The 144,179-nt window shown below is 35.5% G+C and overlaps 4 protein-coding genes, 1 long non-coding RNA gene and 1 other non-coding gene across 7 annotated transcripts; 5 read left to right on the top strand and 1 right to left on the bottom strand.

Moving 5' to 3' along the window:
• The first annotated feature begins 802 nt into the window (after nt 1–802).
• FucTC (alpha-(1,3)-fucosyltransferase C) lies at nt 803–17,200 on the top strand. The gene is made up of 3 exons (XM_036366191.2): nt 803–851; nt 10,438–11,498; nt 16,198–17,200. The coding sequence occupies exons 2-3, from the start codon at nt 10,630–10,632 to the stop codon at nt 16,634–16,636; spliced, it is 1,308 nt and encodes a 435-aa protein (XP_036222084.2). The 5' UTR covers nt 803–851; nt 10,438–10,629; the 3' UTR covers nt 16,637–17,200.
• Nucleotides 3,937–5,316, bottom strand: LOC118681469 (uncharacterized). The gene is made up of 3 exons (XR_004977216.2): nt 4,544–5,316; nt 4,211–4,491; nt 3,937–4,153 (listed from the first exon to the last, which is right to left on the bottom strand). It is a non-coding gene; the product is annotated as an uncharacterized lncRNA (long non-coding RNA).
• Nucleotides 17,201–19,605: 2,405 nt separating the features above from the next.
• On the top strand, nt 19,606–25,992 carry stnA (stoned A). Of its 2 annotated transcripts, XM_036366190.2 has the most exons (4): nt 19,606–19,810; nt 20,345–20,621; nt 23,311–24,618; nt 24,686–25,992. In XM_036366190.2, the coding sequence occupies exons 3-4, from the start codon at nt 23,340–23,342 to the stop codon at nt 25,990–25,992; spliced, it is 2,586 nt and encodes an 861-aa protein (XP_036222083.1). In that variant the 5' UTR covers nt 19,606–19,810; nt 20,345–20,621; nt 23,311–23,339. The 2 variants fall into 2 exon arrangements, with proteins under 2 accessions (XP_036222083.1, XP_069965496.1); XM_070109395.1 differs by lacking the exon at nt 20,345–20,621.
• A 41-nt stretch (nt 25,993–26,033) lies between these two features.
• Nucleotides 26,034–37,220, top strand: stnB (stoned B). Its single transcript, XM_014236759.3, has 7 exons — nt 26,034–27,861; nt 27,919–28,989; nt 29,059–29,227; nt 29,297–29,548; nt 29,631–29,812; nt 29,882–30,092; nt 30,364–37,220. The coding sequence occupies exons 1-7, from the start codon at nt 26,034–26,036 to the stop codon at nt 30,497–30,499; spliced, it is 3,849 nt and encodes a 1,282-aa protein (XP_014092234.2). The 3' UTR covers nt 30,500–37,220.
• Nucleotides 37,221–39,744: 2,524 nt separating this feature from the next.
• LOC106618855 (farnesol dehydrogenase) lies at nt 39,745–42,302 on the top strand. The gene is made up of 2 exons (XM_014236750.3): nt 39,745–40,428; nt 41,957–42,302. The coding sequence occupies exons 1-2, from the start codon at nt 39,853–39,855 to the stop codon at nt 42,131–42,133; spliced, it is 753 nt and encodes a 250-aa protein (XP_014092225.2). The 5' UTR covers nt 39,745–39,852; the 3' UTR covers nt 42,134–42,302.
• Nucleotides 42,303–82,817: 40,515 nt separating this feature from the next.
• LOC106618854 (uncharacterized) lies at nt 82,818–83,401 on the top strand. The gene is made up of 2 exons (XR_011396590.1): nt 82,818–82,957; nt 83,014–83,401. It is a non-coding gene; the product is annotated as an uncharacterized protein (transcript).
• The last annotated feature ends 60,778 nt before the right edge of the window (nt 83,402–144,179 follow it).

Raw genomic sequence — 144,179 nt, forward strand, 5'->3', positions numbered from 1 at the left:
GTTTTTTAGGCTGTCGCACTAGGTGTGCCCCTTAATCGCGTTGGAAATGATCGCTACGTAGCTTGTGTGGCGTTTTCACTTTTCATGCCAAGTATTTACGTTTGTCACGCAACGAAATTACCGCTAGTGGGGGTGGCGTAATATGTAATGTTTACATATGTATGTATGTATGTATGTATGTATGTGTTTAGTTTTAATGATGGTGACAATGATTCATCTTGCTTATGTAGAATACATTTAACGGTAATGACGCACATAAATAATGTAAACAAAATCACGCTTACGGTGTTTAACTTAATTTTCTATTTAATAAAAAATTAAAACAAAAACCAAATCAAGAACGCTTCTTGCTATATTCCGCACAAACGTGATAAATTTTATTTGCATGTCGTCATATACATATATGTATGTATGTACATACAATATATACATATGTCCGTATACATAGATGAGTATGTATGTATGTATGTATATATTTATATTTTTTATACGCTAACTTTATGTGCTGATTGAACAATGTGTATATATTGCCGATATGTATATACATATATATACATATATACATATATATATATATATGTACATATTCATGTATATTTGTTATATTTATGTGTGCACATTTGCTTGTTAATATATACATATGTATGTACATATACAATAATGTATTTGATTTTTTGTGCGTTTGCTAGTACGTTTGCATGTATGTATGTATGCACGCGCGTGTTTGTGTATGTGTAGTATAACCACATTGCACCACTAGAAAATGTAGTAACCAGCCTTCTCGTTGACCATCTTATAGAACAGTTGCATTTTGTTGTGGTAGGTGTTTGGAACTGTGTGGCAATTCTCCAGTTAGTATTTTTTTTAGTGAACTAGTGTTCTTGTTATTGTCGAAATACAAAAAAATTAGAGGTGACTTATTTGTTACATTGTCGGCATGACCATTGGCACTTGCAAATTAATGGCGGCCGCTATGTGCTCATTGCAAGTACAAATGTACATATGTACATATACACACACATACACAAGTATGTAACGTTGTCGTTAGCGAAGACGTGGGGTGACCGCGAAAGAATCGTTAGCGTCTGACTTAATTGTTTGAGCATTACTTAAATGCGATTAAGAGAGTACATATGTACATGCATACATATGTATGTATAAATATGTATTACATACAAGTTTGAGCAATAGTTATGATGAAATACACATAAAAAATCGGTGTAAAAAATTTATTTAAAAAAAAAATACATTAATACATACATACATACATACACATGGGGAGTTCCGTTCATTACTTCCCACCCACCACCGCTGGCGTCGCTATCACAAGAGAAATTTACTATGTCTTGTAGAGGGCTATAGTCAAAATTTGAGCAGTTTTGTTTTGGCCGCGTGCGCAAACGGGCTTTACCGCGAATTTTAGGAAATGGAAAAAAAGCAATATCGGTCGTTGGTTCGATTTTTGTTTTTGGAAGGCGTGATTAGCGCAGTGAAAAAATTGTTTATACATTGTGGGCTTTTCTCCATCAATGGCCTGTCAAAAATTGCTTTAACGATTTGCATGTCGACGTGTGTCGGGTTTTTGCGAGCTAAGCTCAGGTGCACGAAGCGGCTAAGATGGAAGAAAATGTGGCAAAAGTCCATGACAAAGGTATTGACAGACCGCCGATCAACGATGCGCGAGATAGTTGAGTCAGACATCTTAAAAGTTGTGTTGAGTGACGCGTTTGCTCATACCCACTAACAACAAGCGTAGACGAAGGTCCATTTCACACCAATCCGAAAGATTTTTTACATTGTTTCGTGACCGTCGACAAAACATGGATCTACTTGTACACTTCAGAGACGAAGGAAAGGCTCATTCACATACAATTTTCTCCGCTTTGCGTGACAGTTCATACAGAAACAACGAAGCGCAGACAACAAAAGGTTTGTCACAATGAACGCGTCAGTGTTTCTCTCTAATAAAAATGGCAACTGTTGCTTGGCAAAACGTAAAAACATGAGAGTTGCGCAACATTTTGCTTGGCTTCGCGTCGAAAACTTTTTTTTGTGTAAAAAAGTTCTATGTAAATTAACGAAAACAGTTGAAACAATCTACTTAACCTGGTGATCCTGTTCGAAGAGGGAAAAGACAGTTCTATCGACCGAAAAGTTCACCGTTTTCTGTCATTCCCAAGGTCTGACTACCGGGGAATGGGCACATCGGTTGCATGGCTACACTATGCTGAATTATTGGGTCGTTTCGATACCTGAATTGTAGAAAAATGGTCCCACTTGGCGATGAAACAATTGCTCGTGAAACATGGCAACGCACCGGCTCACATCTTTGCCGTTGCCAAGGTCAAATCGGTCGAATTAAGCTACGCACTGCTGCCTTATCCACCCTATTCTCCAGATTTAGCATCGCGCGACTTCTTTTCGTTGCCAAACCTCTTGTAGGTCTTCTAAAAACGTATTTTTTAGACGGCTTAAAGACGTTGGAGCATCGCTGGATGTATTCTATTATGAGGAGGCTTTATTAAGATATAAATATAATTTTTTTGTAGACTTAGCACATATCGGAACGCTCTCGTATAGTTAAAAGAAATAACTTTAAAAAAATTCCAGCGTTTTCCTAGTGAAAAATCTCAGATAATCGCGCAAATGTGTTTGCTTTCAAAAACAGTGTTTAGGAAAATATTAATATACATATAATTAAATCAAAGAGTTATCTTTTTTCTCACAACAATGTAGTTACTGATGAGTAATCCGCGCACGTAATTACATGAATGAATATTCATAATGAGCAGTTTTAGAGTGTCTGACACATATTTTTTTATGTAAATAAATTGAGATAGCATTTTCTAGTAAGAGCAACAACAAAAGCAATGCTTTTCAACACCCCCTTTGCTGAACCACCTGTTCGGTTTATAGAAAAATTACTTCATTCAAGCAATAGTGGGTGTGTTTGTCGTACGTAATTCCATAATGAAAAACCAAATAATAAAAAATGAAATAAAAACAATAAAAACAATAAAAACGTACAAATACAACAATTCTATTCTATTGTTGAATGTGAGAATTGGTGTCTAACTATTTGATGTGCATCAAGAATATGAAATTAATTAAATTGTAAATGTATGTATTTATGTATTTATGTGTTCTAGCATGACAAATGTCGAACATACGGTTGTGAGTATTTGTTTGGGCGCATACATATGTACATATATATTTATAAGAAGCCGATACAAATTTAATTCGATCCAAAAATATGTATGTGTAAATATGCTTGAATTCGCGGAAATTGTTGAAAATTCGAAAAAGGTCTTTTTTTTGAAATATATATTTTAAGCAAATCGCTTTAAAACCCGTTACCTCTACATACACACTTATGTTGTGTATTTATCTAATTGGGTGTTACTAAGAAAACTAGCGAAATTTCGATAAAAATAAACAAAAATTGAACATTCTATACACACATTAAAATAAAGGGTGTTTCATGAAGAGTCAATTTCAGCAACAGTTTCATGTATAATTCAGTTTGAGTGGCAGCTATATGCTAAAGTGCTCCGATATCGGCGATTCCGACAAATGAACAGCTTCTTGCTGAGAAAAGGAAGTTTGCGAAATTTCAGATCGTTATTTCCAAAATTGAGCGACTAGTTCACGAATATACGAATATACAGATGGACAGACGGATATGGCTAAATCGAATCAGCTCGTCACGCTGATCATTTATATACATATTTATATGGTACATGTATATGTATAATACATACTTTATAGAATCTCCGACGTTTCCTCTGGGTGTTAAAAATTTCGTGACAAGCTTAATATACACTGTGTAAAAAGTGCTTCGAAACTTTTCTAATTCAGCCTTTCTTAATATTAAGGCTCAAAAAATTATTTTAACATCTGATCAAATTTGACCCGGATTGACAAAAAAAAACTGCATTTTCACGTTTTTGAATACATATATTTATTTTTGCTATTAAAATAGGGTCCTGAACTAATTAATACAAGCTTAACTCAATTTTCCATACACTTGTTATAAGCCACGGCTGGCATGGCCATTAACAAATTTTGTGTGTTTTCGGTTTCGGCTAATTTTTGGAGCGCCATTTGCTAGATTGTTGGACAGTTTCGACATCATATTTATGATATACACCTACTATCAAGTAATGATGCGTTTAATATATGTACATATTTACTATACATACTTATGTACGTGGGATTCTCGGCTACGGTGTCGAGCATCTCTTCTGCGACCTCGTTTTTACAAAAGGTTCGGTACGCGTCTAGCATTGATACGCTTCATATACAAAACATTAATCATTAATAATGTGATAAGTCGATTCCTCAGAAAGGTTGCGATCCTTTGCTATTTTCTGCTGCCATCACGGCGAATTTCAAGTACTGTTTCTTTAACTTTTTCGATGTTATCGCCATTAACAGAGCTGAATGGGTGAATCGCATGAGGCAAGTTGACTTCACGACCATAACTAATTGCTGTGTGAAACTGAAGTATTTGTGTTTGTGATAAAATAGACTTCAAACTTACTTCTGCAACATTTTCAGCGATTCCGTAGCCGTGATTCCATCAGAAACACAAAATTTCAAGCAAACACGTTGTTTAATATTTTTCCATGTTAAAAACAACAGACAAACTTTTCGAGTCGTAAACTAACAGCTGTCAAACTCTAGGGCAAACAAATTATATGGATTCGGTTTGCGCGTGCAGTTTATATGAATTCGTCCAAGTCAATTTTGATTTTGATCCAAAATAGTATTCTGTTACTAATATAATTTAAACATAATGTCGAAGCTTAAAGATTTCAATATGTTTTTGATACTGTTTTATAGACTTTTATAGATATTAATTCAACCAAGTTAAATTAAAACATTTATAGAATTGCTAAACAATTATATTTTCTTGTTCAGTTTCAGTTCTTTGTTGAACCAGACATTGTTGTTGTACAACCTCTTCTATCGGTACAGTACCGCTTTTCGAAGAACGTGCTGCTGATAGAAGAACCATTAGTTGCCGTACTATAATGTTTTTATTAAACCAACAATGTTATCGGGCGATCCACGAAATCGGGTTTAAAAAATCAATTTCTCCCACAGTCAGCAGCTCCATTTTAATACTTGTAAGAGAGATTTTGTCAAATACCTATGAATACAACGAGTATTCATATAAGGATGGTAGATAATATGGCGTGTTTCATGTGTTGAGTTCATGACAGTTCCAGATCGTGTCACTAAAAATCTTTAATATATGGTAAACCCTTACGTTTCTCAATAAAACTACGCTCCAACCGGAGTTAAGGGAAATACTATATATGGTATATCTCAATAAAAAAAAAATAGTCATAACAATAAGGTGTCACAGTAAAGGCCACTCTTAGTAATTATTTTGAACACTATTTAGATGTAATAGTGAAAATGAACATGCAAAATATCATTTGCGGTTTCGGTACATTAGATTAATTACAGGCACACGAGTATGTCCGCCCCATTAAGCCATGTCCTGTCGTGGAATTAGTGGGTTTCCCTGTACAACTACATAGCTACACATACAAATCCATATGTGTTTATAGTGTGCACGTGTTTATTGACCATTATTTGCCGTTGGGTGATTTTATACAAGTCACTACCAACAACAATCATACTAATATGTAAACTTTGGTAAACAAAAATGTACACAGCACGCTAATCTCTAAAGGACAATAACTCAAAAGCGACGATTTCGTGTCATTATTCACACTGGGCTGCAATGTAATCAATAAGTGAAATTTTATGATTACTGAAATAAAAGTATTCTTGAGACTCTTTACTGTATATCCAATGATGATAGCACCCTTCCGATTTGATAGATCTCAGTTTTTGAGATATCAATCTAAAATTTTAAACTAGTTCTTTTCTCTCCAAGAATTGTCGGCACCGCCGATATGGGACCACTATAGCATATATGGGAGCTGATATAAAAGTTGAACGCTCAAAATCAAGTAAAGTCCTTGACAACAATCATATTGTGATATGTCTTTCTACTCCAAGTCAGCCCCAATTCGATACTTCCGCAAGCGATAAGTCCCCCTTCTCCCGTCTGCAACAAATGTTCCTCATTAGTTGTTGATGTATATAATTCTTTCAGCATTAAAGTTGCTATTCACAGCGTTCCCTTTCCAACTTATTTGCTGGGTTTCATTTCATATTCGTCTCTGCTAACTCTAAAACGTCCATAGACGCAGAATCTTTATCTCGAACATTCAATAATCGCCTCATCGGATGTTGTTTATTGCAAGAGTATTTTACTTCTGAATGAATAGGTAATTATCATAATTGTAACAAAAAGCGACTTGTCAAATATGTATAGTTGGGAATCGAACAAACAGCTGGCATTCATCGAAATAATAACTATTTATTATTATTATTAAAAGTTAACTCAGCTATCTCTAGAACTCAGTACATAACTTCAGTTCAACTAAACTGACAAAAAGTTTGATAAAAGGGCTTAAATCATTTTATTGCTCATTTCTGTGTTCCATTTGAGGGACCTAAGTATATCTTTTCTTACAGATATCGAACCTTCCATAATAAATAGAATAAATAGTTTAAAAAGTATTAGTAAAAATACAAATTCTTCAACAATTGGTAATTGACGTCAAAATAAAGTATACATCGGACGGTCGAATACGAGTACATCTTAATAATGCTGTTGTTTTTCTAAGCGAGTGACAAAAGAACGCGCAGCTCGTCTTAACATCCCCTTGAGGAAATTAACTGAGTTTGTCTTGGTGATTCTTAGGAATGGCGTATTGTTTCATCACTCGTTTGTCAAAGAATGGCGTCATATGCAATATTTTCTTTCAAATACCATTTCTAATATGCGAACAATTCCTGTATATACTCACGTGAAATATTTCAATGTACGCAGTACTTATTAATCTTCATATATAGAACAGGTGTCTATATTTATATTTTTGGTCAACACGCCGTGAAATTTGTGGTGCTTCGCTATAACTGAGTATGAGTTTGTTCGCTGCTGTTGTAGTATGGCTAAAAATAATGTGTTAGAACTATTTACACTACATTCAGTTGAACCGTCATTAATCATTATTACTCATATTTTGAAAAACGGTTACACACCCTCTAATTACATTCTTTCTCTTCCATCTAGATTTACATGCATATATTTTAATTATTGTATTATGGAAAAACATTATAGAATAAGCTTTAGAAACATACCGGTCAAAATCAAGTTCTTGTCTATGACTTACATTATTGCCCAAGGGACACAGAGTAGTATTGCTATATAAGAATGGGAAGGGCAACAAAGAAAATTTTTATAATTTACAGGCCATTTGACAGTTTTCTATGTTGCCATTTCCCATTCTTAAATTTATTACGTCAAGCAATCTTGTTTCTAGCATTCTTGTAAGAGTCTATATTTAACTTGTATGGAGAGTGGAGTTACTATTCCTCTTCCAATTAGCTACACTACCATACGTTCTTAGTTAAGGTCAAGCATTTAGCAGGATGAAGAGACATATGGAATATATAATATTATAATTTCATAATAATTTGTGTAATACTTATGTATATGTATTCTGAAATCTTTAGCGTGTTGTCGTTCATTTGGTTTCCAGTTGGCTAATGCTAAGATATCTCTCGACTAATTTTGGTTATAATATACGGATCTGTCAAGAAACTGTCTTCTCTATTAGATAGTGCTCTTAAGTACTACGTGCAACCTTTACTACTAACACATTGATTTCAGTCACCGAAACATCTTATACGCCAGTGCAGAAACCTTTCACTATGGTTAAAAGTAAAAGAAATTCATAGTAAGTTGAAACCCATAGGAAAGGAAAGAAAAAATAACAAAAGTGAAAGGTAAAATAATTTACGGGTGATCTTAAAATTTCGATTGAAAATTAGGATCGTTTTTTGATATTAAGTCAAAATAAAGGTGAAACAAGAAAAAACGTTAACTTTGGTTGTACCGAAGATATAATACCCTTCACAAACACTAAAGGTTCCTAACAAGAAATTGATTCGGACCGTTTTGTCTGTATGGCAGCTATATGCTAAAGTTATCCGATATGAACAATTTCTCCGGGGTTAGCACCTCTGCCCTAGAAAGTAAACCATGTCAAATTTCGGGAAGATATCTCACCAGATGAAAAAGTTTTCCATACAAGCACTTGAATCCGATTGTTCTGTTTGTATGGCAGCTATATGTTATAGTGCTCCGATATCAACCGTTCCGACAAATGAGCAGCTTCTTAATGAGAAAAGCACGTGTTCTAAATTTCCGGTCGATATTTCAACAACTGAGGAACTAGTTCGCGCATATACAGACAGACAGATGAACATTGCTAAATTTAAGATTTAGATATATATTTTTTGGGGGATCTCTTTACTTAAAAAACTTTATTTACCCTGTTCTGGGTGTAAAAATAAATATTTTAAATCAAAAAAACTGCAGTGTGTTTGCGTCACGAAAGGTAAGTTCATTCCAAATTTCGTGAAAGAAAAAATTTGTTGTACAAGAAAAAAATTAAAAACCCAAACACTTACATTATTTTTTTTTGTAATTTTTATTAGTTAGCTGTACCCGGCGTGCCCTGCTATGCCCTTTTTATACACATATAATAGTTTTGTTCACCTAACGGTTGTTTTTATAACCTAAAACTAATCGAAATAAATATGGAGATATATATATAAACACTCAGGATGACGGGGCGAGGTCTGTCCGTTCTATTGAAATACCCGTTAAGTCTATTTTTTCTAAGCTACTTGACCAATTTCACGGAAATCAGGTTTATAACATTATTCTGATATTTCCATAACAGGGTATGCGAGTTCGGTCTATAATCACGCCTACTTTTCGGATGAAAACTTTGCAAAAATAGTGCCGTTTAGAGGTGCCATCTCAAGTGTAAAAATTGTCAAAACCTGAATTTCGATCGAATCGATTGTAATGTGCTATGTGCTATAACTTATCGAATGTATTATATATAGTAGTTATAGTCTATAACGGTGCAGGCGAAGAACAGAAGAGGACGCGTCACATGCCGTGATTTTGTCAAAAAGTCCTCCGTTAGGACCTTCTATAGGAATAGACGAATAACTGTGCAAAATTTCATGTCTTTCCGTGCTGTGGTTCGGATCTTCTGCGGGTACTTAACGAAATAGCGTTTCATTTTTATATAGAAAATAATTTTTTTGCTTTAAATTATCTACCCTGGTCTTTAAATAGACTAGTGCAGAAGCGTTTGAAAATGATAAACAAATAAAGAAATTCATAGCAGGTTGAATACCATCAGAAACGAAGGATAAAATAGCAAAAATTAAAGTAAAAATAATTTACGGGCGAACTGAGGTCGGGAAGGCCAAGAGGAGCGGTGTGGATGAATTTTTAAGTGTTAGAAACGGTTTATCTCGATTTCCGGCAAAATTACGAGTCTTATAGAAAAACGTTATATGGCAATGTTGTAGATCTTATATTTTTTCAGTTATGGAGTACTTTTGACAACTAATTGTCAAAATACAACAACAAAATTTAACAGCTGGTTTGTGGCAGCTGTGCGCAAACGGCTAATTTTCTCGTACCTCGGACACTTTTGGTTAACTTTGGCAAATTTTTAACGATTATGAACGAGTAATGACTAATTCACATAGAACTTTTGCTTCGCTTTGCGTGAGATATTTGCTTTGACAGAAAAGTTCGATGTATACTTTTGTATGAGTGTGTTGTATGTGAATGGGCCGTAATTGTCCTCCTTCTTAATTACTAGGCCAATCTAATAAGGCTTGGATCAGAGTTACAATGTATGTGTCTAGTTTTTTAAAGAAAACTGCTGCATGAAATGTTATACAAATTGTCAGAATATACTTATAAGACTTTAAAAAAAAAGTCCGCCAAAATTACAGTTTTCATACACAAGAAAAACTGAAAAAATCAAAGTGATCGGATGATTTGTCTTCGAATTACAACTGTAATAATCTAAATAAGCTGATTGAACTGAGCGGCTATACTTTCGCAGTACTCGTATGTAACTCAAAACTATTTGCAATATTAATTTAAAAGTTTAGTATGTTATTTTGAAAGGCATAAGTGGGCTATCGTAATATGTGAAAACAAAAAATTCTTAATTTCACACTAGATGTGCCTCAAAACAAAAGTATTTCCTGCATTTCTTTTTCCCTTCTACCCTCTTCTACGTAGTGTGATTTACTATGAGGTAGTGCTGTACAAAACACATGTACATACATGTGTGTAAATATTTACCAATGCCAGAAATTGTGACTATATATTTACAGGTACAAGCTAGACCCATTTCTTGCTTATAACTACATAAGTACATACAAACATTGCGATTGTTTACTTTGAGTATCTACTAATGATTAACTATTTTGTCTATTATCTTCTATGTATGTATTTATTAGCGTCACCGGCACATGCTTATCTAATCAAATATACAACTCAGCGATGGACTGAAGTGTGAACATTGCGCGGAAAGAAGTGAGCTAATCGGGGAACTATTATCGATACTACAAATCTACTTAGAGATATAAAAAAAATTTTTGGGTGACCAATCGGTGATTGAATTGAGCACGTACACATTTGTTGGCATCGCCATGCGTTATACTGAACGTGCGTCCATTAACGCTTCGCTGCTCGAGCGTCGTGGCGATGAGGAAACGAACGCAGTTGAAAACGTCGCGTACGCAACGAAGGACACGATGTACAAACGTAAAAAGTGCACAATACTGCTCGTGATTCTTGTGATCTGTGCCAGTTTTCTGGGTATTGTACATTTGCTAAGTATTGCGCCCGAATTTAATCAGTACAGAATATTACGCGCCTATCAGCAACAAATTCAAAATGAAGCAACAGCTGTCGACGCGGGTCGACCGCGTACTATACTTTTTTGGAATAGTTTTTTTAAAAACAAACGTTGGGGTTTCGATGAGGATACGCTTGGCCCAGATTACTTTCGCGATAAATTGAATTGTCCAGTGTACCGTTGTGATTTGACGAATAACCGGGACTTTTTGCCCGCAATTGAAATGTACGACGCAGTGCTCTTCCATGCGGCCGAACCGTTTCCTCTATTGCATTCCGTGCCCCGCGTACGTGCGCCGCATCAGCTTTACGTGTTTGCCTTAATGGAACCGCCGGGCGAGACTAAACATGTACTCTCCGACGAGGGTGGCTTCTACAATTTGACCATGAGCTATCGGCTCGATTCGGATTTGCTGTGGCCCTATCAAATAATCGAAGATAAGGAAACTGGCGCAGTAGTGGCGCCGGCGATTCAGCCCAAGTGGCGACAGGTGCCAACCGTGTGGAATGACACGAACGTTACGCAGTTATGGGATGGTAAAACTCGAATGGCCGCTTGGTTTGTATCGCATTGTGAGACGTTGTCGAAACGGGAAAAATTGGCAGCGGCATTACAGGAGCACATTCCCGTGGATATTTATGGGAAATGCGGCAATTTCAGGTGAGTTGCTTACACCAAAATTGGGAAGACTAAGACTACAGTGTGTTAAATGATGGACAGCTTGTTGGCACAGGAAAGTTGCCACTTTCGGTCAAATATTTAGGTGAATCAGTCCGTTTGGAGCATAGGAACTTTGTAGATTAACGCTGCGATCTATATAACAAATCGAAAAGAGAGCGCAGCGAACTTTTTTCAAGCGCTATATTATTACTTATGTAATTAGGTAGAAATAGTATAAATCAGATAAGATAATATAGATAATAATAATAATAATAATAGCTATATTTCATAAATACGAAATTTACAACACGTTTGTCGAGTTTTTTTGAACGCTATGAAATATTCATAACTGTCATAGCGGTAATAATTCATATTTATCGTACGCTTGATAAGATTAAACAAGCTATTGCAGTCATCAGGTGCGGTTGTGGAATCGTGATGTTTGGTATACAGTAATAACTGCAAACAACAGAAACTCATAGATAAAAACAAGTTTACGTAGAATTATTTGCGAAAAAGTGAAATTTTTCCAAGTGTGTCGCAAATATTGAATACACCAAAGATATGTGTACGCAACCCTAATAATATTATATTTATTCAAAAATAGGTTTTATTCATTAAAATCAGCAGCTTTTAGTTAGGTTAGTACCTTTGTAATAAATGAAGAGTATTGTACTTAAGACTGTTCCTATTACAAGGAAGTGGCAACACTTCAAAAAATATCTTAGACATAAATGTGTATCGTTTCAAGCCTATTTTAGTTCGTTGTCCTTACTGCAATATTTCATCAATTTGTTAAAAACTATTTAAAAGAAGTAAGGAAGGGCTGAGTTCGGATGTAACCGAACATTTTATACTCTCGCAAAGTCAAATGGTATACTCGTTTTAGATTTCTTTGCGGATTTTGCCACTTTATTCTATTGTGACCGATATTTTCGGTAAAAAGTCAGTTATACGCACTGGGGTCCACATATTCATTACCTAGGGGCTTGAACAGTTACATACAATAATTTTTGCTTGATATGCATAGTGGAAAGTGACAGAATCAGATTAAATTGAAAATGGTGTTATATGGGAAATAGGCGTGGTTGTAATCCGATTTCGACCATTTTTGCACTATAACATGGAAATAAAAAGAGAATGTTGCGTATTAAACTTGGTTGAAATCGGTTTAGCAGATCCCAAGATATGGGTTTTCACCTAAAAGCGGGCGGTGCCACGCCCACTGACTAATTTTGAACGCGGTTCCTATAAAGTCATCTCATACCATCCCAGAGATACAATTTAGTGTCTCTGGCGTGTTTAGTGCTTGATTTATCGCGCTTTTAGTAGTTTTTAACACCGTTTTTACCGTTATATGGGGAGTGGGCGGAGTTGCCACCCGATTTCAACTATTTTCACACCGTCAATAGAAGTTCTAAAAGCATTTGCTTCCAGGGAATTTTGTTATTATAGTTTTAGCGGCTTAGGAGATATGCACATTAAACCTATTAGGGGCGGGACCACCCCAACTTTAAAAAAAATTTTAACTGCAGATGCCCCTCCCTAATGTGATCTTGTGTACCAAGTAAGAGTCTTGTATCTTGTTGCGGAGCTTAGTTATGGCAATTTATTTGTTTTTGATTAATGGCGTTTTGTGGGCGTGGCAGTGGTCCGATTACGCCCATCTGCAATATCAACCGTCTCACGGTACCAAGAAACATGTCTACCAAGTTTAATAAAGATATCTCAATTTTTACTCAAGTTAGAGCTTGCACGGACGGACAGACGGACGGACGGACAGACAGTCACCCGGATTTCAACTCGTCTCTTCATCCTGATCATTTATATATATATAACCCTATATCTAACTCGATTAGTTTTAGGTGATACAAACAACCGTTAGGTGAACAAAACTATTATACTCTGTAGCAACAGGTTGCGAGCGTATAAAAAGGTGGCAGCCCTTTTCACATATGTATATTTCCGACTTAAAATTTGCTCAAAACTTTTTTGTTTGTTGTCCATGTTGTTATATTCCATCAGTTGTAGTAATTTATTTCCATAGAAATATTGAAACATGTGGCAACCTCTCTAAAAATAGTTTTTGTAGCTGTAAAGTTTCTTAGACCATTTTAGCTCCATACTAGTAATAATCCCATTATTCAATAAGTTTTGCTGAAATAAATTTGTATAAACCGGTGGCAACCCTCTACAAAATGATTTGCAACGGCAAAAGACTTTAAAAGTCCTTAATTTGAGTGAGTTTTTTCTTTTCTACTATAACATTTTATTTTAAAATTACAAACATGTGGCATCCTGCATTTTCTTAAAGATCCACATATTTCAGTAAATAATCTAAATCAATCGAAATGATAGCAATATCTGCAATAGCACTGTCTGCATTATTGTAGGGTTATGCTTACTGCGAGCGTATTGAATTTTGATATACAAGTACACTATATATCGGGTTTTCCCATAGGTATGATATCCTTTCTAAGTGTCGTTTCGGCCATTTTTAATATGTCATGATCTGTAATTTTTTTTATTGTATTCAGTAGTGGTTTCAATTTCAACATGGAAAAATATACACAAGGACAGCGTTTCCAAAATATTAAATTTTATTATCAATTGAAAATTTTCGTGCGGTTTTGCCATTTTATGGTTGTAATAATCATCCACCTGTGCTCGCTATTCGTTAAATTGTCGAAAATTTCGAGCGTACATCATCTTCAAGTGCCAATAAGACAAAATATTGCTGCCGTTCAGGCAAGTGTTGCTGAAGAACGAAATTTGTTGATTCCAAGACGTTTTCAAGATGGCGGATTTTGAGAAAGGATATGGGCTTGTATCAGTATGCAATTGTTCTCACTAAAGAACTGAAGCCATCGGACCACCATAAACGTCTATTAGCTGATTTTACCTGAGAACAACTTGAAAACGATACCGATTTTTTTAAGAAAATCATCTTCTCCGATGAAACTCACTTTCATCAGAGTAGTGTAGTAAATAAATAAAACTATCGATTACATTCACCTAAATTGACAGTTTGATGTGGTTTTTGGTCTGTTGGAATCATCGGTCCATCCTTCTTTCGAAATGAAGCTGGTGATACCGTTACAATCAATGGAGAGCGGTATGGATCGATGATAACCAAATTTTTATGGCCGCAATTGGAAGACGTTGATTTTGACAATATCTGGTTCCAAAAAGACGGAGCCACGTGCCAGACAGCACTTGCAACAACAGAATTATTGCGAGAAAAGTTTGGAGATTCGATAAATTAAAGAAATTGTGACATTGAATGGCCTCAATGAAGTTGTAATTAAACACCATTATACTTCTTCTTGTGGGGTTATTTGAAGTCATTGGGTTTTAGCAATAAACAAGATACTCTTCAAGCTTTGGAAGTGAATATCGAACGTGCTATACATACGACTTGATTTAGCGGCAAAAGTACTCGAAAATTGGGTTCATCGAATTCGGTACTGCAAAAGAAGTCGTGGAGGCCATCTGCATGATGTTATATTCAGAACTTAATTGAATTTCCTTAACAATTATATAGTGTGTTTAAAAAAAAAAAAATCATATCACTCTCATTGTATATGTACATATATATTGTATTTTTTTTGCTTAACCTAAGTGTAAATTTTGTAGATTATAAAAAAGAAAATTTTTGGACAAAAAAACTTTTAACATCTAGAAGACATCTCACTTTTAAAGCAAATTTCGAGTTAAAATTTTTTTTTTGTTTAAACTCTTCACATTTATATAAAAAATTACCGAAATTGACGGTTTTTGACTTTATTTTAACGCTTAAAGAAAGCATATTGTCGTTTAAGACTTTTTTTAAAACTCCAATAATGACCACCAAAATTTTTTAAGTTGATAACTTTTAATTGGCCAGAAAGAGGACTTTCCACAGCTTCTACAACACTTATAAATATATTTTTACGAAATAAAAATTTTAACTAGAAATTTACTTTAAAAGTGCCGCATCTAGATGTTAAAAAATTTTTTTTTTGCATAAATTTTCTTCTTTTTCTCAGGCTAAGCAAAAAAAAATGTTTTTTACGCTCCACCCAAATATATATGTATATATTTTTTTAACTATATAATGATTTACATAGTCTCCTGATCCTGTGGAAATTTCTTAGGTAATGACCTATTTTATTTTAATTTAACGAATTTTCTTCCTCGTTAGACTAAGCATCTAAATAAAAAAGAAATATTTCTAACTTTATACCTCACATGGAGGTCTCGAATTCGTCTTTATATTGACTGTACGAGTTTAATAAATGTTCCCGAACAGCTTTTCGTGTAGGAACTACTCATCTGTGATTGGACTTCCGTACCAATTAGTTATCGCAAAGCACATAAAACCCTTACATATTCCTAAATCACTGAATCCAATTTCAAGACAACTTTATCGAAACAGGGAGAGTATTGCAGTTTATTTTGAATATTTTTGAAGGGTAAACCCACTGTCTGATAAAAAAAATTCACTTAATATATTATATAAACAATAGACGGTGTCCGAATAACATATTCAACAGCCCTTCGCCATAAAAATAATTTGACCAGAGTTGCCATCTAAAGAAAAAAATTAAATTATACAAATAGTTTAAGTGTCTATTTCTAAAATACTCGTATTTATATTTGGTTATATGAGTTTGAAATGAGTAATTATTAAGTTATTGACAAAGTTTTCTATTTGCAGTTGCCCCCACAATTCAAATAAATGTGATGAACTATTGGATAACAGTTATAAATTCTATTTTTCCTTTGAGAATTCGTTGTGCAATGACTATGTGACCGAGAAGCTTTATAATGCGATGCAACGCTATGTGATACCGGTCGTATTTGGTGGTGCTGATTACAGTCGCTTCGTGCCACCGCACTCTGTGATAGATGCTGAAGATTTCGAAAGCGCTGCAGAACTTGCTGCATATCTTCGTTATGTAGCCACGCATCCGGATGAGTATATGCGTTACTTCTGGTGGCGACAGTATTATCGTCTGAGTTATCGTTCACCTTTCTGTGACCTCTGTGCGAAGTTGCGCAGTGTGCCTTTTATGCAGAAAACACAAACATATACGAATATCGAGAAGTGGTGGATGGGTGATCAGTGTCGTTTTGAGGCTAAAATTAATTTTTAATATTGAGAAAAAAATGAATTAATCTATATGTATAAACTTAGTGTATGTATTTTCAGCCTTAAATTAGCCGTTTTCATACACTTAAGTAGTTATAACAAAGAAAGGTGCTGTTGTATTATAAAAGCTATTTCTACAATATATAAATTATTATACCTATGTGTATATTAAGCTGTCTTCGATTTGCCAAACTCTAAAGAACAGCGAATCGAACAAACAACTCGTATAAATGTGAAATACTTATACATATCAGAAAGAGATACAAAATAGAGACGCTAACAATATATTGTCCTTTGTGAGTTCAAAATAACAAATTGTGTTATCACTTTCACATACAAATTTCGTTGACAAGAGAGTAGAGCACAAAAATAGCGAGCCGAGCAGTGGCGATTCGAAGACGGTTTTAATAAATTTTTCATTTGAAACAGTCCCCAGTTAATAGTATAAGAGTATAATATATTTAGAACAAACAGTATGTGCCTTCATAAATTGCCTTTGTAAGACATTTCCCACTTAAAATTTTACACAAAATGATTTTGAATAAACACTTTTAGTATTGTACTTAAATCGATAATTTTTTTCTATGGTATTTTGTTTCAAAACAAGGATATATCAAGGGATATATTTATTTACTTTTAATGGAAATGACAGGTTTAAAACATATTGTCATTGACACGTAAGTTTGGCATTATCAAATAAGTATATACAAGGTATTTTAAGAGACGGGAGTCTCACTATTTTTCATGTAGTTCGTTTAAAGTATTCATAATTAATAATTCTGGTGGCTTATATGAATCGAAAATGTTGGTTAATCATAGTTAACATGTTCGTCATAATTAGTAATAGCTTTTCACATATCTTTTTTCAACTTATGACAACGTTTTCGAATAGTCGGAAATTTTTTTTAAAGAGACATTTTATTTAAAAATCAAATAAAAATAATGAACTCCAGGAGGACCTCCGAAAAATGGTCTCTGGCGGTGAGGAGGATCTCTTTCTGCTTAATATACTCACAAATCTTAAAACAAAAAACAAATTGTTATTACAATAAATAAATACAGGTATTGATCGAAGGGCTGGACAAAATTAAAAAAAAAGTAGTTTCTTTTGTAAAAAAAAAGACAGACAGACTTATCTAATAAAAATTACTATTAAAAATTTATTCCTTCGATTAAACAAGTGTATTTCAAAAAGTTATGTGAAAACCATTTATATGGAATAAACTGATTGGACCTCATTTGGAAATTATCAGCTTCAAAAAGTTCAAAAATTTTTAACACAACTTCATTTCCAACGGTATTTTAAAGCGTTACCTCTTTCAGACTCTGTTATCGAAATTTATCAACATTAATATTGCTTATATATAGCAACTTTTATCAAAAATTAGTTTGAAATCGATTCAAACTTATTCCTAGGCTCTAAATATTGCACATAAAGCTGTTAGGCCCTCTTTCTGTTGACGGTGTATTGTGCAGAGTGGCTCACTAATCGAGCTACGAAAACAAGCCGTAATAGTTTTTTTTTTCTTTGTGGGTAATCGACTAACTTTGTTTTATTTGGTAGTTTATTATTTAAGTTTTTTAAAAATGAATGCTTGGGATATCGAAAAGAGGGTTTGTATAGTGCAGCGGTACCATGCTCTGCAGTCCGTCATTTCCGTCCAAAAGGAATTCAGACGGGATTTTGGCGGCACTCCCCTGATTAGATGAACCATTATAAGGTTACCATTGATACCATCGAGATCCGAATGTTCGTATTCAAGAAACAATCGCGGCAGTTGCATCGTCAATTCAGGCAAATAAAATAGTTCCGACTCGTAACTTACCGGCGCAATTTGGAGTTAGCAGACAGTAATTAAAACGGGTAGTTCGTGTTGAATAAACCTGTTTTCGTACAAAGTTCAAATAACAAGCCGGTTAAATCCTTTAGATTTGCCTATTCGCCTGGAATTTCGCCAAAAAATTATTGAAATGACCGAGGGAGACAATAACTTGATAAATTGCCTGTTTATGTCTGGTGAGGCCTATTTTAACCTAAATGGAAATGTAAACAAGCAAAATTGCCGTGAATGGAGTAAGTAAAATCCAGAAACAATCCACGAGACGGAAATTCACCCAGAACGAGTCACTGTGTGGTGTGCAGTTAAATCAAGGTGTATTGTCAAGCCATACTTCTTTGAAGAAAACGGTGTAACAGTAACTGTGAGGTGATCCCAAAGATCGGCTAAGTAACCGCTATTTGGTGTGAATATGTTTATATACAAAAATTTTAAACACTTAATAAATTAAGTCTAAAAGAGAGAAATTCGATTCCTTTTTCTTTGCTCTCAGTATAAATGGTTAAATATAGACCTATATATAGGATCTTAATGCAATGAAATGCTAAGATAATTTTAAAATTTGTACATTCCTTTGACTAAACATTAAAATATTATTTCTCCTTTACAAAAAAAAAAAAACAAAAATTTGAATCTATAACTTGGTCAATGATAATTTACAGTGCAGCTTGCAAAGTGTCAAAATACCAACGCTGATTTGTTTTTGTTTGTTGTTTCGTCGAATGTCAAACAGGAAGAGAGCATGCACTGAGCATAACTCCATGCTCCGCAGCTTAATATATGCGACTGCGCGCTGCAACATTATCATATTTACATAATTCAACAAATGACAGCTGTCAATTTTCATAAAAGCGACTTTTATTTAAACGCTGTTAACTCACCACCAACTCGAAGCTTGCATTTTTAAAGCAAAACTGCGGAGAAGCACGCTTTTAGGCGTACATATAGGACATGCAAAAGTAGTCGCGTGTCGAAAGACATAATATATTAGGCATTTAAAAATCGATTTCAAAGTGTCTATGAAAATATATCACTTGATATATTTTGGATTAACGATAGCGGTCAAGCTTTCTACGGTTACATGCAAAAAAAGCTCGACTCGTTGGCTTGCCAAAAGCACACGGTCGTGCGTATGAAATTTTGCGATTTCACTCGTCATTCAGTCAAAGATTTTCCAATATTGCGTGCACTGCAATAAGCTCGGTCGAGACGTGTTTTAAAGTCAATGTGAAAAAAGTGTAAAATTCAATTTTATTTCACTCATATTTGAAAACAAAAGCAAAGCAAGCCAACCGAAAACATTTTATTACAATTCACTTTATCACTAAGCGCAGAGAGACGTAAGTTGAACAATTTCCTTCAAAGTTGAAGCGAACAAGAAAACTTTGAAACGTTTGAAGAACTTTTCTGTGGAAGAATAAATTTTTTTCTTGATTCTTTTTTTTCTACATGCTCACAACCACACATAATTTGTATATCCTAATAGCGTTAGCATAACTGTAATAATTTTCTTTGACCTTATTTTTGATAAATTGCCGTTTGTATTGCCCATTCCTAATCCCGTTAAAAATTCAATAGAAAATCTTTATTGAATGCAAGAAAAATCCTTACACATCCCTTTGCAGCAGTAGCAGTGTCTTTGTGTGTGCTTGTGTGTGTGTGTGTGTTACTGTAAAAATCGATTATTCCCCTCAGCCGTGGGCTGCAGCATATCCCGAATATAGATTTCCATGTACCCAACCGAGTAACGAGTTTCATTTGTGTCCGTCGCTTTTTTTTAACACCTTCTTCTTCTTATTCGCCCAACTAGTTACATACATACTTATTTTCTGTATATGTTGTATTCTCCTTGCAATATTGCTGGGCAATGCTAGTGGTGTTGGTGGCACGCAGTGATTGCGGTGAACTTAACTGAGAGTGCACTGTGGTGAATTTTGGAAGAATTTGGAGAAAGCATAGAGCTTTACCACTGCCGCGTATATGTGTTGGTGTTTGTAGGCAAACAGTAAAAAGAAAAGAGTATATTGAAAAAAAAACAACAAAAATTAAAAAAAAGAAATACTAAAAATCAGCTGAAAAAGCCGAAAAATTGAATTTATTTGAAAGAGAAATAAGTGAAGTGAACATGTGGGTGTGAGGTCAACGCAAATGGTGAGTTATAAAGTTATTATAACGGTATACTAGTATAAACAAACTAAAAATATAAATAGCGGAAGGCTTTAATTTAATCCTTGATGTGCTTACTTATGTACATATGTATGTATGTAAATATATTTACCTAAGTACATGCTTGTAAAAATCTATGTGTGTTTGCTACTCTGCGTATGAAAATATAAGAATATATATATTTATGCCCAAAAATTGCTTGGGAATTTGACAAAGCTTTTCTACAAACATATTTATTATATACATATATATTCATGTATATACATATGTACATAGGCGCATTTGTAATTAATAATTTATGTAAAAACGTTAAATCTGTTATCCAATGCCATATAAATTTGTGTAGTTAGCCAGTTTCAGATGAGCTAAAGTCAATAATAGTTCAAGGTCAGCTTGCGATTACTTAAGTTTTCTTTGTTTCTTTCATACACGTAAATGTATTTACAAACATTCTCAATACAAATGCATAGATTTGAGCTTACAGCATAGTTTCGAATGATTTTATTTGATATATACACATACATATATACCATACATAAATACATACATACATGTATATATAGCAATTTACCTGCATATCATATATTCGTAAACGTTAATACATAGCAGTTATGTGAACATAGAGTTCAATACGCATTATACAGTGATCAATTCGTGCACATCCGAACTTTAATAGAAAGGAAAATTGTACGGAGTAGCCACGGCAAATTTTGGATCATCAGACGAAGTTATGGGTCGACTGAGCCCCATTCTATTAACAGTTCAATTTATGTTAAAGACTTGTACATAAATCTCTGACCTAATGAGTCAAAGAGACAATCCAAAATTAATATTCTGGTTATGTAGGGACTGGAATGGTTCGATTTTTGAAAAAAAATTGCCGCATATCTTATATATGCAGAGTTTTACTTCGATATCTTTATTAACATTCATAAAATAACGGCAACTTTCCTATTTTGAAAAAAAAAAAATTTATTCCTTTGTTTACATTAATCTTTTCGCATTTTAAATAGTTTTCATTCGATATTCCAATCGTCGAAACACTTTTCAAACCCGATTTTTGGGATAGCCATTAGCTGTTTCAGTGATTTTCACCTATGCTTGTAAAACGACGGCTCTTTAAAGCTCTCTTTATATTTGGAAATAGAAAAAAGTTACTGTATTTTTTTGGGTCAAGAATTCACGAACCATGAGCGAAGTGTGAATTTTTAATAAACGAAAAACGTCAAACTCATGAAAACACGTCTAACGTTTGCGGCTGGTACAGACAAACTAAGCAGTGAATGCAATGAAAGAATTTTATCGTACTTCAAATTATTCTCCAAATCTGCGAAATTTTTAATTTTAAAACTCCCGTTATTTTCTGAACACACCTCGTATACTTTAAGAACTGTATCCAAAGGAAACGTTAGTTTAGCGTAGTCTCTGTTGCTGATGTTTTCATCAAGAAATTTTCATTTATTTGGTGCTAATATCGGCTTTGAATTTTTCTAGACTGGCAGTGCTTTCGGTGTTTGTATCAACTGCATACGGCAACGATGGATGGGAACAGTGTTTATACTGATACCAATGTAACTTAATTGGCATATGTTCCCTGATTGCCTAGGAAATATAGTATTTCAACTAGTCCACTTTTTTCAGAACTTGCAGTGTACTTTATGGGATTACAAAGTCGTTTAAACGGGACCTTTTAAGATATAAACTCTGAAATATTACTCTGCTTTATCAACCTTAACCAAGTTATTACGTATGTAAACTCATTTAGAGCAAATGTTCTTCAGTTTAAAAAAAGTGCTTGGGATATTATTTAATAAATATACATTTTCATGTGCTTGAAGAGAGCTAAGAAACCGGCAAATAGATAGCAGTTGTTGTATTGTATATTAAAACCGGAATTATGGTTATTGAAATATAGTCTGTTAGGCAGATCCTCTTCTTATTTTTCTTGTATGATTTTTAAATTGATTGCTAGAATTTCAAAGCTATTACAGTGAATATAGCTGCATTGTGTATAATATAGGTATTTTGAAACTTTCTAGGACTTTGAGTAGGTAACTGAATTCCGAAAACAATATTTCCTTCTTCAAGTTGTAATGGGATATGCGTTATTGGCCTTTGGTCTATAAGGCAACATTATAAAAGTATTCCAAATTTTCCAAAAAATCGTATTTAAATGGTAGGTCATAAAAAGATCCATGTATCGGTCACCGGCTTTGTGATCGTTAGCCGTGTTGCCAGTATTTGTTTAAAGCTATCCAATCCTATAATTATGTGTACTAAGCCTCTCCCGGTTTAAATGCAAAAAATCTCTTCGAGTACTCGATGTTGACTACCGAGTTGTCAATGAGAAGAGGAAACTTTTTTACATACATAGGTTACGTTATTTTTTATCATAAATATTTTCCTGATAAGGGATACTCTGTATACTTTATGGATCATAAAATGTTTCTATTTTTATTGGTATTAGCAATTCTACATGCAGTTCTATATGACTTTGGATTTGAAATATTTCATACTGCTTTGCAATTTTATTACATAAAAATCAAGTGCTTTTTTTTACTCATCAGTATATTATAGTCATGAATATAACCATACATATAATCGCAATAATGAGTTTAAATAAAAAGGTTTGAGAAATCAATTCTTAAACATTTATATACTTCTCATTTTACAGACCGATATCGATGTCTCCGCAATTAGAGAATGCTTAAGTTACCAAAAGGCTTAAAAAAGAAAAAGAAGAAGTCGAAAAAGGACCAAGAACTCTTCACCGAAGAGGAGCTCGAACAATATAAGCGCGAGTTAAAAGCTAAGCAGGAGGCAGCAGCTGCTAAATCGGACGCTGGTGAATCGGACGCAGCATCAGACGTTGAGGGTTTAGCACCAACTGCAGCATCCACTTCCACCACAGCTCCTGCGCATACTGAAACAACTGAGTCTAACGCGGATACTAGCGCTAACGGCGGCGCAGCGCCTGCCGCAGCTACAAAGAGTGCCGAACAGAACGAAGAGTGGGCCAAGTTTAAGGCGCTTACATCGGGAGTCGATTCTATTTTACATAAAACTCAAGACGAGTTAGATCGTATTAAGAAAGAGTCTTTCTATCAACGTTTACCGTCAGCGGCAGAGAAAAAACGACTCGAAGAAGAAGAAGCTGCACGTCGTGAAGCGGAACGTTTAGAAGAAGAACGTCGTAAAGCAGCTGAATTTGAGGCACAGCGTGACAAATTAGCCGAAGCTGTAGTTGAACTCTCCGAATCGGAAGGGGAACAAGACGAGGAGGTCGATGACATCTTCGCTACTGACTATATAGAAGCGATAACTAGAGGAGAAGTACAATTAGCTGTTGTACCTGAGTCGCCGGTATTAGAATTTGACGACGGTCCTGATCCTTTCGATACAGCATATGCAGAAAAAGTTATTGTTGGCGCAGATAAGGCTAAAGGTAATAAGAAACTCGTCAGTCTTGGTGCGGCGGTTGAAGTCCTCTCCGGACGTGTCGATCGTGAGCACGCACTTGCCCTTGCGAAACCGAAGCGTAAGCTACGAAAAGGTATACAGAACTTGTTGCTGAGCGAGAGTATTGATCTTGCCGATCAGGAAGTTGAAATAGTTGCTGCCGAACCACAGAAAAATTTACTTGACGAGCTTGTGGATGATGTACCACAGTCAGATGCACCAATAGATTTAAGTGTTTCATTACATTTGCATTTGATACAACATAAAAAACCAGAAGAAGAAGAGGAGGAGGAGGCGGAAAACGACACCGGTTTACCGGATTTGTCAGAATTCGATGCACTTAAAGACGATGATGATGATGAGTTTGCTGAATTAGCAGCCGAATCGTTAACTAAAAAAGAAGAAGTAAAAGTTATAACTCAGATACCACTTCCTCAAGCCGAAGTACTTTCGGAAGTTGTAGACGCAGATTGGGCAGAATTTGAACAAGTACCCGAAGAGGAAGCAACAAGTGAAGACAAAGGTATTTTACAAAATTAAAAGAATTTATTTTCCATTTTTCCATAAACACATTCTACTTACATTTCTAGCTAAACCAGCACGTCCTCCACCACCAGCTAGACCTGCCTCTGGGCCGCACTTAGTTACAGGTGCCATATACATAAGTGACGACGAAGAAGACTACGCCGCTGACGATCCATTCAATACTGCATATGCTGAGCAAGTCATCAAAAAGACTACCGTACTAGAAGAAGACGACGACTTTGATCCACGTGCCGAAGAAAAATCTGCACCGCCTGTTAAACCACCACCACCAGCTGTAAACTTATTATCACAACCAACCCGTGATTTGTTGGGTGGCAGCGCTACTGATTTGTCTAAAGTTGGTCCCGCTCCCATAGCACCTACACAGGAGGTTGAGGAAGACCCTGCTGATTTTGATCCGTTCGATACCTCTGCAGTCAGTGCAATCGTTCAACCCAAGGCGACGGAACTAAAGTTCTTGGAGCGTGAACTCCTACCTGAAAGTAATCTTAAGCATTCACTTAGTGATCCAGACTTTGATCCACGTGCAGACGAGCCGGCACCCACTCCAACAAGGGTTGTAGTAGCGCCATCTCGTCCGGCCGCACCACCTGTGCAAATTCAAAATAATAATCCGACTATTGATTTTGATACTGCACGACGCAAGTCTTCCCTAAGTTTGAATATCCAATCAAAAAGTGTTGGCTTCTTGGTATCTTCACAAGATTTGCTCGGTGCCGCGAATGACGGTCACGGTAACAAGAAACCATTGACACCTTATTACGCACCGACTGGATCCAAAGAAACAATTAGTGAAAAGGAGGCAGAAGATCCATTCGACACCTCATACGTACCAGAAGCAAAACCCAGTGAGGTTGAACTGAAGCATCTCGAAGAAGATTTACTAACAAAAAACACACTAAAACATAGTCTATCCGATCCCGATTTCGATCCACGTGCGCCACCCACACCTGTACCAGCAGAAGAGCTATTAGCAGTAAAAGAAGACATAAAGGCCAAGGTACTGACGCCGTCTCAAGAGAGTAAAGATCTAACAGACGACGCTGTTGAGTATATAGACCCGTTTGACACATCTATTGCTTCTAATTTGCAACCAGGCAGAGCAGAGCTAAAACTTTTGGAGAGTGAATTGCTACCTCCTACAGTTCCACAAATCACGACTGGTGTGCTTGATACACAGACAGACGCACAAGAACTCGGTCTAGGCGACAAGGTGTTAACACCTTCGGTACCTGTAAAACAAATTACACTTCCCGAAGAAGTTGACCCGTTTGATACTTCAATTGCGGAGAATTTGGCACCAGGCGCAACCGAAATTAAGTTATTGGAGAGTGAATTAATTGAGCGTTAAATTTAATAGTCCGGTTGATTATAAAACTACTATAAACCATAATGGCAAACCCATTTTTGATGGATGATGACTTGGAGGGCGTTGACGCCGACCCCACAGCGAACCCTTTCTTCACAAAAGTCGATGCTGAAGAGGGTGTAGTAGAAACAGAAAATCCTTTCTCAGGACAATCGAATCCATTTGCATTTGGCGATGAACCTGATGACGCTCCAGCACCTGCATCGGATATTGATCCTGCAATGAGCTTCTTTGGCACAACTATTGAGGCGGAAGATGATGCACTTAGCATTAAGTCTACAGTTGAAGAAGATGATGAAACTTCTAAACGAGGTCCACCACCAAGACCAGTGCCACCACAAACGCAAGAACTCATTAATACAGTTTCTAACCAAATGGAGGAGACAAGCTCCGAGTTACTCGGCCGAATACCTGCTACTCGTTCTCCCAGTCCTGTTTCAATGCGTGACTTACATTCACCCAGTCCTACACCGGATTCTGGCTTGGCTGACTTGTTAGACGTATCAGATAGTGGTTCGTCTGGTAATATGCATGGATTCGATATGGATTTAGTCGGTAGTGGTACTAACAATAGTGCAGATAATCCTTTCGGTGTGCCAACAGCCATTCCTAGCTTACATGGTGCAACACCTATGCCTGCACCAGCAAAGCAGCAACCTCCGCGACCACCACCACCACGTCCAGTACCACCAAGGCCGTCACCACCAAATGGTATACCAGCACAACGCAATCAACCGCCTCCACGACCAACTCCCCCAGCTCCAGAGCCAGTTACTCAGCCCGCTGCTGAGGTAGCAGATAGTGAAGATCTGTTCGATATGTTTGGTACATCCAAACCACCTAAACCCCCACCACCAAAGAGCAAGGAAGACATACTTAGTCTATTTGAAAAGCCAGCTCAACCAGTATCCAAACCAGATCTTTTAAGTGATGATCTTGTACTTGAGCCTTCCCCAGAAATGCCAGATGACGAACAGAATATAGATGGAGAGGATCCTATTTTCAGTTCTATGCTAACTCGACCTGATGACAGCACACACGATATTACATCTCAACCACAGGCAGCAGATCTAAACATATCGTTGATAAATAATGTGGAAAGAAAAGAACTGGTAGTCGATGACACTAAACCACGTGCGCCAACTCCGGACATTGAAATAACGACTGTAGAAGATCTTCCACGTTCTGACGATGAAGATGAGCCAGAGCCAGTAAAACCAGCACCACCGGTGGTCATTGAAACCAAGCCAAGTCCCGACGAAGAGGATGAAGAAGTGGAGAAAGATGAAAAAGAGGTTGTACCTGCGGCTGCAGAACCCGCAGTCTTTGCATCTATCGATTCTGATCACAGTCCTCCTACGGAGTCACCAGCAACCACGCAGGCTCAGCCGCAGTCATCTTTGGAGGCTACTAGCGAACAGCAGAATAGTGAGTTTGAGCAAATGGATACGGGTCTGGATTTCGCACCGGCTAGTGCTGTTCCCAGTGGCGCTGCCTCTGCAAATCCATTTGCTAGTCCCGACGAAGAAGAAGAGACTTATCCACCGCCATCTGCTGTGACGAATATATTTGCAGTCGAAGATATTGACCCTACACTTGTGACCAACATCTTTACTACAGCAACAGACACCATGACAACATCTGCTGTGCCAGTTAATATTTTTGCACCGGATCTTGAACCAGAAGCTTTGGCTATCACAGCAAATTCATACACTGCTAATAACATTTTTGCCAGCGAGCCAGATGAATTTGACGCTTTCTCGGCCAAATTTGATTCTGTTAAGAAGGATAATGTAAGCATACTGGATGGCTTTGGTGGTTCGGGTGCTGTGACTCCTTCAGGCGGTGACGGTATGTTATCATTTGCGTCATGGTAAAATATAATTTTGTAATAATTTTTTTTTTTAGCTTGGGGTGACAGTGCATTTGGCTCACCCGCAGCGGCAACTAATGTTTTTGGCGTGACCGATGGTTTTGAGAATGAGGATGATGACTTCTACGCAATGAAAGCACCTGTTCGCGCCGATTCGGTTGAGTCCGTAGACAAGGAATTCAATGTCGTTATTCGGCCCAAAGGTGAAAGCACACAGGGAATTGCACCACAATTGGCACCGCCGCCGCCACCAGCGCGTAGCGCTGTCGGTCAAGTTTCCAGCGACACATCGCCTGTTGTCAATCCCTTCGAAGATACTGGTTTCCCGGCACCAACGATAAGTGAAGAAAACAAAGTAAAACGCACAGACTCACAGGATACACCACAAACCCCGCTGTTCGATGAAGATGTCTCGCAGCCACTCGAAGATTTTCCGCGACTGAACTATGTCGGCCCCGGCTGGGAAATGCAATTGCGGCAACCGAACAAAAAGAAGATAACTGGCCAAAGATTCTGGAAGAAAATATTTGTACGCCTAGTAATACAGAACGATGTACCCGTAGTGCAATTGCTTAATCAGATCACAGACAAACAACCATTCCAAGAATTGCCATTGCAGCCCTCATACTCTGTCTCGGAGATTGGAGCACAACAATACGATCAGTTTGGCAAAATATTTACCATAAAGCTACAGTATATCTTCTATAAAGAGCGTCCCGGTGTGCGACCTGGTCAAGTAACCAAAGCCGAACGAATCACAAACAAGCTGACGAAATTTGCACAATATGCCATTGCGGGTGATTACGAAGGTGTGAAAGAGTTCGGTAGTGATTTGAAGAAGCTGGGCTTACCGGTTGAACACGCACCACAGTCGTCGCAACTATTTAAAATTGGCTCAATGAACTACGAGGATATGAAGCAGTTCTCTATATGTATTGAAGAGGCGCTCTTCCGATTGCCCGCGTTGCGTGAACGTGCGCTCACTTATAAAATGGAGGAGGTACAAGTAACGGCGGTCGACGAAATCGTTGTGGAACAGGATTATGAGGGAAAAATTTTGAAGCAAATAGCGCGTGTGCGTCTTTTCTTTTTAGCTTTTCTAACGGGTAGCTACAAATTAGAGAGAGAAAAAAGGAACTGCTATTTTAGACTAATGTAATTGCTTCCATTTTTAGGTATGCCCTCGATCGAGTTGGGTGTGAATGATATGTGGCGTCAAGGCAAAGAAGTGGTGGGCCGACACGACATCATACCAGTCGCCACAGAAGAGTGGATCCGTTTGGAAGCTGTAGAGTTTCATAGTGTGGTGAATCAGGAGGAGTATGAGAAGACGCGTACAATTAAGTGAGTGATTTCATATTAAAGAAACTCGTTTAGTTTTCATATATATGTATATGGTTTCGAAAAATGTAGGTTCCAGCCACCGGATGCGAATTATATAGAGTTACTACGTTTCCGTGTGCGTCCACCCAAAAATCGCGAACTTCCACTACAACTGAAGGCCACGTGGTGTGTAACTGGTAATAAGGTGGAGTTGCGTGCAGATATACTGGTTCCGGGCTTTACATCGCGCAAATTGGGACAGATACCATGCGAAGATGTCTCGGTGCGGTTTCCCATACCGGAATGTTGGATTTACTTGTTCCGCGTAGAGAAACATTTTAGGTAAGACACACTACTAGTATAACACGTATAAACAAATTAACACCAATCAAAATTACATGAAAATTGTGGTACAATCTTTCAGATATGGCTCCGTTAAGTCCGCTCACAGACGAACCGGTAAAATCAAAGGCATTGAGCGCATCCTAGGCGCTGTCGATACGCTGCAAGAGTCACTTATTGAGGTCACTTCTGGACAGGCGAAATACGAGCATCATCATCGTGCTATCGTCTGGCGCTGCCCACGTTTGCCAAAAGAAGGACAAGGTTTGTCAAAGGTTTTAACTTTTTCGGGAGAAAATTGTAGTTAAGTTTCGATTTTCTGTTCCTCTCCAGGTGCTTATACTACACATCAGCTTGTTTGTCGTATGGCGCTAACTTCTTACGATCAGATACCCAGCGAGCTGGCGCCTTACGCCTTCGTTGAGTTTACAATGCCAGCGACACAAGTCTCGCATACAACAGTGCGTTCGGTGAGCGTACAAGATTCGGATTCCGATGAGCCGCCAGAGAAATATGTACGCTATTTGGCACGCCATGAATATAAGTGAGTTTTGAAATGCTTGTCACACTTTGATACTCGTACAAAGCTATTCAGGGAACCATATTTTCATTTCTAAACGAAATGATTTAGATATTTTTAAGCGGTTAAATCCGGACGAATGCGAATGGACCAGTCCGGGTGAAATATGATCAGATAGTTTAGAAAATATTAGAAAATTCAGTCAGATATGTACAATTAAGAACTACACTATATAAAATAAAATAAAATTCAACTTGCTTGTGAATTTTCATTTAATTTTCGTTCAATATTTTAGGGTTGGCATCGAGACGACACACGGAGAATCTACAAACGCGTATTTGGCAGCTACGCGTCCGATACGTGAGGAGCCAACGCCTAAGCCTGTGGCATCACCAGTGCCACCAAGCGATTCGGATACCGATTCGAATTAAGCATTAATTTAAAAATAATACAAAATTATTCAAAATACAAACCTACATACACACAGAGATGTATAGCAAAGCAAGTAAAACTGTACTATTGTAGAAAGAAGTTAGGAAAAAAAGCATAAGTAATGCTTAAAAAGCGCTTAAACACACCTACATACATACATAACCAAGCTGAGTTTTAAAAGGTTAGTAATGACAGCACCATTTCGTCAAAAACAAACGCATATGAATTTGTAGTGTATTTTTATGGTGGTGGGTAAATACATAGAAAATACATAGAAAAAAACAGAAGAACGAAGGAATGAATTTCTACTATGTTTGTATTATGGCTTATATATACATACAAACATAGAAACATATATGAAAGGATTTGTAATGAATTTCTATAATGATGGATAAATACATAGAAACATAGAAAATCATAAGTACATAAGCAAGCCATGTGTAAAATAGCTTCAAATAGCAAAAACAAAAGCGGTGCATATATTAAAAAATTAGCAAAAAATACAGTTAAGAAAGCCTCTAACTTCATGCTAGCAGCAACGCTAAAGACCAACCACATCGAAGCAATATAGTATTATATGCTGCATATACTCGTATTGCGCGTAGTTAAAGGATATGCAAAAGGATAACATTATATAACACATACATATTTAAATTAAATTATAGAAAACTGTTATTTCGCTCATAATTCGAAAGGACACAGCATAATAAAGTATATAGCACATATGTAAATCATACATTATATACACTAAATGCATATATGGTACTCATGCATAGACACACATACATTTACTTGTGTATACATACATATTAGCGGACAATAAGAATTTGAAGAGCACGCGTTGATCGTTTCAGCGAAGCATCTATACACATACACACATGCATAGATACATATAAACTCTTTTATTGCATTATGTATGTAAGTACTTACTTAATTATGACTTATGCAAATATCAGGTATATTTATATAACTTTTACGCTTTAATTGTTATAACAAGTTATTACTACAAAATATATATATGTATATTGATCATATTCAATTATATTTATTTATAGTTTTTCACTTAAAAAAGTAATAAGTTTATGTTATCCAAGCACTTACACTAATTAATATTGTAATTATGTATAAGCATGTATTAATTTTATTAGCGAAATAAGCTTCAAAGTATTATTTATTTAAAATCAAAGGGAAAATATTAGTTTAGAAGTTATTTAAGCACGGGAAATTATAATATAATTATTCAAACAAAAATACAAATTTCAAAAATATATAAAAATTATACTAATTATAACACATTGCAATATAATTAATATATATTATTATTTGTATGTTAATAATACTAAATTTAATAAGATCACTGATTTTTATCATTTCAAGATTTATTTTTTCAATTCTCATTCTAAAAGCCGCTAGAAAAAATGTTTTTGGAATAGTAGATATTTATCCATACTAAAAGCCCGCCTTTCCAGTAATAACAGCGAAATATACAAGTAATTTAAATTTTAATAGATCAAAATTAGAGTTCTATTCTAAAATAAGAAAATGTCAGCAATACTAAATTCTATTACACATATATAATATCTAAAATTGTTGGTAAGCCTCTTAGCGAATGGTCTGAATGATTGATGTATTTAAAGCGAAGCTTTTACATGGCGAAAAAGCGTTCGGAAATTTGCAATTCATTGTCTGCCAAATTTGTCTAATTCAATACAATTATTCTATTTTGTTTATTACTGAGGAATAATTTGATTTTAGATACGAGATTTTGGAACAAAAAAGTTAAAAAGAATTTTCGAAAATCTCGTTAACGAGGTTCTTAGAATAACTCGAACATTTAATACTATTTCGTAGGGTTACATTAAGTACTGAAAATGCTATGTTACTTAAACATTTCCTTAAAAACAAAAAAAAAAAGATATTAAAAAAAATTGATCGGAAAGTTTTACAGAAACGGTCAGGACCCTACGTGGACCAACGAAATTTTTTTTAATGAATTTAAACTTTTCCTAATTTAAAAAAAAATATATATCATTTAACTTATTGAAATCGATATACTAATATGTAGTAGCCTTTAATGTTCTTTAAAAGCGATTATATTAATGCCTAGGACTTCAGAGCTTTATCTCCAGTTTTTGGAATAAACTTCGGTATTATTTTACAAATAAAAGCGTGGAAATCACTACAGAACGAAAACTTCTGTACATTTAATTCTAATCGCGGTTTTTACTCGCTACCATGAGCTAACTGAAAATTCTTGATTCTACTTTCAAAACATACCTTTGATTTTGAAATTATTGGTTTTCATGAAGACATTTATATCAGCTTACAGTAAAAAAATATCCACAATTTGTATGTGCGCTGTCAATTTCTAAATGTCTACATTTATCTTTCTTGTTTTCAAGAAAGGATCGAAGATAAATGTTTCTAATATCACAAAAATCCGTTAACCGGTTGGGTTAATGATACAAATAAAAAATTAAGAAAGTGCGATGGAAAAAATATTGATTGAATTCTAATATATAATTTATTTTACACGGTTTGCGGTCGCCAGAGATTTTAGTTTGATACTTTTTTCTTCGTAAAAACAAAACAAACTATGGGAAACTTCGGACTCTGTAAACAAAATTCTTTCCTTCGTAAAGCCGAACCGTCTCGAAAATCTCTGTGAACAATATTATATACAATATAACAGGGTTGATCTTTAGAAATTTCTAAATAATTATTTGTCGACTTTTTTGACCATTCTAGATAAGATTTTGCTTTAAGCTGTGAAAAGACGCCGCTGAGCAAGTATAAAGGCATTTTTTCGGCATTATTTTGCTACGATATGGATATTTATATGCATTAACCAGTTATATTCCTCATATATTAATAAACTTTTTCTAAAGATATTCTTATTTTTCTTTGTAAATATTTTAGTAGTAATTCCATATATACTCATTCATATATATTAACACAAATGTACTATTACTATTACTTACATACATACATGCATAGTTATAAATAATCTGGAAAATGTTGATCATTGTTAATTTTCACATCTGTAGGTAATTTTAATATCATAACTTATATTGGTTATTAGTGTGATTAGCATAGCAAAGACATTAAAAAAATTCATTAGAGTGAAAAAAGAAATCCTTTGTGGTGCTGCTGAAAAATACTTAATTGCATAACTACTTGTAAAACTTATGAATATAGAACTTTAAATAAGAAAAGCTGAGACTACAGCATGAGTGCATATGAAAAATAACAGCAACAAAAATAAACGCATACATACACATGACAGGAAAAATGCATAAGAAAAATGATGAGTATGTAAATGTTTCCAAAAAAATCAATGTGTGTATATACATAGCAAATAATACGCTATAAGAAGCTTACGAGCGCAAACGCTTGATGAAAAACAGAAAACTGAAACACAAAACCAAAATATCAACTACTACTGAACAACTGCTCAGCTTACCGAGGAGCATTTGTATGAAATATACTTATAAATAGAAGCAATCAATGTAACTAAAAGCAAAGCTCATGCATACACACAAACCTACGTAAATATATATACATATAGGTATGTAAGCAAATAAATAGGCTGCTTTTAATCGGAGGCAACAATAGATCAAATAATTGGCACAAATTAATTATTATTCTACGCTCAGACAACACTGTGCAGCATATACTTTTGGGGGTGTAACAAAGAAATTATAAAGGAATACAATTTAGGAAGGAAAAGGTAGCAGCCGATGCCACTAAAAAAAAAGCTTGGAAGCGATTTAACTCTACCATGAGACAATGTTTTTTACAGTGGGTCCACGTTTGAAACTTTTTGATCAAACCTCTTGCTGAATAAGTGAGAAATCATGTATAGCACTGAAAACATTTTCATTAATTTCTTCAAAGCACACAAATATTTTCCAGAGACTATTTCTAGCCTAACATATTAACCCGCTAAAGGCACCCGTTCGAATAAAGCACTAAAATTAATTCTTAGCGATAAGTATTCTTTAAAATATTCTAAGAATTTTTCACCGAAAATAAGTATTAACTAAAAGTTTCTATCTAATTTGAACCGCTATGACAATTTTAGCGCTTGGAGAGTGCTTGCATTCATTGATACATAGTCAGCTAGTTACTTAAAAATATTTTATTGGATGATTTTAACTTTTCTCCGAAAATAATCTTCAAGATGTATTTCCGGAAAAAACATCCAAAATTCGTCGCGTTGTTCAGTAGAGACTTAAACTTTTAAAAAAACAAACCTAGTGGAATTTTAGCAGTAAAATTAAAACCGTAAAAAGGTCAAAAGGACCACTGCTCTTCGTTAGGGTTGAGATTTGCTAGAAAAGAATATATCGACTAAGTTTAGCACTGAAATAAAAACCGAAAAAAGGTAAAAAGGACCCGTGCTGTTCGTTAGAGGGTTAAGATTTTCTCCAAAGGAATATATCGAATAATTCTAGTACATCTCTCTTTTATATGTGTTTTTTCATATTATTCAATAAAAATTTTGACCACTGTAAATAATTTGTGACCTTACATGGCGTGAGTTGCCAATTTTTGGTGCTGATGGTGCTGACGCTTTCATTTGAGATCTGTTTGATACATCCTCCAAAACTAAGACCTTAACTTTATAGCATAGTGTTATATGAATTCAAACCAAATAAAGCTGAATTAGTTTATTACAAAACTGTAAATTGTTGAAAAAGAAAACTATAAATACAAAATACATTATGCTAAGCATTACAGTAGCTTAAACCAAAAACCATAAAAACTTAAAATAAAATTTAAAAAAAGTGCAAAAAGCAACTCTGATTGTACGATGTTGGCATTAAATTACATTTAACAAAATTAAAAAGAGCGATTAATGTTTCTTTCTTTCCAAATGTGCAAGAAAAAGTTAAGACTTAAAATAAATATATTATACAAAAAATAATCTGAATGTTATTATTGTAAAACGAATTTAATTGCAACGTTAATGGATCCTAAGTTCCAACAATATGAAATTAAAATACATAAAAGTTGAACATAGTCAAACATTTAAATGTATAACAAAAATACTGAGCTGATAATGTGAATTTTTGGAAGTAAATGTCACTTGTATGTGTACCCAGACTTCAGAACGTACATTTTTGCTACATAACCTCACACATCACTGCGGTGCGGAGAAACTCAGAAATGTTATTTGACATAATTTTCTGACACCGACTCCGCTCACACCGACACCAGTAATAGCGTGGGGACTTCTACCGTCTTCTGCTACAGGCCCTAAACTTAGCGGATGCAGTTCGGTAGCTGCTACGAAAAAGCTTAATCCCAATAGTGTTTTTAACTAAGACCTACATATGGTAATCTTGAACTAAGGTTTAAGGTCCTTTTTATCTTTTATTCCTCAAACTGTGTGGGGATATCAGTACATTCAAGGTATATATTGTAAATTGACACACCTCGTATCGCATCTAATCCAGCCTACCATGGAAATCTAGGAGTAGTAGTGATATCTATGATACCTTGCCGAAAAGCGGTTATAGTTCTCGTAGTAGTATTTCTAGTAATAAAATGTATTACGATTCTAGAAAGATTATTCATATAAGTATGATTAGAGTTTTCCCAAGTTTAGTCCAGAACCATGGAGCAAGCTTATAGTACTTCCCGCCTAATGCAATTGGTTAAGCCACTTTTTGGACTTTTGGGGAGGAAGTCTCCTGTATCGACTATTCTTGGCCTGTAGTCGATTATTTGTTTTGTTTTTTAAGTCAAATTTACTATTGTTACATGAAAAGGTAGTTGTTAGTGATTTTTCAAACAGACAAAGTCAATCTCTCTCAAAACACATAAATTAGCATACTGAGGCTTTAACTACTTTCAAGATTGCCTCATCAGAGTCGAGCTATCTTGTTTCAGTCATCAACAAAAATTAGGACTAATTTAGACTAAACATTTTGATCCTTTGTTCATTGAAATGTTTTCTCCTCCAAAGTAGACTGCATCTCGATTTACATATATTTCAAACTAATTTCTAATTTTCTCATTTTCGTAGGTTTTAATATTGGGACTTATGAGAAAGATGTAGTCTAGAAACTAAAGTTTGGTGCGTAAATACTTGAATCGATAACTTGACATTACTGAACTTTCGGCATAAGAATAGTCTTCTCGAGAGAACGAAATAAGTATATATCAATTATATTATATATATCTATTATGTTATTAATAGTAGTGTAAATTCCTATGTATATGAGATATTAAAAACATTTTGTCGATAAACCTACACAGGATAATCCATTCGGTTTCTCTACACTGCAGTGATGTATTTGTGAAGTGAACTAGAAGAAAATTTTGAATCAAACCCTTAGTTCCAATACCTACTTTTGTATGTAAATAATAATAAATTTTACTAAAAATAATTATGTTCGTTTAAATCGACTACAAGCGCCCATTGAATCGATGTATACACCTAAATACAGAATCAACAGATAATTTAAGTGAAATGTATTTCCTTATAGAGTAAAGTTAAAAAATAAATAAATAAAATTATACAAACCTATATACAAAATATACGAGTTTAAGTGATAACGCGCAAGTGTAGAGAGTGAAGAAATATGCTAAACTTTTTAAAATGTACAACTGCTGTCTAAAAATGAAATAAAATCACAAAATCAAGAATATTGTGTAAAAGGACTAAGTAATCCAAACGCATAGTATGCACTGCAAAAAAAAAAAATAAAATCCCTTGATTAGAAAAAAATAACTAAAGAAACTACCTAAAACCATTTGAGACAAAATTTTCGACTAAAACTAAGCATTAGAGATTCCTTTAATATTGGTAATCGTTTCGGTTGAGCATTTTAGTGAAGTGGAGTATATTCCGGCGAGTGGGTATTGATTATATGAGAATAAACTAAGTAAAAAGTAAAAAAAAATACATGTGTTATACATAGTATCTATATATATATATACATATATATATACATACATACTTATAAATATTACTGTAAAAGCATATATACATATTATGAATTTAATAGTTAATTGATGAAATAAATATTGCGAAATTACAAAAAAAAAAAATCTAAAATATTGTCTTGCGCTAGTTTTTATAGTTATACTATAAACATATGGAAGGAGTCTTAATAAGTTCCATTTTCATAGTATCTTCAATAAAGAGAATCACTGCTTCCCCTAAGCTTTCCTCTACACGCCATCTAAAATATCTCTCTTTTTCGGCAACGAAAAGCTAGGAGTCTCTTTCGACCAATTCTGCTGGGAACGATCAAAAATCAGCTCAGAGCAGATGGAAATCAATAAACAACTGAAAGATAACGAGGCAGATATGGCGCAAGTATGATAAGACTAGAATTAAGGAACTAAGTATTTACAGACTTAAATCTACTATAATGGAACACTGGATTTTGGAGAACATGCGCTAAAAATGGGTATGCCTTAGAACAATATTTATCACAGTAGCGAACTAGAAGCGAACAAGGAAACCGTTTTCCACTTTCTCTGTGAATGCTCAGCTCTAATACAACTCAGACACGAATATTCAATTTTTTTAGTACTAGGCATTACCAAACTACATACCCAAAACATTAACCACAATGTGTTAAGTCAATCCGTAAAATTGTTGAGATCCTCTGCTATCTATCTGATGCCAATACGACGGTTTTCAGCTGTTGCTTTAACTTTTTCGAAGTTATCGTCATTAACAGAGGTGGATGGACATGCGTGTCGTTTTCATGCGGCAAGTTTTCGATAACTTCACGATCTGCATTGAATGTTTTGTGCCACTCAAATACTTGTATTTGTAATAAAGTAGTAGGCGCCCCAAAAAGCTTCTGCAACATTTTCAATGATACCGTAGCCGTAACTTCATTATAAACACAAATTTCAAGCAAACACATTGTTCAACTTTTTCCATGTTAAAAATCGCCAGATAAATCTTTAATGTCTAAAAAACATCTGCCAAACTCACACTAATTATATATGGAGATAAAACTTCCAAGTTTGAAGATGAGAAACTGGAAGGATTACTCGATGAAGATTGTTGCTCAACACAAGAAAAGCTCGCACGATCTTTGGAAATCACTCAACCAGTCATTTCAAAGCGTTTAAAAGTAGCCGAATATGTTCAAAAGAAAGGTAAAGGGGTGCCATATGTATTGAAGGCAAGAGACGTTGAAAGACGATTTTGCATGTCAGAGATGCTGCTTGAACGCTACAAAAGAAAGAGCTTTTTCATCGGATCGTGGCTCGTGATGAAAAGTGGACGTTTTTACAACCCTTAACGCAAGAAATCATATGTGAAACTTGCCCTACCAATCAAATCAATGGCAAAACCAAATATCTATGACTCCAAGGTAATGCTTTGTATTTCATAGGAAGTGTTTATTATGAGCTTTTTAAAAAGAATAAACCATTAATGAGAAATGCTACCGACAATAAACGTGAAAAATTAACAAACAATACAGGAAGGAGTAATAAGTCCTGTAGATATGTATACTTTATCTTATCAGGTTCTCATCTACGTATGGGGCGAATGTAGGGAATGCGGTTAGTTCTTTTAACTGTTATGGATCAGTAATCAGTAAGTATATATCGAATACCTTTGCTCAGTGAAAACACTGATTTGTAATAGATTACACGACAATATAAAAACAGTACAAATTATTCAGTAATAACTCCAATATAAAGGTATTAGTCAAAATTTTTATAAATGCGAAAACTTTTTCAATAATAAGACCAGAAAGGTAAAATTTGGTACTGAGAGCTCTACAATAATTTGCTTTAATCGATTTCGTAAAGCACATATCGGTTGTTCATGAAGACTACGAAAGAAAATTTACCGTCTCAGCTTCGCTAAACATAAAATGATATGGATCCTAAATTAGTTGAAATCGGTCTATATATAAACGGTTAGCATGTTACAAAAGTGTTGAAAATTATTTGTTCTAACTGCAGCTTAGTTCTTCCTTACTTCTGTTGCCTTTTTACTTCGCCTGAGCGATTTCACTCTTGGCACATTTGCCTACCAGCGATGCGGGCATACATATAGACATTGATATACATAACTGTGAAAATTGATAGCGGCAGATTAAGTGCATAAGAGTCTTACAGCATCGAAAGCTGTTTTGCGGCTTTCGTGGTGACGAGCAAATGACAAGTTTCACATTTTTACTTATTTGCTTGCCTCACCGGCGTCCCCTTCTGCGGCAAGCAAATTTTCATTTTGCATTTAAAAAGTAGTGCACTGGAAATTTTATATTCCAGTAAAGCAACGGCAATTCGCCGAGTTGGTGGTACCTTTGTGCAGTGTAAACGAATTGCATGCTTACTTTTCAGTCGTCACAGTGAAACACTAATGGAGCAATTAAAAGCGAAATTGGCGGTGGTGACCGGCGCCAGTTCGGGCATTGGTGCCGCCATTGTGCGCGATCTAATTGCAGCCGGTTTAATTGTTATCGGTTTGGCGCGACGTTTCGAACGCATCGAAGCGTTGCGTCAAGAGTTGCCTACCGCCGAGCAGCGTGCACGCCTTCACGCCATTAAATGCAACATTGCCGATGCACAGGATGTGGCGGAGACATTCACGCGCATCATACGCGACTACGGACCAGTCTATGTGTTGGTCAACAATGCCGGTTGCTTGCGTTCCGGCCAATTGGCCACGATGGCCGAGTGCGAGGTGCAGGAGGTGTTGCAAACGAATGTTATGGGCGTGGTCAATTGTACACGCCATGTGTTTGCCGCTATGCGGGCGCATCGTATCGACGGTCATGTGATATTGATAAATAGCATTTGTGGACACAAGGTGCCGGTGATACCGGGCCACATGCCGACTTTGAACATTTACCCGGCCACCAAGTTCGCGCTGACAGCGATTAACGAGATTTATCGGCAGGAGTTCAAAGAGTTGGGCACACGTGTGAAGGTGACGGTGAGTACGGTTTGCTGGGAGGGCCTGTGAAAAATGTCGGATTTAAATTTCAATTTGGAGTGCCTTTATTTTGGTATAGTAAAAGTGAAAATTAAATGGAATCAAGTGTAAAGTGCAGCAATTTAGCGGAAAAGTGAAGGCACTTAACTTTCTCATATAAGGGGAGTTGATATTGAAATGTCCAATGTGAGCTTAAAGGTTTAGTCTTTCTTTGTAAAGTTGTTCAGAGCAGTTTTCCGTGAAATAGGCTAGCGCTAAGTGGGGAATCCTTATGCATACAGACTTCAAACTAGTGATGGCTCTGAAATCAGCTCTATAACTACGAATTTCAGTGAGAAATTTAGCAAAGGCATTAACACAAAAATTGGCAAGCAACGTTGTTTTACCCGTAGATATAACCCAAGGTTGCTATTAAATTCGAAAAAGTTTATTACTTGGACACTCTGAGATCCTTTCATTTTTTCTGCGCCCTTATATCTACGGAAGAAATGAGGATAGCGTACAGTATTGAGCTTTTTCGCAAAATGTTTAAAACGACAGCTAAGGTGGAGAGTCTAATATTGGGATTTGTCCAATAAGTCTAGTTTAAGGCTTTTAGACGATTACACATCCATATATATATTTTTCGATAGCGGAGCAGCAATACACAAACTGTTAAGACTAGTCAAAGTGTAATTAAAATTATAATATTATTAATTGAATCGAGTATGATAATCTTAAATTTTAAATCATTCATGCGAATCGGCTGAAACCGAATTTAAATATCTCTATAGATTTTTGATAGAATATCCGTTAGTCGAAATGTGTTTTGGTATCACAAACATTCTCAATATCCAATTTAACATAAACTAACCTGTAATAGAGAAACAAAATATACCTTTTTCGATATTCAGAGTTCATAAGCTTTCTTATATTGTAGATAACTGAGTGACAATCGGCGACGAACTGTTTAGCACTATGACCAGAGAATGTTAATAAATATTATCATATACTTATCATTAACATTCTCTGCTTTAGCAAATGTGTTAAACCACGCAAAGGTTGCCTTTTCATGTAAAGGTCACCTCTTTACGTGATTTAGACTTCAGAAATATAATAAATATCATTCAGATTATTTGTTGTCAGTGTGTGATGCTATCGGTGCCTAAATAATATGAGACCTTTCAATGTCGTCTTAAGTTTTTGTGAGAAATATACTGTACAACACTACTAACACATTGAACTTAGCTCTGGTGTTACAGCAGTGGGTTAAGTAGGGAAGAATCGGCAAAACGTAAGACGATGACTGAGGTGAGTGCATGACATTTAACTCTTAAAAACTGACCGACAAAGGCAAGTCCAAGTAAAAGCATTTGTTAAGACCCCCGAAATGCTATTTAATGCTAAGTTGCGCAATTGGGTAATTCAATTATTGACTTAACCCTATATGTATATGCCAATATTCTAAGTTTTACTTATATATGTTGCACACTTCAATATAATATTAACGGTTATTTTAATTTTTTTTACATATTTATTTTAATTTCAGAGCATTAGCCCTGGTCTGGTTGATACAGAACTAATAACAGAATCCCAGAAAAAGATTGTCGATGGTAAAGTTCTTACTCCAGAAAACGTTTCTGGCGCCGTAATGTATGTGCTCTCGCAGCCACCAAATGTACAAATCTACGAGCTTATAATGAAACCGATGGGCGACATGATTTAAATGAAGCGAAAGCTGTTTGTGGTGTTTTTCTATACTTTTATATCTTCTTTTGTAAAAATATCTATTAGAGAATTATATATTATTGTAAATAATTAACGATATATTGCATATAAATCTAAATATTATAAATAATATAATAATAAATATTTCTAGTTTTTAACAAGCATAATCAACAAGAGTATTATTAAAAATAAACTTTTAAAAACTTTAAAAAAAAAATAAATTTTTTTTCGTGTTAAAATAATTTATTCAAAGAACTTATGAAACAGTTATCAAGTTTGAACCTTAAATTATAAAATTTAATTCTAAAGTGGTTTTGAAAAAATCGCGTTCAAGGTTTCACATATACCTATAGCTGAGCCGGAGGTGCGCTTAATATAATATATACGCTTGAGACAACTTAAAATTTATTGTATGGCTATAAAGCATAGTTTAAGGGCAAACATATAAACCGTTTTTTTGGAGATTCTCAACCACTTAAATGAACTTTTATTGCACAATATTTAGCTTAAACCTTACAATATTTGTTTAATCGATCAGCTGATATTAATTATTTATTTTGTTCAAAGCATTGTGACACATTTAATACACCTCTGCTTTGCTAAATGAAACCGAGCAAGCAGTTTACTGTAAAATGAAGCAACAGTTTGAAAGAATTTTCAAATTTAGTTTGCTTAAACACTTCACTATTTTATGTGATAACATGTATTATGTCTGTATGTATGCCTATTCCAGGCACGCATTATGCTATGCTTATAGGCACACACCCAGAAAACTGACATAATTTTAATAAAAATATTTTATAACATTTCGAAGAGCAGATTTGCACAGCACGAGTCTAGTCTGTAGTGGAAATTCACCTGTCAGTTGCATGTATTTACATATTTATTTGTGTAAGCTTTCACAAAATGGCTAGTAAAGAGCATCTACTAGTGGAGAAGCCATTTCTGAGCAAAAAAAATTCAAAATTCCTAATACTCATCGCATTATTACCACATCAAATATAAAATCTACTGCTGCTGTATGCATCAAAACAAGATATTGGATAAACATTTGAAATGAACTTTGCTCGCTCGGTGTCGTAGAGCCACACCATTATGTAATATCCACTGAGAAATGTGGACAATTTTAATAAAAAGGCAAGGTGGCTACAAACTGTGGCGTCGCATCCTGGCACGCTGCATGGGATTCTGAGGTTGCTGCAATATCAGCACACCGTCAACTTGTCACAAGCTAAACATAATATTGAAAGCCTTTCAATAACTACTTCCTATGGCGAGGCATGCAGCAGCTGGCATGTGACAATAATAAGAAGATCGTGCTGATGGTGACTTACCTTTATAACGTTGCTGTTGTTGCTTTTGTGTTTCTTTGCTAAAAAAAAGACATGTGGAAATATAATAAATGTAAATATGTATGTAAATATGTATGTAAACTAACGCATTTATGCAAATTTGTAAGTATACACATACTTGTATGTATATATTAGGGCGGTACTAAATTAAATATTATATTATTAAATTCTTGAAGAAATCAATTTTTTCAAACAGGTGCCAATTTTATCCAAAAGACTTTGGCGAACATCTCCTCGAAACATGTTTGGTTTCATGAACATATCGTAAGATTTAATTTATTTTCAAAATTTTAGAAATAAGAAAAAAGGAAATTGGTAGCAACCCTTTTCAAAAAAGAAAAGTCAAGTTTTAATCTTTTTACTTTGTAGTAATAAATCGTTCACCTAATTTAAAATTATTTGGTAACCCTTTTCAAAACTATTCGCGACAAAAATACTTCTAAACCGTTTTAGCGGCATTTTAATTTGAATTTATAAACAATTGCCACTCTACTAAAATTATCGTCGACAGTTAGTTTTATGCAAGCTTCATATTCGTATTATATTAATCTGTTGAATTTATATATTTTAATAAATCAATCTTTTGAAATAGGTGGCAAGCCCGATCCAAAAGATTTATAAAACTTTCTCAATCATAAACAGTTGCATACCATAAGTATTAGGGTGGCTAAATAAAAAATCCATTATTACACCCTACACAAGGTAGGTGTTTGCCACGATGTTTGTCAGCCAAAAAAAAACATCGGTAACCTTATAAAGTATATATGGTGTATCAATGATCAGCATGATGAGCTGATTCGATTTAGCCATTTCCGTCTGTATGTATTGTATATAGGCGAACTAGCCATGAGTCGATATATTGAGATATACCTGGTATATTGAAATATTGACCTGAAATTTCGCACACGTCCTTTTCTCACCAAGAGCTCATTTGTCGGAATAGCCGATATCAGAAAACTATAGCATATAGCTGCCAAAACATCGATAAAAATCAGGTCCTTTTCGGAAAGCTTTTTTATTTGTCAAGATATTTTCAAGAAATTTGCAAACATATTGTTTAGATCGGACCACTATAGCATATAGGAGCCATTTAAACTGACCGATCAAGACAAAAATCTTTTTAAACCTTTAGTGCTATAAAAATATAACGTTTTTTCTCTTCCTAACTTTAAACTCTGAAAAACTGGTTTATAGACACCTCATATACGCTAGTCGTTTCTACTTTTGCACCGTGAGGCTAACAAAAAATTGTATGAGAGCATTTATGTACAGAATTCAGTTTCCTATAAATGTGAGGGACGAAATATTTGTTTCAAGTAGTAGATATGCAAATATGAATTTTTTTTCCAATAATAAGGAAACAAATAGAAAACAGAAATGCGAGGGACCTTTCTGTAAATACTATTAAGAGCTCACACATGGAAATCATTTTTTTTGTGGTTTTTTGTTTAAAAAACACACACAGGTGGCAACATTACAAATGCTATTTTTTATAGTATCCGAATATTACCATACTCAATCGTCGCCAAAACTTTCATTTAAAATTTTAAGTACACCCTAATATACAATTATTTTTGTTTACCTACAAATATATTCTTCATTATATCTGATGTTGTAAGCAAAAATCTTTTATGCGGTCTATAGTCCGCATCTATAGTCCATATGGTAAGTTCACTTCAAGTGATGAACACACTGTAAATGAATTCTTTGTGGCTAAAGGCGAGCGTTTGGAACGTAACATATGTAGTTATTGTTGTTGGAAAAAAGAGCAGACAGCATATAATGCAAAAGTAAGCCACCTTCGATTACATGCATAGCCATAGCTATAAAATTAACTGAAATAATTTTGAGAAATACAAGTTGAAGTTTCGTTGAATTTATTAGTTTTAATGTTCAATATTTTTATACTGATCTTTCAGTGTTGATCTTCCACAAAACTTTACTGTAGTGTTATTTCTTTGATCTGGTGTCAATGGTCCGTATTTGCTATTGCCAATCTTAATTATTTCTTTAGAAGAACTATTTATTAATGCTCATTTCGATATTATTGTTCAATGAACTAAAAAAATATTGCAGGAACTTCTTAACAAACCTTTTCGAATCTTAAGTCCCCATAATATTTTGTTCAAATTGATCAAAACAGAAATAATTCAAGAGATTTTATAGAACTTTTTAAGCTTTTAATAAGTAATTGCCTTAAGCCTTATTATATTAATTAAGAAACGATGATAATGTGCCAACAACCATTTACAACTCGTGTATGTTTTTAGATCATAACTAAAAGAACTTTAGAAAAGCTTCTTCGAGAGAAGTTGCTACAGTGTGGGTTTATCTTAAAGGATATGGCTGACTGTACAAATGCGTCTAAAAATTCGGGGCGGCATTTTGACATCGAAAGGTATTATATTCGAGAATGAAATATATTATATGTATTATATAACAACTATATATGTTCATATAAATAAACCCGATAATACATATAATTTCGGATGATGGAGAATATTCCTCATAGAATATTTTTAGTTATTCTTAGGGAACGAACTTCTGCAATATTTTGAGATTTTTCTACATCTCGCAGATTTGCCATCTCCACTTCGTATCTCCTACACTTTAGTCCAATCTTTGTACATTAATATATTTTATGATCTGAAGTCTCGAAGACCTCCAGTTTTAGTACAGTAGCATCAGAAGCTCCATTGGGCTACTTGTTTGTTACAGAATTTAAATACTATTAACCAAATTAATCGAAAGAAGAAAGAAAAGTATTTCCGCCGTTGAGTCTAATAGATAATTCTGAATAAGGTAATGCTTAATGAGAAAAGGCATATATCGTAACATATACATATATTATTTGCTATACGGTTCATGAATCAAATATGATGAAGTCGGAGTAGTAGAATAACTTTACTCAATGGGATGTTCTGAAAAGAAAAACAACTAATTCGATTAGAGTTCACCAACGTAGTGGAAAGAGAAAAACTGCTTGTATGACTTTCGGTAGTCTTGAAAAATCTGAAAATGAACATAATGAAATCAGTTTCATAAGATCCGGGTAATGAGAGAAGGGAAGAATGGTTGGGATAGTCTGATTATACTTTATAAAGTAGACTTTCATTTTGGAATCCTTACTGAATGCTGTGAAATAGAAGTAACATTCTGAGATTCGGAGGAATAGTGTTTGTGGAAACGAAACGAGAGAGTGCTGATATCGATATAAAACTATAATATATACTTGGACGAATTAAATGGAGAAGTAATTCATTCCATGTCATTGGCAATTTTTAATCCGTTTAAACCACGACCACCTTTGATTGATTGACGGTTCAACGTCCGTCTGAGGTTATTCTAAAGTTATAGAAACTAAATACTATTATATATTATGGAACAGAAGGAATGTCTTGAGGCATGATTACCTCTCGATTGGAGCCTACAAAAAGGTTCATTAATATATTTAGAAGTTCTATTTAGATTAAACCGATAAAAAAAACTTCCCACATTACATTGCTCAGTGGATCCATGCTTTATCAGATCGATATCTTCTCCACATTGCTATGTATCAATATCTGCTTATTTGGTTCCCAAAGAGCTGCTGTAGATACTAGACGGAAAAAACTCTGCCGACTTACCCCCTATTTTAAGCAGAGTCGCTTTCGACGTAACAAGAAAATCGCCTTTAAAGGATGTTTAGTTGGTGTGGCAGGGACAATAATAAAAGTTTTACTGGTGCATATTTGCTAAAGGAAAATTTCCTAAACGAAATAAGCCGGCTTTGTGAAAAAATATCTACATTTTAAGTATGCAATTTCTTACAAATATTTCCATACTCTTACTACAATCTTCAAGTTATTTTTATTTTATCCAAATCTGTCTCTCGCTTCTTGTTGTAACAAACTGCAATTTTACACTCTTTAGTAGTTTACAATGGCTTAAGTTGTTTCTGCGTCTTAAAAGTGTAACTTTGCTATTGTTCTTGCTTTTTGGTACATGCGAATGCGAAGGTCACGTGTACGCAGCCAAACAGAGAAACAAGTAAACCACGATAAGTGCAGAGCTCTTTTATTTTTCTAGACAATCCAACAAAAATAAACTCACTACAGAACACAGCTCTCAGAGTCGTCATATGTAATACATATATGCATACATATACTCATATCTGTACTCAGTATAACGCATACTACGCAGATATGTCTGTATGTATTCTTGAGAGCATTCACGCCCTCATTTGCCTTACTGAATTTCAAGGTCTAGGAAACGCTATATGGCAACACTTAACGTCGGAAAGAAGTATACGCTGCTAAAAATGTTTGGTGGGGTGTAAGATTAAAGCAGTTTCAAATGTATAACTGTTTACATATACATATGTAATGCTATATGTAAGTAGTTTACCAGAACATGTCTTGGGTGAGCAAACATAGGAACGCGAATGCGAGATTCTTGTTTGTCGCCTTGAGACAAGTGGCAATAAAAGTTCCAGTTAAAAACTTTTGTATATACTCGTACATACATATTTAGTGTAATAAGTGACCTTTTTTTAGAGCCGAGAACGAGGTTTTTGAACTGAATTTGCCGAAAATGTATACATATATAAAGTGAAATTGTATGAGTTAAGAACAGAAAAAGGGTTTGAATGGGCGAATAAGATGAGGGCTGACATCGTAAATTTCCTATATTTCAGCTCTTTTTATCAAGGGCACTAACATGTCCATATAATTTCAGTAAAATTACACATATTTCGACCAACATAAGAGGTTTAAAGTCATACGCCTCCACGAAATTTGATGTTTATAGTAAAACTGTTAACATATACATTTTCGAATTCGAGTAAACTGCTTTCAAGCAAGATTCTGTTTTAGCGGTTTTCGTTTTGTGTAACTATTTGTGAAAGCAGATCTCGGAGAAGGCCTCTTCTATACGAAAAGGAATTTGCTTCATCTTATTATATCGAAGATGTGGATTGTGCTAAAACCCCATTGATGAGTTACAAAAAGAGATTTTATTTTAATAATTACGATTTATTTATAGAAAAACACTTTTATTACTAAAATTCAACTTAACCTTTAATAATAATATAATATAATATATATAAGGAAATGTAACTAAAACCAAATGTCGATTCGAAGCTATACCAATCGTTATCTTAATATTGTCGTTAGTACGAGTATTGCAACGACATATTAGATCTACATCTTTCGAACACTACATGTGCTACCGAAGGCTAATGACAGACGTACGTTTAAACTTCAGAAGTTTCCAGAGTAGATAACGGGTTCGTAAGTTGAACAGGAGTTGCCTTGCATTAGTCAAACCTTAGGGATCGGGTTTCAATAAGTGATTTTGACTCCATCTTAAAAATTATTTGAATCAACAGACCTTGGAAAATATTATAAGGACCAGTACAGGGAACACCCCAAACTGTATCTCGCGTTTTATAAATGTGATTGCGTTTACACTATGTAGCATTAAAAGAGAAATATAAGATTTCGTACTAAAAAAATTATTAAATAAAATTATTATCAGGCAGTTTCTGATTACTTGACTAGTAGGTATTGTCTAAGCAAATACGAAATACCCCAGATATTACAGCTTTTCTTCGATAAAGACGAAAACTCCAGGCAAGCGGCTGAAAAACATGCACAATTGCGGTTTCGTAGATTTCGTTAGAGTAATTATAATTGCAAAGATGTTGAAAATATCAATTAAATAAACAAAATCGTCGAGTCTAATTTTCATATACATACAGATGTTAGTTCTGTTTCGATTGTTCAGTAGCTAAATTTGGCGCAAAAAATCGTTCGGCACTTTTTAAATATGACTGGATTGGAAAAGAAGCCCGATGTATATGTGCCACACCAATTAACCCAAAAAACCTTATTGATGAGTTTCCATCTGAATCTCGTTATGAAGAGTGTACTATGCATATGCCATGTGTTGGGTGCGATTGGCAGATAATTATGTACTATGAGCTGCTTTCCTACGCCCACACTCTTCTTTTGGATTTGTAACGTCAGCAATTGTTTAGGTTTGGCGATAATAGGAGAGGACTGGTGGCACACAACGCCAGCCCATACACATCGATAGGGTTTCGTGAGAAGCTCCAGGAGCTTGATTGGGAGATTCTCATGCGTCCACCTTATACTTGTAGTCTGGACATGACATCAAGTGATTGTTACTTGTTCCTATTTACGGCGAATGATTTAGTTGGTAAAAAGTTTGCCTCAAGAGATGCTTTAAAAATCGACTGTCCCAGTTTTTTGGCAATATGGAGAATGCTATGAGGGTGGCATTATTAAACTCTAAAAATGGTAGCAAGTTATAAAACAAAACGTTGCGTATCCGACCTAAATCAGTTTATTATATTATGTGCTAAATTTAATGCAAAAGTAATAAATTTTATACCCTGAATAGAGCATATTAAGTTTGCCACGAAGTTTACACCTAAAAGGAAACGTTGGAGACCCTTAAAAATTTATATATGTATAAATGATCAGCATGACGAGCTGTCCGCCTGTCTGTATATACGTGAACTAGTCCTTGATATATTGAGATATCAAGCTGAAATTTTGCAGACGTCCTCAGCAAGAAGTTTCTAATATCGGACTCCGATAAAATATATCTTCCATACAAACTGAACGATCGGAATAAAGTGTGTGTATGGAAAACTTTTGCATTTGACGAGATATTTTCACCAAACTCAGCATAAGTTATTGTTCAAGATAAAGGGATAATATTTGAATAAATTGTTCAGATCGGACGTATATAGCATTTAGCTATCATACTTGACAATATATCTTCAGGAAATTTCGCTTGGATTATTCTCCCAAGCTATAAATATAAATATTATATATGAACAAATTATTCAGATTAGAGCACTATAGCATATCTAAATCAAGTTATTGTAACAAATTTTTTATATTTGTGAAGGGTATCACAGCTTCGGTGCAACCCAAGTTAACGTTTTTTCTTGTTGTTATGTTAGGTTACATGCCAGGTGTTTAAATAAATTCACTCTTGGGAGAAATATTTTGAGTCGATGTGATATTAAATGTTTAACGATTTTTTATTTCTTTCCAATTTGCTTTCTGCCTTAACTTTATATTTTAATAGTGTTCTTGTTTGATTTAATCATTGCCTGCTCTAACATAAGGCACACCTAAGGGCAATAGCCAGTCATTAAAATCTCTTGTAAGCCTATGCCTATAAAAATTAACTTTAACTTAGTACGCGAGCAGCAAATAGCTAATGAAGTTAAATTTGATTTCAATTCGAGCCATTCAATTTTTATGCGATAATAAATAGACTTCCTGCTTACATTAAGCATGCGAAATAGATCCCCTTAAATTGCCAACAAAAGCACAATTTTATTTCAGCTTCAACTAATTAACAACACAATCTTTTATCTGCGAATTAATTCATTCACGCGCACATTAATGTCTCCGGGGAGCAAATAAATTCGTGCCACGAACAACAGGACCACATACACATACATATGTATACATTTATATGTGCTTAGGCAAAGGGCATTTTAGCGCCGTAAATATGTCGTAAATTCTGTAAGCAATTTGTAAATTTTACCAAACATACCCCAAAGCTGCAGCACTCTCGGCGGAATTGTCGCCAAATGGCATCGGGAAGACCAGGACCAGGTGCTACGCATATTTATGAAATTACATATCGGCTAATGTGTAACAAGATGGGGACGGGAGTGTGGAGCGAAGAGAAAGTAAAGCAACCACTATTCTTCGTGTGTGCTGTGCTTGCTGGCACGCAGCTAAGTAATTTTATATGAATTGTGTATGTGTGTGTGCGTTTAACATGAAATATGTAAGTAAATGAACACTTAACACCTGTAATGCCCCGCAGCGGCATGGCAATTTAATGACCACAGAAAAGAGGCAATGTCGTTGGCTGCGGAACACGCACACACACAAACTCACAGTATAAATACATATAAGTCAGTGGTCGGCATTTTATAGCACAATTAGGCAAGTTTGCAACACACTTACACTTACGCTCTATTATTTAGTTGTTCTGGAGACAGGGTATGGCTGTGGCGCTAAGCCTAACCATTTGAGGTTAGGGTTATTATTAGTAGATATGATGATATAAAGTCATCCGTACTACGTTCGAGTGGCTACGGAAATTTCTTTACATAAATTTTTAAAACTAGATCACATTATCGTCAGTTGATGAAGTATATTTAAATTCCTTAAGATGCCGCGCAAATTGATCAATATATTCCTTATCAAATCATATTTAGTCACAGTGGGTCTTATGTTTGGTAGAAAAAGGATTGTCCGATTTATAACTTTTAATACTCTCGCAACATTTTGCAACAGAGTATGATAGTTTTGTTCATTTAACGTTGGTTTGTAATAACTAAAACTAATCGAGATATAAATATGTAATATATAATAAATGTCCATCTGTCCGTCTCTCTGCCCGAGTAAGCGATAACTTGAGTAAACATTTAAAAAAGGTCCATGACACACCTAAAAAAAACCGCTAATCGAAAACCAATAAAATGCCATAACTTAGCATTTTATAAAGATATAAAACTTCAATTCGGTAAAGGGGTTTGCATTAGAAAAGGCACCTGTGGGCTAAAAATTTTGAAAAAATGGACGTTGCCCCGCCCTATAATAGGTTTAATGTACATATCTTTTAAACTACAACAATAAAGTTCGCGCAGAACAAATTCTTTAAGCGATCTTACCGACAGTGTAAAAATGGATGAAAAAGGGATTATAACTCCGCCTTCTCCCCACATAACGGTTTTTTTTAGAAACTACTAAAAGCATGATAAAACAATAACTAAACGCTTCAGAGACATAAAATTGTATACCCAAAATGTTACAGTAAGGTTTTATAGGAGGCGGTGTCCAAATTGGACAGTGGGTGTGGCTCCGCTTATATTAAGGTAAAAATCCATATCTATGAAGAACTACTTTTATATATAGAACACGCAGAAAACAAGTTAGTTAGTGATTGGATCATTTTTCTCCGAGTAATCACTACATTAAATTCGAAAAATACTGTCTCGAGAAAAATGCGTTTAAAGTTAAATTGATGGAGCTGATAGAACTAAGCAGCTAAATTTTTAAGACTGTAACTCAAAAACTGTTTGAAATATTGATTTAAAATTTTAGTATGTTATTTTCAAAACAATAAAAATAGGTATAAATACCACAGCCATCCCCCTTTTTCATCAAAACAGATAATTCCACCTTAATTAGGTAGGTTTAGTATATACAATTGTAATAAAGGGTGTTTTTAAACATGAGGTTTTCAAGAAAAAATAAAACTCATATATACCCGACGCGATATAATGCGCTCATTAGGAGTTTTCTTCAATAAATTGATTGCTCATTGGCTGTGTGGCAGGTAGCGTCGTCTTGTTGGAACCAAAGAGCGTCCACATCAACACCCTCCAATTTAGGCACGAACAAATTATTGATCATAGCTCCACAGCGTTCCTCATTGACAGTAACATTATGGCCTTGGTTCCTTTTTGACGAAATATGGATCAATGGCACAGGGAGTGCCCATAGAGCACACCAAACAGTGGCTTTTTGAGGATGTAGCGGCGTCTCAACAATGGCTTGTGTATTATCATCACTCCAGAATGTGACAATTTTGCTTATTAAAGCCCATTTGTCCATTCAACCAAAAAAGAGCTTCATCGCGGGAAAAATTTTCTTGTGTAAATGAGGATCGGTGGCGACCTCGTTTTGTGCCCATTCTCCGTTATGTTACAGCAGGCAAGAGCATCGAAAATTGTTGAGATCGGTCTAAACTTTCGTTTGGGTTTTTATATATTAAATAAAAAGGTTGTTGTTCCTAGACCCAGATTGACATTATCTCCAATAAATCGGTAAATTTTTGAGAAACTGATTTTGAATTTGCTTAACATATTACACTTGATTTGATTTTTGATATCAAAATTCGTTAAAATATCCTTTAGATAACGGCACTACGTAAATTAAAATATAATATATAAAACCATTCCGCACAATTTGCTGCTTATGGCTTTTGGCCAACAACAAAAAACACATTACAATAGCTCGAGTGTGCAAATCACACAAATGCGTGGAAATATATAAAAATGTAAAATAAAAGTATGTATTGTATTAGAGACGCACGGGCGAGTGCGCGCGGGTCACAATGCAAACAAAAAAAAAACAACAACAACAAAGAAGAAAACATAAAATTATGCGCATAAATATTGAACGAGCATATGGTCGTAAACGAAACCGTGTTCATGGAATTTAAATAGTCCATACAAATTGTGGCATAAGTTAAGGTTTTGTTTTTTTTGTTTTTGGTGTTTTCACATTTTACATACATACGTTGTTTGCTTGTTTTTTTAACAACCTTACTTCAAAGCGTGCAACAAAGAGTTGCAACGAAATTTGATTGTGAGAAGAAGGCACTTACACTACAAACACACAGCTATACAAGAATATATACAAACAAACATAAATAGAAAGAAGACAGTCGTTCTGAGAAAAAATAAAAGCGTGTGCATTTGTGCTTGTATGTGTGCGCGTATAAACATAAACGTTTGTGTTGCAAGCATAAGTGTATGCTTATATTTATACCCCTGTATTTACGGTATGCATATTTATGCTTGCGTGTGTGTGTTTGTGTGTCTCTACTTGCAACAGCTGTTCAACGCTATTTCGCCTTTGGTCATAATTCAAATTTGCAATTTTCTATGCAAATTTGTTGCAGATTTCCGGTGAATAATGCACAAGAAAGCACCGCCAACACCAGCAGTGGCAGCAGCAGCGCTAGCGCTCGCCGAAGGAGCCGCCGCAGCAAGTAACGCCATGTGTTACTTTCGCCACACACACACACATACATAAGTACATGTGGATGCATCAACGCCCCAGCGCGCCAGGAGTGTGTGTATGTATGTGTGTTGCAGATTTACAGAACAGGATATTAGCATTTTGTGCTGCCGCCCATCTGGAAGCGCTCGCAAGAAAAATGTTGCTCTCACACACATACACATATAGGTATATATGCAAATACATACAAAAACATAAGTTGTATGCGCATACATTTGTACTTTAAGTTGTTAACGAAAAGAAATTCCCAAGGATTGTATAATTTGCAGTCAAATTAAATGAAGAAAAGGGGCTGCTTCAGACTTCTTCCACAAGTTTTGAGTAGCTCATGACTTTAATTAGTTGGTTGCAAGTACATTTGTTAAGATTTGCATTCTGCTTTTGGGAAGGGTTGGAGGTAAAATATGCATTCAAAAATTTTTCGTTTTGTGCTGAGGAATATAATATATTATATTTTTACGATTGAAAAATGGCGAATGTTAGTTTTTTTTGCCGAGTAGTAAGCATTTTTTACCATTAAGTGTAGAAGCCGAACTCGACTTCTTACAACCATAAAAGATGTACCATTCCTCCGGCACTACCATGAAGTATTTTGCTGAAAATCAGCAATAGAGTTAAGCTCACGCGCTCGTTCTAGTTGTAATGTATTCGCTAATAAGACACTTTAAATTTGCTCGTGCCACCCACTCTCATTGTTCGATTGTTTGAACGAAGCTCTTTTTTATATCTTTAATGTCATCGCTTAACGTCTTCATGACTCTATGCAGATACTACTTTAGATACCGCTTGCCATTTTCCAACTAGGGTTCAGCATATGATATAACTGTCTCAGTTTTCGAGATATCATACTGAAATTTTGCACCCGTTCGTTTTTCCCCAAGAAGCTGCTCATTTGTCAGCCATTATCGGCTGCCATGCAAACTGACCGATCAAACTCAAGCTATAGATCTTTTTTATGCCCTTTTTTATGTTATAAAAAATGCACCTGAAGGGTATTATAGCCTCCGTGCAACTTAAATTAATGCTTTTTCTTCTTTAGATACATATCAAAAAAAATTTATTTTCAAAAACAAAACAAAAAACGTTTTTTTACTGACTTACAAGTGGATATATGCCCTTAAGACCGACAGATTTAGTTCAGAGATACTTTGAACATCACCTTTTAATCAAGCAAACCTTAAGTGGTAGAGAGATATTTAGTTGCTCAGAAAACTCTACCAACCCAAGCCGCATTTTCAAGACCTAATTACGTATTGTGATTTTTCACTATAATATTTCTTCAGCCCCGTTGTAGGATAAAATTTATGAGGCTCTGAGAGTTGCGTTTAGCTTTGCGATTCGCCTCCCTTCTCATATGAGTTTAAAGTCGCGTCACTTCTTTTAGAGTGGGACTTTTAGCTGATGACTTCTTCTGGTTAGTTTCCGAGTAGTTAATTTCCTTCGTAAGGTATTTTCATTTAATAACTTGCAGAGCACAATAATCAGTTAATCTTAAATTGAGTAGACCAGTTTTTTCGTGAGTCGGTTTGAAAGAAAACTTAATAAAATCGATATACAATATATAGATATGTATGTACCATAGACCACAAGCATATATGATTCATTAGATAATACAGTGGTTGTTGCTCTATAGTTCATGAAACTATCAATGGTTTTGTAAGATTTGTTATCGTTTATTTTTAAATTCTTATTTTCATTTTAGATTACAAAAATCAGACAAAACATGAATCAAAAAACAATTATATTTACTTAGAATGTAAGTTTTTTAGGAATACATTAAAAAGAAAAATGTCGAAAACATATGCTTTATTTCAATAAAATGCCTGTAAGCACTTTTTTTTTATAATTTTTCAGTCGCCAATTTTATGGCGACTATGGGAAGTGTTGCTCCAATTTTATCCGATTCGAATTTTCGGGCTGTAGATGACAGATTTGCGACATGTTTTATTCTGATAAATTAAATGGAATTTAAAAATTTATTTCAAAAGAAGTAGGCGTGGTTGTCATCGGATTTCGTCCATTGTCACAGTGTAAAATATGAATATTTGGATTACATCACGCATCAAATTTGGTTGAAAGCGGTCAAGTATTGTAGTTCCTGCGATATAAGATTTCATATACCAAGTTTCATGAACATATCTTTATTTTTACTCGTCTCTTCATTCTGACCATTTATATATATATAAATCGATATCTTTTTCGATTAGTTTTAGGTGATACAAACAACCGTTAGGTGAACCAAACTATTATACTCTCTGTTGCAACATCTTGCGATAGTATAACAATACTGTTGGAGAGGGTACTAGAGTCAACATAACTCAATGCCGGCATAAGGTGGACTGCGACTGTTTATGTAAGCACGAAATTAAAGCCACCCATTGAGAAATCTGTTACCTTAAATTTTGTGAATCTTTTTCATTCTTTCTTTAAACAAGTACTTTTTTGCTACCTTTTATGAATTTTTTTATATATTGTACGATTAAAATAAGTGTATTAGTCCCAAAAAACCTTCGTAATATTGTCTTTAAATAACGTAAAACACAAAATGTAATTCCTAACAATATAAAGTATTCATAATGACAAAAAATTTTGTGCAGTGCATGCATTTCCCTTAGTGGCATGACCAGGTAGGGTACGTGTGCAGTTACCTTGCACATTTGTGCTATGAAATGCCGACCACTGACTTAAATGGATAGAAAGTGGCTTAAGAGCATCCGTTAAGGATTTATCTATAATTATAGGCAACCTTTCTAGATGTCGAGCAGCTCGCTGTTACAACCTTTGCTGTAGATATTGCTTAACTCAATTAAGTGCCTTTAACTTGATCCACATATATATACTCGTATCTGTGTCGATTTCCTCGGATATCTTATAGCATATCAGCGAATCTGTTAGGGTTAAAAATAAGCGTTTTAGAGGAACTCAACTTCGAGTTTCCTTTCTGGCTCAGATTTCCGTTTTCATAATAAAAATAGTGAGGTATTTATTTTAAAATATTTAACTTGACTGCAATTGTGTTCTCCTATTCATAAAGCCAATTCTACATACACAACATATATACTCATATGTAAATACTCACTGTAAACAGCAATTCGGTATTTAAATACGTAGCTTGCCAGTCAATCAAGGTGTACGAGTAATTTGCTTTAACATTCAAGCGGTTCTCGTATCAATAAAATTAACGATGTCTTATTTGCACTCCCTACTCTTTTGCTCAGAGCACACATGCAGAGCATACGCACAAGCATACTCTGGCGTGCGTGTGCAAATATATCCCGTTAGGCGCACAAGTGTGTGTGTGCTGTGCTTTGTAGGCAAATATAAAAGTTTCACCAGCGAAAATAGCGTAATTCGATTTATCTTTGAATTATCTAAACATCTAAGCGATTTAGTGATTCGTTAAGCCAGCTGGCAGCCCTCGGGGCATGTGCGGTTAGGGGGCAAAGTTCTCGCAAAAGCACTTAAAGCTTTGTATCACCTGAAGTGATTGCACTGAATTTTATGCCTAATAAAGCGTTTCCATTATTTGCTGAAGTGTCTTTGCGAGTAGGTGCAAAGCTTGAGCCGCATATAATCGCGGAGTGCTGCTTAAGTCTCGCTCTCAACCGGCGGCTGTGTAAATAAGCAATCAGAGAAATTTTTTACAAGTTTGGGTACAAAAAGAAAAGTAAAGGAAAAAAGTAAATTTGTGAAACAAATAAAAATCGCAAATCTATAAAAGAAATCTGCGCAAATTTCGTTAAACACGTGGGTAAATAGCACGTACGAAATTGAAGCTTTACCATAGAGGTACTACAACAAATTTACATATGAATTTTAGCTTAGCTATTGCGTTGATAGCTTTAATCACGGACTCTTTGAATCACCGGTGATTCTTTTAGAGCTTATATTCTATTCCGTTCACTTTAAAATGGACAATGAATTTACCTATTACCGCTCTCAGAATCTGTCTCCTTGCTTTTCAATATAAGAAAGATAGTAAAAACACAAAAAAAAATATTAACAAGTAAGGAAGAGCTAAGTTCGGATGTAACCGAACATTTTATACTCTCGCAAAGTCAAATGGTATATTCGTTTGAGATTTCTTTGTGGATTGACTGATATTTTCGGTAGAAGGTCAACTATAGGCACTGGGGTCCACATATTTAGTACTTAGGGGTTTGAACAGTTTTGGTTCGATTTAGACAATTTTTGGCCGCAAGGTGGCATACTTTAATTGCATTATTCACGCAAAGTTTTACCCCGATATAATCATTGTTACCTTATTTGCATAGTGGAAAGTGAAAGAATCAGATGGAATTTAAAATGGTGTTATATGGGAAATAGGCGTGGTTGTAGTCCGATTTCACCCATTTTCGCACTATGACACGCACATAGAACATGAAAAGAAAGTTATGCACCAAATTTGGTTGAAATCGGTTGAGGAGATCTCAAGATATGGATTTTCACCTAAAAGTGGGCTGTGCCACGCCCACTGACTAATTTTGAACGCGGTTCCTATAAAGCCAATTTATACCATCTCAGAGATAAAATTTAATGTCTCTGGCGTGTTTAGTGCTTGATTTATCGCGCTTTTAGTAGTTTTTAACAGTACCGTTATATGGGGAGTGGGCGAAGTTGCCCCCCGATTTCAATTATTTTCACACCGTCAATAGAAGTGCTAAAAACATTTGCTTCTAGTGAATTTTGTTATTATAGAATTAGCGGTTTAGAAGATATGAACATTAAACCTGTTAGAGGCGGGACCACGCCCACTTTTTAAAAAAAAGTTTTAAATGCAGGTGCCCTCCCTAATGTGATCCTGTGTACTAAATAACAGTCTTGTATCTTATTGCGGAGCTTAGTTATGGCAAGTTATTTGTTTTTGATTAATGGCGTTTTGTGGGCGTGGCAGTGGTCCGATTACGCCCATCTGCAATACCAACCGTCTCACGGTACCAAGAAACATGTCTACCAAGTTTCATAAAGATATCTCAATTTTTACTCAAGTTAGAGCTTGCACGGACGGACGGACGGACGGACAGACAGTCACCCGGATTTCAACTCGTCTCTTCATCCTGATCATTTATATATATATAACCCTATATCTAACTCGATTAGTTTTGGGTGATACGAACAACCGTTAGGTGAACAAAACTATTATACTCTGTAGCAACAGGTTGCGAGAGTATAAAAACAGATGCCACCAACATATCGAATGCCACCGAAATCGCCAATATTCGACTCCTATGGCATATGTTTCCATACAAACAGAACAATCAAAATCAATTTCTTGTATTAAAAATTTTCTTATTTGACAAGATACCTTCAAGAAATTTGGCATACATTATTATTCAAGGCAACACTACAGTCTCCGCCTAAGTCCCTCTACACTTTTTTCAGATCGGACCAGTTTAACATATAGCTGCCATTCAAACGGACTAAAAAGATCTTTGCAAAAGATTCGGCATTAAATATTTTTCTTTATTAAGTAATCTTAGTTCGACTTGAAGGAAAAAAGGAAAACTTTAGCAACTTTTTCCTCGGTAAATAATTAGCTGTCAAACTGATACTAATAGTCATCATTCGGACAAGCATCCCCAGAATGTCAAAAAATTTCACTACTCTAAAACCAAACAGTTGAAATAAACTACACCTTTACTAGGTGGTTGTAATTTTAACTCCATTCCTGTAATGCGTTTGGGTGTTAGCAGACGAAAGGAGCATTTTGCAAACTTAAACTACCAACGAAGATTTACCACGGCTACGAAAACACCTTTTTGTACCGGTCGATAGCTACGGTCAAAGCATGGTTTGCGTACCGCTAATATGTATCTTAACCATGAGTGTTCCTAAGCTCTATATATTCAGAAGTCAGACAAAATTTAAGTAAAGGCAATCTGCTTCTACTGAAACCTGTTAAATTAATTTAAAATATCTTAAAGGGGTTATATCCACTTGCAAGTCAAAAAAAATAGGCTTTTGGGATTTTTTTCCGAAGCGGTATTTTATTTTATAAATTAATAAAAATAATGTGCATTTACAAAATTTAATTTACTTTAATAATCGGTGATTAATTTTGAAAAATTATGAATTATGAAATTTTTCTCACCGACTCTGAAAATAGCGTTTAAAGTTTTAGTAGAAAATTTTCAAATAGGATTTTTTTAAATACACAAGTGAATACAAGCAATTATCTAGCACTACCTCCAGGAATTTAATCAAGACAACTACAAGTGGTAGCAGTATTGTAAAGGAGACTATGCAATTGAAATTCTCTGATCGGCAGGAACAATCTTCAGGCAGCAACTGTCCAGAATTGAGAAGAGACTTAAGTCGAGTCAGTCCGAATTAAGTTAAAAGGAGAACAAAGTTTTAGGAATTAGCATAGGCGACGATAAAGAACAAGAAGGGAATGAAGCCAGAGAAAAAAGTGGAAGAGGTAAAAAGAACAATACTAAGAATAAGAGAATACAGGAAGATGATTGTTTTGTCAACGAGCTTGATTTACGAAACTAAAATTTAGGTGGCTATGATGAAGAATACCATACGTTGATATCCACGTTGTCGACAAAAATGTTAAAAATGATTTACTGCATTCCAGTTGACTTATTGAATAAAATAAGAAATAAATTTCTTTAGCAATTATCAAGCTTGACAACAATTTGCACTTTAACACCTTTTCCACAAACATTTCTTTATGAATATTTCCATTGCTAATTTAGCGCTTTATAGTTGAAAAGTTTTGCGCGCAGCGCTAGAGATAGAAAAAGAGAGTGGGAGGGGTTGCATATGGTGTCAGCAGCAAGTTGGGCCTTAATCGATATTCAATTTAACGCTTGCTTAATCGACTTGATTGCAATTTATATCCATCTCTCAGCGAATTGATGAGCTGGCTGCGATAGAGGAGCGTTTGTGTGCGGAGCCTTTTTTCGCGGTTGGCCTGCTTATGCTGGTATCTGTACTAGAGCAAACTGCCCGCATGCATACAAATATATAAATATGTAAGTGTGTAGGTGCTGAAATAAATATATTCCAATTAGTTTGACCTTCAGTGGCAGTGAACTGGTTCCCTTTGGCCAATCAACCGCATTTCCCTGTTGCTGGCTTATCAGCGCCAGCGTTCGTGAGCCAAATTTTCAGCTACGATAAATGAGTTTCTCAATATTGCCAATATACAAATTACAATACATATATATATATATATATATAAGTCGATATCTTCTGCGTGCTCATTTTATGCGCGCGAGTCACGCACGACCTCACCGACTGACATCCGTTTATGTTCCATTTCCGCTTCCGTGTCAGATCGCGTTGTGCAGTCGGCTTATTGTTGTAGCTGTTTACGAGCTCGCTGCTTTTCTTAATAATTTTACGTAGCGGTCTTTGCTGTTCTATTTTTTGAAATGTTTACCTGCTGACATTGCCATCCTGTTTTATTTTGGCATCCAACCAGCATTCATTAGTGGCGGAAAAAATCTATTTTATTTCGACACGTAGTAGATTTTCTAAAAATATTTAATGAATATATACCATCATTATACATCTTGATACAACGAAGCTTCGAAGATTAGTAAAAGCATGCAGTTACATTATCCTCTGTTACTTGCCGCTACTACAGAAACGTTGATTTTAAATTGATCCTTCAATTTATATGGCAGCTGTATATTATATCCCGATCTGTACAATTTATAATCATAGCTTTGCCGTTGACAATAATCTATGTCAAAACTTCGAGAAGATATTTCGTCAAATAAAAAAGTTGTCCATATAAGGACTTGATTTTGATTGGTTAATTTAAAGCTTTTACTTTAAATACCATTTTTTAATAATGCCTTAATGTTATGAGCATTTAAGGAGAATACTGGACTACAAGTTTTTTTTTGAATTTCCAAAAGTTATTTGAAGAAATAAATAGTAACAGAGTGATCGCTTTCAGCCTTTCTAAGTTTGATCAAGTTTCAACTAAATTTCGTAAGAAGTTATATTGCAAATGGAAATCACCAAAATGTTGATGGAATTCGAGAGAAGGATTTTAATAGAATTAAATAATTATGGCACTGCTAAGAGGAAATAATTCTTAAACAATAGCTTCTGCTTCGAGCGGTACACGAACCGGCTTCATTTCATGCGAAACTCGTTATTATGCCAATCGTCAAAATTCTATGAAAGAAGCCGAAATAGAAACATCGGGACATTATCTACACGACTGTCCGATTTTCTATAGTTGAAACAGCTTGGTTGTCAAGCCTTACTCACTTGGGTGAATTGGCTGGAATCGAAACCGCCAACAATACTTATTATCTATTGTATATCTAGGAATTCTTGAAATCACGGAGAATCGATGTTTCATCCAAGATACAAGATTTACGAGGTCTAAGTCTTTCTGGAAACTGTAATGCAATCGGACCAAACGCCTTACATGCAAAAATAAATCTCTTTTCGATTTGATATTAAACCCCCAGAACGACTTTCACACCACAAAGGCATCCATAAGTGTTCATACAAGCGAGTACAGTTGCGTATAGCTGTTAGTTAACATTGTAAATTACGCAAAAAGTTGCGAACGCCGCAGCGGCTCATTAGGTGAACAAATAAAAAGTGGTTAACGCTTGAGGGGCGGCAAAATTAGAGGAGTCAAGCATGCAAAGCGAGCAAGCAAATTTGCCTACACGCACACTTAGCCGCCAATTGAACACACATCGAATGCGCTTATGAGTGGTTCGAAGTGGGAATTGTTTTTGTAATTGCCACAGTTGCCTGTGTGTGTATTTGCCCTTGTGTTGGGAAACTGATGCCGAATTCACTTAAAGCAAAATCAAAATCAATAAAACGCATAAATACTGACGTGCACACGCTGATTTGCACACACACAAACATTACAAACATGCATGTGCATGTGTGTGTGTAAATTTCTATATGAATGCTCCTGCAAGCTTCATTGCTACCATTGCTGCTTGTCCAACAGCAACAACAACAGAAGCAGCACATATTGCACATTAGTTAAATCAATTTTGCTCATCACCCCTCTGGCAGCAATGAGGCGTTGTTGTCAGCTGCGTTGAAGTGAATGGCATAGATAGCAAACATAATTGCATTATTGGCTCAAAATTTTCGCAAACAGCTGATGGCCAGCAGATGTGCGTATTCTCGTATGCATAACCATGAAGATAAGCGCCTGGGTGAGTGTGTGTGTGTTTGGTAATGGTGTTGTAAAATTACAAATTTTTGGATTTCGCTATTTTGTTATAACAATATCAGGATCCCGAAATGAGTTTCGGTATTTTTATTATGCAGTGCGGCCTTGAGCATAACCATCCGCTCCGTCAAAATCTGAAACAATCACTAAAAGCCGTTCGAGAGCTTCCGTAGTTTTAGACAGGGTATACCCTTTCGTGCGGCTTCTTCAATATAAGTGTGGAAAAAGTGGAGCGCGCTGCTAGTCTGAAACGCAGCTGTTTACTCTAAAAGAATAATGCAACTTGAGTACGCAGATGACATTGGCATCAGAGGCCCTAACAACAGAGCGGTCAGCGCAGCCTTTTTCAGGCTAAAAAAAGAAGAAGAAAGAAAAGAGGTTGGTCTTGTGGTGAACGATGACAAGACAAAGTACTTGGGGCCACACTCAAAGATTTCTCGCATCTTGGGTACCACGTTACTTTAGGCCGCTATAAATTTGAAAAAGTGAAAGACTTTGTTTATCTCAGAATTAGTAGAAATACCACCAGTAATCTAAGCCTGAAAATTAAACGTAGAATAACTTTTGCCAACAGGTGCTACCTTAGGATCAGTAAATAATTGAGAAGCAGCTACCTCACTCGAGCAACAAAAATTACGCTCTGAAAATCGCTCATCACTCCTGTCTTATCAAACGGCGAGAATGCTTTTTGGAGCATTCAAGCGAACAGTTCTCCGCAAGGTCTTTGAAGCCGTCCGCGTGAGCAATCAGTACCGAAGAAGATGGAACCACGAACTGTATGCGCTCTATGGCGACATGGATATACCTAATTAAGCGCATCCACAAATGAGTTGGTTAGGCCATGGAAAATGCTTCTCCAGCGAAAAGCGCTTTCGATTCAAGACCCATGGGTATACAACGACGGCAACGGCGCCCATGCATCTAATGGAAGACCGAGTGCATAGGGACGAGTCTGCATTTGAAATGTACAACTGGCGCGACCTCGTAAAGGATAGAGGAAACTGGAGAATTTTTGTGATCTTAAGCCCGACCAACGCACTGTAGATGGTGTCAAAGAAGAAGAAATGAAGACTAGAAAACTATCTTTGAAAAATATCTCTCTAACCTTTGACTAATGGAACCCGACACCAGCTTGGTATCCTATACTCGAATTGGCAAGGTATAATTTCTGAATGTTTGGAATCTAAACAACAGAAAAAGTAGGCTTTAAGTCAGTCAGACGATGTGAGGCAGTTTTCTAGTGATCAAATTTCCGAAGAGTCGTGCTTGTTTTCGTACATACTCGTATATTGTTTTCCAGTACCTGATATGTTCGAAAGCAATCATTCGAAAGAAGTGGATCAATCGAGTTCACGAAAAGGTTCAGTTTCGGCTAGTATGGATAAAGAGTTATTTGTGCTAATTCCTTTGCTGCCTTACCTTGCTATTTTCTTACATAAAAAGTGAATTTCATTAAAGCAACCTTTCGATAAGCTTGAAATTATATTCTATTGAAGAGGGTCCTAATGGTCGTTTCGCTAACCGAAAAGAGTAATTCACAGGTATTCTTCCGCCATTTTTTCTTGTTGTAACTCTAGGATAGCGGCTTATTGTTACTTAGAGTCTGGCATTGAGTCTATAAATACCCGTAAGACTTTTTTCCTCCATTATGAAAACGTGATGGTCAGAGAAGTCGGAATGCATGAAGCTCTAGATTTTGCCCAGACAATCCGTTTAGCTGATAACTCCTTTCAAACGGCCACTATCGCTTGAAACTTGAAGTAGGGTTCCGTTTAGGGTTCCGGGAGACTCTAAATTTAAACGTTGGAGAACCTATAAAGTATATATAAATGATCAGATATATGGCTAAAACTAAGGAACTAGTTTGGAACCGTGGATATCGGACCACTATAGCATAAGTAGCTGCTATATAAACTGTCCGACCAAAATCAAGATAAAAATATTCATAAAAATTCTATCGAAGGTCGTTTATATCAAATTTCGTGGCTAGAATAAACTAGCAAACCTTTGGTCGTTGTTACAAGAAATGCACTTTTGAAGGGCATATGGCTTCGGTACAGCCGAAGTTAAATTTTTTGTTCTTGTTTTTATTAAAAAAAGTAAAATTTTCAGTCTAGTCACCTAAATTTGGTAACAAATTGAAAATCCCGAAATATAAAAAAATTCGAGACCGGCATCCCGAAATTTCGGGATTGACATTCCCAGGATATGTTTGTGTGTATTCATAACGGCAAGTTGTTGCTTTTATGCTTTTACAAATGTAAACTTTTTTCAGGATGTGGAGCTGGTAGTTGGAAATTCATTGGGTTGTGAGCATTTTGTTTACCAGAGAGCCGGAGCAGCAGAGATTTGCCCAGTATTTGAGCTAATAATGCATTCAACAAATCCAACGGAGGCACTTCGTAAGCAAATATGCAACACAAGCATTGAATACTATCCAGCCTCACACACACAGACTCACTGTGGTGGTGGCCTAGAAGACAAAGCACAAATTGTTGGCAAATAATTTAAAATCAATTTCGTATACTGAATTCTTAAGTACGACTTTGCTTTGACGTGTGCGGAAGCGGCCGGCAAATGAAGGATTAAAGCGGCAGCCCAGCACGACATGAATGGCCAAAAGTTATCGGAGTAAAGTGTTGCAAAATAAACACTCAAATAAGATGGTTGCGTTTAGATTGTTTGCACATTCGAATGGATTCACTCAAGTAGCATTGATTGCCGCTTGACCGAGAGCTGCTTGTCTTTCCACAATCATAAATCCGCAATTCCTTGTATGTGTGTGTCCGTGTGTGTGTACACGCCTTTATGCTCTCATTTCGATTTGCATATTGTATTTTCAAAATTTCATTGATATGCAGATAAACACAGAAATAGCCAAAGCTAATGAAATTGGCAAGTCAAACATATGTACACACACTCAGGCATATATAGGTGGGTTTATAGAATTCATACTGTATTGTGGGCATAAGTTTTGCTGTGATATTACGGCTCGCACAAATATTGAATGTACGAATTTCATATTTAAATATAATCAACGAAACTATTTCATGCAGAAATATGTATATACCTAGTATTATATATACATATATATACTATTTTAGAATTTATATACACCAAATATCAAATAGCGAGAAGATGTGCTGTTGATCTTAGCTCACACACAATTTAGTATGCAGGTATTTTAGTAAAATCTTCACAGGGTTACCATATTTCAATAATTCACTGTCATAATGCATGTATATGGAACAACTTGGCTTGGTAATACTAAGCTTTCAAATGGTATCACAATGGGCCTCCTAAAGGCCTAGGTGGGTCGAAAGACAGCTACTTTACCTACCTACCTAAGCTTTTCAAAGTAGGTTACAGTCTCAAAATTTCTGATTCCTTTGGCATAAGAAATTGTATTTAGATAATTATGTTGTTGAAAAGGCATATGTGAATTTACGGTAATAGATAATAAATAGAACTGGTCGGAAATGGTTTCTCTACAATGTTTTGAGCTCGCTTTCATTAGCGTTTCCATATAAGAAACAGCAGTGTTTGATATTATAGTGACCAGGGTTGCAAATAATGCATTAATAAACAAGAAACAACGTGAACTTCGGGTGCACCGAAGCTATTATACCCAGGAGTATTTTTTATAACAACTATACTTATGTATAACAAAAAATTAAAACGTAACTCGCCAACGGTTTGCATCCAGCTGACAAAGTTTTGCTAGTTTTTTCAATATATGTACGTTGTTTGGTATAAACAACTTTATAGTCTATTTGAGGTTACTTAATAATAAAAAAAAGATCTCTATCTTGATTTAGATCGGTTATTTGTTATAGTCGTTCGATATAAAAAAATTTATGAAAATATTTTAGTAATGCCTTGGATAATAATACATGCCAAATTTGGTGAAGATATCATTCCAAACCAGAGCTTGATTCCGACCGTTCAGTTTTTTTAGCAGCTATATGCTATAATAATCCATGACAGACGGACATGGCTCAATCAACTCAGCTCATCACGCTGATCATTTGTGTATATATTTTGTGGCAAACTTAAAATATTCTGTTCAGGGTATATTAATTGAATTAACATTTGAATTAAATTTTTTTAGTGACTCCAATAACTATTACAAGAACACCAGATACCGATAGCTCAAAACTAAAGGTTAACATATATGTGTATCTGAATTTACTGACGCTATAAAGTTTTTGAGTTTCAGGGTTAAGATTTCCTAGATGGCTATCCATTCTAAATGGTGTATTTTGTTTAGACTATATAAAGATACATCCCGTCCAAAAACTCTTTTTTTCTTTCTCTCCCTTGTATTGTTTGTGCTTCCAATACATATTTAAAGGCAGTTTTTAGTCAGAGTCGAACTCAATTGTTTAAGGATGTTAAATCAGAATCAAGTTAGTGAATACTTTACATAGCTAATCTTGATTAAAAATTACTAAAAAGTTTGAAGTAAAGTTTCTTGCTGAAATTGATCAACCCATGCAGGGATCTAAAGAAGAAGGAAATTGAAAAAAAAACACAAAAAGCCTTTAACAATTTATTAGGTAAAATCCCACCTCTGGGAAAAGATTAAATATTATATTATATTATTTTCTTAATTATGTATATGTATATATGTAATGTAATTAACAATTGTCTTAAGTTTATAGTAAATATATTGGTTTTTGACCACACGATGTGAACAAATTTGCTCTCAGCCCTTTTATTACATTGTGTACTCGTATATTTACCTAAAATATAATGTATTATTGTAATTAAATACATTACCCGTTATTACAAACGTTGTAAGTCTGTATATATATATCCTGTAACAACCAGCATTTCTTCGTTTTAAATATTTATTGATGAAATGCAAAATAATTAAGCAATTATGAATACAGGCTGTCAAATAAATAATAAATACATATAAGATTAAAGTTGTTGAAATAAACACATATATTTAACATTTATGTGAGGTCTATTTGGGTTCAAGGTAAAAAAAGCTTTTCAGCCTTGAAGTATAAAAAAGTACTATTTTTTACTAGAGATAAATAATCTCGTGTGGTCTTTCTAAAATTAGTTGTATGAAATGTTAAGAGTAAAGCTATCCAAAACCTTTTCGAACACATTGATTACTTATGAATTGAAACTTGATGAGGCACCCTATATTTTGAAGTTTGACTAAATGAATGCAACTCGCAATTAATAACAGTTCTCTGAATTGTCTTTCTACAACTGCTTTAATAAATTGGAATAATATTACTGCACAAATTATTGTTTATCCGTATTGATATATAATATTAAAATTACCGCATCATTACTGGCAACTAACGAGGACAATCAGAAACGTAAAGAATAATATTGCATGTCTGCCTATAAAATTTTGTGAATAAATTTTAACGACAAAGTGGACAATATATCCACATAAAGTCTGAAGATAAAGAAAGTGAGACGAGAAGATTTCTGAAAATAGAGCAGCCCTTCGACTTCGACGAAGAGCCAAATATTGTAGCTCTGCTCATACAAAATACGATTCTTTAGCCAACTCTAAGTGATCGACGCTTGAAAGCTGCTGTCAGGTAGATAAATACCCCAAAATGGCTGCGGGAGACATCGGAGTGCTTACTCCCCACGAAAAAACAAAAAAAAAACTGTTGAAAAAGTGCAGCCGATAACCAATGAGTCAAGTAGAATAATAAAGGAAAACACTAGCGGTCAACATAGTGCAGGCGAAAAATGGGTGAACTTTGTAAAAAAGAAGAAACCGACTCAGCCAGAAATAAGAACGAAACCGGACGCCATCTTAATAACCAAACAGGAGGGTGAGTTATATGCAGACATTCTGCGGAAAATAAAAAACGACAGCGAGCACTCAATCTTGAGTACGAAGTGCCCGAAATATCTGGAAATGATGACGTCACTAAAAAATGAGGATATTGCAGCTAAATCTAAATCACTGTGTTGCAGCACAAGACTTGCTCAAACAAATATAATAGAAAACAAGTAAGGAAGGGCTAAGTTCGGATGTAACCGAACATTTTATACTCTCGCAAAGTCAAATGGTATACTCGTTTGAGATTTCTTTGTGGATTGACTGATATTTTCGGTAGAAGGTCAACTATAGGCACTGGGGTCCACATATTTAGCACTTAGGGGCTTGAACAGTTTTGGTTCGATTTAGACAATTTTTGGTCACAAGGTGGCATACTTTAAACGTATTATTCACGCAAAGTTTTACCCCGATATAATCATTGTTGCTTGATATGCATAGTGGAAAGTGAAAGAATCAGATGGAATTGAAAATGGTGTTATATGGGAAATAGGCGTGGTTGTAGTCCGATTTCGCCCATTTTCGCACTATGAAGAATAGAAATATAGAAATATAATAAATATAAAATTTGGTTGAAATCGGTTAAGCAGATCCCAAGATATGGGTTTTGACCTAAAAGTGGGCGGTGCCACGCCCACTGTCTAATTTTGAACGCGGTTCCTATAAAGTCATCTCATACCATCTCAGAGATAAAATGTAATGTCTCTGGCGTGTTTCGTGCTTGATTTATCGCGCTGTTAGTAGTTTTTAACAGTACCGTTATATGGGGAGTGGGCGGAGTTGCCACCCGATTTCAACTATTTTCACACCGTCAATAGAAGTGCTAAAAACATTTGCTTCCAGTGAATTTTATTATTATAGCTTTAGCGGTTTGGGAGATATGCACATTAAACATATTAGGGGCGGGACCACGCCCACTTAAAAAAAAATTTAACTGCAGATGTCCCTCCCTAATGTGATCCTGTGTACTAAATAACAGTCTTGTATCTTATTGCGGAGCTTAGTTATGGCAATTTATTTGTTTTTGATTAATGGCGTTTTGTGGGCGTGGCAGTGGTCCGATTACGCCCATCTGCAATACCAACCGTCTCCAGGTACCAAGAAACATGTCTACCAAGTTTCATAAAGATATCTCAATTTTACTCAAGTTAGAGCTAGCACGGACGGACGGACAGACAGTCACCCGGATTTCAACTCGTCCCTTCATCCTGATCATTTATATATATATAACCCTATATCTAACTCGATTAGTTTTAGGTGAACCGTTAGGTGAACAAAACTATTATACTCTGTAGCAACAGGTTGCGAGAGTATAAAAATATTGATATCGCGTCATTAAGCGAACAATACTGCCAGCGTTCGGAAAGCACTTGGATCGCTGGGCAACCTTTTAAATACAAGGCAAACGAACCTCCTGTTAATGAATAGCGGCACGAAAAACGAAGGAAATAAAATTTCTATAACTGACCTTATGTTTACTAATGACACTCTGAGCAGACAAATTAAGTGGGAGGTGGTCTGCGCCAATGGTTTGATACCATGAGTTTAGAGCAGAAAACGGAAGTCTTGCTCATAAGCACAAGGAAAGTGGAAGAAAGGTTAACACTCACCATAGGAGAGTGCAAGATTACTTTACAGCCACAGCTGAAGTATCTGGGAGTAATACTAGACTCCAAATTAAAATTGAAGGAACACCTGGTGTATACTTCCGGTAAAGCAAACAAAATTTATAATGCCCTATCGAGAATGACGGCCAATAAAGGCTGCGTGCGTTCCAGCCGGCGGTTTTTAATAGCAAAAGCAATGAGTTCCGTGGTATTATATGCAGCATCAATATGGATACAAGCGCTAGATATAAAGTCATATGCTAGAGCAATAAACGCAGTACACAGGCTCTCTGCTGAAGTATTAGCCAGCATGCCGCCTATAGATATATAGGGGGTAGAATTCGAGCGACTGTACCAGCTTTCAGTGCCGTCTTCAAAAGTAAAAAAAGAGGAGAGAACTAAGAGCCTAACAATGTAGCAGCAGCGGTAGAAAACCTCATCTAAGGGACGATGGACCCTCAGACTGATTCCGGACATTCATTCGTGGATAGACAAACGATATGGGGACCTGCTTTTCCACCTAACCCAAATACTGAGTGGGCATGGATGCTTTAGAAAGTATCTCTTCAAAATTCACCATGATATTAGTCCGTATTGTCCAACGTTTACAGAGTACATGAAAGACTCTGAACACGTATTTTTTCAGTGCCCCCGTTTTTTAAATATTAGGGAAAAGTTAAAATCTACATTCGGCGGTAGTCTAACGGTGGAAACTTTGACAGCACATATGTGTCAGTCCTCTGATAAATGGAGGAGATCTAAATATCATTTTCTCTCCCATGAAGTAATACTTAATCTGGTGGTTCCGTGGGGAGACATGAGTTGGGAGTAGGTTAAGTTTAGGGAATTAAAGTTCCGCACTTCGGCTTTCGATGCCGAGCGGTCTTTCAAACGGCTAAACTATTGGTGTATGAATGTTACTCATACGCCCTGGATATCAACTCCCTACACTTCATTCTTCAGTTGAACTTTCTTAAATTGGATTTTTAGAAACATTTTCATTAAAGAACTACTATTATAAGAAACTATCCTTAAAAATTAAACACACACATGCCCAAAATAGCACAAGTTAAATTTAAACAGCACAAGTCGTGCTTCTTAATTCTTCAGCTGACAGCATTGTCCACTCACTGTGCTCTTTACACTTAACCCAATGCATACTCAGGCATATTTGTGTGCATATTTATGCAATTGATTTGTATTCAAAGTCCGGCGCGTTGGTATGCGATCGATGTGCACTATCAAAACTGATAGCCGGAAATGAGTGTCCTGCGAACTTTGCTCACATTTCTTTCGATGAGCTGTGTGTGCTGCCTGCCTGCCATTCAATAAATATGTGAGCAGTCACGAGTAGTTTGATTTGCGTGCATGTGAGTGTGTATGTGCGCGTTAATGCACTTGATGGAATTTCAATTCCTTTATGCTCGTTGTGCAACGAAAAACCTAGCAATGTGCCGCCTCTTTTCTAATATTTTTTAACCTTTCAACATGTAGATGATACATGTGATATGTGTGTGTGAGCTGGTCTAGTTTGTTTGCATATGCAGTGAACGTTTGGCTGCAGCATTGCAGTTGTATTGCATAAAACTTGAGTGAGTGTTTGCCCAGCAATCAAAGGAAACTGCCTCGTAGTCTTTGCATATTTTTCTTAATATTTGGAATTCCAGTCAAAGAACAGAAGTTGAAGTGCTGAGTCTTTGACGTCGCTGTGTCTCATCCGTAAGTCAAGCGCACTTGTTATAGGCAGCAATTTAAATTTATTGCATTCCATATCAGTTGACTTATGGAGTTCTTTTTGTTGGATTTCGTTTGAAGCTTTCAATGAAATATTCAAGTTAGAGTTTAGGGTTATTAAATTGTCTACGCAGTTTCTCGGCGGAGGTAAACAAATTCAGTTCAATTAAAAAGTCTCTTTTTGGTCCTACAAATTACGAAAATAAAATAAGGTCCCTCTTAAAATCACAGGTGAACTCTGGAAGATGGCTATGCCGTAAGAAGGTGAAAGTATGGTGAGAACTTCCCAACATTGAGAGATTTTGGAAAACTGAACACGTTTTCGCTAGTTAGCAGTAAAACGGAAGTTTTAGAGCCTAATGGTTTTAGATAACGATATGCAGTTGTTGTTGTGTAGCGCAGACAATATTCCCGAAATTATTTTAAGAAATCTAGGATAGTTTTTGTCATGAAACAAATAAGGGTCAAATTCGACTACGTAGACTCGACTATCAAAATTGTTCGAGTTACCTAGCGAATCTAGAGTGATCTTCGCGCAATTTCATTCTGAATACTAATGCAGGTTAAACCTTTACCTACCTAAAATCGATCTCGACATACTAAATTTATGTATGTTTTACGAGTGCAAAGAGTCCCTACATGATTATAACAAACTTTCAAAATGGTCCATAAAACCAATCCACCTAGAACCCCTTATGATGACCCCGGTGATTTTGATGATTAGATATTCATTACCACAACAACAAAAATACTGAGAATGAAATTCAAGCAACCAGATGCTGCTTAATTTACTTTTACTTGTTTGGTTATGGAAATTATTACTAAAGAAGGGGAAGAAGTCAATAATGAGTTCAGCTTCAGACTATAGGCTTCCCTATAATAAAATCGGCGCCTAGACGTGGTTCATGGGATCGCGTAAAGATTGTGCATATTTTTAAATAAGCGGAAATTTTTTCATATTTAAATGAAATACATATATATTTAGCTATCCGAGGGTGTTTAAAGGTAACAAGCTTATGTAGTCGCTTATGTTAGCCAAATGTGGTTTTGATTAAAACTTGATCCGAAACATGTTTCAGAATTCTTATTTTACTCACTAAAAATAATGGTGAATAACTTTATTTCTTCTAGAGGTAGACAACATAGACATTTTGCATAATTTGATCCATTTGAACCGGACTGACAAAAAAAAAACAATATTTTTACGTAGTTTAATACTAATCTCTATAACATTAATTGACAAATGGAGATCAAATAGTATATTCAGATATACAGCTACTAAAACAGGGCACTGGCCTTTTGAAGAGCAGGTATTAAAAATTGGTATGCCTTAGAACGGTATTTATTACAGCTGCAAGCTAGCAGCGAATATGGAAACTGTTTTCCACTTTCTCTGTGAATTTCAGCAATACAATTTTTTCAGTGCTGTTAAGCTTTTAGTACCAATCATTTGTCGGATAACAAGACACAAATGATAAAGAGGGAGAAATATCTGTGCTAGTGTTTCACTTAGCGCTGAAATATGTCCACTCCACCCCGATTGAGTATGTTAAGCCATCTAGCAGCAATGTGTTAGCCAACCTTTTAGATAAACAATATTTGAGCAGCGTGTGCAACGCGTGAGTGGGAGCGTTTTTCCAACACTTTTATACTGACAGCCGCTTAGTGTGCTCAGCGCATGTTTGTATGTATTTGTCAAAGCTCAATCATGTAATTGCATGTGTGTGTGCGCTTGTAAGCCTCTACATACGCATATGCACGACATTCTAAATTGAAACATAATTGAATTGCAATGAGGCGTGTGCACGTTCCATTGAAATCTCTGTGCGGATTAAGTTGCCGGTTGTAATTGTGCTGGACGCGACACAATGTCCGCTTGCTTTGCTGGTGTGAAAAACATACATGCATCTGTGTAGCTGTGTGTGTGTTTACTCAGTGAAATGTGTGACGCACGTTCTCGTATATGCGCCAGTAAACGTGAGTCCGGTTGGGCATACATTTCTTTGTGCAACATATGCCACAAGACAGTTACACGCGTGGTAAGACCTTTCAGCAGCAATTCAATTATTTTGCAAATCTTCTGGACATAATATTTCAATTATGTAACGATTATTCATTCACTTTTTTCAATTTTAATTAATTAAAAGCAACGTTTTTTTTAAAAGCCACTGTAGTGAGTTTAAAAGTCGTGTAAGTTCTCAGGTGTTGCAATATTGTAAAATATGCTGCAAGTATGAAAAGAAGAAATTAGTACAATTTTTATTCTATTTCGCAATTTCGGAGCAGCGCCGTTGAAACATTCCGAACACGTAAATCACACTTAAAGCTACGTGCGCACCGCAATCAAAGTAAAGTTGACATCAACGGATGACAAATGTGCTACGCTATGGTCACTTGATGACCGCTATGGTCTGTCACAGCAATAACGGCAGCGTAATGCAGCCGGTAGTCCGCACAGACACATAAATACACACACACTTAAAATAACAACTGACTGTCCTTATCAGTGTGCTGTTCAGTATTCAACAACGCGCATGCGCCTGTCCTCTTCCTGTCGCAATGTGTCTAACTAAATAACAAACAAGTAGGGGCGGACAAAGGTCGTGCAGAGCCCAATATTATGTACTAGAGGCTCTTTTATTTACTTATATCAGATACTTTAGAAAGTTAAAAATGGGCCTCGGCTCCGGCATTGTAAAGACCTGTGTTTTTTATGGAATTAGTTATTAGAAGAATAGTTTACAATAGGATGGAGCGAAAAGTAAATTTTTTTTTTGTTAGCCTGAGGGTAAAATCTGCAGATTATAAAAAAGGAAAATTTTTGGACAAAAAATAAATTTTTTTTTAACATCTAGAGGCAGCGCACTCAGTTTGTAAGTTAAGTTTGTACGGCAGCTATATCCTATAGTAGTCCGATATCGGCGATTATGGCAAATGCGTAACTTCATAGGGAAAAAAGAACGCGTGTAGAATTACAAATTGCTATCTCAAAAACTGAGGAATTAGTTCGCGTATATGCAGACTGATAAAAACTCTTCTTCTACAGGTGGATAATCCAAACACATTTCAATGATAACTTTATTATTATTATTATTTCTTTCTAATTTATTTTACACTTTCCAAAGAATTAGCTCATATTTCAGCTTGTGGAGGTTGTATGCCTTTGACGACAGTTTCAAAATTTTTTTCAAAAAAAGAAAATTTTAACCTAGGCCTTACTTCAGAAATATTTCCAAACAGGTGTAAAAATTAGCTGTGGATGTGAGAGGGTTTAAAGGTTTCGGTGAATGAACTAATACAAATTTTTTTCTATTAGTAAGCTCTGAAGATTCTTAAAATACCTTAATAAGGATTTATAACTGTAAGCTTTCTTCTAAAATGTTTCCAAAAAAGTTTAGCGTAAAACAGTCAAAATGACCTGCATATGTTATACTTGGAGGACCCTTGTTCTAAGCTGTCCAACTGAGATCCTTCTTTGGCTCAAGCTCCTAACTTATATTTGGAGAGTTAAAGTTTTCTGTAGAATGAAGTGGTAGGGATTAGTTATAGGTCGGTCAAATTCGGATAATAAACTCTCGTGTTTTCTTATCAAATCACTTTTTTTTTGGAAAAAATTCAAATAAAATATTAAACTAACCAACATATATGGTAACTAAAGAAATTACAATAAAACCAATTGAAAGTAATACTCTTCTAAAGCGCAGTTTTATAGAAGATTTTTCACCAAAGACAATAACCAACAAGGATCACAAATATAAATATAGCAAGGATCACAAATATTAATTGCTACTGATTTATAGAGCGTGGATCTAACACCAAACTGCGATTTTAGCTTATTTAAGACTGAGTTAAGTTTTCGTGGATTTAGTGCTCAAAGTTATTAACCTTAACATCGAAAGTAAAAAAAAAATCTATTAACCAGTTTCTATCTGACCTCCAGGGAAAATTTTTTGATATTGTTTGGTTTTAAAACTGTTGTTAGGTCTATAGTCGAGGGGTATAGTGAATAGAGGGTATGTACAGTGGCGAGCAAAACCGTTCGGATGTTCGCCACTTCTGCACTTTCAGTGCTCTAACATGTTAACTGTTAGCTCAAACGTTACCAAATTTGAAGTGTAAGTTCTGTGTTTAATGTACAACAAAAGGATAGCCCTACTAAATCTAAAACAAACTCATTCAGTACAGTTTTGCTCGTTTTACTAAATATGAAATGAATATGCTTTGAATTTGATTTGATGCTGTAAAACATACTTGTAAATAAACATTTACTTGCGCCGAATTCATATTTTTAAACGAGCATTTACTTAGCGTGGGTTAGCTTTCAGTTCTAGTTGATTATCAGTTGCATAATCACACGTTATTAGACAATCAGTGTTTTCATACCAAATTGGAAAAGTTTCATCCGACGTAGAAGCAAAGGTTGTTTCTTTGACAAAAAGTATGTAACTACAAGACTTATAAATTGGAGCAATAATCCAGCTCCTTTCATAGCTGCCGACAAGTGAATGGTCGTGAGAAAGCGGAAGCTTCTGAAGTAAATGAAAGCGCTACAGCCTACTGTAGTAGGTGTATTGATTCACGAATAAATTAGCGCTTTCAATTCTACAAGTGAATGGCCAAGATGTTCTTAAAGACAGAGCTGGACAGTCAAATGTGGAGTAGGCTTCTTAAGTAAATGAAACGACACTTTCAACTTTTTCAAAATCTCTAAAGAAGCTACTTTTACTTTTGGTGGACCTCAATATGTTTTTCGAAAAGGGGGTGATTTTACGAAAAGCATTTTCATGGCGAATTGCGACTGTCAATATAGAAATCTCATAATAGTTTCAAGCAGAGCTTTTCATAGCCACTAAATATAACTTTAAAACTTTGTAGAGCTTTTGTAGATTGTTTGGAGTTTCGTTTTCAACAAGTGTAGTTAATTTAACGTTTGGTACTGAGGGGCCACAGATACCCTGAAATATTAAAAAAAGTAGTGATGAAACTTAAGATGTCACATTTCAAAACTAATAAAAGTCGTTTCTCAACAGAAAGTTTCAAAAATTATATATTAAAATTTCCATAAAATGTCGGTATCTTAATCTCAAAACCTGTCAGCTGTTACAATCAACCTTTAGCTAAAAAACTTAAGTACCCTACAGGCAACATTGACCTTTGGGTAAAATATATGTTATGTCGCATAAAAGCATATCTAAATTCGTGTTTGCAACATATGTTGCATTGACTGCTTCACCTATTTGCCACCGCGGCGTTTTGTTGCAATTGCAACAACATTGCCACTCAGCGGCCACAACTTGACCGCACACGTTGCTTAAGTTGACTTTTATTATCTGTACTTTTGTCAAAAATAAAGTTAGCTGCCGCAACGAAATAGACCGTTGGCCAGACATACGTACAGTTGTATATAAAGCGGTACTATGTATGTGCTATGTAATATGCATAATAATGTAATGTACAAATTCCTTTGTAGTGTTGGCCAACTTGTGCTGCCATATCTGCATACACGTGCCTCGGCTAACCAACTCAAAGTCCGCAGCGCGCTTTTATTGGCTTTGCCACTGCACAGAGCGTTCCTAACTTAGCGGTCAGCTGTGGCGATTTCGGCACACGTCATTTTCGTAAACTCGACACGTCCACGGGAAATATGCGTTTTGCGCTAAATGTTTCCTCTCAGCGCTTAAAATTAGTAAATGAAATTTTTTTGGCGAACTTTATAACGAGTGGTATTTCAATAAAGATTACAAAGTATACACAAGTGCGCCCAATACAAATGGGTATTTAATGGATGTTTGTCCCGAATGTGAATTTCTCTTGGAAATGTAAAAAAGTGAAAAGTGAAAAGTGAAAGTTCAGCTTTTTAATAATTTTTCTGTATTGAAGATTCGGTTTAATAAAATAAACGCTAGAAGGTTGCCACCCTTTTTTAAGTTTTTCCATAAGAAAATACCACAAACTAAAACTCATTAAAAAGCTTACAGCATGTATTTTTTTATATTTTTTTTGTAAGAGTTGCCACTTGTTTAAATGGATAAATTAATTATTATAATATGAGTGAGAGTTAAATTGGTCCAATTAATAAAATATTGCAATATGTGCATTAAACCAAAGAGGTTTAAGGAACACTTCTATAGAGAACAAAGTTTTGAAGAGTTGCCATAAAATATACATATAATTGAAGAATTTGTGAAATTATAATAGAAGAATTAAGCTAAATAGGGCTGTGGATAATGTAAAATGGAAATAATTGTAGAAGGGCTGCCACCTTGTTGACATATAAACCAAATTTGTTTAGATAAATGAATTAATATGACTATGAAAGTAATGCAGATTAAAAAGGCTGGCTGTTGAAAAAAATGTTGAGAACGGTTGCCACCTGTTTAAATTAGTTGGTCAATCGAATTGCTATGAAAAGAAATATAATATAATATTACAATAGAAGCATCAAAATAAACAGAACTAAGCAACATTTTTGCCAGAAACATTTTTGAGAAGTGCCGCCACCTGTTTTTAAATTTTAATTCAATCGAATTCGTAAAATAAATTCAATATTATTTTAATGGTATCAAATAGAAGAAGAGAAATTAAAATGTACCATTCCTAAAGCATAAATCTGACTTGTTATTTCAATATACATTTGTTACCAGTTATACCAAATACTAATCTCTCTTTTATAATTCATTATTTATATATATAAGATCTAGTAAAAATAATTTTTTTTCTAATAGATGACTTTTTTATTCTGTATCTTGCGTTGTAGAAATGCGATCTGGTTAAATCGGGCGTATACTGTCAGTAAGTGGACCGTTTGAAGGAAACAATCGTTTAGAAGGGGGAGCTTTGGTCTATAGAAGAGGAAATGTGTTCCAACAGAACAACGGCATGTGACACACATCGATAGTGATTCGTCATAAACTCGACTGGGTTCGAACCCAGAACCAAGTGATTACTACCTGTTCCTATCTATGGCGAACGATTTTGTTGAAGAAAATCGACTGTGCCAAAGGTTTTAAGGAAAGTGTCACTATAAAATTGCCTTCAAAATGGTTACAAGTTATCGAGGATTTAAATTGGATCATTCTAATTATACTAAATAAAATCTTCAATTTAATGCAAAAATAATTTTTTACTGGAACCTAGACCATATTTCCAAGGAATTCTTACTACCAAAAAGAGTTGGGGTGAACTCTCCAAACCCATAGGCCTTCCCTTTTTAAGTTCAAAACTCTGATATAACCTAAATTTTAAAGTAGATAATTCCGCCTATACATACAAATTGAGATCTTTAAAAAATTATACGTCTCTTTAAGCCTTAACATTCCTTTATGTACCACGATGGAATAAATTAGAATGGTGGATTCAAGCAGATGTTCATATGAGCGAAAGGCTTAAGAATAAGTCTTACAAAGAAATACGAATGCTGCCAGTGACTATGAATGGAGCACATACAATGAATAATATTGTATTACGGATGGGTTTCTTATTTCAAGACATCTAGTAGTTCATCGTCAAGTAACGCCATAATTTATCATATTAGTGTTCCACATGTCCATTTTAAAGAAACGCTTTATAAATCCATTCACACGAACTTGCAACAGATGGATTTAAAAGTGGATTAATGAAGAAGGGAATTTCTGATTTTTAAATAGGCGTAAAGGCAGTTGCGAAAGATACAACTGAGGCGAGCAATTAAAGCAGCAGTGCCACAGTAGTGACTGACAGCGCAAACCAGTCAAACCGAAATCTTTGAAGATTTCTAAATTGGCTTTGCCTTCGTGCGGATAATTAAACAAAATATGTGCAAAACTGCAAGCAAAGGAAGAGCAAGAAGAAGCAGAAGACATAAACCAACCGAAGAAGAAAAGCCGAGCGCTGCTGCAAAAAGGCGATTGCGTAGCGATTTTCATTTTGAATTGAACTTTTAATTAAAAATTCAATGGCAGTGAGTAGACCGCAGATGTGTACCGCGAAATAGAGCAACAACAATCAAATCAACGAATTCGGTTTTGCACAAACAACTGCAGAGCGTAAACTCTACATACAATATAACAATGACTTAAGTCGAAACAACTAACAGCAAAAAGAGTGACTTTGAGGAGAGAGAGGCTAAGCAGGTTTTACAATTCAGTGAAGCTTCCTTTGAAGCACCCCTATGTGGATGGCAGAAAGAGTTCTTTACCAGATTTTAGTGCTTGCAAAAGATATAAATATTTTTAGCCACAAAGCAAGATGGTGACGCTGAGAGGGATGTAGTTAGCTCATACAGTGGCTTGTAAGTGTGAAATTTCCACCTTTCATGTACTTTGGCTACTCCTGTTTGCTTGTCTGTAAATATCTGTTACACGCAGAATTAACATGCAGATTGGCAATGGCAACAGCAACAAAAACAGCAATTAAACTCCTTTCTGCGCTACGACTACATGTAGCTTCAACTTGGGCGCCTATAAACATAGATATACAGAGACAGGCCCAGAATGATGGCGCAGCAAAAAAATGAAAAGGCAAAAGCATTGCACCAACAAATAAATGAAAGAATGAATTAATTAAAATTCTACGGCATATTTCAAAACACAAAGTGTACGTGGCAAATGAAATACTTTTGTTGTTTTCATTTATTTGAGGCAACGATGTAATTTATAAACAGTAGAATGGACTGAAATGAGCGCCGTTCCTCATAATTTTGAGAAAGTTTGAGGAAATTGTTACTTTGGAGTTCTTACTTATTATTGCAAGTGTTGCAACTGCAAAGAAGTTCACGAAAAGGTTTTCATTATATCAAAATTTTCTTAGAATTAACTAAAGAAGGGAACAATTCAGTTGAAATCGTAGTGCAGTATTTCAAATATGGTATGTATATTGATTACTGTAATTCAAATTAAAAATTTTGTTTTGGCGTTGTCTACGAAAAACGTGAATTCCTCAAAAACCCGCTTATATGAGAATATGAAGGATTGGACAGACCTCAATCTATACCGACGGGTTAAAAAAAGGAAGTACTATGCATAGAGAAGGCCTGTGGAGTTCTACTGAACAACTACGGAAGGATACAAAAAGCGACCTTTTACACAGACAGCCAGGCTGTACAACTAGCCTTGTCATCGTCAAAGATTAATTCCAGCGTAGTAAACTAATGTGGGTTGAGGCTTTAAACTCAACTGGCAGGTCAACTCCACTTTTCCATAATTTGGGTAACCGGTCACAGAAACATTTTCGGCAACGAAAAATAAACGAGTTAGCAAGTGCGGAGCCTGTCTAGACGTATCCGAGACAGAGATAATAACATACCGTGTTCGCTACGAACGATCCAAAATAAGCTCAATACACAATTTGAACACAAAGCTTTGAAAAGATGGAAATCCACCACCAAATGCAGGATAGCAAAACAGATATGGCCAAAATATGACAAGAAAAAAGCTATGGACTTATTACATTGGTCCAGGAAAAGCATATACAGACTTTCAGCTACCATAACGAATCTGGACATTTTGTCTCACATAGAATATATGTAGATTACATTTTCTCACGTACCTCGTTTTTCATTGGGTTGTAATCAGGGTTGTGAACTTTTTAATACAAAAAGTAAATTTTAATTTTCTATTACAAGATGTTTGGTATTAAAAATTGAAAATATCACTTTTTGATTTGAATGAAAAAAATGTGAATTCAAAATCAATTAATTTTTTTAATTCTTAATTATATGCTTGAGATTGCAATTTTTCTTTTTTATTTTTCAATCCGTTAGTTTTTAAACAGGTTTTGGGGATAACATTTTATTTTTTAAATTTCTAATCCAATATTTTATTTATTTTTTAATACCTTATTTGGGATTACAAAATAAAATAAAAATTATAGTTCGAATATTAATTCAATTATTTTTTTAATGTATTTTTTGCAACCCTGGTTTTAATAGATTTTCGTGAAATAGTATTCTTGAAGTTGTTGAAAAAAAAGTAAACAACAAAAGTATTTATTCAACGCTATTACATTTAATATTTATTTTTGTAAAAACAAAGCTGTCTCGCTAGACACAATGGTAACGACAAACGAAGCAACAAAACAATAAAAGTCTGCCAGACAGTCCATTTACTAAATGCATTGATTAACCGAAAATAATTAAACAAGTGTTCAAACAAAAATCATTTGTTCTGTGAAATCTTTTCAAGTATATAACATTGTGGGAACTATTGTGAAGATATCAGTTGAGTTCCATACTCACAGTCAATAGAAGCAAGCAGTTTGAAAAATTGGAAGAAATATGCCCAGGAATTTATTTACGCTCCGTAAGTTCAAGAATCGTTCAACTATATATCTTATAAATATGTATATCTCATTATAGTTTTCGGAGCTGCGCTATTAATCGCCCTAATAATGACGGCTCAAGCTCAGCCACCCACTAGGCGACCAACACCACCTACCAGGCGACCAACACCCCCCACAAGGCGACCAACTGTTAGACCAACGCCCACTAGAAGACCAACACCATCTATAGCTCCAACCAGGAGACCTACACCAACTAGACCATCCTATCCAACCAGGAGGACACCACCGACCAGGAGACCTACGCCAACCAGGAGACCGACAACTACATAGGAAAACAAGTGTCGAACAAGGAAGCATTACATTTTTGGAACCGTAAAACTTTTAAAGAATATTTTTGGAAATTTGATAAAATTTAAAATTATCTATTTAAATAAAGTAAAAAATTATTCTCTCAAAATAGTAAATTTTAGTAGCTTGAATTCCAATTAATAATACTTTTGAGTTTTGTAAAGTAACACTTAAAGTGAACGAGATACACGTAGGGTTATATATTTATATCCGCCTTTATTGGTCTCAGCAAGGCTATGAGGTGGAAGTAATTCGTGAAGCGAATGGGCACTATTTGAACACAAACTGCCGAATTCGTTAATTCGAATTTCGTTAAATTTTTATTTGGTGTTTATTGTAAAAGGTTTTACGGTTCCAAAAATGTAATGCTTCATTGTTCTTGCATCATGTGGCTACAGAGTATAATATTGTAGTTTTCTTCACCTATCGGCGCTTTGTATAACCTAAAACTAATCGAGATAGATATAGGGTTATGTATATATAAATGATCAGGATGACGAGACGACTTGAAATCCGGCTGACTGTCTGTCCGTCTGTCCGTACAAGTTGAGTAAAAATTGAGATATCTTGATGAAACTTGGTACACATATCCCTTGGCACCCGGCACGGCGGATTGGTGTTGCAAATGGGCAGAATCTTACCATTGCCACGCCCACAAAACGTCATAAAACGAACATTTTTTAAATGACACAACTAAGCCGAAAAGCAAATTAAGATGCAAAACTATAATTTGGAGATTGCACTAGCCAAGGACACCTGTGGGCTAAAATTTTTTAAAAAGTGGGCCTGGCTCCGCCCTCTAAATGGTTTAATTTGTATATCTGAATTTATTGTAATTTGTATATCAAACCGCTGAAGATATAGCTACCTAACTTGCTGAGAAGAAGTGATTTTATAACCCCTTAAATCTGGTGTGAAAATTTGACAAGGAGCGTGGCACCGTCCACCTTTACGTGAAATCTTGTATCTCAGGAACTACTCGACCGATTTCAACCAAATTTGTTGTGTGAGGTTACGCAAACATTCCTATAAGACACACCAAAAACGAGTCGGATGCCAACCATGGTTAATTCCCATTTGACAAATGTTTAAACTCCGTCTGACTCTTTCACTTTACAGTATACACATCAAACATCAATAAAGTTATCAGAATAAAGCTTTGCACAAATAGTGCCCTCAAGGTATTTCATTTTACGTTCAAAAATGATTAAAATCGCCTTATGTGCCAAATTGGTTAAAAGCAGGCCAACACTTCCCTTAGCTAAGATTTTTGAACCTCCGGTTCATTTTGTACCGCATTAATCGGCCAATATATAAGAAAACTTAATGAAATTCCGATAGGAACTTATCATAGTAACAGTGTAACTTTTTCCACTTTTCTTAAATGAACGAAATCATTGCGTTACTTTTGATATAAAGTTTTGCCAAAACCTAAAGGTGTTCCTTAACCTTTGTTCCCTACAAGTTGCAAGATTATGAAATGTTTGCGTAGCAAAATCATACAAAATCGGTTCAGAAACTTCATAAAACAAAACTACTGTTTCTCGGTATTATCGGTCCTGCTTCACCGGTAAATTGCATAGTCTAAAAGGGAAATAACGTTGGATACTTCAAAACATCAATATCTCATTTCAATTACTGAGTTCCAAAACTACTCAATAAGAACTATTATAGACACACCAGTCAAACTAATCCAATTGAGTAATAAACCCATTACAATAAAGACAAAATTAAACAAAAGGGAAATGCAAATGGTCAACGGTTCTGGCGCTGATTAGCATAATCAGCATAATCGCAAAATGGCTGCAACATCTGCCGAAAGCGCCGCGAGCTCCAAGCGGATGCTGCAACATGTGCGTGCCTAAAAGCCGACAACATCAGCACGACACTTACGGTGCTCCCATGAGCCAGTTCGAGCGCCTCCAGCCGATTGTAGAGTCACATGCATACGCACCCACATACACAGATGCATAATTACATATGTGTTTGCTTGAGTGAGAGTCCCTCTGCGGCAGTTAACGCTCTTTGTTATATCGCAATTGAAGTCTAAAGCGCTGCTATTACTATATGTTTGACTGTGTAGATGTGTGTATTTAGTTAACATTATTTTGACTGCATGTGTGTGTGTTATTGTGCCTGAGTGTCACATTGTTGCCATTATTTGTAGGTCCGAAGTGAATAGCTTGAAGCGAAGTGACTGCTTACATTGATTTTGTTTATTTGCAGATAATATAAATGAGTGATGACATGCGGGGCGTTCTTTCATATAAACGGGTGAGTGTCGACAGGGGTTTAAATAATAATAAAAACAAAAAAAAGTTAACTTCTAGCTATAATACCCTCCACAATTGCATTTTTAATAGCATAAAAGGCGATAAAAATATTATTCTCTTGATTGAGATTGGTCAGTTTATATTACAGATATATGCTATAGTGGGCTGTTCTGTACTATATGTGTTCGGAGATTGTATCGTTGTCTGAGATAATGTCTGCGCCAAATTTAGTGACGAAACTTTTTCAAATAAAAAATGTTTCATGCAAGTACTTGAGTTTGATCGCTCAGTTTGTATGTCAGCTGTAAGCTATAGTGTTCCGTTATCGGCGGTTCTGACAAAACAGCAGCTCCATAGAGAGAAAAGGACATGAGGAAAATTACAGATCCATATCTCAAAAATTGAAAGACGAGTTCCAGTATATACAGCCAGAAAGACGGTTATGGCTAAATCGACACAGCTCATTGATTATGTATCTCCTTTCGCATAAGCAAGATTAGGTTAATTATACTTTAAATTTAAAGGAGGAAGCACAAAAACTCTAGATTTATTAAACTCGAAAAGTGTTAAACCATAAAAATGCTGATAACTATTATTTATCTTGGAAATCCAGGTATTACGGCGTCGATGAAAAATAAAACAAAAGCACCAAAAGCTGGAATATTTAAAAACCATCGGCATGACGTTTAGCTGAAAAAGCAGCAACAAAAAAAAAACAGTAGTTTAATGTTTTAACAATTAAGAAGTGTAAGGGTAAAGTTTTATTATGTGTGGGTGTTCGAAAAGTTGTAGTCCGGTTTCCACCATTTTTGGGCGTTAGAGTCTTACAATATTGATCCAGGAATTACCCCTGCTCCTATATACTGGAAAAAATGTTTGGTTAAACCCGCACTTGGATTTTCCTTACTTGTTTAATATAAAGTTTTACTAACACCCGAAAGTATTGCCTCGCCTTCGATCCTTCTAGTATAAGCTGTTCAGTTATATCCGAACTTAGTCCTTACTTCCTTGTTTATTATTATTATTATAACGATTGTTATTTGTAGTTGTTGCTTGATTCTTCTTTTTGGCTATCAACATACTCGTACACCTTTCCATTATAAATATTATTGTCTTTTAATCACTTCCTCCCTATACTTCCAAAATTATGGGCAATAAAACTTGTTTGCCCTACAAATTGACATTTTTGTGCTCAAAATTCTGTCAAATATTTTCCACGTCATTAAATTGGGAATTTTTGAAAAGTCAATGACGCTGAAAACCCGAAACAGTCGTTAGTTTCATAATGTCACTAAGTAATGTTTACATGGCGTCACCTCAGTAACTGCCGCCCAAAACGCCATCTTGTTTATTGTGCTAGCACTGTGCGCTGATTCTACAACGCAGCGTTGCATTGCGCGTTTTGCTGGTTGTTATGTGCGACGCTCCATTAGATTTTTTTTAAAATACTAGTATTTATTGCATAGCCTATACGTGACCAATAAAAAATAAGCTTAATGCGGCTAGTAATGCGAGTTCCGCGCACGACAGCCAGAGGAGTTGCAAGCAGTCAATGCTGCATTGTCTCGCTGTCTGTCTGAAAGCAGTTTACCAATGCATAAATACAAATCTCTTTATGTATATGCAAGTGTGCATGTGTTTGTGGGTGTATTGTACAAGTGCTTGTTGCTGTTTTGGTTGTTGCCACGAGCTTCGCCGCGGACATGACAATATGGTTTGCGGTGCGGCAAGTACATACGAACAATGTGCTACATATGTTGCCGTCCCAATGGCCCCAATGCACTCCACAACAACGCACGATGCCACTTTTACATGTTAAGACACACACACGCACACACGTGTGTGAGCTCTGTTTTGTTTGTGTTTCGTTGTGGTTTTGGGGTATAACGCATTTCGTTTCACGTCTGCACTTACTTCGATGCTCTACCAGCCTTTTAAAATTCACCACAGCCAACATTTTATTTTAATTTTTATTGTTGTACTACTTTTGTGTGTCTGAGATATCATGTGAATGTGTAGCAATGGTTTTAAGTTATTTTGGTTGTCAATATTTCTACAGTGTACACTTAGTAACTGGCTTTGGTCTAGTTGAAAATGGATGAAAAGTGGGTACAGCTGTTAGGGCATAGAGAATAGCGAGGGAATTCCTTATTATTTCTTGGCACGTTTTGAGTTATTCGTGATGAGCTTTGAATCCACTACAATTTGGTACCCACTTAAGCAAATCATTACCGAAATATCCTTTCTTTAGGGAGCCTATCTATAAAAATAATAAGTGTTTTAGCACGGAAAAGAATTGGGCTAAAGTTTCCTGGAAAATGCTTAAAACCTTTCTGTAGTCAGAGGTAGCTGATAACCTTGCTTGTAAAATCAGCTCCGAGAACTTTGGACCGAGAGGAATATGTTAAACAAATTCTGTTATACCCGAGATCGCTCTAGGAACAGGAGTTGTAAGTAGAAACTAATTATACACACGCCCTATATCACACATATTGGAGTGTCTTCATTTAACTTGAAGAATCTCTTCCAGGTTACATAGATATAACTAAATATAAATAAATAAGTTAGCGATGAGCAACACAAGTACTGAGAAAAAAACATAAGGAGCACAGCAAAATAAAACAACCGTAAGTTGACTGAAGTTAAACTGTGTTCCTTTAGTGGCAATTAAGTCAACTCAACTTAACTGGCGTGGCACCGCCCACTTTTAGGTGAAAACCCATATCTTGAGATCTGCTTAACCGATTTCAACCAAATTCGGTGCATAACGTTCCTTTTATATTTCTATGTCATAGTGCGAAAATGGGCGAAATCGGACTACAACCACGCCTATTTCCCATATAACATCATTTTCAATTCCATCTGATTCTGTCACTTTCCACTATGCATATCAAGCAAAAATGATTGTATCGGGGTAAAACTTTGCGTGAATAATGCGTTTGAAGTATGCCACCTTGTGACCAAAAATTGTCTAAATCGAGTCAAAACTGTTCAGGCCCCTAGGTAATGAATATGTGGACCCCAGTGCCCATAGCTGACTTTTTACCGAAAATATCGGTCAACATAGAACAAGGCGGCAAGATCCACAAAGAAATCTAAAACGAGTATTCCATTTGACTTTGCGAGAGTAAAAAATGTTCGGTTGCATCCGAACTTAGCCCTTCCTAACTTGTTTCATATAATTTTTTAGTCTTAAGAATGGGAAACACAGACAACTGAAATAAGAAGAAATATAGCATATTTCCATTACCTTTCTTAAAGTTCATGAAGTTCTATGCACATCAAGTCTTGGATACAAACACTGCGGATAGTTCTTCAAGTGAAAAGTAATTTTAATGAGAAAAAAAGTCCAAAAATCTTCACCAGGAGTTAGTTTTGCACGATTCATCAAAGGTTCGCCCTCGCTCACAATATTCAAATGCACTTTTCACTATAAGCTTTGCTGTAACGAATCTATATAGTAAATAGCCATCCGAAATTTGTGCAAGTTCCAATCCCCAAAGGTCTTACAGTTAATATCTATTATTACCATTTATCTAACTCTCTCTCTTTTTCTATCATTATTAATGCTCTCGAACTTCTTACTTTATTTCTTTCCGATCCCATTTGCGATTATTTTTCCAACAGATGAGAAGAAAAACTTAGAAACCTATTTCAAGAGGCCGAATATGGTACGAAGCTGTATATCTTTATTCATACCTCCATAGCGGACAACTTTTTACATTTACTTAGCTTGGATCGAGACCAGTTAAAGCCCGTTTAGGAGTGGTTCGATAACCTAACCTACTGTTACTTACAACAAGGTATGCTTGTTGTTTGTGCAATACATTTATTGCAAGAGATTGAAATATTGTTGTGGTCTTTTGACCAACGAAGCTTGTCAGTTTTTATTGGTTTATTTCATTGCCATTGATCTGATTTCCTTTTTTCCCAATAGAAATCCATAGTATGATGCGCGGTTCCACATTGTATGCACGTACTACATAAGCATTATCAACTTTATAATAAATTTACTGATTGAAAAATGACCCTATACCTCGCTGTTGAAAGCTTGAATTTTATGGTTGCTTTTATTACATCGAAAATGTTGAAGAAGCGGCGAATCAGGATAAAATAGAGCTGTCAGAAATGGTGCGTGTATATGAAATATTCATACGTTCGTATGTGTAAAATATTGACCGTACTGACCTGCTTTCATAGCAGTTAATTAATTCAATTATCGATTAATTCCTGGAATTTCTTCTGGCAGTAAAATTGTGTGAAATATTTTTAAATGTAATTAAATTTTAAAATTGCCAAATTTTATGCTTTCGCCATACCGAAAAATTAAGCTAATAACTACGCTCACCTCCGATATAACAGGCATCGATGGAAATTTCTAAAAGTGAATTACTTTGAACAATGCTGTCAGAAAAAAAGGATATGCTGGTTGGTCCATAGGTTTTCCAGACACGTTAAAACCAAATATGTGGAGTTTTTTGTTTTGGGTTATTACAAGGATGAATAAATTGTTAAGTTCGAACCTTTAGGAGCTTAATCTGGTATAGTATCAAGATGAAAAGCCGTAAGAATCACTTCGGTACCAAGCTATTCAGATATTTAGTTAAAATCAAAAAGGTTTTCTTGTTATATATAAAATTTGAAAATAAACCACATATAAGGGTGTTTTGGCATAAACTACCAAATTTCATTGCTCAACATAGCTTTTTAGTTTGATACATTTCACCCATGACTTGGCTCCAATTTGAGGTCTGCAAAATCTCATTCGACTCTTACATCTGTTCGGTCAGCCAAAAGCGCCAAAACTGGAGAATTCGGGGGATGGGACAGCAGTTCGTAGCATAATACAATCAATTCGACTGTGACAATGGCAGACGTGTGAACCGGTGCGGTCTCATGGTGGAAGAGCGCTCTTTTTTCACAAAATTAGGTAGATTTTTCTGCCATTCGATATCGAATCGACCAAAATTTAAATATAGTGGTGTCCTATAACCGCTTTGCCCGTCTTCTGGAAATGGCAAGAAAACGGTATCATCTCTTTTTCCACAGATAGAACAGGCCGCCAGGTCGCCTATCGAAGCAGGAAGGAGCAGGTTCCCCGAGGGAAGTCTGCTATTTCGTCTCGCCCACGGTTATGAAACGATGCAGAAACTTGTTCGGATTGTGCTTAAATAGGGTCAAAAGCTACTGAGAAATATCATCACGGTTGTTTGTACTCTTTGACGGTCTACAGATCGGACCATCCATGTAACATATGTTAAAAAATTAAAAAGATCGCACGAAGTTCAGGATTACATTCTATTTTATTTAGTCATTAAAAGTCTCAACGGTTCGAAAAGAGAAGTAGCAAGCCATCTATTATTACACTACTTTCGTCAGCGAAAATTATACTAAAATCATTTGGAAAATTATACTAAAATATATATCTCACAGATTGATCGATATTTTTTGCAAAAAGTCAGCCATAGGCTCTGGGGTCCACATTTCTGGTGTCTGGGAGCTTGAATAGTTATGGTCCGATTCTGACAATTTTTAGACCTGATTTTTTGCGTTAGTTCATGTGGCACCCAAACATCGAGCTTCTTTTTGAATCCAAGGTTATGCAAATGGTTCCATACGGTTTTCTGGCTTAACTTTAGTTCCTCAGCAATTAAATAAGTGCTCACGTGATGGTCTGTTTCCACTATTTTCATGATTTTATCGCAATTTTCGACGACAGGCCTCCCGACGCGTGGTGCATCTTTGACATCGAAATTACCGGAACGGAACCTAGCAAATCACTTTTGTGCTACACGTTCGTTTACAGTATCGGGCCCATAAGCTAAATTAATGTTTTCAGCCGCTTTGGCTGCTTTTTCGCTTTGATCGAAGAAAAATTGTAAAATATAGCGAATTTTCTCTTTGTTGGTGTCCATCTTTGACGAGCGCTCACAACGTACTGAGTCAATCAATCGAAAAACTGTCGAAGACAAACTTTTAGCGCGAATAAACACGTTTTCAGCGCCGTATAGTATGACATGATGCGACACTTAACACTAGTACTATGGACAATAACGCCATCTCTTAGATAAAAATCGAACGAACTTTTTACTTTACTTAATATATTAATTAAACCTATTAGGGGCGGGGCCATGCGACTTACTTATGGAAATTTATAGGTTTCCGATTAATGGCGTTTTATGGGCGTGGCAATGGTCTGATTATGCCTATCTACGAACTCGCCCTCACTTTGTTGTACACAAGGAACATGTGTACCAAGTTCAAGTATCCATCAAGATATCTAAATTTTTACTCAAATTAAAGCTTGTACAGACAGATGGACGGACGCACAGACAGACAGTTACGCGGATTTCAACTCGTCTCACCATCCTGATCGTTTATATAAATATACTATATAATCCTATATCTAACTCGATTATTCTTAGGTGTTCAAAAAACCGTTAGGCGAACAAAACTATTATACTCTGTAGCAACAGGTTGCAAGAGAATAAAAATTGCTTAATTTGCTTGAATATTCGTATACTCTGCTACAATTAAAGAAAAGAAAGCGATTTGCTAAACCAAAGCGTGCTAATTGGTGCAAAATCTAGTGCAACTTAAAAATATGTTATTTTATATAAATTTCTACCAGCTGAGAATCTTGCTAGAAATGATAAAGAAGACACCAAACCCTAATAATATATCCACTTGATAAATTTTAATGCAGTTATTAGTTCGTATAAGTATTTTGCTTGGCTACTTCTTCACACCAGCTTGTGGTTACAACTATATAAGCACACCTTGTGGCACTTGCCACACGGTATATGTTGCAGCAATCTACTTAAGCCCTAAGCACCATGTTCTTCTTCAGTTTTACCTTTTTCACTTCACTTGAGTAAGACAGTACAGTAGTTGCAGTCAGTGCAACCAGTGCAGATGTTGTATGTGTTTAAACTCATAAATTTTTTGTGCAACATTATGTTTCTTTACATAATATATTTACATAAGTGGCAGTACGTCGTATACCGTTTTACATATGCGCTTTAGAGTAAACACACACATAAACGTACACACAAATACAAGCTTATATCTCACAGCTGTGTTGTCTTTGTGTGAGCTTCCTAGCTTCTTCATTTTTCAACTTGCCTTAGCTGCTGGCACATTTTGATTTTCTTGCAACATATTTGCGTTGTTGTTGGTCTCTGTTTGATACTTTTGGTAGAGAAATCATTTTACAAGCACTCTTTTTTTCAAAAACAAGAAAGAAAAGTAAAAAGTGTATACATAATTTTTTGGTAGACTACCACCATTAATTTCCATAATTGGATACTTAAGATAATTTTCTCATTTGCAGCAGCTCGGTGGAAGACGCAAGACACACAACTCTATCAAAAGCGGTGTGGGGATGTGGGAAGAGAGTGTTAGCAAAGACAGTGGTTGTTGCTTGTGGTTGGCTCATATGAGTCTTGTGCTTGTAGCACATTCTGTGGTATTCTTTTAACGCCACAACTGCTTTTATGACTCTTGTAGACAACGATATGTTTGTACTTGCTTCTATACACTTACAAGTACATGTAAATCTGTGCCATAATTTAATATACCATATATGTGTGATATAAAACTGCACTAACTCATATGATATATGCTTCTTGCGATTACTACTAATGTTATTAATAGTCTAATATATTAAACCTCCGCTATGTAAAATGTTGAAATGAATATTATCTGAAACCATATTTTATTCCACAACTGGACTACCCTAATGATTGACCAGTCTTCGAAGTTAGTCTTCCAACTCGTGTAATTAAAAAACTTTATTTTAAAAATGTTCAGAAAGAATTCAATAATCATTGTTCAACAATCAAATTTGGTATTTTATTAAGTTATATTATAGGTCATAGACTTACTTCGATTAACTACTATATTACTTCCTGTCAGCGAAAATTATACTTAAATCATCCTCTAATGAGATATTTATACAAAATGTGACATAAACTCAAACGAAGAGGCTATATTTAATATATTGAGTTGATGTGAAAAACGTCAACAAAAAAATCGAAATTATTTATATTAGGGTATAAGGGTTAGACCAAGACCAATTTCATTTATATTAAGCGCCAAGCCATTAATAATATTTTATAACTCTTGTTTATTAACGATATCTCTTCTGTAACAGACTTAAATAATTTGATTGTATGGTGTGATAGAAATGATTTGCCATTGAATATCAATAAATGTAAGACGACGTGCTATTCCCTCTCCATATGTAATAAAATACCATAGTCTAGAGCAAGTTTTTAAATATGTTGATTTGGGAGTTAATATGGACTTTACGCTTAATTTTATTCTTATTTCTTCATATTAATACCATGGTCTTGAAAGCAAAAGCTGTTTTCAGTTTTGTTAAACGTTGGTCTAAAGAATTTAGAGATCCGTAAATTACTTTTTTACTTTTACTAACACTTTTCACAATTTTGGTTAGACCGATATTGGAATATGGCTCTGTTGTATGGAATCCTAGCTACCAAATCCATACTGACAAGTTAGAGTTTGTTCAAAAACAATTTTTACTTTTCGCCTTAGGGAATTTCCGATGGGATTCTAGGGAAAGTCTACCTCCATACACTAGTCGTTTAAAACTTATTAATCTACCTACACTTTCTAGTCGTAGGGCAATGCTTGGCATAGTATTTTTACTGAACATCTTGAATGGAACAGTTTGCAGTTCTTTTCTCCTGTCTGAAATTAAATTTAATATCCCGGTTCGCTTTTCGAGGCAGTTTAGACCTTTACTGTTAAAATCCTGTAGATCAAATTTTGATAGCTGATTAGTTTTGGATCTCAACATTTACAAAACTCTCTTGCCTGTTCTCACTCGGCTAATTCCGCACGTATGCGGATGGCGCCCCTCGCGTCGGTAGATCGGGAGGAGGGTAATCGTTGGGTTATTATTATTATTAGAACGTGTCCACTTAATTTCATTAAAATATCAAACATTTTGTTCAACCTTAGCGGTTTAAAGTCAGGTGGAAAGTCGAAAACCATTATAGGCAGAGAAATGAAAGCACAACTTATTTTCAAACAATTTTATAAATATATAAATATAAACGTATACCATATATGGAGTAAAGTCAGCCGTACATTTCAAAATCGTGAATATCAGTGATATGGGTGCTAGGGCAAGTTTTCGTCCGATTCTATCTATTTTATTCACAAGGATACACTAATATTAAAAAAATACGTTTTCTCGCCTTCACTAAAATAAAAGAGATAGATAGATATATGTGGTATAAAGTCAACTGGAAGAGAAAACCGAATATCTTCATATATCATTTTTTTTTGGAATTTCAATTATATATCTCACAGATTGGCCGGACTTTTCGGTAAAAAGTCAGCTACAGGGGCCACATATTCGGCATGTGGAGGCTTGAACAGTTATGGTCCGATTTCGACAATTTTTAGACCTGGCATGTCTCAAACGCAATATTTGTGCAAGATGATATCCGAATATAGTTATTGTTGCTTGATTTGTGTACTGGAAAGCGAAAGAATCATATGGAATTTAAAATTGTGTTATATGCGATGTAGGTGTTGCTGTAGTCCGATTGCATCCATTTCGTCATAGAATCGTCAGGCTAATGTTATGTATTGAATTTGATCGATATTGTGCCACGTCTATCGTCTAATTTTGATACCGGCTCCTATAACGTCTATAGTATAACGTATCATCTCGGATGTAAAATTTAATGCCATGATGTATTTATTTATTGATTTATATCACTTTTAGTAGTTTTTAACAGTACCGTCATAAGGTATGTTTTTACAGTGTCGGTAGGGGTGCTTAAGAGATTTTTCCTGAGCGAATTTGATTATAATAGCTTGAATGTATTAGGATATATGTAAATTAAACCTCTTAGAGGGCGGTCCAAGCCCATTTTTTCAAAATTGTTGCCCTGTGCCTCGTCAAGCTGATCACTTACATAAATATTACGGTTATATACCTACCTATAATTTATCTCGATTAGTTTAGGTGGTACAAACAAACCTAAGGTCACCAACATATTTCAAGAAAAAAAAACAACATTTTGATTTACATTTGCATATATGTATATACATTTATTTTAATTTTAAGGATAAATCTTTATTCTGCTAGTTTACAAATCCATAGGTGTATTAATATTAGAAATGGGAGTGATAGTAAAAGTCACCCCTGGCTTGTTGACTACGGGGTTAAATAGGTTTGTTTTTTTCAATAATTCGTCGACTAAATACTAAATCAACACTATGGGTATCAAAGCGTTACTATATAAAGTATATGTATAAATGATCTGCATCCATTTGCAGTCCATTTCGCCATGTCCGTTTGTATATACGATTTCTGAGATATCGTTCCGAAATTTTGCACACATCCTTTTCTCACCACGAAACTACTCATTGTCTTGTACGGAAACTTTTTTAGTTGAGAAGGTATCTTCAAGAAATTGGGCGAATATTATTATCCGAGACATCGTTATAATCTTCAAAGAAATTGTTCAGATCGGACTACTATAGCATATAGCTGCCACGAACGATCGCAGACAAAACTTTTTCATTTTACGAAGTATCTTCAAGAAGTTTAGGATGGATTATTTTCTCAATAGTTATATACTTCTTTATACGCTTATATGCGGTAACGAATGCATCTGTGGACGGTATTATAATATTTGTGACAATAATGTACTTGACTTTGCCGATATTTTTCTATTTGGAAGATATTTATTTGGATGAGATGTATTTGGAAGCAGTAAGTTTACTGTTATCTCACGGCCTTTACTGTATGTTCTATGCCCCACAAGGGTTTGCGTTATTGATGAAGTTGACTCCCTACAATTCTTTTGCGACATTTTCATGGACTCTCTTACTCCAATAATGGGATAAACTTACTAAGCATTTGCCTTTATCTTTATAATAAATTTTTACAAAACTAATAAATACCGCGTGCCACAAAAGATAACTGTAAGTTTTCGCTAGCCACTGTCTTAGCCTTAGCTTGTTAGCATACCAGCCGGTAGTTAATTTCCTCTTTGTAACTTTTTAATTTTTGTTCATTTTAATGGAGTCTGTTGTTGTTGTTAATTTGCTTCATTTTTGTTGGCGTTGCGAAGTAAACGGATTCTTCCACGCAAAAAGGCAGCCTTTATGACGACATGCAACAGCCACGACACGACACCGCCTTGGCTAATACAAAATCTGCAGTACTTAGCATTGCTGAGCTGCTGAAGACCGTTGCGCTTAGAGCTCCATACTGTGCGGCAGCGACTGAGTTGAATGCGCTCGCCTACCTTGCTTTCTTGCGCTCGCAGCCCACATGTCGCGGCGTCACTGCCTTCACTTTGGCCGCAATCGCAGTAATTGGAGCATGCAACATCACTCTTGACATTATGATGCAAGTTGCTTGCAGCGAATTAATTTCAGCGCGCTGCGGCGATGACGCTGGCGACACTACAAGGATGGGTGAGTGCAGCAGGGCTGGCAGTTGGATGCCGAAGGCGTGTCTTTATAAACAGATGTATGTATGTGCGTGTGTGAGTGTTGCGTGGTAGCTAGTTATGCTCGTATTTGCACGTGTGCAACACGCGTGTATTTGTATTTAAATATTTTTATGTTTGCCTGCGTTTGCGATTGAAGCAGGTTAAAAGGTACTTAACTGTGTCATACACACATACATATGTTTGCCACGGATGGGCTTATTGCGGCATAACATGACTACGGAAATGCAACCGAGTAACGGTGAATGTATCTACATATGTGGGTGTATGTATGCGTGCGTTTGTGCTCTTCTTCTAAGGTCAGCATTGCAAAAAGTTGAAGCCAAAAGCAGCACTCACACCACACACACCTCCTTCACCTTCCATTAACAGCATCATCAACAACACCACCAGTAGTCAAGCCAACTGCAGCCACTCCCTTTCGCACTCCTTTGCTGCATCGTGCGACCGCATGGTTTGCTTCTTTAGCTGCGTTTAAACTTTTTGACATCAAATTTCACTTTTTCCCACATTTAATAATGTCAAGTTGTTGCTCAGCAAGCGTGTAATTTTGATGCAAACCATTACAGGCAGTCAGCTCTCGACAGCCAGGCAGCCAAAGCAGCAGTCACTCAGGAGGTGTACGCGCCTTTTTTCTGTCGGCGGTTGCCATTTATGCCTGCTTTCCGCTGCGTTGGCATTAAGCTACCTTAAGCATAATGTGCGAATATAAGGCATAAATAGTCACATAGCAGAAGAAGCGAAGGAAGTGGGAAAAAAGCATGCGTGCAAAAATGTGTTCTGCACTTTACCCGCAACCACCGTTTGCCCCACCGCTGCAGATGTAGTGCAAAAAATGTTAATTTGCAACATTACATCACAGTTTGGGCGAGGTAAAAAGCACAACAACAGCGCACCGCACTCAACAGCCGATGATAAAAAAGAAGTAAAGTAAAACAACAACAACACAAACTGGCAGCGGCTGTGTCAGCTGAAAGTTCTCTTGAGATGTCAACATGGCGGGGGACTGATAGTAAGCAACCAAGCGCACTACATGCGGCATGTATGTATATGTATTGTGTTGGTGTGTGTTCAACACTTTGCAGTGGAGCATGTGCAAATGTGCGTATTATGACTTAATCGCATGCCAACATGTTGGCAATTTGTCGCACCGTGTCTCATTATGACTTAAAAATATTCCCTTCAGCTTAGTTTACTTTTATCTTTTTTAGTTTTTTTTTCAATTTTCATCAATTTAGTTGCGAGTGCAAACAAGTTGCACAAATGCGTGGCGAGATATGCACGAATATGCAAAATGTTCATATGTGTGTGTAGTTGCATGTTGCACATTCCTCTTTTGCGTCTCCATTCGTAATTTTTCACTTAAGTTATTTTAATGAGCAGCAGGAATTGGCAATCTCCGGTTGACATTTGCGCTAATGATTGCTCAGCGTATGTTTTTTTTGTGTTTCTAATTTCGCTAACACTAGTGTACCATACATATATTGAACTGCTATATTTTAATCGTTTATTAACTGAAATATGAACTTTTTACAATTTTATTGAGTATTTGGATAAAAGAGTATATATATATACAAGTATATGTATATTGCCTGCTGTAAAAGATCTTAGCGAATCCTCATTTTTTGGGAAAAAGTGTTTAGCATTTGGATACGAAATTATAGACCTCTATATCTGTATTGACTATGCCACTCGTGGCAGAAAATAGAAATTTAAGCTTGTACATTAAACGAAAGCATACATTTTGGGAGAAGTTAAGAAATATCAAACCAAACTCTAAAAATAAAATATTCTATGTAAGTGTTTATAAGGTTAGTTTAGGTTAGGTTATACTACTCAATGCTTTTTCTGAACAGAGCGACTTAATATTTAGTTTTGATACTTCATCCATTCCCTTCAACTGCAACGCTTTTACATATTCAAGACCAGTTCTAGTAAAGGCATCGCAGTTACTTATGTCCATCCGACTCGCATATGCTGCCAGTAGGTTGTGACCTGTCATTAGGACAACAACCGTCCTAGAGTCCTTTCGAGACCATGTGAGTAAAAAGCATGCGTGTTTTTCTTTACTGCTCTTTCACATTATCTTGGCGGTCCTACATGTCCTTATGCCATTTCATCTCACACTGATCTGTCTGTCTGCCCTTTCAAAAATTTCATTGTGTATCGTTTTTAGTGACTTCCGTATTTCCTTTAGTGGTTTGGTAGTCAGAGGTATGCACTTTTGGAAATCTTATCAGCTATTTCGTTTCCCAGAACTCCTTCTGGAATCCAGTATATACGCAGTCGCTTTCCGACAGCCGTCTAAAGACATTCTTTGACGTAACGCTATGCGAGATTATTGCCTGAATTGCCATCAGATTTTCAATCGATCTTCTTTATGTTGTTTGTCTCATTGTTAGCTATCTCAGCTTATTTCCTGATTTCACAAAAAGGAAGAATCGCCTGAGATCCAGCTTCGCGCAATATATTCCTCCCATTCCATTAGCTATTTTTGATCTGTCGGTAATTTTATTCACTAATTGAACTATGCCGGAAGGTCCTTGTGCAGAATTCACCTAATGCGGCCAATCTTGCAGATGATTTTGCCGCTGCAATGTCGATTGGTGGTAGGTTGATTATGGTCGCTGTTGGAGTGGTTTTTATTAGTTCAAATGTTTGTTAATTGCAATTTTTAATCTCAAAAGCTTTTCTACATTTACCATATATAGCCAGGTATTAACAAAGTTATGGCATATCTGATTTAAAGATGGTCGAAATCGGTTAACAATTTCCTCTCATACTTCTCTTATACTATGAGAATTTTCGTTCTTGCAGTTGTCCTTATAAGGTACAGCATTCCATACAGTCATTGAAGGAAATAAAGACCCTTAACTAGGGAAAACATGTTTTATAAAACTTTATAAACTTTGTTCAGAAATATTTATATAATAATTCTCACATAAATAAATTTCTCAAGACCTAACTAATTCAAAACCTAGTAAACAAAGTTATCAATAGTGTTTGATATATTTTCTGAGGAGTAGGACAATCCAAACATAATCCAAAATGGTTATTAATACAATCAATACAGTATTAATACAGTATTATATCAATTTTGGCTGTAAAGGCATGTAATGCCCAAAATGATTCTCTGCTCTAAAGAATTCTACAAGTAGTTTTAGAGCAAAGTTGATTCTTATTTGAACTCTGTTCATAAATTTTACGTGAGAAAATAATGTGATATTTGAAGCTTATATAAATAGAAAAGGTTAAATCCAGTACAGGGACTCTTGATCTAGTGATAAGACATTTATCAGCTATCAGGACTCCAGTAGCACTACTATTTAGTGTCTGATACAATAAATTTCGAAAAATTTTAAAATAATATTTGGATACCAAAGACGAGGTTGAGATCTTTCTAAATGTTTGATTATTTACGGAAAAAGATGCAATCTTGTTTTTATAATTATAACAGAAGCATATGAATACAATACGATTTCACCTAAGTCTTTTAATTTATTTTTTGCCGAACTAGGATCGTAGAGTTGACCCAAAATCAATGGAAGCTCACATAGAGAAGTATTTGTCCTTTGTGTTACCCAAAAAACTCGTTAAAGCCTATCACTTCATAGATTACTTGAACAAATGTGGCAATGTACTCCTATTGCGGATATAAAAACTGTATACATTGGTATCAGTGGCTTTACCTAAATAAAACTAGTAATTATTTTGCTTGGTTACTGTTTTCCAAAACTAATTCCTGAGAATGTGGACCCTTGGAAAACTATGTTACCTTAGTAACATTCCAGTTGCCACAGCTTCTCCATTGAAGGAACTCACGCCTCTTCAACGCAATTGTCCTGTTCCATGTACTCAAGGACTAAGTATGATATATTTAATCTCACAAGAGATTGCCTATCCAAAAGATTAATCACTACTCATTGACATTGAGAAAAAGGGTACTGCTGTTGCACAAAATTGTCCTGTTAGGTATCACCAATTATTGCTAAAAAATTAATATGGTACTAGTTTTCTTTTTCTTTTTTAGTAATATGTTGTTTTAGTTTATTTTGGTTTTACTATCATCCTATGATACCAAAACGATTTTTAGAAATAGTGTCAGTTTTAAAATATATACGAAGTAAAATCTTTCTGCGATTTTTCCGTTACAAAAACTTTACAATTACAATTTATTCAAAGAAAGATTTGCAAATTTGTAGTCGGAAAGAATATCCATAAATTAATATATTATGTGCTTTTATAAATATCCATATATAAGATTCAAAAGAGTAAACACCTCGTGCAAAATTGAAATTTGAAGGTCGTTTCATTAATTAACCCACTAAATAATCAACATGTAGACACACAATTTGAAAGAGAGTGAGAAAATTAAATTAACGCGACGCCACTGAAAGTCAAGTCCGTGTGCGGCGAAGCATTGTTGCATACTTTTTCGCGCAAATTTTTTAAATCCACAGCTAAAATGTTGTAGTGAATTCAGCGTGATTGTGTTTGCTTTTCGGTTTAGATTACTTTTTTATTTTTTATTTTCATTGCCTTGCTTATTTCATTTAGTTAAAAAAATTCACGCATGTTGTAGCCGCATTCCAGCGGTGATATACGTGAGCCTGGCTGTTGCTTGCTTTTCAATACTAAGAAATTATATAAATACGTATATATGAGTGTGTATGAGACTAAATTAGTGTGTGCCCATTGGTGTGAATATTAACATAAGTACATGCATTTGTGTTTAAATATTTTTTTCATACAGAGTGTGAAATAATTTGGTTCAAAAACTCTGATTTTTTCATAAACCTCACCTAATAATTCAATCTATGTATGGCTTTATACCATGAAGACGTGTCGAAGATGATATGATTTATATCGAATAAAATCAGTTCTGGCGATGTGGCAAATTCATAAGTAAAATTCTTCAATTTAGAGGACAGAAATACCATTCGAAAAAAAAAATCATTGAATCATTGCATTGGTCAAAAAGTTATTATTTGGGTCGTAGTTTGTAGAAAAATCATCATTGGGTTAAAATTTTTTTTTAATAGAAGAGAAAAATGTCAAGAATAATCGATTTATGGATGTAAGTTTATTATGTATGTCCCAAAATATGTGAAAATTATCTTGATGGTTACTCCAATAAAAACTGCTTTACCAGAACTTGTTCAAAAATTACTTAGATGTCTGTTCTCAAGAAAGATGAGCATAAAGATGGTGGCGTTGGCAATAAAGCAAAGCCCGTGCCAGCAATACTTGCACCATTGACGGGCTCCAGAAAAACGTTCAGGTCGAAATCATTACCATATCGGCGGACAGGATCGAAAAATGATTGGAAGCCTTTGGAAAAGTTACTAATTTTGGTCGTCTACTTAATCCATTAAAAAAAGATTTGAGGTAAAATTCAGTAAGAGAAGTAAGGAAGGGCTGACTTCAGGTGTAACCGAACATTTTATATTCTCGCAACTTCCAAGAATCAAAGCCAAGAAAATTATTTTCGAATTTCAAAACATATCTCACCTCAAAGACACTATTTACGCAAAGTTTTATCCGGATAAATTTATTGAATTGATTTGTATACTAGAAAGTGAAAGAATAAGATGGAATTTAAAATTGTGATATATGGGAAGAAGGCGTGGTTTTGGTCCGATTTCGCCCATTTCATCACTGTAATGTAGGATCGTCAGGGAAGTGTTATTTACCAAATTTCAGCTAAGTAGGTCCGGACATATATGATTTCACCCAATAAGAAATTTTCCTCACCAGCTCTGAAAACAGCGTACTGACAAAAACGCCTTCAAGGGTTTTGAAGCCGTTAACACTTTATTAATTTTTTAACAAATACGCTCATATCTTCGAAACTATTTGCCGGATTAAATTGAACTGTTCGCAGAAGATTTTAAAATATATATCGATTTTTGAAAATCACAAGTGGATATAGTTCTTTAAATTAATCAAGTCGTCAGGTGCCAAAAAAGTATCTCGGCTTTCTTTTCAAAGTTACTTCTACCTACCGCCAAAAAACTTGGCGCACCCTGTATTCATTATAAATTAGATGTGCGTGTGTTTTCGTGTCTGTAAACGCTCGGAGCCTGTTTATAAAGCGTTTGCATACAGATTATTTACAATTTTTTTTTCTGCTTTTAATTTCATTCGTAATTTAGCGCATTAATTTGTTGTTTTTGTACACTAAAAGGTTCGCTTTACAAGTTGTCCGCGCTACGTTTTCATTTTTTCCGCTATGTTTTCATTACCAGCGGTTGGTTTTTGTCTCTTTTGGTGGGATTTCTTCATTAAAAATCGCATTTATTTTGTGATTCAAGCGCGTTGTTAGTGTAAATGTGTGTGCCTGCGTGCATATTGTTGTTGCTATTGCGGTACTTACGCACTAAGTAGTAACTTTAATGAGTGTGCATATATGCAAAGCTGTATATGTGTGTGTGTAAGGCACACATATACACTGCTCTGTAAACTTTCATGTTGTTTTTGTTGTAGTACGGCGATGGGGCCGAGTTTTTGTTAAGCTTTACGGTATATTGAAATAATTTATGTGCCAGTTTGTTGCATATTTTTTTGTATTTCATGGAAATTGGCAGCAAGAATGGAAATTATAATTAAAATCAACAGTTACAATACAAATGTAAAGTAATTATAGCGTTATAATGCGATTTCTTTGGTTCTTTTCATGTTGCAGGCACAAATGTTACGTATACGCCCAGACGCACCAAATGCTCATTATGGAAAATGTGAGTGTCTATATATGTATGTATGAATATATGTTTGTTTGTATGCATGTATATGTATCCAAACAGGCTTATAATGATCTCATCGGTCATTGTTTTCGTAATTTCTATTTTTAGCATTTTTGACTCATAAGCTCTCACACCTGCCCACCAATTCATGCCACATTATTGCTCTTACCGTATTCATTTCAATTTCCCGTTTTTTTTTCTTCTTTCCCTGCACATCTTCATTCGTTTTGCATAAAACTGTCTGTCCAGTCGCGCGCGCGTCGTAAATTAAGAAATGTCATATCGTTACGTAAATTACCTGCTCATAAAAATAGAAAGCACAAAATTTTAGTCTAACACAAGCGCAGATAATACGCGTTGAGCCGGTAACAAATTAACGCCTTTTATTTGCGTGATGACGGTAATAGCCGAGCGACGAAAAAACAAAAAAGAAACTAGGTAAATAAAGTTTCACAGCGCCATGGCTCACAAGCTGGCGCTAAAAGTGGACAACGCTGCTGGGCAGCTCAAAGCATATTTTTCACGGTCGCCTTGATGACACGTGGGATAGGCGTGAGCTCTCCGCCTAACCGGGTGTTTGTATATTAGACAAATAGCCGCTGTGAGTAAATAAAAACGCAAAGAAGATGCAAAGCAATAGACAAACGCACACAGCAATAGCAACAACAACCACGCGTTGTGCTAAGAAGTCACCCAAGTTGCTGACCCAGATATAAAAATGAGATTAAGTGTGATTAAAAATGTGTATAAACAGTAAAAATGCCTGCATAGTATTGGCGCCAACGCGTTCAATGGCAGCACTGGCTCAATTGTTGGCAGTGTGGCCACCACCGTTGCGGTGTTTTGCGTGCCACGCGCTCTTCTGAGTAGTTTGCGCAAAGGACCTGACCATTGAGTACCTCGAGGGCATCATTTGCGGCCGCCTTAGTGGCAAGCGTTTTTACGCGACGCTAAATTATACGAGCGTCTCACACTTGTGTGCGCGGGTTGATGTTGTATTTATTTATTTTTTTAATTTTATTTGCTTATTTTTTATTACTCTCTTCTACACTTTTTGCATTTTGGCTTTTTATCGCATTCGCCGGCGCTGCTTTCTGTTTCGGTTGTGTTTTCTCGTCTTGTGATTTATATGTTCGCTAGTTGATTTACATAAAGCCAACATATTTCACGTTTTTAATGAGCTGCAAAAATGATTGGGTGGAAAGTTAAAAACCCGCAATTTATTGAAAATGAACTCTCAATTGGCTGCTGACATTAAAAGAATTAGAAATACCAATTGCTTTAATATTTATCTTGGTTTGGTTAAGTTAATAAGGGTTGTTTCCAGGGTGGCACAAAGCATTTACAAATCGGAATAAATGCATATCACGATATGTGAACCTTTACATTATTATTGTCACACATGTATTTGGTGAAATGATTGATGACTGATAATGTAGCATCATTTTTATATACTGTAACAATTAGACAAGTGAATATTTTAACAAACATTACAGAAGCTTCGCGTAAGCACCAAAAGCAGTATTTTGTACAGAATCAGTAGTTCCAGTAAAACTCTCTTAACATTTCATAATGAGAGGGACCTTGTTTGATTCGAATATATTCTCCTAAGCCAACTATATTTCTTCCCATAAATCAGATATCCTCCTTTTACTCTCTAGGTTTAATTTAAGTTATTCTTTCAAAACTTCTGTACCATCATCAAGCAAGCTAAACAACTGAGTGAAAATATAGCTCTATTCTTTTATTGTGTCTGGATTTAACAAGGAAAATATCGAAAAGAAAAAAAAAACTTCAGCAAAAATATTTTTTTTTTTAGCCAAAGACTCTCAAACTTACTTTCTGAAAAAAAGCAATAGCTTCGGCTGCACCGATGATACCCTTCACAAGTGCATTTTTTATTACAACTATATATATAATATAACTAAATCTGAAAATGTATGCGGCCCACGATTTGCATCCAACAGAAAACGATTTGCTAGTTATTTGTAGCAATTTTATGATATGAACAACATTAAAATCGAACTAAGGTTATTTAACAAAGATAAAATAATTTTTATCAATAATTTTATTTTGATCCTTGAGTTTGTATGGCAACTCTATGATATCGGCAGTTCCAACAAATGAGCCGCTTCTTGGGGAGGAAGGGGCGTGTGCAAATTTCAGATCGATATTCCAAATACTGAAATACTAGTTCACGTATATACAAACAGACGAACATGGCTAAATCGTCACGATGATTGATATATATATATACTTTATGGGATATTCGACGTTTCCTTCTGGATGTTACAAATTTTGTGACATACTTAATATATCCTCTTCAAATTTCAAGGACCTTAAATATCATATTATGTTATTCGAAAGCACGGCAACCAGTGGAACTAGTGAAATTTAGATAGCGTAAGGTTATGTCGGCTAGTGTAACTATGCCAGATTTCAGCTACTGGCATGTTCATGTTTAAAATTAAATATCTTTGAAATTACCATAAAGCAACACTAGATGTAACGTAATTGCTATAGGCCCAATCTCGAAATGTGCTATAAGTATATGTAGAGTTTAGGGGCAGCACTGACATATTATAATACTTAAAGTTTGCCTGGATATTGCTAGATTTGCTTCAGTTAGAATTTAAGTATTTTAAATTGGACTAACACCGTTAACCTGTGCACTTGACAATTCAACAAAATATTTAAAATTTATCAAGATTTTTGTCAAGTAAAAAGCTGTTTGTTATTCTGTGGCAATCTTTATAAGTATAAAGATTGAGTGCGCAGCGATTACATTATAGGAACAGCAAATTTCTGCTTATTTGTTGTTGCCGCTTAACCGATTAGTCTCAAATTTTAACACAACCTTTTTAAATATATTTTTTAGTAATTAGTCGAAGGGGCCGAAATCGATTTTTTTTGGTTTGAGAAACCGCCATTTACTAAAAAAATATTTAGCTCATTTGTTTGATTAATTACTAGATTTAGCATTATTTAACAGAAATCTGACAGAGCCATATAAATATGGTTAAAAGATAATATGTGTATACATTTTTGGATCAATAAATTTAAAAGTTTTCTCAGAAAAACTTCTGAAAAATTCACTTTTTTCTGCCTTCTAACTGTATGTACTGATGACTTCAAGCTCCAAGTAAGCAATGACTATCTTTTTTTCATATTCCTCGCCTTAAAGCGAAGTTGAACAGACTTTGTAGTTCTAAGAGACATATTATATTCAAGCTTTACAGCTCCGTTAAAATAGTGGAAGGAAACCGCAGCAACTTTATTATGAACTGTACAAGAATTACGATGTAGAGTGTGTTTTAGGTAAAATGTTTTGTTATTCAACTTCATAAGTAGATGATTACGGTGAGGTTCATTTCGAGCCTACTAAGTGTAAGAGCAGAAGATAGCTTTTGAAATTTTAATATTTTAAATAGAAAGCATTTTAAGACTAAGGAGTTGAAATGAAGATTAACTCAGAGTTTTAGAGAAAAAACCTTCTCGAAGTTAACTATTAATTCTGTGGAAAATAGAAACACCAACTGGTCATTACTCTGAAAATGCCAAATATCAACTTAGAGTTTCAGATTAAAATCATTTGAACCTTACGACCAAATCGTTATTAAACCAGAGTAAACAAGCTGCTTCCAACGAAAGAACTCTAAGGCCTCCAAATGCAGCCATGAACTTGTATGGTCTAACGTTTCAGGTTAATTCTACAAAAGGCTCGAGATAAATAAAGTTTTTGACTAAACGCAACCGGACGAACTTGTTAGCAAATAGATGAATAGCTTCTTATTAGTTTTTTCTTCTTTTTTCATCAAAAAACTATCAATATGATATAATAATGGGAATTTTTACCTTCGCAGCATTGTTGCACAACAAATGTTCGTAACTGTGCAGATTCAGCGGCTTTTCGGCTAAAAATGAGCTCTCTCGCTCTCTTGCGCTCTTTGTGGTTATGCAACATGTTGCCAGAGGGAATTCTGCCACTCGGCTGATTCGGTTTGCCGTTTGTTGGCCGCTGGTTTCACCTTCGCGTGTGCCACTGCCTAGCTGTCGGGCAGGGCACATTGGCAGTACAGCGCCATGTGCCAAGTTCAAGGTAAGTCGCTGGAGGGCTTTACTCGAAAACGCATCAATGTCAAGCAGCTAGTTTATTGCGGAATAATAAATAGCATCAAATAAATGGCCTTAGTAAAAATGGAAATATAAAATTTATATGCACATTAGGGTGAGTTAAAGATGTAGGAGACGGGGATGAACGTTTGTTGAATATGTGTGAGAAATTTAATAAAGACGTACTTATTTCACGGTTTGTTAAAAATATTTATGTTAAGCTTTTTAACTAAAACATAGGAAGTAGTACATTTAACTTCCATGGAATTAAATATATTTCTTTTCAACTTATTAATAATTTGCCGTTTTAGTACAAATTGAATGTCTTTTGAAGTACCGTGGGCACTTTTGATCTTATTACTACTATTGAAACTAGAAATCTAGTTTGTAGACTTCCAGACAGGTAGTGCCTTCGTTATTCTTATATATACTTGTATGTATATATATGTTAGGCAGAAAAAGAAGTACATCAATTAGAAAGTAAAAGTATTTGATTAGTGGGAATTGTTGTTTTGATTCCGTAGTTATTGGATGATTTCACATAAGTATTTAACTTTAAAATAAAGTCTAACGAGAATGACGTTGACAACGTTTTCTCGTATTTGTACTGAGAACTGTAGCTCCCACTCTCCGGATCCGGCCGGCGGTTTTTTTTCTGTCCACAAACCTTGTGAAGCGAAAACGTACACAAATTATAGTATTGAAAACCCTTTACGAAGATCTGCACAAGGGAATGGTATATAAGGTTAAAATTCGATGGAATGATCTATCGGGATTCAAAACTGTAAAAGTCATTTGTAAAGCGATAAATTAAAAATTTACTAAGTTCCTTCTCACTCTTAATAGAAGATCCTGTAGAAACTTGATTGAAATCCTCACTGGCATACATTTGCAGAATGAGGCTGACAGCCCGAGATGACTGCAGCAAAAGTCAAGAGCAAGGCACCAGAGAAACATTTCTTGTGCAGTGGTTTTGGATTGGCTGGGCTACGCTTTAAGCATTTGGGGACCCCAAGCTATGAGACATTGGAATACTGCGGCTGCAGAATCTATTGACGTTTGCGTCAAGCGCTGGAATCCTGAAGGATGACTTTTTCTCATGAACAACGTAACGGCTCTTCATCAGGTATCGCTAAGAACCAAAACTGGTCTATGCGTGGCTTAAGAGCCTGCCAAAATAACCTAACCTATATAGGGTCTAGATTGATAAACGAAAAATTGTTCAATCACCTTTTATTTCATACCTTAATCTGGGTCACTTAACTATACTTCATATAATGGCATAATTACTGAAAGAAATAGTAGGGCATTTTATTTTATTTGTACTTGTATTCGTGTAAAGAGTTAGCCTCTGCTAACTTCTTTACCGCTTAAAGCCAAAATATTTATTAATTCTAACATACTATGTATGCATATACTTGCAAATAATGTATATTGAGGCGGAAACTATCAACTCCACACAGAGTATTCGCCACAAAATTTCTTAAATTACGCGTTTCGTGCCGGCGGCATGTAATCAAAAGTATTTGACACATTCAACAGTTCAACGAAAACAACAACTAAATACAATTAGCGACGGCTTATCTACATCAGCAGCACATAAGCGCTGCAATTTAAGGTACGAGCAGATAAATGCTTACGCAACGTTTCTGTCAATACAAATTACGCGAATTCTTTGCGGTTGGCAGCACGGCACGATGACAGCAGTTGGAGACGAGTTAGTGTAACATATTTGTAAAAAAATAACGGTAATTAATTTTACAAAATAAAGCGGCAACGTGACGGCGACATATGAGTGCCACATAACAACACACACCCACACGAATACAGGTAGCCCATTATTTGCTAAGTTGCAGGCATTTATGGTGTTTGTGTATCTACAAACATGCTTGCGCGTGCGTGTGTGTGTGCAAGCAGCAAAAGTCACGTATTTTAAATAAGCCAGCGCCAAACAGCATGCACAACGACTCATTAAGTGCGAGTTAGGGAAAAAAGCGGAGCGCAAAAACTCCATTATCTACATGCTTATTGTGAAATTGAAGCATGTAAAGTACGCAAAGGCGCATACAAAAGAGGTTAAGTACACATGTGTGTGTTAAAATGAAATATAAAGTCGTTCGAAAAGCGGAGAGTTGTAAGTGTGGGTGTGGCAAGAAAGAAAGTTAGACGCTTAAAAGTGGTTGGAGTGCAGCTTACACTCCTTACGGCCGCTTCAAAGTGGCGTACAAGTGTTGCTGCTTACATTTCCGAGATGTTTGTATGTTTGCGGGTGTGTAGGCGGCTGTTAAGCCCGCTGCTATGGAATGTTAAGAAGGCAACGCTGCCACATAATGAATGGGAATTAAGTTTACAACTCGTTGCTTGATTGTAAATTTCAATTACTCGCATGCGAAACATGTGCGTGAACAAAGCGCCAAATGCGCAAGCCACACACACACATACGCACGCAAGCATGTGGCACGTAGCTATGGCGCAAGGTGTGCCACTACCGGCGCACGTTTAAATCCCGGCGAACTGCCAAATATGCGCCGAGATTGACAAGTGACACGAAAATCCGCCCGCAGTACAACATGTTCAAACACAAAATTTAAGTAAATAAATTTGTAAAACAAATACATGAAAAGAAATACGCATAAAAGCGTATTGTGGCATGTGTATATGTGTATGAAGTGCCAGCCAAGTGCCACAACATAGCGTGGCGCGCTTAATATTGTATTACCGCAAGTATTTTGTACCTGTTTCCCCTACTAGCCGCAGCATCGGCCGGTGCGTATACGTAACTTCAAGTTAGTTATAAGCTGCGTAGGTTGGGGGTGTTAGTCGTCTTACCGATTTTTGTTGTTGCTATTGGCAAATGGAATCTGTAGCTGAAATGCCTTATCATGCCCTTGAGTGGCATTAAGTGTAAATGTGTCACGTTTTCACGCATTCGCGACAAAGTATTTGCTGCGTGTTGCACGTTCAATTTTTTTCATATGCCTAAACCGTTGTTGTTGTTGTTGTGTGCACAAAATTTTGTCGCTAACTTGTGTACCTCACTGTTGTCTTTTATCAAAGCCGCTAATGGCTGTCGATGTGCCTGAAAGCGCGTACTTATGTTCGCCATATTCTTGCTTAAAGCTCAAATTTCCTTTTTGTGAAAATAATTTCGGAGAAAAATTTAAGCGCTAGCCCGCTAAAGCGATAAACTTTACAATTCGTTTTGCTGTTGAAGTAAAAATTACATTTTTATTGTAAATGGTAGGGCGTCACTCGGTTTTCCTTCGGCGTTTGCAGCTCACAAGGATTGCGGCGGTTCTTCTGAAACACTTTTCTTGATTTCTTTTTAGGGTGAACAGGGTATATTAGGTTTGTTACGAAAATTGTAAGACCCAAAAGGCAACGTTGGAGACCTTATAAAGTATATATATAAGTACCTACAAAATATCAGCGTAACGAACTGAGTCGATTTCGACTTGTCCCTCTGCCTGTTCGTCTGTATATTTGCGAATTAGTCCCTCAGTTTTTGAGATATCGACCTGAAATATTGCACACGTCCATTTCTCACCAAGAAGCTGCTCATTTGTCGGAATTGACAATATCGCACTCTGCAGCATTTTGCTGCCATACAAACAGAACGATCAAATATAAGTCTTTGTATGGAAAACCTCTTTATTACACGAGATATCTTCACGAAATTTGAAATATCAACGGTATAATCTTCGAAGAAATTGTCGGGACACTCTAGCATATAGCTGTCGTACAAACTGATAGCTTCGGTGCAGCCAATGATAACATATTTCCTTATTTTATGCTAAGTCTAAAACTACACCGTACTTGCATAATTTTCCTATTTTGCAATTGTTTACCCAAATTCTGTCTTCCTCTTTGTGTCTTCTTGTGCTTGGTCTGTGACAGCCCGCGCCTCTTTATTGAATCGTAGCACGCACAGTCTTATCGTTGTTTTGTCTAATACTCAACAATACATAGAAGCACACACACACGCACCTACAACACACACACAAATACCTACACATTGCCAAATCAAATAATACTTGTTCGTGAACGCACGCCCGCTTATTTTTTTGGCTTTGTTTAGAGCTCAGTTACGCCTCCTAATTTCGCTTTCTACGCGAGCATCGTAGTTCACGTGTAAGCACAAGCATAAGGGTGGGTGTGGGCCCAAAATATGCATAAATAATTTAAAATTGCTCGTAATTTTCAATAAAAGCAAGATTTTTAAGTGGAACATATATGCATATATATTTGGTCATTTGCATTTACATAAATATATATACATATTTACATATTTACATAAATACATACACATATGTGTAAGCTTAAACGCATACATTTAATTCCCTCGTGACAGCATATCAGCCTTTTGGTTGCCGTCATTTATTGCGTTACTCATACGCCGTGGTGTTCACAAGACCGCAAGTGCTTGTACAGACGTTGGCTGGCTGCTCAGTTGGTTGTGGCATATTTGTCTTAAAATTACCTTGTATTCAAACTAAGTATAATTAATTCTCTAAGCCTTTGGATTAATTTTCTAATTAAACAAATTTTTTGATGCTAAACAGGTTTGTTAATCGTTGTTTGGTTCAGGTCACGGCACGACGACTGGAAAGTGCTGTCAACCTGATACTTTGCACAACTGTGTATATTTGTAATACATTAATAAATTTTTCATATTTTATGTTATTTTTAAGAAGTATAAATTATGAAATGTTCCTTAGAAATAGTAAAAATTTCTATAAAATAAACACTACTAATACTAATTCATGCAGTAACTCAGAAGTCATGGCATTTAGTAAATGTGTTTGATATGGAGAAATTAGTTAGACATTTGTCCAAGCTTTTCCTTCTGTGCTTTTCTTTTAACGTCATATTATATGGTGTTGTCTCCAAAATTTTTAAGACATTATTAGGATATTTCTTGCCATAAGAAAGCATTTTTTTCATTACAAAATTTTACTCCGAATGGGTGTTAGCTATTCACTCTATTCGCACACTCAATATGGCTTTCTAATGATATGGTAACTATAGCTGAACGTAAGTTTTAAGTTGTATATCAAATTGCACTGCGTGAGGGCTTGTCTTTCTACATTGCTGATAGGGTGAAGTTCTTATTGCTTATATAGAGTAAAAACTTCAGACTATAAGTGTGAAGGCTCTAAAATCCTAGACCGCGATAGGCTCTGATAACTTCTTCTTTGCTGTTATACCCATTACAAATATGCGGGTGCAGCGCAGCTTCTGGATTGGGATTGCAATGGACAAAGATGGTTCCATGTTCAAAGAGATGTTTGATAGGGAAGTATACATCATAAACTCTCTAACTCTTCAGATTTCCAAAACATTCTACCGTTTTTCAAACGTGACTTAAGTAAACGTTACCTCTATAGTTTCGAAGAGCGACTGTTTAAGCGAGGTAAGCATTCACCATAGTAGGGCAGTCTCTTCACATAGGGCCTCAAAGTTCATTATTGGATTGTATTTTTGAGTTAAGGTAAATAATTTCGTCGCATATCCACTGTCTAAGTTATTTGCATGATGCTGAAGTGGTATACCTTCACTTTCTAATTATGACTTATACAATATGGCTTTTTTCAACTTCAAGGTTTTATGCATTACAAAATAAGTTACTTAAATTAATCAAGTGTGATATTTCAGCCGGTAGTCAGCCATAAAACTAAGCTGCTTATGTAATCCAAGACACAAAGCGTACATTTTTTTTTGTTATGAATGTTAAAATCTAATAAAGTACTAGAAAAAGAGATTGCATAGATGCAGTATTTTGTAGCTACATCGAGGACTTCAGCTGTATGAAAAAAGTTATAACTAAAAGCTAAACTAAATTATCTTCTGGCAATAATTAACGAGATAGAATATCTCCCTCATATATCGTTTGAGTAATACTGTTTGAACTGATTAGATGACTTTGAAATAGAACTGTATTTCTTCTAAAATCTCATAAGAAAAGGGCTCGGAGTGGATAGGCTAAGCACAAAATAAGTAAGCAAATATAATATTCAGATAAGATTTGGCTGCAGTTTAGCATAAATATGGGTTTTTGTGTTCGAATAAGCTAACCATTTGGTCCTTTGGATTAATATACTGAACAGTTAGTTTTATAATGTATATCCCGTGCGCTTGGTAAAAAAGTAGAAAACCAGACGTGTTTAATTTTGAGAAATTGATTACAAAAGGGGTAAAACGGCTTATAACTTTACTCTTAAAAGAACAAATATACCGATATGCATTAGTTTATTTAAATATAAATTTAAAACAAGAAAAAATATCAACTATAATACCCCTCAGAAATGCAAAAGATTTCCTACATGAACTTGATTCTGATCGTTCAGTTCGTATGGCAGCCATATGTTATAGTGATCCGATCTGATCAATTTCTTTGAAAATAACACCATTGCCTTCGGCAACAATTTATATCAAATTTCATGAAGATATCTTGTCAAACGAAAAAGCTTTCCACACAAGCAGTCGGTTCCGATCGTTGAGTTCGAATGGCAGCTATATGCTATAGTTGTTCGATATCGGCGGTTCTGACAAATAAGCAGTTTTTTTGCGAGGAAAGGACGTATGGGAAATTTCAGATTGATATCTCAAAAACTAAGGGTCTAGTTCGCGTATATACAAATAGACGAACTAACAAACGGACAGAATTTTGAGAAACTGTGCCGAGTTGATAGTTCTTGGCTTCATCAGGGTGTCAGATGTTTGTTTCTGCTCGTAGCCATAGTTCTTTACTTTTTTGATCCCTTTTACTGTCTTCTACAAATTGATTTTTTCTTTTCTATAAATAATTTCGTTCAACCGATTTCATTACTCGTTACTACTCTTGTAAATAAAATACTCATACTCAATAAAAATGCAATAAAACAATTTTGAAACCTACCTGAGCGCAAAAAAGTGGCTATGCTGCCAGAGGGGTCTGAAATAATATTTTATTTCACCATCGACCGAATCCAATCTTTTATTACAATTCTTTTTGTGGTCAAAGTTTATGAATTTTTCTCAATTTATTGCTCATCCCACTATAATACGTATTACTTCAGAAGAGCTGTTGTTTTTAACAACTAAGGTTTTGTTTAAAGCATAGTTTAGCCAGCTTCATATTGTATACTTAGTTATAGTTTAATAAATTCTACACGAAAATTTATGTTTTTTAATAATTACTACTTAAGGATTTTGCTCAGAATAATCCAAATGATATTTTTTCTGCGCCATAATAAGTAGTAATGCGTTTATTCCCCCATATAATTTAAATTTACGCCCACGAATGTGGATGAGTGCATATAAATTCTTCTATTTATCTTTGTGTGTGCTTTTGTACGCGCCTCTGTTCCATTCCCGGTTAATAGTTTGGCGCATGCCGCAGCCGCTCACTTATCTGCCGCCTGTGTGCACACGCTAAATATAAACGCCATTGGAGGGGGAAGTGTTGGTAAACAAGCACGCATACCAGCACTTCACTGCCACACCCACACACACACGCCACCACATGTGGACACATTAAAATGCGCAAGCAAGCGCGTGTGTCTCATTTAGAGCCTGCTCCTTTATCAATTGTTGAACATTTGCACACATACGCTCGCACGCCGACGCTGGTTGATACCGTTTGCTGATGTTGCTGCAATGTTTGCCAGTGCTGCCACCCGCTCGTCGCGGTGTCGTCACCACCGCGCAGTTATTGCACGGCATTGTTGCCCATTTAAAATACAAGTGGCAAGCGACATGTCGCAGTTTGCATGTGTGCAACACACAACATACCAGCACACATTCATTATGTGTGCAAAAAGCGCGCTGACACACATATACGCCCGTACGTGCAACAAAAAAGTGCATGTGTAAAAATGTAAAATGGTGGGTAAATAAAAATGCTGCTCTGTAAATGAAACTCATGTATTCCCAAATGTGCTGTAGCAATGCTTACATTTTTTTTATGGTTGTTATTGTTGTTTTGCGTTTTACGATTGTTGTTGTGTCTTTTGTTATTACGCAATTAGACCGCAATGCGTTGTTTAGTTTGCCACACATGCCACACACCACTAACCAAGCGTCCATAAGGCACTCTTATATACATATGTATGTATATACATATATACTCATGTATATAAAAACATATACATATAGGTATGTAAACAAACTCCTACTTAACGCTTTTTCTTATGTTTTCGCCGCTCACCCTCCTCCAATCCTTAGCAACATCCGCATACAGGTAATTTGTTTGTTGTGCGCACACACACACATACATCCGCAAGTGTCGGCACTAAACATGCTGTTAGTGGCACACATTTACTCCCCTTCCGGGACCTGCTTTGCGGCACCTGCTTACAATTCCGATTGTCGCGAGTTTTATTCACACGAGTATTAATTAACTGGATCTGTGGAAATTAAATAAACTAAATAACTTACATATATATATTTGTATATGTAAATATATTTATAAAGGAATAGACTTAGTAAGGAGATGTAATTAATTTCCACTTTAATTTTTTATAAGAATAAACTTTTTGTCGAAGGAATAATAGTGTAAGACTAGTGTGGTCGGAGTAAACCGTTAAGTAATCTGATTTAATCCTCTTGCAGAAGATAGCTTAGACAATGAGCTGTAAGTATACAAAAACTGAATATTAATAAAAAATGTTTAAAAAGGATGCCACCTGCTTGAAAATAAGAGTTAAATAATGGAGGATATTCATACACATATCAAGTTAAGAAAAAACTTAAACTTTTGCAGAAAAAAACAATAAAATAAAAAGGCGCTGGGGCATTAAATTTTCTAAAGAGGCGATTTTTTTTACCAAAATCATTCATACTAGACAGTACAGGTTGTAATAAGTTGTTGCAAGTCCGAACCATAAGTTGGATACATAAGAATCTCCTGGTCTAGCATTGTCCTGATGAAACACAATACCTCTCTTATTGGCCAAAGCTGGCACCTTCTTGTTTCGTTCAGATGTTCCTATTATTCATATTACAGACGCGAATTAAGAGTGTGGCCATAGAAGAGCAGCCAATTCATAGTAGATGATCCACACCTTCCTGACTGGCAACCATGTCTTGATCAGCGTTTCCGTCGCCTCACCGCGATTCGTTGGAAATTCGGTCCATGATTTTTTTTGCGTTAACTTGTGTGGGATCCATACATCGAGTTTCTATTTATATCCAGCCTTATTTAAATATTTCGAAACAGTAAAACTTATATGACGGCCGAAATCGACGATTTCCAGAATAAAAACTACCGGAACAGAATCGAAGAAAGAAAATTGTATCAGTACCATAAACACTATTCACATTTTCAGCCGTCGATCTTGCGTTTTTGCTTTTATTGAAGAAAACCTGTAAAATACGGCTTATTTTCTCTTATCCATATTTAACGAGTACAATCACAATACTGACTGAGAAGTTTTTTGAAACGAAATCTTATCTCTAACCTCATAAAGCGTTACTCGTTCGCATTTATACAAAACTCTGTTTGTGGCCCTATGTGGCTATAACATTTTGGGTATTTGTCATTTACTCTGTAGTAGCACGCGGCGCAAAACTAAATCAGAAAACCGTTTATAGCCCTACCTCGTTTTTTATATAAACACTGTAGAGGACAACCTTTCAATCAACGATGAATGTTGCAAATGCATGTTAGAATTGTTTTTTATAACAGAAGAATTTACATATGGAACCTTCGAGCATAGCACTGTGGGTAAATGCATTTTGGCAAGCACCCACCACCCACTTTTCAATTGGGAAGAAGGTTCAAAGTAAACATAGAAAAAGATGATTGGCGTAAAAGGATGCTAGCTGCGAACAACACATTAAACATTTAAACGGATGTTTCGAAAATGAGAACGGAGGTGGTGCGGGTATTAACAGTCCAGAGTTAGGCAGCCTTTTAAGCTATTGAACTACTACAGTACGAGGTCGTAGATGAACCTAATCAGACCTCTCCCATGCCCACAAAAGGCCATTAATCGAAAACTTAGCAATTTATTGAAATACAAACCTTCAATTTGATACAACTAATCAGAATAAGGAGGGGCACTTGTGGTTTGAAAATCTTTAAAAAGTGGTCGTGGCCCCGCCCCCTAATTGGTTCAAAGTATACATCTCCCAAACCATGCGAGCTATATGAGCGAAATTTGCACAGGACAAATATTTTCACCTGATTATTTAATTTTATAGTATAAAAAGCAAACACCAATAAATATATCGAGATAAAACTTTGCACAAATAGTGGCTTTGAGGTATACCTTCTCAGGTCTAAAAAATGTTAACATCGGATCAGTAAGCCTCCAGTTACTGAATATGGGGATCCCGGTTGCCGTTGCCAACCTTTTACCGCAAATAACGGTCAATCTGTAAGATATATTATTGCACTTCGGAGAGAGTCACTTTCTGATGATAGTATGCCTATATGTTATTAGGCAATACTTCTTTGAGCCTCGAGATACCTAATCGAAATATTCTTGTACTTCCGGGTTTACTTTATACCACATAAATCAGCTAATATATGATCTTAATAAAAATTAGTGAGTATGTTTTTCTAATAATCGCACATCTTTGGGTCAAAAATTAGTAAAATTAGGTGAAAACTTTTGCTCTAGCCCCCATTTAACTAATATCAGAACTTTTAACAACCGGTTGATTTTACTCCATATATATTGGTGATGGTATGTAAGGTACCTTAATGAAGCTCAGAGAGCATTTTATTCTGCTAATAGTTGTTTATAGCCAAAAATACAATAGATACAATCGGGTCAATATCCACTTATCCATATACTTTTCTAACTTTTTAAGTCATCCGAGTAGATAACCGAATGATTTTTGGCGCAGTCGTTCGATTCTAATACCGCTCTTTAAGAAGTTTCTCTCCAAAGATCAAAATTTTGTTTTCGAATCTGACCCGTTTTAAAACCACAGATATAATATTTATTGGTTAAGTTAAGTGACAAATATGTATATCGGACGTCAGTTGTACCACTGTCTTAGATTACCGTTTTAGTAATAATTCCCTAAACAAATCTATATTTCTTTTCCGCAGTTTAGTTTAAATCGGAATGTACCATATACTTATGTTGCCACTTTGTAAAACTTGCTCGCCGTCTTTGAACGGAATGTCCTTAAAGGCATGTGTTTAATCGATGTGTGCACTTTTTATTTCCGAAGTGAGGGAATAGTCGTATTATACACAAAATAAACAAAGAAGGAAATTATAAAATTATTAAATTCTCTAATATCTCACAATTTTTCGAAAATTGCAGTGACTTTGAGAATATTTGTTGTTTTTTAGCAGCTTAATTCGCCTTCGCCTCTGAATATCACTACGAACGATCGCAGCGTCACACTACAGGCGTAAGCTTAGAAAATAAACAACAACCTGTTTATATATTAATGCTCTAAGCTGCTTTAAAAATATCTACTCTGCTTTGTAAGTTACTAAAAAACCTCAGTAAAACCGGTTCTTAATTCTTTGGTTTCCCTACCGAATTTAGCAGCTTTAAAGCCGAAATGTGGACAAGTGCTTGTGTGCTCAAGAGTATGTGTGCAAGTGTGTATGTTGGTGTTTATGTATGTGCGTTTGGCATTTTTCGCAAATCCACTTGCGGCCTCCGGGGCAGAAATACGAAGCATAGCTTTGTGCGCCTTCGAAATGCTTTGAGGTCACACTAGTTTTGTTGCTTTAAACGGCATTTGCTTGAGGCAGGCAAATAAAGTACTTGGAAAACCAAAAATGACTTGAACATGCGAAAAGACACAAGTAGCAAGTAACTACGAAATAAGAGAAAAAACAAAAAAATGCCGGGCAGGAAGTAAAAGCCAGTGGTGAACGGTTGAAGTTGAGTAAGTAAGCGCTTACAAAGAACTTTGTTGCACTTTTACAGCTTTTAAATTTGTTTCAGCGCCCACACATTGCCTGCACTCAGCTGCTGGCTTCGTAACATAATGCTCGTGCAGGTGGGGTCACTACATTTTACTGTTACAGCCTAACTTCTTGAAACAATAAATCTTAAGACTTTACATGAGAACACTTGCATGTTTTTTTGTTGTTCTTTTTGGTATGAAATGCTTGCTTTATTTGCTGTGTGCGTGTGTGTGCTTCTATGTAAATCCAAATTAATTTTGTTTTGGTCAGCTTGGCAACACTGACAGACAAAGTATTTAAATCAACGTCACAATGAAATATGAAGTGAGTTTAGACAAGCATTTCATCTAATAAAAATCAACGAAGAACGTTTAAATAATTTTAAGTGCCTTTCTCAAACAATTAGCTTAACAATTGCAAGTTTATGAGACGATTCGATATTAGTTGATTACATTAACTTTTGTTACTTTTCATATATTTATATATATATATATACAATATATATTTAAAAGCAACTAAAGTTCTACGCATCTTGAGCACACTGGGCAACAGCAGTATCCGTAACTCTTGGATGAGGGTGAGAAGTTTCCTTGAAATTGACCAGCCATTTTTAAGTTATGTGTCTCTATAAGTGTGCAACATCTGTACACAAAGAGGTGTGACTGGGATTAAGCATCTGGCTTAGAGAGTGAGCTGTCTGCACAGCCTTATTAAAAGACAAAGAAGAGTGAAAAATAATTATGGTGGGTATAAGAAGCCATGGGAAGGCCTGTACCGGCTTTATAAAATTTTGGCACTAGATAAAATTATTGTCAGGAACAAATACTAATTTTAATTTATCGAGATATTTCGAAGAAACGAGTACCTTCAAGTACCTTCGGGTAATAGACTGAGATTGTTCGTCTGATACAAATCAAAATCGAACACGTTGGGCTAAATGAGACAAATGCTTTCTTGCCGTAGTCTAGACTTGAACTTAGGACTACATAATTCCCGTGCAGAATATTTCATACCTCAAAAAGGATGTTTACACGCACTATCTGATCAAACTACCGTGTAATTGGTTTTCTTAGTTTTACATGTACGTATATTTTATCGAGCGAGTTTTATGATAGTTTGAGCGTTACTCAAGCTGGTTACTGGTGGAATCAAATATTTAAAAAGACCAGAGAAGTAAGGCATAGTCCCAGTACCAAAAACCACCGGTGGTGCTCTAAAAAGTTATCTGAATTGTAACAAAAATATACTCTGGCTAATAAAAGCGGACACTTGATGCCGGGTTCAAAAGTATCTATTAATTGTAGACGATCCAATTAAAGCAAAAATTTTAAACGATGTTCATATGCATTACCCAACCATTGCCCTTGCTTTCTTTCATTAAGTCACATGCTTTTCTCTTCTCGATTTTTCTTTTTGATAATTGTTAACTAATCTACACAAATTGTGTAAATTCAACTCAAATTTAGTTTAGAATTCGAAAATTATTTAAAATTTCATCGAAAATAAATATTTTAAGCTACTTTTAAATACAAACACACCCGACCAAACATCTAAATAATGTGAATAAATTCTGAATTCTCAGCCATTCTTTACATTTCTGTACAAATTTTACTTTTCTAAGTTCTAAATAGAAAACAAAGTATATGCAACTGAAATATTGCTGTATTCAACTACAAATATGACATGAAACGAAATGAATGCGTGCATTGTTGCGCACCAAAACTAAAACTAAATGCATGAAATAGTAAGCTCCGGAGTGAAAAGCAATTCGAGAGGTGAATCTTTGCAAAGTAAAATTCTACAGCGAAGTGTAATAATGAAGTAAAACTGATGCAACAACATTACTACTTCCCTCTCCCACCGCCGCAGCAGCAGTAGTTGCTTGAGCACCGCAATTTGCTGCTTCACAGTAGCAAATTACTTTTTGTTGTTATACCTGTGGGTGTATAATCTGAAAACTTATAATACCTGCATCTATTTCACTTCCAATGGAAGCATTGTTGTCATTTTGTTAGACAAGTCAATACAATGTTAGCTTATGCTCTGCTGTGACGGAATAATGTCATGCTCAGATTACTCATACGCCGTGTCGTGCATGTGTGCACTTGCAAAGGTCGGCCAATGCTTGCATGCTGAGCAACATTCAGTCGCAATTGTTGTTGCAAGCTTAAACCTTTTTGGTTTACAGAAGTTATGATATAAATAAATAGTGGAAGGAATGAAATGTTTTTCTGGGGAGTTCATTGATTTCACCACGTCTGTAAAGTTATAATGAAATGAAAGGAACTTGAATACACCAGACACATACATACTACAGAATTTTTAACAAACCTTAAAAGAAATTTACGAAATGCGTTTTTTCAAGTTTTGTTACAAATATTGCATTGTAAATGTTGTCGCTTTGAAAATGTTTTTTATTCTTCAACTTTGCTGCCAGCTGTAAGTTTTGTTTAAATGCTCTTGCAATCTTGCAATCAGTCTCTGTTTTGCCGATGGATAAAACAGGAGTATCATCTGTAAATGTTGCTGTAATACAATTGTCATCGTGTGGTAGATCGCACGTAAAGAGTAGATAAAGAATGGGTCCTAACGCACTAACACCAACGCTTTGGAAACGTCGGGAAGACGGCCCAGAAAAATTTTTTTTTCAAAAGCATTTTCTATAAATCAAGTAAATCTATGCACTTGGTCATTAGTGGAGTGATTTTTTCGAAAGCCAAACTGATGCACCGGTATCAGCTACTTCTCTTCAATTATGTTGTTAAGACGCGTAGTAAGCAATTTTTGCATAAGTATTGGCAGGAGAGATATGGATTGATATGAAGTTACATCGTTGTTAGTTTTCCAGCTTTATGGAATATAATTACAAATTATACAATTAATTAAAATTATAGATTTGAAGGTTAGGAAAATTGACATCAAAATACACAAGTACTTTTTACGCTTAAAATCGAAGGAAATCTTAAAAGGTCCACAAAGTGTAAGGAGGCGGTAGCTATTGCTCTAAGAAATAAAATTCAGCCAAAACTCGTCTCTAAGGGTTTTAGACAAAAATATTCAATATGATTCGCAAAAATTACCGGGTCTTAAAATTTTCAAAAAATATGTTTTTTTTTTTCTGAAAAGCTTAGATGCAGAATTATTTATAAATACATATGTATAAAATTATATATACCATATACATGTTCCTGTACACAACTATAATTTGGTAAACGAGATTGAAGTGGAAAGAGGGATTTGTGGTTTGAAACCACTGAAGCTATGGAAACAAAACTTGCTGGGGACAAATCTTACCAACACATCTTTAGATACTATGAAAAGGGGTTAACACAGGCGATAACCACGTCCACATCCCATATAACGGTTATATATATTTTGAAGATGAGGACTCCTTATACACTTTTAACAATTCTTCATACATTTCTTTTGTTTTTATACCTTTCAAAACAAAGAATCTAATCACTGCGCGATAGTTAATTTTTTCCAAAATGAACAAATACTCTGACACGTCAACTTCAAATGGCTCATAAACAAAGAATTAATTGACAGAATGGCTTGTAACTTTTCATGTGTTCTCACGACGGATGTACCAACTTGAGAAAAAATAATTATGGAGCTAGTAGTGCTATTTTTTTGTGAAAATTGAAACTTTTAAACCAAACTGTATATAATATAAAAATTTTCGAACTTTCGGTTGTCGTTAAACCGTGTGTATCGGTCAATATGTATGATGTATTAACAACAATAAGTGAATGGATTATTATAGTTTATTGCCGAAAATGAGTGCATTCGACGCATGCAATACCCCAGCTACCATATTCTGCATATGCCTAATGTTTCAGTCAATAAATGCAATCAGCCCAGATGTTGAACCTTCGAACAGCGAAAATTTCGTAAGTACAAAATGTTTGGTTACAACCGAACTTAGCTTGTGCTTACTTGTTTTCGCTATTTTTTTTTAAATTTTGATAATTTTTAATTTATATTTTATTTCTTCACTAATTTGCATTAAAAAATATCTGTACTACTATACTTATTCTGTTCTGTTGTATTGATTTTATACTGTCCAAAAAAAACTATTGATAATAACGGAAAATATGGATTAAATAATATATCTTTGACTTGTATTGTTCTGTACATTACGCAGTGAAATACTTGTTTCACTTATTGTTTTGTATCGACTGTGCAAAAAAAATTATCGATAGTAAAAATACATTTTACTTCCATCGTTTTATATCGATTTGATACAGAATACCAGAAAATAATCGTTTGTAATGCAATTTATCGATAACTATACTCGTTACTCTAATCGTTCTGCATCGATTTTATACTTGTATCCGTGTTGACCTGCATCGATTTATTAAAATACTCAAAACAGTATCGCTTCTTTTAGAAAATTTCTATTGCAAAATTCTTAACTTGAATCCGCCCATCACTATGCTTAAATTCTCATTATTAAGAGCCGGACAAACATGTTTGCATATTTCTCCAACATTTTATAAATTATTAATTAAATCGTTTGTGTGGATTTGCCGCTTGCTAATCCTATGACATATGCCATAATTACAATGCAAAATTTCAAAGCAAATTATTTCGCAGAAATCGGAAGTCAACACTGCCTTTTGTGTTATTTTTTTCGCTGTCTTAAATCAAAGTAATGCCTACGGTAAACCACAAATGAATTTATGAATATTCAATCAAAACGATAACGTTGACTTGACAGCAATAAAAGCGCAGTGATAAGTGGCTATGGATGCGTATACGAGTATATGTGTTTATGTGTGTGGGTCGGGTCATTAACACAGTAATCTCTGAGCTATGCAAAAGCGAAATTATGCTGTTAACTCATGCACACACTCACACACTTATGAACACTTTGAAAGTGACAGTTACCTCCCCCTATCGCCTCCCCTCGCCGACTTGCAACATAATTAATGTCCAAAAGGAGCGTGAACGCGAATGCGAGCACAAGCGTAAGCGTGCAATAAATTTCGAGCTATTTAAATGGCGTGTAGGCAACGAAAATGATGTTAATTAAAATGTACTCAAACTTAATTGGATTAATTCAGTTTAGTTAATTACGCATTAAACCACAGTTGAATTTATCTACGCTCCACTTGCAGGTAATTAAGCCAATTCAACTAAAATTCGAACGTTCACACACACACACACACTCATATATACAGGCACATATTTACATAAGGCTCACTTATATATACATATCATATATAGGCATTCGTACAAATATAGGCACATACCTATGTAGATTTTTGCTCCCAAACATTTCCGCAGCTAACGGACGTAACGCATTTAACGCAGTTTAATTGTTTCGCTTGGTATTTGCATTTCATATTTATGAATCTCCGACACATACACACGCACACCCACATGTAGCGCAATTGACTTTTGATTTAAGTACATTTAATGCCAAGCAAATATTTAATGGCCTGCTTGCGCCGTTAAATTAGCGGCGACGTGCCAGTGCGGCAGCGAAGGGTTTAACAACCAATACAAACAAACAAATAATAGCGGCCTATGAACTATAAATTTAACGCTTAAATACCCAAGGCAGTGACATATTGAACCTTGATCCTGCCTGAGTTACACCGGCATTAAATTTAGATGTGCGACAGTGTGCAGCACAAGTCGCTGCCATAGACGACTTAAACGCATTAATTCTGCAACAAGTATTTAAATGCACTTTGTAAAGCTTAAATTGGAATAACAGTGCTGATTAAAGAATGCTACAGTTAAGATTTCAAGTGTCCAGATTACGAATTTATTCACGGAAGTATTGAAAGTGCTCTTGTTATATATGTATATATATATAATATAATAGTAATACATTTGGTTTTTGCAATCTTACAGTTTCGCGCAGACAAGGATCATGTAATCTCCGCTGTCAGGCTCTTAACCGAAAGTATGCGAAAACCATTCGGAAGCTTTTAAGGCTTTAATAAAAACCAAACGAGGAGATATCTATACTAACAGTTTTACTCAATGAGAATCTGCAAAAGTATGCTCTAAGAAACAATGATGTGGTCAAATTTCCTTGTATCCGGTTTTCTAATTTTTGTAATGAAAAATAAACCTAAGCAAATTTAACAAATTCATTAATAATTTCATGATTTGTGAGCTCAAATATATCCGAAATATATTTAATTTTTAGGGCAACTAAACCACTGTAGACAATCGATTTTTGGTGACCATAATAATTACCTAACACCATTATCATGGTGTCAAAACTGATTGACTACAACGAAATTGTGTTGCGTAACAAAATATCGTCACGCAGTTTACAGAACGTTCCATTTGTACAGGCTTAAAACTTCAGTTAATTTTATACACTTGCAACACGTTGCTACAGAGTGTAATTGTTTGGTTCACTTAACGTTTGTTTGTATCACCTAAAACTAATCGAGTTAGATATAGGGTCATATATGTATATATAAATGATAAGGATGACGAGACGTGTTGAACTCCGACTGAATATCTGTCTGTCCGGTAGTCCGTCCGTGCAAGCGATAACTTGAGATACTTGGCACCCAAGGACGGTTGGTACCATAAATAAGTTCGACAATAAGAAACAAGGCTTTTATTTAGTACAACGAATTACATTAGGGAGGGGCATCAATGGTTGAAAAAAATTGAAAAAAGCAAATTAAGAAACAAATTCGATCAGGACAAATATTTTCGGCATCCCTACCTACTCCACTCATAACGGTTTTATTTTGAATATACCAAAAATGGAATAAGTCTATAACTAAATGCGCCGAACTTTGCCCTCCCTTACTTGTTTGAAATACTTTTTACACTAAAACTTGAACGACATAACTGAAATAATAATGAAGAGATTGCCATCTAAATAATATGGTTAGGTGATAAAAATTAAAAGGATAAAGAGAGACTACGTAATAAACCTATTAAACTAGGTGGGTTTTAAAAATTTTGCTTAAACTATTTCACGGAGGTTGGGGCTTATTAAATTTTCCGGAGACTATTGACTGATATTGCAAGATGACCTATCGTAAGATTGAGACAACTATAGGCATTAGACCAGCATACATTCAATATTGCATGAACATTTGACACTAAAAAAAATTTGTTTACGTTGGTTTCCATACAATTTGTCAATCGTTTAAAACCAAAGTTCGTATCGATTGGTCGAGAGAATGTTAAACAATACGATTGAGAGGCTTCGTAACACCTCTTTGATGTCGTGTCAGATGTTAACTAGTGGACTTAGACGTATGAGCCCGAAAGTAAATCAGTCGACTGTGTTGGTGTTTCCAGATGAGCCAAATCCAGCAAAAGATGTTCGCGCACGAAGCTTCCAAGCAATAGTTGTCTGTTTTTTTTGGAAAAACGGGACATGTCGCAACCATAACACGCATACAACGCAGAACAATAAATTTTGAGTGGTACACAACCATTTGTTGTCAACTATTTGTCTTTCAAGAAATCAGAACAACCAACCGCCGAGCATGCATCACTCATCACCACGACAATGCGATGTGTGGGAACTCGATTGAAAAAACTGCATTTTTGAGTACTTAAAACATCAATTTGACGTAAAAAATAAACTAAGAGGTTTAGTATAAAAGGAATTTTTTTCCATTTAAAACTTCATTGGCTTAAAGGCAAATTGGTGAACAGATTGCCACCGAGTCCCAAATTATTTGTAATCATGATATAGAAACACAACAAAATAGGAATCAAATTCTCAAGGTTTAAAAAAATTTACATTGAAAATTAAATTTTTGCCGAAGGCTGCCACCTATTTGAGTTATTTAATTAATTATGCGTGTTAAGTTATTGAAACACTATCGCATATGAAATGATGTTCATAAGCAGTTAAATTAAAAACATAATTTGGGGTTGCCACCTATATAACTTAATAAAAAGTGATAAGACACTATCAAATAGGTATTACATTGAAAATGTTTGAGAAAGCTTTGGTTGAAAATTTATATTTGTGGGAATGTTGCCACATATTTAAAATATTAAAAAGTATATGTCTAAGAAAATCTACAGTTAAACATATTTTAGAAAAAAATTATTTAAGTTTAAAAAATATTTTTAATAATTCAAAACATGACAAGACAGCTGATTTTTACAATCTCGGCATGCAACCCTAGCAAAGTCGTCTCACCTTATATAACCAATAATAAAAAAAAAAAATAACCAATCTTTATTGTCTAAAAAACCTAATTGCTTAACAAATAAAAAATAAAATAAATGTTTGAGACACCAAGGGTGTTGAAGATATATATTTTATATTTGAATAAGAATGACTTGAGAAAACTGGCATGCGCAAATCAATGCAATCAGACCAACCAAAAATATTTGCTATCAAAATCACTGCTAACGACTTATTACATGTATGCTTAACCATACTTTTACTATAACAATTCAGCAGCGGTTTAAAAAATGTTCTGCAATTAATTAATTATCTGATTTATTAGAATGGCTATGTACTTAATGTACACTCACATTAAGCTAATTGTCATGAATATCATTGTATGTGTGTACTCTAAGCTTTGTTTATGGTCGTCTTAATTATGAACGCCTTAAATCAGTCTCACTGTCTGCACGTGGGAATTTGTGTGCGTTTATTTGTAGACAAATTTATAGCCACTTGTTTGCGGTATTATAATTATGGCAATTTATGAGCCTAACGGCTTAGTCAACACCAAGTTTTGCAACTACAAATTACGTTAAGTAATTGAAACGTCGGTTTCCACACTCCTTAATGCTAATATTACAACTGTGCGAGAGGCAGAATCTTCGTTTTATTAATGGGGTCGAGAAAGCGAAATTTGATTGCTGACGTTGTTCCTTGCAAAAAGACACCAAATAGACGGAATTCACATGGTTTAGCATTATGAGGTATAAAAACTGTTTTTGGCTATAAAAAATCATCACCAAAAGTAGAAAAAAGTCGCTTCGGGTGAAATTTTTATATTTACAAATATGTGCTCGTTAAATAACGATTACTTTATCAGTAAACTATCAAGGCTCTCTTTTTAGTGTAATACATATGAAGTCCACTGAGAAGTTACCTCATAAAACTATATCTATCATATATTTTATCAATTCTGAGTATCTTAAATCGGGATCAGTATGGTTAACTTCAAGTTACATTTAGATGTCTTTTTATAACTTTTTTTCTAACTTTCTACATCAGTGGTGTGGTATGTTCTATTTTAAAGCTCATGACACAGAGCTGGCCATTTAATGATATAATATTTTTTCGTTTATGCTTTGATTTCTTCTCCACAATTAGTCGTGACCTTGCGCTTTGCTATATCATGATCCCCAAATTATATATGTAGTTATCGTAACACTAATGAATTTTAAGATGATGGTCTTTATAAAAATCCTCTGATCTTGTTTATGGAATATTAGATAAAGGTAATCACATATGTAAATATAAATGTGCAAAAAATCGTTTTTTATAAGAGAATAATAGTATAATATTTTAGAAATATTATCTGAAAATTTGAAGTACAATAAATACAATAAATACTTTTCGATTTACTATATAATTGGCAAAAGGTTCTCGAGCGCTCTGGAACGTTCGTGTAAAACTTCAAATGTTCAAAATTATGTGTTTTGAATTGGTGACCGCTGTAGCTCGAAAACCGCTCAATAGATTTCAATGAAGTCTGTACAGCTTTTTTTTAAACATAAAAACTAGTAAATGATCGAAGGATTTCTTCATTCTTTTTTTATTTAGGTTTTTTATACAAATGTTTATCTAACGGTTATTCCTGAAAATCGGTGAAAAAAATTCCCAGTGGCCGCCATTTTGTTAATTAAAAAATACGCTTAAATAAGGCACTAGATTATCTTTCACTAAAACTACTTTTTTTGTCAACTGATGTTAGATGATTCTTCTTCTGGGTAATGTGGTGAATTCCGATGATCCGTTGAGTTGTATGTTGGCAGGAGGCAGCTTATGCTCACCTTAGTCACGATTCACATAAATGAAATGTTTTCTCGTTACATCGGTTTATCAAAAATGTTTGAATTAAAAGTGTATGTTTTGCGAATGTTGTCACCGTTTGAATACAATAAAGTTCACGATATAAAAGAGTTCAACCAAATCTGTATTCAGTGTGACACATTATGAGTAATAAAGCTGAAATAGAAAATCATATAAAGCTTTTGGGAAAAAAGCGTTTAAAACTGATTGAGTGACGTGAATAGTCACCGAAGGCCGAATTTGGGACTCGATATCTCGTCAACCAACATGTCTTCGATCAAATCCGTTATAGAACATGTGTCTAGTGATGTCATGATTAGAAATATGTAACAAAATTAATTTTTTTAAACCACGGTGGTAAGCGATCTCCTAAAGGTTAGCACATACTCTAAGTATAAAGATTGTCATATCGCTTAATCTGTCGTTAGGACAAAGACTTTTCAACCCAATGTAAGGTTTTTAAGAATATCTCGATCACAGATACGTTATTTATTTTGTAATACCTAAAAAGACTCTAACTTATGCGGTACCGAAGGCAAGCGAACGCTTAAAATTAAACGATTAAGATAGACTTTGAAAAAAAACAACGACGAAGAGAAGCCCATTTAAGAAGAGTTGTGCAGCTTCCCTTATCAATTTAAATTATAAATATGAGCTAAATCAGGAAGTGTATGCAATTTACCGAGTACAGCGCCATCTGCAATCTTCCTCACAGTGTTTTCATAAATATAGTCCAATTATATTTTTAACCAAATCGGTACAGCCGTTAAGTAATGCAATAATATGTAATGACTTAAAACTGTGTGAAACCGTTAAAACGGTATGTAAGTGCATAGAGTTGACCGCTTTTAGAAAATTATATAACTGATTTCATCAAAAGTTTTATGAATTTGTAAAAATTTGTTTGTGAACATTAAATTTACTTACGCAATTTAGATTATAAATTATTTTATTGCAAAACCCATGTAAGTCGTTATTGTTTCTATTTCATTATTTATGCCACAAACCGCTTAAAAAGTACATAATAGCAATATATAGATACGAGCGATCGCTGATTTGATTTGCATAAACATTAACTAACATTTGTGCAATTAATGTTATCACGTGTGAAACGGCGCCGAATTAAATTTACGACATCAAGATACATACGCCATTTGCGTGTGTGTGCTGTTTATGAAATTATAAATAGGCTCTGTGGTTTTTTTTTGTGGAAAAAATTTCTATTTTGCATTTGACATGTGATCGCGCGCTGCTGATTATGCGCAAAGCCGCAGGCAAAACCAAACAATACGTATGCATATAAATATGCATATAAACAACAACAAATCTACAAATGCAAGCGCTTAGCTAATGTAAATATATGTACATATGTGTGCATGTGTGTATGTCCATGGATCCGGTCACTTGAATTGACGAACACGACCACCTTTTTAACCACAACCAAACAAAAGCAGCAACGCCGCCAATTCAGGTTCAGCGTCAACAGCAACAACAAATAAAATAAAATTAACCAACAACAAAGCGTATCAGTAATGTCAGCGGCAACAATTTGTTATGCATGGCAATACCATAGTTAGGTAGGCAACAACCGCAAAATGAACAAATCAAGCGACGCGACGCGTTGTAGTACTTGATGCTTAAATATAAAGGGTGTTTAGTTAGGAGGTGTAGTTTTCTTATTAGAGACTAGCTGTCGCGACAAATTTTGCACCTGTTTGATGAGTGCAAACCGAATCGGAAATTTAATTTATTTAAACTCACAGAACATATAATTGTTCGCAATAATTGGAATTAGAAATTTCTCACCTTTGAGGTTTCCTTCGAGTATCATGTATATGTGGTCTCTTTTATTAAGATTATATTTGCGATATTTTAACAAAATCGAGAAAAAATGTTAACTTCAGCTATAATAGCCTTGACAAATACAAAAGTTTCTAAACAATAACTTGAACTTGATAGTTCACTTTGTATGGCAGTGGTCCGATCTTAACATTTTTTTTGAAGATTTTAGAGTTGCTTAAGAAAATCATTCAGACCAAATTTCATGAAGATTTCTCATCAAATAAAAAAGTTTTCCATTCGATATCTCAAAAACTGAGGGGTTAGTTCACGTACAATTATACAGACGACTACCCGTCTACTACCTGACTGACAGACGGACAAGACTTATCAACCCAGATCAACACGCTGATCTTTTACGTATGTATTTTGGGTGTTCGACGTTTCCGTCTGGATATTGCAAAATCGGTCCATGCTTCCCGGAGTGATAGATAAAAATAACGAATAATGAATGAAGGCCAATATTTTGATTTCCTAAGTTCGAAAATTTTATTAAAATTAGTTTTTGAGTATATGTATGTAGTATCTGCATTCTGAAGGCCATTCTATCAGTCATATATTATACTTTTTTTTAACGTTTCTATATAAAGGTTGGAAGGTAGCTCCCTTCCGCTTTTTTGCTCTTCATTCAATGCTTTATAAAAAGTGTTACAGTGATCGGATTTAGTTAAAATATGCGCCGTTTTGTTCGATGATCTGTTTCCATCTAGACGGCAACTTCATAATACCTTCCTCGTAGAAGCCCCCCTCCTTATTTGCGAAGAATTCGGACAGCCACTTTTCACAAGCCTCTTTTGACTTCAACTTCACACCACCAAATGCATTCGCCATGGACAAGAACAGGTGGTAATCACTTGGCGCTACGTCCGGGCTATATGGTGGATGCGATAAAACCTCCCATCCGAGCTCCCGTAGCTTCTGACGAGTCTTCAACGAAGTGTGTGGTCTGGCGTTGTCCTGGTGGAACACTACACCCTTCCTGTTGGCCAATTCTGGACGCTTCTGGTCGATCGCCTGCTTCAAGCGGTCCAGTTGTTCGCAGTAGATGGTAGAATTAAGCGTCTGGCCATATGGTAGCAGTTCATAGTGGATGATTCCTTTCCAACCCCACCAAACACACAGCAAAACCTTCCTGGCCGTCAATCCCGGCTTGGCCACTGTTTGGGACGATTCACCGGCCTTCGACCACGACCGTTTTCGCTTGATATTGTCGTATGTGATCCATTTTTCGTCGCCAGTCACCACCCGCTTCAAGAATGGGACGAGTTCGTTCCGTTTCAGCAGCATATCGCAGGCGTTGATTCGGTCCAAAAGGTTTTTTTGCGTCAAATTATGCGGCACCTAAACATCAACCTTTTTTTTGTATCCAGCCTTCTGCAGATGGTTCAAAATAGTTTGGTGACTAACTCCCATCTCCTGGGCGATGCCAAGAGATGCCATATGCCGGTCTAACTCGATGTATTCCATGATTTGATCGGTATTTGTCGTCACAGGTCTTCCGCCGGCTGGCTTATTCATGGTGTCGTTTTCACCGGCTCTGAATCGTCGAAACCATTCCTCCGCGGTTTAAAGTGATAGAGTACCATCCCCCAAAACACGATTAATCTCACGGAATGTTTCTCTAGCGGATTTGCCTTTAACGAAGGAAAACTTTAAAATAGCGCGAATTTCGCCGTTAGTGAACTCCATGTTTACACGTCTATAACTGTTGAACGCAATATTCAAACTCATCATGCACAGCGTTGTTTTGTAGGTTATGTCAAGACCTTTCAAATTATGTATAGTGTCGCCAGATACGAGCTCTGTAGCACTTTGTACATAGCCGCGAAATTCAAAAGACAAAAAAGGGAAGAAGGGAGATACCTTCCAACCTTTATATCGGCGATTATTTAACGAATAGTAGTTGTCAGGTCAGTTTTAGCTGGTTTATAAATTTAGATCGTTGCCTCTAGCTAATACTATAACTCCAAAAAAAATCACCCTATATATTTTGTTGCTGAGCATGCATGAAGCTTATGTATTTACACAAACTTACATAAATATTACACGCATACACACACACACATATACAACGTTGATAAGCTTGTAAATGCATAGCTAAGCCATTCAGCGACACGTTTTCATAATTATCAATTAATTACACAGCAAGTATTATGCAAACTAACTATTTACAATTTAAATAAACATACAACAACAAAAACAACCATACGAAGAACAATGACAAACAGAACAAAGCAAAACATTAGCAAATCAACAACAACAAGCACGCACACAAATAGCAAGACATTAGCAAGCATTAGCCGGATAATAATGTTTACATTGTTTAGTGGCCGTTAGGCGTTATTTCGTGCAATTACTTAGACATGTATTGTTTAAGTATTTCTTTAAAGTAAATCAATACACTTTAGTGAAGACATATGTGTGAGCATTAAGGAACCGGCAAAAGCATGGCATGACTAAAATCAAAATTATTTTTATACTAATGCTTGTATAAACCGTTTTATAAATATATACATACATATATGCCACACTGAATAAAGGTCAGTCTTCGCTCTTCAATTATTATTGGAGTCAGAACATTTTATTAAGCGTTGCTTAAGACAAAAACGCAAACGGATACTTCCTTAAAGCAATATAACCTAACTATTTTATTTAATTTTTTTATACCAGTCCACGTGATTTATACCAATAGTTTGTCATTGCAGAATGAAGATCACTAAAGTATGTGGCTAGCTCAGTACACGATATAATCGCTAGTTATTCTACTACATATATTTCGTCACTACTTTTATACGGATCTTTTTACCATACACCATTTTTTTTGTTTGATTTGCCACTGCACAACTGTACAATGAGAAGCTCTAACAACTTTAATTGCTAAAAGTGGTTTAACGAGAATTCTTATTTATTTAAAAAACGTCCTTTGCATTACATTAAATTGCAATTAAAATAAATTACCAACACATATTTCGCTACATTCAAGCTGATTCGATTGTCCATACATAAAGAATGTATTATAATTTGGCACAAAATTCTGCCATTCTTGCTTTAATTGTTAAGGAGTTATATCCACCTGTGAGTTTTAAAAAATCGATATTTTTGCATATATAACGAACGTACATGCAAAGGATAGATTTTAGGTTTTCAATAAAATAATAAATTTTTATGTAGATTAGAGCTTGGCATTATGTTTTAAAAATTATATCGGGTAAATGATCGCCTTGGCTGGCTCAAATAAATTCTAGCCGAGAGGCCCAAGTTTTGACCACTTTTGGCTTTATTTTTGACGAAATGTGAACCAATGATTCCCTTTGCACACAGAACACATAAAAAAAAAATGACTTTTTGAGGATGTAACGGCATCTCTATAATGTTTGCGAACTATCATCACTCCAAAGGCAACAATTTTATTTCTTAACGTAGCCATTCAACCAAAATTGAGCTACATCGCTGAACAAAATTTTCTTGTGAAAATCGGGATCGATGGCCATCTCGTTCTGGGTCCATTTACCGGTCTCGATCGTCGTTTGGCTTCAATTTATGCACGAGTTTGACTTTCTAAGGCCGCATACCAAGATCCTCCCGCCAAATCTTTCATAAAGCGAATAGGCGCAGCTCTAATTTTTGCACGCGATGACAGTAAGACGCATCCGGATCTTCTTCGAAGCTGTAATACCTTTCAAATTTAAGTTTTCTTTAAAAGAAATTTAGTAAGTATGGTTGCTATATCTGATATTGGCGGTTCCAACCAATAAGCAGCTTCTTGGGAAGAAATGAACGTGTGTAAAGTTTCAGATTGATATCTCAAGAAGTGAGGGATATTTGGAAAATTTGGCGCCATAGTCGATTCTATTGGAATGTACTTGAATTTTAAGTTTAGCACTCTCCACAAGGCAGCATCCCACAAAAATACTTAAAGAATGTTTTCAATTGCTACAACAACAAAAACATGTTCTAGAGAAAAAATTCGTAATCTTTCGAGGTTACGAAAGAGCATCCGTAAAGAAAAAAATTTGAAGTGGTGAAAAATAAATCTAGCTTCATAAGGAGTTTGCCTATGGAGGCTAATGTAATATTTACTACTATTCAGTAAATTTAATGCATAGTGTCCAAAAGGATTGTATTGCTTAAATCATGAATAAAAAATTAAATGCAAATTAATTAAAAACCGGAAAATATTAAAATTTTTATAAAAATGTATGTATGCGATAAACTTTTCTCCAAAGACCCTAACTAAATCTAAAATCTAAACATAACCTTCCGGTGTAGCCATCTGTTGTTATATAAGTTGAGTGAAAGAGACAAGTTATATTAGTTTTCTCAATTTTAATGATAATGCTGTAATTTCGACAAAAATATATAGGCGAGTCCACGACTTTTTCCTCTCCGCAGGTTCGCAAGGTTCTCTAACCTTGTACAACAGCCTAACAAATTAAATCTTAGTGGTATACGCTATCAAATCTAATGTAAATACTTTTGGCCAAGAGAAACTCTCCTGGTTAGGAACACAATCAATCCTCTTGCCCTTGCCAATTATTTTTAAGTTAGCAATTATATCATGAAAAATTATTACTCATACGCCATGTTGTTCCATATACAATATTCTTTGGAGATTATTTGTTATACCCTGAATAGGGTATATAAAGTTTACCACAAATGGAAACTTCGGAGACCCTATAAAGTATATACGTACATACATATATAGGGGCATTATTTTAATTTAATTTTAATTAAGTTGAATTTCGTGATCAGTGTTACGCCAGATTGTTATTTAAATATATATAATTCCTCTACATGAATTCAGCCACCAAACTTCCGCTGTAGTGGTGTATTACTGTTTATAATATTATCTTCGAAATCATATAAATGTAAGTGTATGCATGCATATATAATTATTAATATTTGTTCAGTTGATGTTCAGTTGACTGCGCGAGCTCACAATGAAACACAAAATCCGGCAGCTAGTTTATTATAATTTCGAAATAGTAGTTTATTCAATTTGCTTTACTCACAGCCACATCTGTGTAGCAACAAGGTCCTTTAAGTGCACGTAGACCAGTTCATGCTGGGCATACGCTAAGCAATGGCACTCATGCAGCATGCAACATTTAATTTTGCACTGAAACACTTTTGTTTTGCACTTATTTCCAGTCATTAATTTACCGTTTTTGTATTTCGTCCGCATTGAGTCCCACTGAGCTGAATTAAATTGAGTTAAAGCTCATGTTGCAGTTAAGTTGCATGGCGTAGCGTAGCATTGTTATTTTCATTTTCATTTCATTGTAGGATAAATTAGTTTGCGGTCAACAACTACAAATTCAGCCAGTAAAGGGTGAAAGGACGCTTGTTGCCCGCTCGTGGGCGCTGTGGCATCGGTGTCGAATTGAAATTGTTTTCATTTTCAGACTCGTGGTCATAAAGCAAGTCTTCACTCGGAATTGGTTTATTATATTTTTGTTTGTCTGCTGCTATTTTTACTGTTGTTGCTTTTGTGATTGTTGCAACTTGTAATTTAGTTATTCTTGCGGGTAATGACTACGCTTCACATTGACAGTTGTGGTGTTTGTATTTATTCAATGCGATTCCATTCTAACCACAGTTAAAGCGCCAATCAACAAAAGAGACCACAATCGGTGGGATAATTTTATGTAAACTTTTACAATGATTTGTTGTTCCGCAGAGAGAGAGAGAGAGAGAGAGAGTGAGAGAGAAATAGTGATTCATGCTTAAATTTGTATGTGGAAATAGAAAATTTGATCTTGGAAACAACGCTGTAACTGTAGTCTCACAGTCGATTCTTAAGCGTTCAGTGGAAGAATCCGAGAAGAATTGTTCGAAAAGTCGTCGAATTTCAGGACAGGCAAATAGAAAAATTTACTACTAACTTCGAACTTGACCCCTTAAAAGCTCCAATTAGCTAAATTTCGCATCATGGCTCGGGTCGATTACCTTACAAGATCTAACTTAACCTAAAATTATCATTAAAGAACCACAAAAGAAAAAAACAATTGTATCCCTTCGAAACATCTGGAACGGCACCATGTCATTGGAATTTTCAAACTAACAATGCAATAGCAAAAATTTACTAGTTGGCCCTTATTTTGTAGTCTATGGAAGTCTTCTTCGTTTTGTTTTTAATTCGGCGATATAAGCAGATAATGGGTTCACACGACAGATGTCGCTGTCAACACACTGATTCATACTAAAGTTGTTTTTATGCAAAAAGTCATATTTTACCTCTTTTTTTTAGAGTCTACAAAGTTGAAATTTAGTCGACTTTTCGTAGAAGTATCATAGCGAGTGAATTACTGCCAATGTTAGAAGCAGACGAAACATTCGATTTGATTATGCATTAATAACACAGTTTATTCTGAATTCTTCGGCAGATGTGTCAGATATTTCTCAGTTTGCATCTTAGATTAACTTCAAAAAAGGGTGAATTTAACTTCAGCGAGTTTCAGACAAACTTGATAAAGGAAGTGAGAAAGTTTATAACTCCCCGCCTCTAAAACTCAGAGCAAATTTATTTTAGTTAAAAAAAATACTTACTTAAAATTAGAGGTTAAAATACAATTAATATACAAGGCAAGAAAACTTAACCAAAGAGTCATCGATGCATGCCGATGAATAGTTGATGTCCACTTTAAAAGGTAGCAATTACATTACTTATATCGGACCAAGGACTGTCATATAAAGGGTGTTTTCAAGAAGAAATAAAACGCATATAATTTAACGTAGTGGCCAAGAATTTAGCTTTATTATAAGTATAAAGGTTTGCCATTGTGTTGTAAAAATGGTTTTGGGCAAATAAATTTCAGCCCAGAGAAGAGACTATTCTATTCCAAGATGTCAATCATTTCGGGCTTATCTGCGTAGTCAAACGACGAACGAAATAGCATAGCGGTGTTAAATCGCACGATCTTAAATGCCACGCCACAGTCTCACGACGAGAGATAATACCATCGCCACAGGTTCCTTCAATAAATTGATTGTTTCGTTGGATGTATGGCATTTAGCGCCGTTTTGTTGGAAACAAAGATCATCCACATCAACATCCTCTTATTAGGGCACGAAAATTTTATGAATCATAAATACTGAACAAAATTTTTTTTAAAAAGACCAGCTCTAAAAAATCAGTGCATCATTGGAAACAACACGCCGAAAAAAAAACCCATTATTAAGCAATTTCCAGAACTTCCGCAATTTATTTCATTGCTAAAACAACAAAAAGATATGATGTCCAATTCATAAAATCGTTTATGAGATACTTTAGTTGGAAGAGTTAACAACACACTGACGACATTTTCATAGAAGCCTTCAAAAAGCATTGTGTAAGGCGGAGGAGAGGGATACGATGTATAACGACCGAGCAAAAACTATAAGGTCGACAAAATTTGGTGCAAATAGTATGTCTCGAATGTCATGAGAAAATTTGTATTAAAAGTTCTTATAAACAAGTTGCCAACACTCTTCCGTTTGTTTGGTGTACATTGGCTTAGTGGGTAGCGTCGGACGCTATTATTCAACATGCTATCGATTTTTTTTACTCAGACTCAGTCTGTTGGTGGAGCCATAACGGGTCATCCAAGTAGATATCACATCGTATCAATCAACGGATTTGTTGAGAGAACACTTCGGTGGGCAGATAATTTCACGTTTTAAGCCGGTCGATTGGCCACCAAGATCGTCTGATATCACACCGCTAGACTTTTTCCTGTGGATATATGTAAAGTCTAAAGCCTATGCGGACGATTCCGCTTCATTCAGGTCCTGGAGTAAAAATGCATGTCATTCGCCAGTTACCAGTCGAAATGCTCGAACGAGTCATCGGACTCAACGGATCGACCATCTGAGACATAGCCACGGCCAATATTTAAAAGAGATAATCTTCAAAAAATAAATGCCAAAGAATGTTTTTCGAATGATAATAAACATTGCCCATTAAGTTTGAAATTTCTGTGTTTTTTTCTTTAAAAAAGTAGGAAACCCCGAAATGGATCACCCATTTCATGTATTCTAAAGAAGTGTATCTCTATCTCAGCGGTATATTCTGAGTGTTAGTTCAGTTTAAATTCTGAAGCGATGAAATTATGAGAACATTTTTTAACGATGCTGTTGCAATTCCGGTTAACGGAGAGTGTTAGAAAGAAATGAATAAAATCTCAAATATGAGTATTCGAAAATATGCTAATAAGAATAAACTATGGTTTGAACAGCGCTTAAACTAAATCTAGTTTCCTCAGAGTATTTTCTTTTCGGAATCAGAAACGTAAAGAAAGTGAAGAAATGTGGTTTTTGCTATAAAAATCGAGGACTTCCGTTAGTTTCTTTCAACAATGTTTTATGATTGCGCCCGAGCAATTTTGGGATATGTTTCAGTGATTTTCTATTCATGTTTACAAACTCTGCAGTTACAAAACAAGACCCCGGCTTGTATATTTACAATTGCTGACTTGATAATCTATTCAAATACAGTTTACTGGCAAGTGAATAAGACTTTGTTGCACATATTAGTACATTTGTCTAGCTATTAACTTGTACTTGCGCGTCGAAAGACCCAAAACCAACTGGCGTTGCAAGAGCTTGCCTCTCAAGCTAATTAGTAAGCAGAGAGAAAACTTTATGTTGCACACGCTGCCGTTGCACATTTGTGTTTTGCCGTTACATATATAAACATATGCATATATGTGTATATGTATGCAATACAAACAATTTAACGGTGATTTTTTTCAATACATTTTCTTACAACTTTCTTGCGCAGCGGTGCAATTATGTAGTAAAATTTATTTGCCACTTAAATGAGTGCAATTCCACCATTGCGCCTCGTTTTACGGCCACTGCTTTACGTCTCATTATGGCCAACAGCCGCAGCGTTGTGACTTTTACTCGCGCGACTACTGTTGAACTCTAGACGTGAACGAATGAATTTGGCCAGGTCAAAATGCTGCAGGCGGCGCTAATATTTAAGTGTTGCACGCTCGCCAACCAGCTGATGGCAACCTTGCGGGCGTCAAAAGCGCGACAGACAATGGAAGTTAGACAAAAGGCGAGGCGGCTAAAATGGCTTTAGCGCGCATACAATGTGGCAACGCGGCCTGTTGCAAGTGGCAATGTGCTACATTTCGGTTACCACCATAATGCGGTGGCAAGTATGTTTTTATTGCAAACTTCTTTGCTACAATTACTCCGGCCGATTTTCTCTAAAACTATTTACCCCTGCCTCTGGCAATACAAGTATGTAGGAAAAAAGAAATTCTATCTAGTTGGCTTAGCGTTTGCCACATTTACTGCTCTAGGTCGCTCCAACCTGCAATAGCTGACAGGCTGCAGTCGGCAATTGCGCGCTCATTCATTCATTCATTCATTGTTTGTCCAACAGTTTGGTCATCGGGCGACGCACAGTGATACAGTTGTGAAAAGTATTAAACTATACTATTACTATAGTTATATACTATTTTGCTTGAGTTTTTAAGTTTAGGTTTGGTCCAAATATTGAGGAAAGAGTAAGGAAGGCATCGATTGCCTTATCTTGTTGTAGAGGAGTAGTAGGGAAAAGGTGAGGACTTTCAACAAAGGTGGTGTTTTGGCTCTACGAAATCTTAGTCAAAAACAGCACTAAATGCCATCGTAGGCAACTGTAAAGCCGAGGAACTAGTCAAAGTTTGTTCACATAGGAATGGGACCGAGTTGGGTTTCCATTCGCATCTTGCGTTTTAGTACAGGACCAATGGACCTCGCGTGAGCTTAGTAGGCGCTGGTCGACAACCCGCTTCTGTGCGATCCCAAAATGCTTTTGGCTTAAAGTACAACACAGGAAATATTCTGAACGACTTGCCGCAATCGTAGCGGTTCTTAATGGACATTGTCCAATAGGCATTCATGCGATAAGGCTAAAAATCTTGGCGAACGCAAGTTGTCAAAGGTGCATAACGGAGGATGAGGTAGAAACATCCAGGCATTTTCTTTTCCATTGCCCAGCCTTTGAAAGACTGAGGTTGAAAACTCTTGGCAGTTTTTCCTTCGACGAACCCGGAGGCATATCCGAAACTGAGATTAGCCGTCTCAACAAAATTATGATAGAGTCAAGTCGTTTTGTCAATTTGTAAGACCCTTATAATCTAATATACAGGAGTTTTTATGTACCACAACGGATCGTTGTTCTAAGCTGTCTAAGTGAAATAACTGTTAGGATCGACTTCATAACCTAACCTAACCTTGGCTACAGCTAATGTCCGTCCATGTCCGTCTGTCTATATATACACGAACTAGGATCTTAGTTTTTGAGATATCGATCGGAAATTTTTTTACTCGCCCTTTTCTTTTTCTTTTACTGCTCATATGTCGGATGCGCTGATATTGGACCACTATCGCATATAGCTGCCATACAAACAGGAAAACTTTTTTCTATATATCTTCATTGAGTTCGATTATTGTCCAAGGCAACCATACAATCTCCGAATAGATTGTTCAAAATGGATTGCTCAGATCAAAGTAGTGTATGTATATCTATAAATATACATATGTTCACTAATTTTGTTAAAATAACTTACACATTGGTTGATATATATAAAATAAAGTTGAAATAAAAATGCATATAAAAGGGGTCTAGAAGAATATCATAGTCATATTCGATATCAGGGAGCTTGAAAAGATAACGTTCAATTTCTACCATTTATAAGCACATCCCTGAACATTTAGCGGCTTTTATGCGAGGTTTGGATAAAGCGAATTCTTCTTGTAAAATTTCTCAAAAGTATTTAAGAAACGACACCACTGTGCGCCGTTAGCCAAATGCAATGGCTACTATAGCGTCAACAACAATAACAATTGCTAAGCATTATGTGCTCGCGAGAAAGTCAAAATGCACTTTGTATGTGCACACGCAAGCGAATTCCCATTTCATTGCACTTTTTTCGGGTCATTCTCTTAATGACCCCCTGGCGGCACGATCGTTGGCAAATGGGCAGCGCGCGCTTAGCTTGCGGTAACTGCAATTCCATCATTGTGTTTGTGCCTGCGTGGCAGCGCGTCGAGCCGACAATGCTTTTATGCTCACTTTTTCGTTTGTCGTGTCTTCACAGCCAACTTCTGCCACTGCTTCTGTTTCTCTGTTTCTGCTTCTTCTTCTGATAAACGGAAAACTTTTAGGATAATCAAGTATTGTAATTAATTCGCCAGAATGGGTGCAGACATTTGTGTTGTGGCCCGTAACGCTTTAGAACTACGAGCGTAAAGAATGACTTGGCTAACTGCTGCACTCGGGTGGGTCCGCGTTACGTCAAGAGTGTGTGTGTTGCGAGTCTTTTAATGGTTGCTGTTATTTTGTCGTATTTTTCTTTTGTCTGGTTTCGCAATGTGTGCTGGCATTTTACGCTTGGCTAATATTTTCCCTGCGACTCCATCCGAAATTGAAGTACACATATATACATACATACATACATGGCACCTTAAGTACTTTGTACACGTGTTTTGTAGAACGTTGAAGAGCAGAGTGCATTTATTACTCCGACCTTAAGTGAGAGACTAAGTATGGCTCCACATATGGACTTCGCTTTAATAATAAGCTTAAATTTAAGATGTGTAATAGAACTAGAATGTTTGCCAGGAGAAGGTTCGGCTGTGTCAAATTCATACCACACGGAAATAAAACAAAGTTCGGTTTCTTCTGAAGTTAAAGGTGAAGGGGTAGATGGTAAATTTCTATGTAAATCTTGGATAAAGTAGATCTTCTGATTTATTTGCCCACGTTATAAGGATATGGAAATATATATATATATATATTAAGACAGTCGTTAGGTCTGACCTGTTACTAGATATGACTCTGTGTTATGGTAGAGCAAACTCCCAATCGGTTGTTTTTCCAGCAGCTGCTCTAGTTCTGCACGAAATTACCAATTATCTTCCACCTTTTTATATAAACATATTTATTAAAGGAAGGTAGAACTCGGGTTTGTTCCTCGCTGACACATTTCTGAAAAATTTTTTCATTACAATCGGATCTACGAAAGCAGAATATATCCAATTTTAAATAACGTTAAGGACATAATATTTGTGGAAAGTTGTATGGCGTTACTACTACTACTACTAGAGGATATATATACGAAAACAGATTGTTTAAAAACTTATCATGTCCAGTTAAAGCCTTAAAGACCCACAACTAAAATTACTTCTTTTTTTTGGATATTTTATGGCCTTCCGAGCTGATATAAGTGAAGGTCATGAACTATTATACACTTATGGGACTGCTGCGTAGCGTTTCCAGCCTGAAACTACATCCAAACAACATCTACTATATTTTGGATGATGCTAAATCTGATGCTGATATCGATAGTCTAGTAGATTTTGGTAAATTTCGCTGCTGATCAGAGCAGTGGCTCAGCTAATGAACTAATCTTAATATGCTCTTAGCTCTATGAGATACAGTTCATACTTTTATATTGAACACGGGAAGCATTTATGATGCATTCCTGCAAATACAAAGTTAAATACTTCTATTTAAAACCTATTTAAAGGGCGTATGAAATTTACGTAGTTACTTACAATCTGGGTCTTACTTTGCTTGAAT

This window comes from Bactrocera oleae, chromosome 5 (assembly GCF_042242935.1).
Source record: "Bactrocera oleae isolate idBacOlea1 chromosome 5, idBacOlea1, whole genome shotgun sequence".
NCBI lineage: Eukaryota > Metazoa > Arthropoda > Insecta > Diptera > Tephritidae > Bactrocera > Bactrocera oleae.

Excerpts from the sequence above, each read along its gene's own strand:
- FucTC (XM_036366191.2), top strand. The coding sequence starts at position 10,630 with ATGCGTTATACTGAACGTGCGTCCATTAACGCTTCGCTGCTCGAGCGT. Across the intron at positions 11,499-16,197 it reads GGGAAATGCGGCAATTTCAG|TTGCCCCCACAATTCAAATA; the intron begins GTGAGTTGCTTA and ends TTCTATTTGCAG.
- LOC106618855 (XM_014236750.3), top strand. The coding sequence starts at position 39,853 with ATGGAGCAATTAAAAGCGAAATTGGCGGTGGTGACCGGCGCCAGTTCG. Across the intron at positions 40,429-41,956 it reads GCACACGTGTGAAGGTGACG|AGCATTAGCCCTGGTCTGGT; the intron begins GTGAGTACGGTT and ends TTTTAATTTCAG.
- stnA (XM_036366190.2), top strand. The coding sequence starts at position 23,340 with ATGCTTAAGTTACCAAAAGGCTTAAAAAAGAAAAAGAAGAAGTCGAAA. Across the intron at positions 24,619-24,685 it reads AGCAACAAGTGAAGACAAAG|CTAAACCAGCACGTCCTCCA; the intron begins GTATTTTACAAA and ends TTACATTTCTAG.
- stnB (XM_014236759.3), top strand. The coding sequence starts at position 26,034 with ATGGCAAACCCATTTTTGATGGATGATGACTTGGAGGGCGTTGACGCC. Across the intron at positions 29,228-29,296 it reads GAGAAGACGCGTACAATTAA|GTTCCAGCCACCGGATGCGA; the intron begins GTGAGTGATTTC and ends CGAAAAATGTAG. Across the intron at positions 29,813-29,881 it reads TTTGCCAAAAGAAGGACAAG|GTGCTTATACTACACATCAG; the intron begins GTTTGTCAAAGG and ends GTTCCTCTCCAG.